Source organism: Triturus cristatus, chromosome 6, assembly GCF_964204655.1.
Source record: "Triturus cristatus chromosome 6, aTriCri1.1, whole genome shotgun sequence".
NCBI classification, from domain to species: domain Eukaryota; kingdom Metazoa; phylum Chordata; class Amphibia; order Caudata; family Salamandridae; genus Triturus; species Triturus cristatus.
In genome coordinates this window covers 470,419,094-470,563,272 of record NC_140589.1, presented here as the reverse complement: position 1 = coordinate 470,563,272, position 144,179 = coordinate 470,419,094, and positions in this window count along the sequence as shown.

Genomic DNA, 144,179 nt, shown 5'->3' with positions numbered 1-144,179 from the left:
AATAGAACAGTATGTGTTGCGTTAGCCATCCCTGGACACGTGTTTCGAGGTAGTTGCCTCTCGTCAGCAGGGAGCAGGTTAATGTAAAGGGGTGCTGTGTGGACTGCCAAAATTTAATTAAAAGCAGGTCAAGTACCTCTCCTGGCGCGCAGGTGCAGACCAAGGCTCGTCAGCCCGTTAGCTCAAGGAAGCCGTTTAAATTGTGAAAGAGTAGGTCGCACACTGCTCGTAACACCAGCAAGTTGCCCCAAAGGACTGTGGGAAATGTAGTGGCGACGGCGGGTACGCCTATGCCACGAAATGTAAATAGAACAGTATGTGTTGCGTTAGCCATCCCTGGACACGTGTTTCGAGGTAGTTGCCTCTCGTCAGCAGGGAGCAGGTCAATGTAAAGGGGTGCCGTGTGGACTGCCAAAATGTAATTAAAAGCAGGTCAAGTACCTCTCCTGGCGCGCAGGTGCAGACCAAGGCTCGTCAGCCCGTTAGCTCAAGGAAGCCGTTTAAATTGTGAAAGAGTAGGTCGCACACTGCTCGTCACACCAGCAAGTTGCCCCAAAGGACTGTGGGAAATGTAGTGGCGACGGCGGGTACGCCTATGCCACGAAATGTAAATAGAACAGTATGTGTTGCATTAGCCATCCCTGGACACGTGTTTCGAGGTAGTTGCCTCTCGTCAGCAGGGAGCAGGTCAATGTAAAGGGGTGCCGTGTGGACTGCCAAAATGTAATTAAAAGCAGGTCAAGTACCTCTCCTGGCGCGCAGGTGCAGACCAAGGCTTTTCAGCCCGTTAGCTCAAGGAAGCCGTTTAAATTGTGAAAGAGTAGGTCGCACACTGCTCGTCACACCAGCAAGTTGCCCCAAAGGACTGTGGGAAATGTAGTGGCGACGGAGGGTACGCCTATGCCACGAAATGTAAATAGAATAGTATGTGTTGCGTTAGCCATCCCTGGACACGTGTTTCGAGGTAGTTGCCTCTCGTCAGCAGGGAGCAGGTCAATGTAAAGGGGTGCCGTGTGGACTGCCAAAATGTAATTAAAAGCAGGTCAAGTACCTCTCCTGGCGCGCAGGTGCAGACCAAGGCTCGTCAGCCCGTTAGCTCAAGGAAGCCGTTTAAATTGTGAAAGAGTAGGTCGCACACTGCTCGTCACACCAGCAAGTTGCCCCAAAGGACTGTGGGAAATGCAGTGGCGACGGCGGGTACGCCTATGCCACGAAATGTAAATAGAACAGTATGTGTTGCGTTAGCCATCCCTGGACACGTGTTTCGAGGTAGTTGCCTCTTGTCAGCAGGGAGCAGGTCAATGTAAAGGGGTGCCTTGTGGACTGCCAAAATGTAATTAAAAGCAGGTCAAGTACCTCTCCTGGCGCGCAGGTGCAGACCAAGGCTCGTCAGCCCGTTAGCTCAAGGAAGCCGTTTAAATTGTGAAAGAGTAGGTCGCACACTGCTCGTCACACCAGCAAGTTGCCCCAAAGGACTGTGGGAAATGTAGTGGCGACGGCGGGTACGCCTATGCCACGAAATGTAAATAGAACAGTATGTGTTGCGTTAGCCATCCCTGGACACGTGTTTCGAGGTAGTTGCCTCTCGTCAGCAGGGAGCAGGTCAATGTAAAGGGGTGCTGTGTGGACTGCCAAAATTTCGTTAAAAGCAGGTCAAGTACCTCTCCTGGTGCGCAGGTGCAGACCAAGGCTCGTCAGCCCGTTAGCTCAAGGAAGCCGTTTAAATTGTGAAAGAGTAGGTCGCACACTGCTCGTAACACCAGCAAGTTGCCCCAAAGGACTGTGGGAAATGTAGTGGCGACGGCGGGTACGCCTATGCCACGAAATGTAAATAGAACAGTATGTGTTGCGTTAGCCATCCCTGGACACGTGTTTCGAGGTAGTTGCCTCTCGTCAGCAGGGAGCAGGTCAATGTAAAGGGGTGCCGTGTGGACTGCCAAAATGTAATTAAAAGCAGGTCAAGTACCTCTCCTGGCGCGCAGGTGCAGACCAAGACTCGTCAGCCCGTTAGCTCAAGGAAGCCGTTTAAATTGTGAAAGAGTAGGTCGCACACTGCTCGTCACACCAGCAAGTTGCCCCAAAGGACTGTGGGAAATGTAGTGGCGACGGCGGGTACGCCTATGCCACGAAATGTAAATAGAACAGTATGTGTTGCGTTAGCCATCCCTGGACACGTGTTTCGAGGTAGTTGCCTCTCGTCAGCAGGGAGCAGGTCAATGTAAAGGGGTGCCGTGTGGACTGCCAAAATGTAATTAAAAGCAGGTCAAGTACCTCTCCTGGCGCGCAGGTGCAGACCAAGTAGGTCGCACACTGCTCGTCACACCAGTCCACACGGCACCCCTTTACATTGACCTGCTCCCTGCTGACGAGAGGCAACTACCTCGAAACACGTGTCCAGGGATGGCTAACACAACACATACTGTTCTATTTACATTTCGTGGCATAGGCGTACCCGCCGTCGCCACTACATTTCCCACAGTCCTTTGGGGCAACTTGCTGGTGTGACGAGCAGTGTGCGACCTACTCTTCCACAATTTAAACGGCTTCCTTGAGCTAACGGGCTGACGAGCCTTGATCTGCACCTGCGCGCCAGGAGAGGTACTTGACCTGCTTTTAATTACATTTTGGCAGTCCACACGGCACCCCTTTACATTGACCTGCTCCCTGCTGACGAGAGGCAACTACCTCGAAACACGTGTCCAGGGATGGCTAACGCAACACATACTGTTCTATTGACGTTTCGTGGCATAGGCGTACCCGCCGTCGCCACTACATTTCCCACAGTCCTTTGGGGCAACTTGCTGGTGTGACGAGCAGTGTGCGACCTACTCTTCCACAATTTAAACGGCTTCCTTGAGCTAACGGGCTGACGAGCCTTGGTCTGCACCTGCGCGCCAGGAGAGGTACTTGACCTGCTTTTAATTACATTTTGGCAGTCCACACGGCACCCCTTTACATTGACCTGCTCCCTGCTGATGAGAGGCAACTACCTCGAAACACGTGTCCAGGGATGGCTAACGCAACACATACTGTTCTATTTACATTTCGTGGCATAGGCGTACCCGCCGTCGCCACTACATTTCCCACAGTCCTTTGGGGCAACTTGCTGGTGTGACGAGCAGTGTGCGACCTACTCTTCCACAACACTGCAATGTGGCATTGTGATTATTGTTGAGTGCCGTGACAAGGCGTTCAGCCAGGGACTGGAGGGGTGGGCATGTTCTCCTTGCAGGCTGTAATGCAGGCTGTATTGCAAACAGGGATGTACTCATGACTGCTTCGGGCGGCCTGAGAGGGCCGAACAAACAGCCATTGTGCACTTGAGTGGGCATACTACTCTGCACCTGCCCTGCTCTGTGAGTAGAGCAGCTCCACTCATCCTCCTGCCCACAAAGGAAACATAGCATGAGTACATCAGAAAGTTATCATCATGTTATGTTTCCTCTTCTTGCACTGCTTAAAAGCAGTGGGGTGACGATCTTCTGCCATAGTGGATGAGCCGCCACTGGGGGTGCATTTCCCACAGGTACTAGGCCTGGGCTCGATTCGACCCCTAGACCTCCTCTGCTATGCATCCCACCTTCTCCTCACCTGGACATTGACACTGTGGTGCAATCCGGTGCACTCTCTTCAAATCTGTTACTCAGACAGCAGGAGCCTCAGCCAGGTGGGATTTCACAAGACTGGGCACAGCAGTGGCCACCAAGTCCACTTGGGAACCTCACAATGTAGTTGATGCAACAGGGCCTCCTTAGGCGTGAGGTTGCTGTACTCCCACCACACAAGTTCGCTACAGCTCAGGGACCTCATCCTCCACACCGTTCGGACAGTGCAACATCCTCTGGCCTGTGATGCAGAGAGGCGCGGCCCACTTTGGTAATCTCCGTACACCCCGGTGTAGTGGTGGCATGTGGGAAGTGATGTAGACCTCCCTATGTTGGGGCATTGGGGCACCTCTACCATTCACAGCTCCATGGGGCACCAGGTGGTCTTCTCACACAGGTCAGCAACATGCCTCCATGCAACCTGGAAGAAATCTCCACCAGGTAAGGGTGATCTCCGACACCTCAATGTCTACCAGCACGGCCCAGCAACTCCACAGCGCCTTCGCACCCCACTCTGGGTCCCAGACGCAGGACCCACGAGGCCTCCAGGCCCCGGGAACTGTCTTTAAAGGCTTTGGATGCCATGGTGTTGCAAGGAGTGAGCAATGATAAGTGATGCATCATTGGTTTTGCCCAGAGATGCGCCCCTTTTCATGATTGTAACCCTGAATTTCCTCTTTCCCTGGGACTCTGGCTGGTCATCCTGGCTGTTGAGGGTCTTGGGGGGGGTTGTTGATCTGTGCTGCACTTGGCCCTGGCTGTTCCATTCAGCATTCTATTAGTTTTGTTTCCTATCTTTCATTGGAGGTGGACTTACAAGTTACATTTGCCTCTAGAGGCAAAAAAAGTCAGGTTGGGCTGACTAACGTGAGTTTTATTGTGACGAATGGGCCTTTCATCAGTTTTCACCCGCTAACGTCAGAATTTGTATCGCCTTCATGCTAGTGTTAGCAGCAGTTTTCACCACGGCTACCTGAAACTATCGACATGTAGCGACTTATTGTAAATACATCCCTAACAGGGCCATAGTTTTTGGTGACATGCTGTGTTAAGAAAACTGCCGCTAACTAGCATAAGCGTTAATTAGCGGCAGTTCTTGTACATATACCCCTCGAATGAGTTTCAATTGCGATTCCCAGTGGGTCACAAAGAGATCTACCTCATTAATATTCATGAGGTAGGTCACAATTTGCGACCCTTTGCGAAACGCTACAATCACAGGGATGGTGGCCTGCTTGGGGCAGCAGACCACCATTTCTGTATTTTCTTTCAAATAAAGAAATGTTTTTTGTTTTTTATGCAGCCCGTTTTCCTTAACCCCTTCGGTGCTCATGACGGAACGGTTCCGTCATGAGCCACGGTTGAGCTGTGCTCATGACGGAACCGTTCCGTCATGACCACGCCCGCGCAAGATTCCGTCAGCACAGCGGCGGAATCTGCGCAGCATGGAAGGGGTTAAAGGAAAACGGGATGCATTTCAAAAAGAAAAATGAAACTTTTCAGTTACATTTTAGCAATATATGCACATGTTCATTATGGTCCTTTCCAGCCCAATGATGTTACTCTTCCAATAATGAGCCCTACAATGAAAGTATTCTTTCTACACGTTTTATTAATTATCCTCTCTAATTGCAAACCTGCATGTTCCTTACCCATTAGATAACTTTTGTTTGCAACAGGATATTGAGTTTCAACACTGCCCTAGGCTGGCAGAGGGTTCTTTTCAAGATCATGAACTTCTCAGCAGAATACTAGTATTAAGATTTTATTGTTTGGTTACTTAAAACCATTACAATTACGATATAAAATCATAATATAAAACTGAGCTGGTACATTTTTTACTTCAAGTCCTGCCCCGGCCTACAAAATCTAAAATGTTTCAATAGTAACAGGAGATGCGCGATTTTAAATGGTTATAGTTAAAAGATGCTTTATCACCTTTAAAGAAATATAAGTATACAATTATATCTCTATATTTTAATTTGAAAAAGAATGTGCAAAATGTATCCCATTATCAACTAAGTGGACAGTCAGTGCCTATAATAACAACACCAAATAGTAGAGGGTCCAAGGGACGTATTTTAAAAGACCAGCAGAAAGGGTGTCCCCTATTAACAACGTTTTATAACACAAAACCTTTCCGGATCTAAACTAACAAAGTGTGTCTGGAAAAACAAACTGTGAAAGGGTATATCAACTATCAGAGAAGGAGAAAAATCCCTTTAGGACGATTACCCTCACTCACCAAAGGTGACATGCTTCATCATTGGGGAATCTCCTCTCGGAGGAAAAACCTAGTTCCACCGAGGGCTACAACCCCCTCACTATGAGGGAGGAGCTCAGGGATGTTTTAAAGATGAAGCTACTACTTCCAGGGATCATAAAGTCCCGTGATAAGTGAGATACAATGACACAAAACCGCAGCGCAAATGATAAGCAAAGTGATTTAAAACTACCTGGTGAGCTACAAATAGAGCTAGCTTTATTGATTTGTTCCCACTGGCAGGACTAAAAAAGCAGTGCAACAGCAGTATGGAAATTAGACTGCTGGTTGTACACAAACGGTCAACATGTTTCAGCCCTTCCGATCAAACAGTATCTGGCCTTTCGTCAGGACCATAAGGAAAAACAAAGCTGCTGGTAGAGTGACAAAATCATAAAAGTGTAATGTAACACAGAATTAGCATCATACTGAACCATCATCCAGTGTATCCATAGGTGATACTGGAAATACCCAATTCGTTGGATATTGAGGGCCTCACCTCAACCTGGCAACAGCTCAGGGAAAGGGGCCCCACTCTATCCGTCGGTACCCAGTCGCAGACTGAAGCATGTCACCTTTGGTGAGTGAGGGTAATCGTCCTAAAGGGATTTTTCTCCTTCTCTGATAGTTGATATACCCTTTCACAGTTTGTTTTTCCAGACACACTTTGTTAGTTTAGGCCCGGAAAGGTTTCAGTCAGTGCCTATGTCATGAAAATCATCTAGATTAAGAAGTACAAATATAAAATATTGCCTTAAGAGAGCTTTAACGATCGGCACTCATCACACTAAAGATTGGAAAGTAACTATGCATAGTGATTCAGGACAATGTTCACGTACTGAACAAATCTACCCAACAGTTATAAATTCTTCCAACTAGGTCAATATACTGGAATGGGTGAATAAGATTTAAATGAATTTCATGATATGTGGAGGTCCAACAATGGCAACATCAGTAATTGCAGTGTGAACGTATGCCACAGCTTGTACCTGTACAATGCCCATCAATGCAATGTCAATGTATAACATACCTTTTGTCCGCAAAGCAGCACCAACATCAGCAATAATGATAACAATGTATGCAGTGATCCATGCTCCTACGATAATATTATTGTTGCAAATAAGAACAACGTTCAGACTAGAGCAAACAAACTCGTTAATACCTGCACAAACTATATCAATGTACATAATGACAACTGTATGCATAATGTTGATAATGCCGATAAAAATGATACCAGTGGCTGCCATATTGTTTTTAGGAGTTTCGATGAACTCACATCATTGCTGTCGGATTCACCCAAGGGGACCTCTCCATCTACCCAGAGTCAGAAATACGGGGGCAAGCAGGTCCTGCGACCTATGATCGTGCCTATCGAGTAACAGGTCACAGGTGCGGCTCCCCATAAACCAAAGACAAACACGCACCCAGGAAAAACCTTGATCGATTCCACAGACAGAGAGTTGCACCACAGACAAGTCTGAGATAATTGGCCCCAATAAAACCCATTTTGGTAAAGGCTCAAGTTCCCCAGAAGTAGCACAAACCTAGATATCAAATATAGATAGGCACACTCAACCAATCAGTACACGACAGGCACACCACGCATAGTGATCATAAGCTCCTAATGAATGATATAAGGAACAAACACACTGGCCCACACAGCTCTCCCCAAGAGCCATCTGTGTCCTTATCAGATGCCTGTGTTTGTTGATTTACAACTGAGATGCTTTTTTTGAATGTAGAATGTTGTTTTATTGTTCCTCATGAACTTTATAAATTAACGGCCAAAACTTTGTACATAGAGAGATTTTGAGCAGATGCATTCTGTCCGGGCTCTCCTTACCACAGCGTTTAACTAAACCAGCTTGCCAAATGTCTCTTGTCTTTTCATTTATTTAAGGTAATTTCATATTAGAGCAACAAATACATCTTTCAGTCGGAAACAATAAGCGTGCTAATGCTTTGTCAGAATTTTATCTAAGTTAGTTAACGTATGGTCAAACCTCATCCTGAACCACGTATTAGTATACAACCTGTGTTGTATTATTATACAACAGTGTACAACATGAGAAAAAGCATTGGCAGACCCAATGGGTCTCAAAGGCTATAAATATTGTATTTGCCAATGCTTGTCTAATTCAATTTAGCCACATCTTATTTTAGTTAATTGAGGCTTGCCTTTAACATATTTTATATAACTAAACATTAAGGCTGTACTATTAGATGATGTATGCGAGCAGATTAAGTTTGTAAATGGGCATACACCCTTATGTTTTCCTCAATATCAATTTCTGCTTCTTCTATCATTTCTTTGGGCTGACAGAAGGGCCAGTAAGGCTCAACAATACACATTTTATATAAGTGATGCAGATTTAAAAAGGGCGCATTGTTGCTGTGGGTATTAACATTGTTGTTGTTGGACCTGACATCCTTGGCATTGTTTTCCCTGAACTTTTTGCCTTCACTGCTTCTGTTTATGCTGACTTCCTTTTTTGCTGGCATCAGGACTCTGCACACTTCAATGCTCTAACCAGTGCTAAAGTGCTTGTGCTCTCTCCCTATAACATGATAACACTGGCTTACACCAAATTGGCACATTTAATGTACTTCTAATTCCCTAGTAAAGTGGTAGGAGTGTACCCAAGGCCTATAAATTAAGTGCTACTAGTGGGCCTGCAGCACTCATTGTGCCACCCACCTAAGTAGCCCTTTAAACATTTTTCAGCCCTGCCATTGCAGCCTGTATGTGAAGTTTTATAGTTAAAATATTTTTAATTCAATTACTCCAAATGATGAAATATAAGTGTAACACCGTACACAGTACCACATACAGTTCTGCAATTCTTTGCGTTGAATTATAACCACACAAAACCAGCCCTACCCCAGTAACCCTCCTCCCTCCCTCCTTCCCAAACTCACTCAGTTTGCTCCTGTCAAGGTAAGAAGTCAACAGCACAAGAATTAACCTGTAAATGGATGGTGGGGACAAACACAGACAGGTGCACTATGCAGAGATATTTAGGGCATTGTTGGTACTGGGTTTGGAGGGACAAGGGTGGTGTTTTCTGCCTGTGCTCCATACCGCAATGGCATTTTAGGAGCGATGCGCTCTAGTGGTTTGAGCCTGTGAAGGTTTACTAGAACTTCCTTGCCAATCAAATGCTGGGATCAGATCAGACTTTCAGTGGCCATATGCCATTGGTGCACCAAGGCAAACCTGCCTGTGCCTATCAGCGACCAGAATGTAACGAGCACAAGCCATGCTGCCCTTTTTTCCAGCTAAACCTCTGAGATTAATCTATGGCAAGGAGACACCGATGGCCCTTCGCCCTCCCTGCAGTGATTTATTGCTTCTCACCCTCAAGGTCAGTGTGATTCAGCAATGCACTAAGTGTAACTTTATATTTCAAAACAGGACATGTCCTCTCTGGTTAGTTCAAAGGGAACCTAATTTGACCTGCCCCTAGTCACCTGCCAGGGATCCCATTAGTATAACGAAACTCGAAGGGACCCCCTACAAGGTACATGGAGGGCCCGCTCCAGATTTCATCAGGAGCTCTCCGGCCAGAGTACTGTGGTGAGGAGGCCCCCTGGAGCTCAGGGGCCCCGCACCACTGGGTCTGCAAAGGCCTGTGTGACACCACTGAGGGATCCTAATAAAGGCATTCTGAGCTAAGAGCATTGTTAATTAATGCCAGAGCCCTTATCAAACATATCATGAAGGTTTGGGACATGTTACACAACAGTGCTTGAGTTGTATTCTTAACTGAAACATGGCTAAAAGCGAATTCCTGACCTGATATTGCCTTGGCAGTAGCCAAGGGCTACTCTATTTCCCATCTGGACCGGACACAAGGTGCGGGTGTGGGGATTGCTATAATTTATCAGTCAAAATGTAAGTGCTCCATCACAAAGTTAGAGGGCTTGGAATTAGCTGAGGGATTTGTCTTTTATCTCAAAATTTCTGACAACTTATCTCTTTTGGGTGCACTAATTCACACTCTACTGAAATCATCTCCTAAGTTTCCAGAAGTGTCTGCAAACGTAACTGCTCATTTCCTATTTACAATACTTCAACTTCACAATGCTGGGAGGCTTTAATATGCATATGGAGGACCCTAACAGTGGATTGGCCGATCAACTAAGGGAAGCAATGGCAGATTTAAATTTAGCACCAGTTGTCAAAGGTCCCATCCATAAAGGTGGGCATACTCTAGCCCTGATTTTCACTAACTATCCATCTCGTGTTACTGGACAACCCCACCAATTAGCTTGGACTGATTCTTTTTTAGTTCCCTTCCATCTGTCCTGGAGCTCTGATCGACAGAGCTAGGCCAGTGGGAGTTTCCAGGCCATGGCCCTCAATACTTGATTCTAATTTAAAATTCAATGGTCCAGCACCCAAAGAGTAACAGATATTAAACATTTGTTTATGACATAAATAATTGTCGACAGTTCGTATTTCAAAAAACATGGACTTTCAGCAGAGACGATTCTTTTCCTTTTTGATCCTTTATTCAGAAATTTTCTTTCAACATGTTAAAACAGACCATAGCCAACGCATTTCATCCTCGCGGACTTCTTCAGGGCTATAAACAATACATATATGTACATAAAATTAATATACACTATTTACATGAAGTTTTTCTTTTTATATTACACTATATACAATTCAAACAATCATAACATCTTATTAAGTAAAATTAGATATAAAAATGAATGTATAAACCATAATGGTTCGAGGTTCCCAATTCTTTATGATTAAGACAATGAATTAACAATTCCTTTAACATGAAAGAATAAAGCAAAAGTACTCAAAAACCCGTTACTTCCTTTTGCCCATTTCCAGAACATCTCCTATGGGATCATAATCACTCTGCTGAGTTCCAAATTGCAAGAGAGGAACAATTATATATACTATTCCTTGAACATTTCATTTGTTTACAATTCCGTGTACGTTTCACATGAATATATACTGTCATATTGGAGCATCTCAAGAACCTTGGCTAAAATAGAAAAAATAGAAAAAAGGGGTATCAATTCCATCAGCCTTACCATTGAATAGTAGCTTTGTTTTTCTGTGGTCTGTGTTCTTTCCTTACGATTGTGGATAGTCTAATTGTTGTGTGCGTTTTTGCAATATCTATCAAAGAAAATATTTCATTTTTTAAAAAAAAGGTTTTTTTGGATATTTTAAGGTGCGCAATATGTATACAGACTTCGTAGTGTTATTCGCAAACGATAATAAAGTTAGGACACAGGGATTTATTTAGACTTAGAAACTTAAATTGACTTTCTAAGTTGCCAATTTCAAAAGGATTTGCATATCCCTACCTGACAGAGTGATCTGGCGATTGGAGAATTCAGTTCCTTATATTTTCCCAGTTCGTTGGGTTAGTCAAAATCCGCCATTCCTCAGTCAGTGAGTATCTATCCGAAAGTAAATAACAAAAAGTATGTTGCTACCCCCATCCATGGTAATCATGCGCCAAGATTGTACATATATTTTTTTTATTTCTCCCTAATTTTCCTCTTCTTCTTTTTATCTCTTTTCTATTTTATGCACACAAGCTACTATGTTATTATGTTATTATCTCCATTTGGATACAATGTTAATCTAAAACTGAGTATATTTTAATTTTTGTCCCAGGTCTTTGTATGGATATGTTTTAAACATGCTTAAAAAGGCTGTAGGGATTCAATACTAACACAACCCTCACTTCTAAGGTGGATATTTCTCCTCAATTTTATATCACACAAATGTTTTAACTAAAAATAAAAGCAAGTTCCCTGGTATTCTAGTAATTCCCCATTATTCCTAGTTAAATCCAATATGTATATCACACCAATGTTTTAGCTACAAATAAAAGCAATTTCCCTGGTATTCTATTAGTTCCCCATTAGTTTGAGTCAGTTCCAATATTTATATCAATAGGCTTACCTTTCCGTTTTTTATCTGCCGGCTAATCGCGTGGCGTCATTGTTGCAAAAAGCAGTGTGATCGTCCGGTTTAAATACCCCGCTTTAATTGAAATGCACAGCACCTGTGTTAGATCGGCGACTCGTCTATTAACAAATTCTAATCTCGGTCGCCATTTTGGAATGGGTACTTTAACATGTCTTATCCTCGTCTCTTTTCGTAAAACGATCTGTTTAATCATTTAATTTAATTATATGGTGAACTCTTGCGCAGTATTATGTGTAAATATATTATATCCATTTCCTATTCTTTAATCCGAAACACGTACCTGCACCTGTATCTATTCGGCGCTTCGTCCATTGACGATTTCGAATTTTGGTCGCCATCTTTAAATGGGTATTTTACCATATATTATTCTCATTTCTTATTTGAAAGGACCTATTCTCTAGGTAAGCTCAAGCATGATATTATGCGTGTATATAATATCCGCTTTCTGTTCTTCAAGACTAGTCATATAATCATCAACCTATCGTAAAACCTAACCCAATTTTTTTATGTCGCCATCTTGGATTGGTATACTAAAGCATGCTGCCATATAGCTAATAGGAAACTTTTAGTGTATCCACACGCGTTCAAAACACGCTCCCTTAAGGTATATATTTTTATAATCTTAGTGACATGGCTCTATAACAGAATTGTTTCAATGGCGTGTATGTACATATGCCCCATGTTATTTTTTATGCATATTCACAGCACTTTTTTAAGTCATACCTTCTTAATTGCATGATTTTTCATACTCGTTTGTGTCTGAATACTATATTTTGTTATTCAAAACATATTGTCAATAGTTGTTATGTTTGTATAATATTATTATATTTGTATTGAAAGCATACCACCATTTTGAATAGGGAATGCTTCAATGTATAAAAACTCCTCATTTCATTAGTGCTCGTATCTTAGTATTATACAGCAATCTTTTATGTCTCATATTAAGCTATCCTAATTTTTCTAATACCAGGTAAATTTTGTTAATTTACAATTTTTTTAATCTTTTGAGGATACACACCACTTTTTACATTACGAGGGTTTGGTGTATTGAGGATTTCTATTTTATGCTCACAATTACGACAATCCAATATTGTGCTCACAATGACATGCTCCCTATATAACTATTATTGAGTGCTCCCTGTCTTGTTTTATGTAGTTATATAATATATACTAGAATCTCTTTAAAGGATTATTCATCAATTATTGCTCTTTTCAGATTCTGCCATCTTTGAGTAATATTCTATTTATCGGCACCACTTATCACAGGGGGAGTGAAGACATTTGTTCATATTCCGATTCTCTCCCCCATACGTGGCATTATACCCCAGGTAGTTCTTAATAGTCCTTTTAAAGAAAAAACTTTAGGTTCAAGGGGGCCAGATTTTTTTAAAAATTACATACCCCTTATATGTATGTCAATCATCATCCATACAAGATTTATTCAGAGATGGAACTATTCATCTGTAATCATTTTAGGGCATTCGGATTCACAAAAAATGATAAAGTTCATCATTTGTGTTTAGACCCATAGCTACTGTTCTTAAGCGGCAAATCCAACCAGCTTCTGCTTTTCTTAGAATCGATTCTCTGTTTCCACCCCTCTCCGGTATTTTTATGTGTTCCAATGCATGAAACCATATATCTGTTTTCAATGGGTGATGTTCGTGGATGTGTATCGCTACTGGATAGCGTTCATCCTTGTTTTTTATGGCCCTTATGTGCTCCTGGATCCTAGTTTTTAAATTTCTAATACTGCTGCCTATATAAATTTTATTACAGGCACATCCAAGGACATAAATTGTGTAAGTTGAATTGCAATTAATAAAAGTATTAATTGTGTAGCCTTTTTGTGTGTTATACCGGAAATCTGTTTTTTTGTTGCATCCAAATTTACATACACTACACGAACCACATGTAAAAAACCCTGATGGTTTATATGGAAGCCATGTGGTTGGTTTTGTGTCAGTTTTTTTAATGTAACTTGGACAGAGAATCTTTTTCAATGTTTCACCTTTTTTATAAACCACTCTCGGTTTTTTAGATACACTACCAGGTGGCATTTGTTCATTGGCAATTAAATGCCAATTTTTTCGTAGAATATTATATACATGATCACTGTAAGCATTGTATTTGGTTATAAACAGAATTTCTTCCGTTTTTGCCCCTCTATTTTCTTTTTGTTGGCTTGATGTTAAAGTAGTTTTGCGATCTATTTTTAATGCCCTTGATTCTGCTTGTTTCAGACATTTTTCTGTATATCCCCTGTTTCTGAATTTATGTTTGATGTTATTAATGCTTTTTTTAAAATTGCTTTCTTCGCTACAAGCACGCCGTGCTCTAATCATTTCCCCGAAGGGTATGGCATTGATTGTAGACCTGGGGTGTGAGCTTTCAGCATGCAGAATACTATTGCATGCAGTTGGTTTAACAAACATTTTACTTTGTATTTGATTGTTTGCCACATATAGGTTTAAGTCGAGAAAGTCAATTGAATCTCTAGAGTAATTGATAGTCATCTTCACATTAAATCTATTTTGGTTTAGGTATCTGTGGTAATCCAATAGGTCTTCCACCCTTCCATTCCAAATTAGGAGCACATCGTCTATGTATCTCCCATAGAAAATGATATTATTGCTCCAATTTTTTGAGCCTTGTCCCCAGGCATGCTCCGTCTCATACAGACCCATAAAAAGGTTCGCATAAGACGGAGCAAACCTGGATCCCATGGCCGTGCCCTGTTGTTGTAGAAACCATTTATCACCATGCAAAAATGCATTCATACTGAGAATCATGCGAGTCATTTCAAGGAGCATGAGAGTATGCTCCAGGTGACAAGCATTACGTTTGTATAGGAAGTGTCTTAGAGCTTCAAGTCCAACATCAGTTTTTATGCATGTATACAGACTTTCAACGTCTAAGGATACAAATAGAAGATCATTACTATCCCAGATAAAATCCTCCAGCTTACAAAGGACATCCCTACTATCCTTAAGATACGATGGCAGATTCTTAACAAAGGGTTGTAAAAACCCATCAACATATTCAGAGAGGTGCTCGGTCGGTCCCCCATTGCCCGAGATAATTGGTCTTCCTGGGGGAAATCCCCCCCCTCCCTTATGAATTTTCGGGAGAATGTAGATGCATGGTTTTCTAGAATCTTGTGCTAGTAGGTATTTATATTCTTTATCAGACAGAAGACATGATTCGTGCCAATCGCGTAGACTAGCATTGATATTTTGTTCAATTAGTTTCGTTGGATCTTCCTTAAGTTGTGTGTAACAGTCGCTATTTCCCAATTGTCTGTCAATTTCACCCAAGTAGTCACATCTATTCATCACCACAATGTTTCCTCCCTTATCAGCTTCTCTTATAACTATATCTGGATCTTCCCTTAATGATGTTAACAATTCCCTTTCTCTTTTAGTTATATTGTATTTGTGTTTACAATGGGCATTTACGGTGTGTTTATCCTCCAACTGATGTAACTGTTGTGTGACCCTATTGTAGAACTCATCAATGTGGGTGTCCTGTGTTCTTGGTGGTTGAAACCTTGATCTATCTTTTAAACCACTATCTATTGTGGTGTCCTCAAAGATTTCTAACATACTTGCAGTGTCCGTAATATCAATATTATCATCATCATTATCAAGGGTAGCCAAAAGATGTGTAGCATTTAGATCTGCAATAGTTAATGAGGAAACATTTGGGTGATCAGACAATACATTTCGCATACAAGGTTGATTTTCAAAAAACTTTTTTAATCTCAGTTTTCTTACAAATTTGAAGAGATCAATGTGAACATCAACAAAATCACATGAATTCGTAACACAAAAACTCAATCCTTTACGTAGGATGTCCTTTTCACAATCGGTCAGAATTCTTCCTGACAAGTTTACAATATTCAACTCATTAGCGGTTAGATCATTGACAGTAGTTTCATCATCCTTATTACATTCATCCAATATGATATTCACTTCCTCACTTGTGTTTTGCTTTGCATTCTGGTTTGCACGCCTATTTTTGTATTTCTTCCCTCCCCTCCTGATTCTTGGTTTGGGTTTTTCTTTTTGTTCCCCAGTCTGTAACGTTGTACCTCCCTTAAAAAATGGGATGAGGTGGAGGTTTCCAGATTACTTACTCCCTCCCCCAGATCGCTTTCAATAGAGGACAGGGAAGTACTAGTATTGGAAGACACACTTTCCTCCTTCTCAGTGGCTTTAGTAACTTTGGATGAAACATCATCATATTTTTTAGAAAAAGTAAAGATGCGGCCACTCGCATAGTCTGCCTCATCTCGTAGTATTTTCTTCTGTTTTTTGTCTTTCAAATAAATCTGGTATGCCACCAGTTCCTTTTTAAGGATGTCATAATTCTTAGCAATAGCTTCCTTTAAGTTTATATCAGCAATTTCCTTTTCTAATTTCATAATCTCTTCTTTTATTTTGCTAACCTTTCTTTCAGAATTAGTTATAAGAATCCTCATCATGCGATACGATGCATCATAGAGGCCTTCCTCCCAATCATCTAAGAGGTCCTGTTCCAAGTCCTCATAATTCGGAAAAATTAAAATTCTCAGGCCCCGTGGGATTTTCTTGTTCTCAATATATTTTCGCAGTGTTGCCCCATCCCACCATTTGGCCAGTTCCTGTTTTTTCAGTTTTTCCAACCTGAAAAATTTCTCCCTCAGTCCCTCATTTTTGGGAGAGGTTGTTGTAGGGATATTAGTCTTGGGCCCCTGTGATTTAAACAGGTCCCCTAATAACGCTTCCCGGTTATCATCGAAATCCATTATACGTATAACTCTAATAACAAAGGGATAGTGCTGGTTCACCCAATTGAACAATTTGTTAGAAAAAAGAGAGGATTTGAGGCAAAGCACAACCGCACCTATCCCTAGTGAGATTATTTAAAAGTATGGTGCTAATGACCGGAGATTCAAAACCTCTAAATCTCCTGAAGCTCCATGCTTCAAACAACCAAAGCAAAATTCAATGGTCCAGCACCCAAAGAGCAACAGATATTAAACATTTGTTTATGACATAAATAATTGTCGACAGTTCGTATTTCAAAAAACATGGACTTTCAGCAGAGACGATTCTTTTCCTTTTTGATCCTTTATTCAGAAATTTTCTTTCAACATGTTAAAACAGACCATAGCCAACGCGTTTCATCCTCGCGGACTTCTTCAGGGCTATAAACAATACATATATGTACATAAAATTAATATACACTATTTACATGAAGTTTTTCTTTTTATATTACACTATATACAATTCAAACAATCATAACATCTTATTAAGTAAAATTAGATATAAAAATGAATGTATAAACCATAATGGTTCGAGGTTGGGAACCTCGAACCATTATGGTTTATACATCTTAATAAGATGTTATGATTGTTTGAATTGTATATAGTGTAATATAAAAAGAAAAACTTCATGTAAATAGTGTATATTAATTTTATGTACATATATGTATTGTTTATAGCCCTGAAGAAGTCCGCGAGGATGAAACGCGTTGGCTATGGTCTGTTTTAACATGTTGAAAGAAAATTTCTGAATAAAGGATCAAAAAGGAAAAGAATCGTCTCTGCTGAAAGTCCATGTTTTTTGAAATACGAACTGTCGACAATTATTTATGTCATAAACAAATGTTTAATATCTGTTGCTCTTTGGGTGCTGGACCATTGAATTTTGCTTTGGTTGTTTGAAGCGTGGAGCTTCAGGAGATTTAGAGGTTTTGAATCTCCGGTCATTAGCACCATACTTTTAAATAATCTCACTAGGGATAGGTGCGGTTGTGCTTTGCCTCAAATCCTCTCTTTTTTCTAACAACTTGATTCTAATTTGTTTGACATATGTTCAGAAATGGGGCTAAACACGTCTGAGAAAATAGATGAAGCAGTCAATTCCTTCAATTCAACCCTATTGCAAGCTCTCAACAATCTTGTAACCCTCAAAAAAAGCACAAGGAAGAGAAAGGTGCCCTCGGCGGCATGCTTCTTACCCAGTCTGCAGACGGAAAAACAAAGATGTAAGCAGCTTGAAAGAAAGTAGCAGGTGAATTATGACACTAAGCTGTTCCATAAAAACAGTTAAAAAAAAGCCAAAACAGATCTAATTGCCAAACAAATGGCTGCCTCTGAGAAAGCGCCTAGAACGATCTTTAAAATTTAGAGGAGATTTCTGAATTCTGAGGCCAATAAACAGATAATTTCCACCGCTTAACTGCTGACCAATGACCTATTCACAATAAAGTGGAAAGAATGTATTCCAACTTCAGGAAGGCTCAGACCTCTTCCTCTTTAAGTTTGAACCCTGACCTTAGGCTTGCATCCTTTGAGAGGATAATTTTCGCTGAATCTGATTTCATTATTCAAAAAGTTAAATTTGGATCCGCCTTTGATGTTTGCCCACCTCATATCCTGACTCGGGCAGCTGCCTCAATCAATCCATAGAGTAACACCCTCTTCAATTTATCGTTGGAATTGGGCCTGTGCAACAGCCTGTAAATAGGTATTGGTGGTGACACTTTTGGCAAACAAAATACTGATCCCCTAATCCTAGAAGTAAGTTATACCTGACCGAAGAGCCCTAACGAGGGTGAAACCAGTCATATGCTGCTTTCCTTCCGGTTCAGAGAGGACCTGGCCTAGCAGTTCGGGCAAGACTGTTCCCATCAGTAGCAGAGTCAAGATTGATTTGCATATGACTGGATACAAACTGAGGTGTCATGGTTAGGGAAAAATGATGGATTGGGATGCGCCCCAAGTTATTGCCAGTACCTGAGATTAATTCAAGCATTCCATCCATCATCTTGTTGTTTTTGCATCTGACCCCCTAATTGTGAGCAACTATAAGCCTATCTCCTTCTGTTGAGGAAAATGCAGGAAACTCTGGTAAATGTCCAGATCTCCAGGCCCATTCTAAGGAATAACATTCTTCATGGATCACAATATGGCTTCCGCTCTGGTTTTAGCACATAGTCTCCCCTTTTGGAGGTCACTGAGTATATTAGATGTAATCTGGACCTGGGAAATAAAACAGTGGTCATTTTATTTGATTTTTCCGCCACATTTAATACTGTGTCAGCTCGACCTGGCATCTTTGGCGTGGTTCTCCCTGACTATTTACCTTCTGACCTCCTGTTTTGCTGACTTTAGGATTCTGGGTGCCAGATGTACGACCATTGGCAATTGCGACTCACAAATTGCGCCAAATTGAGAGTCGCAATTTGCGAATCGCAATTGCCAATGTACAACAGTGTCTGAGACACTATTTGTGATACACAATGGGGTCGCAAATTGCATGCCTCTTGCATAATAATGAGGCTGGTGCAATTTGCGATTCTATTTGGAATGGCTGGCACTCCCAGGGATGGTGGTCAACTGGGGTCAGCAGACCTCCATGTCTGGGACTGCTTTTAAGTGAAGCAGTTTTTTTTTAATGCAGCCTGTTTTCCTTGAAGGATAACAGGATGCATTTAAAAAAAAAATAACATTTTTGTTTAATTTTTTAAGGGCATGTAGTGATCCCTGGGACCACTGCCTGCTTTGAAAACAATTTTGCGCACCCATTCACAAAGGTGGGTAGTAAACTGCGAGTGTTTTGCAACCGCAATTGCGAGTCGCTAACCCTATTTGCGAGTCGCTATTTAATTAGCGACTCACAAAATAGGGTTAGTACATGGACCACAGGTCTAAAACTCATTTGCGCGTGCGAAAATCCGTCCTACATCTTGCCGTGGGCACTTTACTAGTGTTAACCAGTGCAAAAGGCCATATACTCTGCACACAAAACATGGTAATATTGGCTTATCCACATGTGGCATATTTAATTTACTTATAAATCACTATATGTGTCCAGGCTCTGTAAATCAAATTCTACTAGTGAACTTGCAGCACTGATTGTGCCACCCACTCAGAAGCCCTTTAAACATGGCTCAAGCCTGTCATTGCGGAGCCTGTGTGTGTAGTTTTTAACTACCAATTCGACCTGGCAAGTTAACCTACTTGCCACGCCCAAACCTTCCCTTTTATGACATATAAATCACCCGTAAGGTAGGCCCTAGTCAGTCCTATGGGCAGGGTGCAACATATTTAAAAGGTAGGACATGCACTTTTTAAGTTTTACAAAACCTGGTAGTGAACTATTCTTAAATTCATTTTTCACTACTGTAAGGCCAATCTTTCCAACAGGATACAATTGGAATTGCCATAAACACCTTTTAAGTGCAATTTCCAAATTCGGAGCAGATGGAAATTTCAAGTTTGGTGTCTTTGGACTCACAATTTAAAATCAGAACTTATGGTGAAGTCAGATTTATATTGTAAGTCTGAAAATGCTGCTTTTAGACAAATTATATTTTCTTACTTTAACCATTCTGTGCCTCTGCCTGTCTCTGAATTTACGTCTGGGTTTGATGACAGCTGGACTTTGCTCATTTCCTATAGACAGTCACACAACGTGAGCTGGGGTGTGACATCTGCATCCTGATGGCCCATCACCAGGCTGATAAGCCTTCCTGATGTAGATTGGAGGGAGGAGCTGACACTTCCACTTGAATAGAGCTGTGCCTGTCCCCACACAGAGCTGAATAGTCCTATGTAATGTGTGTCTGGAGCCATAGCTGGAAGAGCAGGGACCCTGTGATCTTTAATGGACTCTTTGATGTCTACCCCCACTTCAAAAGCCCATTTGGATATAAGCACTGAACCCTTGACACAACCAAATCAGAACTTTGCTGAAGAAAAGGACATTTTTTTGGGGAGTTTTATACAGCGCAAACTCGACCCGAAGATATCAGTTATCAGAATACTTTACATGAGCACCAGTTTAGTTACAGATGGACACATTAATGTTTGTTAGGCATGGGGAGACTAAGTGATTTGCCCAGAATCACAGGATGTGGAGCATCCCTGTCGAGACTCGAACCCGGTTGACCAGCTATGAAGTTGACTACTCTAGCAGTAAGGCTACATCCTCTCCCCAACATTCTTCCTGGAAGAACTGCTGTGTTGTAGGAGGGACTGTCACTTTGCTGCCTGCATTGCTGTGTTGTCCTGCTGCCTGCTGATTGCTTTGCTGTAGGAGGGACTGCCTGGGAGTGAGAGGGAACAGACCTGATCCCTACATCCTTGAACCCAAGTTTCTCCAAGGGCTTGTTGGCCTGCCTTCGGGTTTCCGAAGTCTCAGTGAGACAGAAGACATCTTGGAACTCTGCTGGTGCTGCAAGACTCTGTCATTTGTGAGCCTACCCTTGCCTGAGGTGGCCCCTCCAGTCCTGGGCCTCAGACATTCGTTCTGCAGCTGTTTTCTGCAAAAATCGATGCCTTGGCACCTTTGCGCCGATTGGATTCGATGCAGTGTCCTCCAACATTGACGACGTGCTGATTCACCGACAACTCAGGTCCAGATTTCAAGGTTCGACAATGACGCAGCTCCAATCCTTCAAAACCGACTGCGAGGCTTGACATCAATGCAGCACTGATCCTTTGACATCAACTGCAAGGCTCGACTCCAATGCATTGACCTGACTGCGTGAATCCGAACTGATGCAATGAAGTCCTCGATGCAGGCGCTTGCTCCGTACAAGGTAGTTTTTCAGTGGGCCTTGCGTGGGTTCTGTAGCTGGCCTGCCTTCCATCATGGTCAGCCTGAACTTTGGATTTGTACCAGTCCCTTGTGGCCTAAAATAACCTTTTGATAGCTAGTGACTTCTAAGCACTGTTTTCGCATTTAATCTTTATAAAAGTTTGGTCTTGTTTTACTCAGATAAATATTCACTATTTTCCTAAACTGTTGTGGAGTCTTTTTGTGGTGTTTCACTGTGTTATTGTAATTGAAGTGTTGGACAAATACTCTACACATTGCCTCTTAAGTTAAGCCTAACTGCTCTGTGCCAAGCTACCAGAGGGTAAACACAAGGTAATTAAGGTTGTATTGCGGCTGCTGCTTGGAGCGGGTGTATACTCTACCAACCAGAAACCTCAATTTCTAACAGTGTCTCACGAAATATTGCTGCAGAAACTGAAGGAGACCTGGATAGTGGGCACAGCCTGGAATTAGCTCTGACCCTATCTCTCAGGCAGGCATCAAGTGGTTTTTCTGTCACCGTTCACTTCATGGTTCACAGAAATGCGCTGCGGGGTCCCTCAGGGCTCTGCATCAAGCCCAACATTGTTCAACATCTGGTTGCATTGTAGTTGCCTACAACTAAATACAGATAAATCAGAAATCTTAGTCTTTGGTGCAGCTTCCCTGTTAAACTCCACAAGACTATGGCCCACAGAGCTAGGGCCAGCCCACACCCCTACATCAGTTGCTAAGAATCTTGATGTTCAATTGGTCATGACCTTATCTTTTTGACCTCAGGCCACTGCAGCCACTTGTTTCTCACTTCAAAAATCTCTAAGGAAGTCCCTGAAAAACCTTCTATCACCCATCTTAAAGACATAGTGCAAGAATGAATCATATCTAGATTGGATTACACCAATGTACTCTATCTTGGAGCCCCTCAGGAGTTGCTTAACCGGCTTCAGCGAGTTCAGAATGCAGCTGCCCACCTTGTCTTAGACATCCCTAAAAGGCAGCCCACCTGGCAAGGTCTGAAACTACGGCATTGGTTACTTTTCAAGTTGAAAATCAGATTCAAGCCATAACGGCTCTCAGTATATTCTGGAAAAAAATGAAAAAAAATCTTCCTGCTAGGACACTACTTTCTGTTAATCAAAATGAGTTCTGCATACCTAAAGTGCATAAAGACAGAGCAGAGGGCAGATCATTCTCCTTCCTGGCACCTTACCTCTTGAATTCTCTACCACATTAGACCCCTAGAGGTCTGCGAAACTGACTAAGGGGTCCTCAATAGTTTGGAAAATTAAATAATATTAACAAGTTAATAAAGTGCAGTCAAGTGTAAATCCCTTCACAGTCTATAAATGTGAAGGCATTTGACATTTGTATCTAAAATTAAGGTACTATCCTCAGATTTATTCTTGGAAGCAGTGCAAGTGCATCAAACAGAATATAGTATGGACCATGAGTGTCCTCAATTGGATTTTGAAAGCTCCAACTTTCCCATTTAAACGTAGATTTTTTTTGTAAACTAAATAAAATATTTCGTCATTTGTTTGATGAACGGTTGTCTCATTTTTATATATATATATATATATATATGCACAAATATATATATATATTGTTTTGTGGTTCAAATGATTACAATTCTTGGCAGTGGTCACTAGCTTCCAGTAATTACTCACAGTGGGTACCCAGATTCCAATATCTATTAGGTGGGGTCCTGGGTTCCAGTACTGATTAAGTAGGGGTCCATAGAAGTCAAAAGGTTAAGAGCTGCTGTTCAACCAGACCATCTTTGTTTTGTCCCCTGGGAAAGTTTGATCAATGCGTACTTGAAGACTTTCTTGTTTTAGGAGATGTGATTTAGTCTTGCTCTTTCTTCTCCGTAGAAAGCTAGGGAGCTTCTTGTGAAGCTGCCACTGCACTCTATAAATGTATTTTCAATCATTCATTTGGAGCAAGCTCCCAAGAAAGCCCCCTCTGGGATGTGTAAGCTATATGCTGACACTCCGTACCCAGACAAATCACTTCTGGAAGAAGCCTATAGAGAATGTGGAAACCCGCCAGGAGATTTTGAAACTCTGGTATGACCTGAAGGTCACTCTGGTTGAGTTTCAGCCTGGCCACAAAGTATGAGTGATGGAGCCTGGGGAGCTCAGGGCCCTACAAGACCAATGGTATGGGCCCCATGAGGTGAAGGAGGACAAAGAGTTTGTCACCTACCTGGTAGACTTCAAGAAACCCCAGAGACTCTTTATAGGTCCTGCACGCCAATCACCTCAAACCCCACTTTGAGAGGTCTGAGGTTACCATGCTCCTAGTCACAGATGATGGAGTGGAGGAGGAGAGAGAACCTCTCCCCGAACTTCTTTCTACAAGGAGCAATATGGCTCAGTGGAGGGTTCAACCTCTCCCCTACCCTTACCCGAAAGCAACAAAGAGACTAATGCCAAGTGTTGGGGCAGTTTGCCTCGCTCTTCTTACTAACCACAGGATTTACTAGATGATGTATCCATGATATTGACATTGAGGATAGTATCAGATAGGGCAAGGATGGGTGGTCTCCTTGGGTCACCAAGTTGGAGGGGCAAGGTGCAGCCCCTTCAGGCCAAAATTAAAAACATTCTGGCTTGGAAACCCCTCAAGACACTGACAGAGGTGAGGACCTTCTTGGGTCTGAATGGTTACCACAGGATATTTTTCATGGGTATGGCACCATTGTGGCTCCCTTGACAGAACTGACTTTGAAGAAGCAGCCAAGAAAGGTGATCAGGACAGAGGCGTGCCAGAATACTTTGACACCCTAAAGAAGATGATTTGCATAGCACCAATGCCCAGGGCCCCTTATTTCTCTCAAGAGTTCATTGTGCAGACACATGTCTTATAGCATGACATAGGAGCTGTACTCTCACAGCTCAATAAAGAGGGCCTAGCTGGACCTGTGCCTTCATCAGCAGAAGGTTACTTCACAGGAAACAGAGGTGGAGTGCAATAGAAAGGGAAGCATTTGCAGTGGTCTGGGCAAGGAAGAAGTTGAGACCATAACTGTTTGATCCCCTCTTCCGGGTTCAGACAGTCCACAGACCCCTCAAAAGGCTGATGCAAATGAAGGGTGAGAATATCATACTTTTGAAGTGGTCCATGTCCCTACAGGGAATGGACTTTACAGAGGAGCATCACCCTGAAACGGACCATACCAATGCTGATGGTCTCTCTCGGTTTTCCTGCCTTAGTGTCAAAAACTCCCATGAGGGTGGTTAGTTCTTTCTGCTTTCAGCTGGGGGGACAAATGTTGGACCTGACATCCTTGGCATGGTTTCCCCCCAACATTTTGCCCTCACACCTCCTGTTTTGTTGACTTCATTCTTGCTGGTCACTTAACTCTGCACACTTTACCACTGCCGACCAATGTTAAGGTGCTTATGCCCTCTCCCTAAAACATGATACCATTGGCTTATACCCAACTGGCACATTTAATCTACTTGTGAGTCCCAAGTACAGCACACATTGTGCTACCAACTTAAGTAGCCCTTTAAACATGCCATGCCTGTCAAGGCAGCCTGTGTGTGCAGTTTTTAAATTCAATTTCGACTTGGCACAATACGACTTTTGCCAGGCTTAAACTGTCCTTTTCAATACATTCAAGTCACCCCTAGGGTAGATTCTCAATAGGCCACAGGGCTGGGTGCAACATCAAAAAATTGGGCATAACATTTTAACTTTGCATGTTCTGGTAGTGAAAAACTCTTACATTTGTTTTTCACTACTGCAAGACCTGCCTCTCCCATAGGATAAAATTGGGTTAACTTATTACATTTAATTAGTGATAAATTTCAAGTGGATGCAGGTAGGAATGTCGAGTTTGGTGTCTAAAGAATTGTGATTTAAATCCCTCTTTAAGGGTAAAGCCAGATTGTATCTGACACTTCTGAAAATGCTAGCTTTAGAAAGTTGGTATTTTTTCTTCTAACCCTTTTGTGCCTGCAGCGTGTATCCTGGGTCACTTGAATAGGTATACCTGGAAGATGGTCTGTGTTTATGGCTCCCAGACAGTGAGACAAAGGGGGAATAGGTGTTGGCAGGATGGACCATCTCTGACTTATCACAGTTGCACATCACAAAGCCTCTACCTGAGCACACTCACAAAGGGTTTGTCACTAGTATTTTCCTACCCCAGACAAGTTGAGGCTGGGGCAGGGAGGTACGAAATTTCAGACACCACAGGCTGGAAACCTACAGAACCGTCTCCTACTTCAAAGTGAGCACCAGGTATAAATAGTGGACCCTCAGACCCAACTCTTCACAACATCTCTCGACCTGTTGAATACTCAGAAGGGCTGCTGTGCTTCTTTGCAAGAAGGACTGCTACTCTGCTGCCCTAAGTCGTGTATTAACTACAACTGAGCAGAGGTATTGTTAAACTGAATGAGGGGCCACTGACCTCATATGTGCATGTCAGTATTTGCAATTAATGTTCATGACATTTGCTTTAGAGTGATCACTGACCACAAACTGCTGATATTACTGTTTCACAGTGAGGCTTGACATCCACCACTGAGAATTGAAAGCTGGTTTTCACAGTCTACAGGAATATCAATGTGACATGGGATAAATCCCAGAGGTCAATAATTCAGCGTCTACTATGAAACCTGAGACATTCTATCCCTGTAGATTACGCGTATTTGGCAGAAAACGTAAGAATTGTGATTCAGTGATACTGCCCAAATTCATCAAAATAGACAAAGTGATGGAAAGCACTGCTGGATATCAGTGTCTGCAAGTAATCTTCTTAGTAAAGAAGGAAAAAAGAAATGGAAAAATATGTTGGATTCCAGAAAGCATAGTTCAACTGAGGTGAAGAAAGATGTACTGGAATGGGAATTACTGCTATGGGGCGATGACATGTTGATACTTCCTTCTCTAGCTGCCCTAATTGTAAAACTGATACATGTTGGCCATCAATATGTAGTAAAGGCAATGTGAAAATAACCAACAAAGGCGCATTCCCCAATAGCAGATGGTGGAGTGGAAGAAGAAAGAAACCCTTGAGTGCCAGAGTGTCATGCAGCAGATGGAGGAGACAAACCAGAATGTATTGTGTAAGAGAAACTCATTTAAGAGCCAAAGGGAAATACCTCTCTGGACTTTACTCCTAATGGATTCCGATTTCTGGTCATGTTACATTAATTTTAGACATACCCCAAGGCCGAGAGCATCTAAAAACATAAGCTGCAGCTGTAACGATTAAATTAAAGAAGATTCCCGACTACTCGTTGAATCCCTACTTAAGAAATACAAAGACGCATCCTTCTTTCCAGGAGTATTTCAAAGTTACCAGAAAATTATTGCCCACAGACATTTCTGCGTTACACCTACATGGCTGCAGGGCAGAGGAGATGTTGAATAGGTCATGAAGACCCTCGGACAAATACTGTGCATCGCAGAGGAGCAGAGGATGGAGGCGGATATTGTCACATTCCAGATAATGCAGCAATTTCCATAGGCAGAAGCGATGCACGCTTGCCCACCGTCTCCTGTGATGACGCAAGATGGGAGGGTGAGGGTTACCCGAGGGTCTCGCCACACTGAAGTGTGAACTGGATTACTTAGTACTATTAAGACAGCAACATCCGGTTGGAAAGGTCAAAATGGCCAACACAATATCGTGACACCGTTCTGCTCCAACATAAATACAATGTGAATTCTGGGACAATGACAGGTTACTCGCAAAAAATGTCACAGGATCCAAACCACATCAGAAACACCGTCCCCAGCACAACGACAGAACTTATCCACCTGACTGAACTCATTCGGTCACCTTGTCCCAGTCATTCTCATATGAGAGATGTTATTTTGTTTAACGAGGACCCCCCACTTCACAATTAGCACCCACTATACATGGCGGAGAGACCCCGGTAAGCGCATGTGTCTTTCTGTGCATTGCTGTCAGTCCCTGCGCAGCGCCACGACCTACAGTCTTACCATTTAAGCGCCACCAGCTAGAACAACCAAATACTTTAAGCATCCTGCCGTCACTTTGTTTAAAATTCTTATCATCCCTCCAGAATATTATGAAGGCAGGAGAGCATTCTCATTACAGTGTTGGGAGGAGTACACATTCTGCATTTAATTAAGAATCCAAACAAAGAGGGCATATTATAAAATGTCATTTATTTTGTTTACTAATGGTGGGTATTATTTGGAATGCAACCTCTGAGGTGATGGCTGTCGCATAAATCACTTCATATATATGTGGTTGTGCTGACTTTCGCACTTCTGAGAGTCACTTCTAAAGCTTCCGTTAAGGTCTTTTCTGTGCTTCTTTCAAAGGCAAAATAAATGCCCTGTTCTGAAAGAGATGGGCTCTCTTCTGTAGTCAGGAAGAAGTGCCCTTCAAGCGTTAGGAAGATGAACGCGGAGCGAAAGCGAGGCAGCTTTTAGCTGCACAGAAGCACACATTTCTCTTTGTGCCAGCTGTTTGTCTTCCACTAGACAACTTCAAAGAGAGGCGCGCATGTTTGCATACAGTTTCATCTCTTCAAAGCCCGGCGCTTTCAGCAAACGCCACTGCAAACAGCCATTAACCGTGTTTCCCTTTCAATGTGGCAAGCCACGAATCCATCACATAAAAAAGAAAAGGTGGTATGCGCCCATAAATGATTGGAGCATAGAGATGGCCCTAGAGGATTCACACTACAGCGTGCTGGTTACACCTGAAGCAGGTGTGTTAACAACAGCAGTTGTTTTATCAAAGAGCGGTCACAGCACGAAGTAGTCATGCATACTGTCCCTTAGATAGCACAAAAGGTAGACCAAAAAACAAATTGTCATTAGTATTACTACACCTGTTTGCAGCTTGTGCATTGACCTGCACACCTGGCTTAATGTGATTGGAGTCTGTCACCATCAGGTTACCCAAAGGAATCTAAAGCTTGTGCATAAAAGTGGTGGAACTATCCTACACACATATTGAACTATGTGACCTATACGTTACTACAGATCTCTGCTGCAAAACGCTTAACCTCCTGAGCTATCTAACTGGCATTAGAACCTTTGTGTCATGCAAACAGGCACCACGTGTCACTATCAAATGAGTTACCTTACTTTACAAGAGGACTCTCTAGCACGTACCGCAGTCATATATCATGCTGGGTTAGAAATCTTTGACCTACAAATCACAGGCAGATAGGGAGATCAAATGTAGGAGTCAAAGCAAAGTGTATAATGTAACCATATCAAAATTGTCGTATGGAATTCAAGTTCAATAGACAAACTATGCAGCTTAAAGCCAGTTTACCCAGAAGAAAATAGGCATAGGATTTTAAATGCACTAGTCAAATCATGAAGTACAATTTACCTAAAGACAGTCATCAAGGGAAGATGTATAGTTTACACAAATGTGACACTGCTACAGGTATTCTTTAAATGCAGTGATCAAAATAAGGTTTAACTTAACCGCTATAAATAAAATGCACATTTTATCTCAAATTTTACCTTTAGAAAATGGGCAGAAGGCTTTCAAATTCAGTAAAAAGAACAATAGATGGACAGAATGCAGAACAATGTCATACATTCACCCCAGTACAGAGATCTGGGCCTAAATCCATCGTTGTTTTGCTCCCATTCCATTCCAGTTTGAACCTAGCCATCTCCAAATCAGTCTTGACCCTGCACCCAATGGTAACAGTACAGCCCGAACTGCCGGGCCAGGTCTTCCCTGGACTGGAAACAAGCATCCTAGGACCGGTTTTGGGGTTTCACCCCTCATCAGCCAGGATAGCTTAACTCCAGTGGCATGGAGAGCACGGGACCCACGTCTGGGCATACTAGTCCCACTCGGGGTGACAAATGAAAAAAGAACAATTGATGGACAGAATGCAGAACAATGTCATACATTCTCCCCAGTACATAAACCCGGGCATGAATCCATCGTTTTGTTGCTCCCCATGCCATTCCAGTTTGAACCCAGCCATATGAAAATCAGTCTTGACCCTGCACCCAATGGGAACAGTCCATCCCGGACTGATATGCCAGGTCCTCTCTGGACTGGAAAACAAGCATCCTAGGATCGGTTTCAGGGGTTCACCCCTCATCAGCCAGGATATCTTGACTCCAGTAGCATGGAGAGGACAGGACCCACGTCTGGGCATACCCCTACCACTCGGGGTGACACATGCAAAAAGAACAATTGATGGACAGAATGCAGAACAATGTCTTAGTTGTCAGGGTATGCCCAGACGCGCGTCCGTTGCTCACTTTACAAAGGATTCAAGCTAGCCTGGCTAATGAGGACCGTTACCCCGAAACCGGTCCCAGGATGCTTGTTTCCGGTCCAAAGAGGACTGGACTGTTCCCATGAGGCACAGGGTCAAGACTGATTTGCATATAGCTGTGTCTGAACTGGGGTGGCGAAGTGAGCTAAAGAACGATGATGGATTCAACCCAGATCTGTGACTGGGGGTGAGTGTCTGGGGGGTGAATGTCTGAAATGTTTCAGCGCTCCGTCCATCATCTCCTTGTGATTGCTTTCAAATTCAGTAGTTATAGCAAGGCATGTGCTCTCCCCAAATGTTATTTGGGCCACTCGGATGACAAATGAAAAAAGAACAATTGATGGACAGAATGCTGAACAATGTCATACGTTGACTCCAGTACAGAGACCTGGGCCTAAATCCATTGTTTTGTTGCTCCCCATGCCATTCCAGTTTGAACCCAGCCATATGCAAATCAGTCTTGGCCCTGCACCCAATGGAACAGTCCATCCCGAACTGCCATTCCAGGTCCTCCCTGGACTGGAAACAAGCATCATAGGACTGGTTTAGGGGTTTCATCCCTCATCAGCCTGGCTTGGCAGTTCGGGCTGAACTGTTCTAATGAGGCACAGGGTCAAGACTGATTTGCATATAGCTGGGTCTGAACTCAGGTGGTGAAGCCAGGTAAAGAGTGATGATGGATTCAACCCAGATCTATGACTGGAGGTGAGTGTCTGAAAAGTTTCATCACTCCGTCCATCATCTCCTTGTGTTTGCTTTGTTTGCCCTAAGTTGGCAGGGTATGCCCAAACATGGGTCTCTTGCTCACTTTATACTGGATTCAAGCTAGCCTGGCTGATGAGGGGTGTTACGTTGTAACCGGTCCCAGATGCTTGTTTCTGGTCCAGGGAGGACCAGGCTTGGCAGTTCAGGCTGGACTGTTCCCATGAGGCACAGGGTCAAGACTGATTTGCATGTAGCTGGGTCAGAACTGGTGGGGCGAAGTGAGCTAAAGAACGCTGATGGATTCAACTCAGATTTGTGACTGGGGGTGAGTGTCTGAAAAGTTTCAGCGCTCCATCCATCATCTCCTTGTCTTTGCTTTGTTTGCCCTAAGTTGGCAGGGTATGCCAAAACATGGGTCTCTTGCTCACTTTACACTGGATTCAAGCTAGACTGGGTTGTTACCTCTAAACCAGTCCCAGAATGATTGTTTCCGGTCCAGGGAGGACAATCAGGATCATTTCCTCCTGCCCCATCATACCCCATCATGCCCCCCCACCACCCCACTGCTCCTACCTGCACCGGCCATGGCTTCACTTAGCATTACTGTTAGCATGTAGATGCACTGAGGAAAAATCTGACAAGTTGTACATGCACATTTTTGCTTTGCTGACATTTCTTTGTTCTCCTCCATTGACACATTCAGCCATAGTTCATTCATCCACTGTAGCAGCGGTCCCTGCATCTGCTGGGAGGAAACACAACATCATCTACAGCAAGCCATACCACCCTCACAAACTGGTAAGTAAATCTGTTCAGGAAAGGGTCCTAAAGCTTACATTGTCAGCAGACAACAGATGGACATATTGGCCCAATTCACAAAGGTAAACTGACACGAAAGCCTAACTTTATGATTTTCTTTATTCAGAAAGCACATTTACGAGAAGTAAATACCCTTTGTGAATATCGAAAGATGTAAAGTTAGATATTCATCTCAGTTTATCTTTGTGAATCGGGGCCATTATATGCATTCTATTGTTAGACCTGACATCCTTGTTGTGGTTTTCCCTGACTTTTTGCCTCCACCGCCTGTGTTTTTGATGCTGTGCTGGATTTCGTTTTTGCTGTCTTAGATGCTTTGGGTACTTTGCCACTGCTGATCAGTGTCAAAGTGCAAGTGCTCCCTATGTAAATTGTTATTGTGATTGGTTCTCCCTGATTACCAGTAGGTCCCTAGTAATGTGCACTAAGTGTGCCAGGGTGGGTAAATCAAATGCTACTAGTGGGCTTGCAGCACTGATTGTGCCACCCACATGAGTAGCCCGAAAAAGAGTTCTCAGGCCTGCCACCGCAGTGCCTGTGCACAGTTTGTTAACTGCCATGTTGACTTGGCAAGTGCACCCACTTGCAAGGCCTTACCCTTCCCTTTATCTTACACATAGGACACCCCTGTGCTAGGCCCAATGTACCCCCTGGGAAGGGTGCAGTGTATGTGAAAGGTAGGACATGTACTTGTGTGTGTAACATGTCCTGATATTGAAATATTGTCAATTTAGTTTTTCACTATTGAAGGGATATCTTGCCCATAATACAGAATGGGAAAAGTTTTGTAACATTTTACAAGTATATCTTCCCATAGGGATAAGATAGACAAATGGAGTTTAGTACCCCTGAACTCAGAATTTAATAACACATCTTTTAGTAAAGATGGTTTTTAAATTGAGTGTTTGAAAATACCACTTTTAGAAAGTGGCTATTTTCTTCTTCAACCTTCCTGTGTGCCGCTGCCTGTTTGTGGATTGACTGTCTGGCTTTGGAGTGACAGGGGCTGGGGCAGTGCAGTGGCTCCAGGAGTCTGGATGAGTCAGCACTAGGCTGAATAGGCCTGATCTGCATTTGGAGTGGTGGGAGGAGTAGCACCTGTTCCTGAATAGGGCTATGCCTACTTTCCACAATGCTGGCTCCGCCCCCCTGTGATGTGTCTGGGACCAAGGCCCACACTAACAAAGGATGTTGTTGTGCACTGGCAGAGTGCCCCCAGAACTGGTTTGAACTGGACTCAGAGCCCCTTGCACAAAGAGAACAAAGACATTTTGGTGTATAAGTATTAGACCTAAAACCCCTGAACACTAGATCATTCCTGGAATTCAAGAGGAACCTTTGCCGAGGAGAAGAGCTGAAGAGACTGAGTAGTTTTACTGCCCTTGCTGTGTTTCTGGGGTTGGCCTGCATTTGCTGTTTCTGCCAAGGAATGGAGAAGGATTTTGCTGTGTGCTGTGTCCCCTGCTTGAAGGAGATCTCCAAGGGCCTGAAGTGAGCTGGCCTCCTGTTCAGAAGTCTCAGGGACACAAAGACTTCACCCCCAGCTCCCCTGAACTCTGCTGTCGTGAGTTCCGACCTGCTTTGAGGTGCCTGTGCCAGTTTCGGGCCTCTGGAGGTTGTTGCTGCTGTTTGGGACCTGGAAGAGAGAAGAAATTCAAAGAACTTCAGAAAACTATGCATCGCTCTTCTTGCGGCAGTTTTTCTGATGCATCTTCAAGGAGCGAGAATAATTTCCACACCATCGCCGTGCCACTGTGAACACCGTCGCAGCGCCTGTCATAGTTGCAAGAATCTACACATTGAGGGATCGCGGCTGAAGAGGACCGTCGCAGCCCCTCGCAACGTCGCCGCATCAATCGCTGACGCATCCCAAAGAGCCACTCATCGTACCTGTGAGACACGCTTCCCCGACACATAACCTGCGGACCCGAACCGGCACAAAGAATCGACACATCACTCCCCCTACAGACCAAAATAGACGCAACCCTTCCTCTGCATGCAGCGGGACTGTCGCATTGCCTCCTCAGGGTCTCAGGAGTGTTGCATCTCTTTGTTTTCCGAAGCTGCTGCTGTTTGGCTTAGTGGACTTTGACCCAACTACAGGTACATTGGTGAAAAGTCACGCATCCATAGTTTTCTATGGTACAAGTTCTTTAAACCTTTTGAAAGTCATATTTTAACTGAGTATGTTAGATGTTTGTCGTTTTGGTCTTGTGAAGTTCAGATAAAGATATTTTATTTTTCTAAACTGGTCTGGTGTCCATTTGTGGTGTTTTTACTGTGTTACTGTGAGTGTTGATACAAATACTTTACGCATTGCCTTTGGGATAAACCTGCATCATGCGAGAACTGCGCACGTGCACATGCATTTCTAAGACGAAATGCACATGCGCACGCTCGCAAGATGCAGGAGACAAACGGCGAGGAGGAGAAGGGCAGCCCGGAGATGCCGCAGTACAGGTAAGTGCCCTTTAATTTTTTTTAAATTAATTTTTAAATATATTTTATTAGTGGCTGAAGGGGGGTGGAGGCGGGTGGCGGAGCAGAGCACCTGGAGGCTAGGATGTGCACACAGACTCATTCACACATCACAAAGTCAAAATTCAAAATTCAAAAATAAAACACCTCACCGATCGTTCACAAGACGTCCTTATCAACTCAAGCTGGAGGAGCTCTTTGACAGACCAGGCAGGATTCTCGATGGGGACCCAAGTTCCCTTGTGACGACATGTCTGCCCCACAAGCGAGCTCCTGACTGGGCGTCAAGATTTCCCGCCTTAGATACCTTTTACGCAACCTGAGGAGAAGGTTCTAGAAACCGAACCCACTTTCTTCTGTTATGAAAAACCAAGCTGACCGTACTGTTCTGTGTCAAGGTCAATACAGAACCTGGCCAGGGCCCTGTATTTTGACTCCGAGATAGAGCTGTACATTCCACACATTTCTCTGACAACAACAATCTCAGCTCTGAAAGGTACCAAGCACACTTCCCACACATTATCCCAGCACTGCTTGCGAAAGCCTAAAACAACCTTGAATGTGAATAGCCAAAATAACTTGAGTAATCTGGGGGCCTGCATCAAGCAAGACAGAGTCAGAATTCAAGATGACATGAGGGCATGTCAAAGGCAATAGTAAGAACTTCATAATACTTCCCAATGTACAACACAATGCTTATTTGTGCACCACTGCCTATAGCACTGCACACTTCATCTCCCAATCTACAACAAAATGCACATTTGAGCACCACTGCTTACAATACTGCACTTCGAAGACTAAGAAGTACATTCCACACCTCTCTCTCTCTCTCATGCTTTCAAATGCACATCCCACACGTTCTATTCCTGGCAAGGCTGTTCTACTCTGTGAAAGCTCTCCCCCTCCGCAGCCACAAGAAGACACAAAAGAAATCTTCAAGGAAACGTGCACATGAAGGAAACATAATGCTGTACATCCAAGCTAGGATAAAGTAAATCACCAAAAGTCAAATCAAATAATGTTATTCAAAGGTCATCATGTGGTTTCAGTACATAGGAGTGCCTCTAGCACTACACGAGTCGGTCTGCCTGACACGAGAAGGCTGTCAGAGGGTTACTTTGGGGGCCCCTAGCAGGCCCCCCTTCAATCTGAGGCCTCTGGTTTGGGCCGTGGGGGTACCCAAGGGTACCTCCTTTAAAACCATGCACTGTGTGGTAGCACCATGGGGTGTCTGCGGAATGGGGCAAGGTTTTCTGCAGACACCCATCTTCCCCATAGGACCCTCTGTTGTCAGTCAGAACACAGGCTCCCATAGAGGTCAATGGTAGTCCTTCCGAACGGTATTCAGAAGTATCGTAGTCTGTCTTGCGGAACCACCGATCGCGAGTCGGTCGGAACTGAATACGACAATGAGTCAGGCGAAGGTTTCCGCACGACATCGTAATCGGCCCCTAAGTTGCGTATTATGTACTGATGTCCAAATGTTTACCCTTGTGGTGGCCTAGAGATGTGAGGATGAATGTGTATCAGTGACACATCTAAAAGTGCAACCCCATCAGTGCAACAAGCTATCATATGCAGAGAAAATAACTACTCCCAAGGTATATGTCCATACTTTGAACACAACATTTAGAATGAAGTTAACAAGATAGAGAAAGTTTGATCCAAAATAAGTTTATGTAAACAAATTATTTTGAGGAATAAAAATATTCAGTCCGTTTGGAAGAGAGGAAGGAAAGCAGATAATGTTCTTTAAGGACTAGGGGACTTGGAGGGGGGGAACCTAAATAAAACATGTCAGGAAGCATCAGGAGAACCAGTTTAAATACAAGGGGGAAAGGAAAAAAATGTCCAAGTCAACAGTCTTTCTGGTCATCCTCTATCTCCACAATGTTCAGATCAGCTGAATCTGAAGCAGGCTCCTGGCTGGCCGGTGCAGGACCAGGAACCACATGGGGTTGAGATACACGAGAAGTATGGGGAAACAGTGTGGGGCAACGTACAGGGGGAAACATTGTGGGTGGTGTGGGAGGGACGTTGGGCTAGGACAGACAACATGGCTGCCCCCAAGTAAGTGACACTGGCAGTGAGGGTGGCCATATATCTTGCAATTACCTCTCGCATTATACGCACCTCTGCAGCATGATGCAAGAGGACATGTCTGGCTGACCCTCACATGCCCTCATCACTTACTGGGGTACAGGCACAGGAGTTACAACACAGGGAGGGGTTTGGGTGGAACATGACGGGTGTGGTGTTTTGGGGTCAGAGCCTATTTTGGGGTCTTCCTGGCCGCCGCTTGGAGGGGGACTAGCGGCAGGGGATGTAGCTGGCGACTCCGATGGAATGGGGCTTCTAGAGTCATGGAGTGGCTGTTGGCAGGCCAAGGGTGTGTTGTGGCCTGCCCCGGGGACACTTCACCAAAATAAATTTGTGAATAGTCAGGGGGAGAGCCGATCTCCTTCCCGCTGGCCAAAGGTGTCCAGTTCTATACCCCTCTACAATCTCCTCAGCCTCCATCTGGTCCGTGGCACTTGAGGTGTGGTCTGTCTCAGTCCGGGTGGGCACAATTCCCCTGCCTTCTGATGTAGAAGAACCCTCCGTCTCCTCCTCTTCCATTGTGGAGAGAACTCATGGCAGCCGCTGACCCAACGATTTCCTGCTACGACCCAGGTCCTGGTCCTCTTGGCCAGCTGAGCCCCCTGAAATGGAATAATGTAGTGGTGGTACATAGCAGCACGGCACACAAAACTACATGAAGCCAGGGCGGACTTTGTTCTCCTCTGATCACACTATACAAATATAAGCGACTTTGGGCCTAAAGTATGTGTACGTTCACTGTGATGTTCTGATTTGACTTGTAAATAGACATCTTACTTGAAATTTGATGGCTTACACTTCTGTTCTGACCAACCCTCACCATCCATATTCTTGTAATCTGAGTTTCCTGTCATTGCTACATAGGCATCTTCAAATGCCAGTCTACAAGAGGAGATCAGAAACAGTCTGGATGGTATTGGAATGGCCCTGTGATATGGAGTCTCTGCACTGTTACACTTTCTAACAAATGTCATCTGCTGTGTAGCATTGTACATGACAACACAAATGCAGATGTGGGTGCACATACCCAAATAGGTGCTGGGATAATAGCTTTGCTTAGTGGGGAGTCTTACAATGTGATATTCCCTTACAAGAGCAGACAGTCTAGTGCCACATTTTGCCTTTGAAGATTGCTCAGGTAGTGCTATACCCTGATGAACAGTTTTGGCAAGTTGTTACAGCTACCTTGACTAGACAAATGACATACAAGCCACTGTTGGGAAGACGTGTGTATGTGGACCCACTTAGAGACATTGGTATTACTTAAGAGTGAGGCAAGGATCTCGAAGTCAGTCTTAACTCCATGGCGCATGATAATCTGTCTTGCCTTCTCTTTTTTCAAAATTTCTCAGTGGGAGAACCCCCCTGAACCTTCGTTATGGCGGTCTGGCATGCTCACTCACCACCGGGCAATCATCCTGAACCTTTATGCCCACCACTTTCAAATGTCACCAGCCACCACTGGGTGTGGCCAGGCACAACATCACATCCCAGAAGAGTTTGCTTGTTTGCATTATGGTACTTGTAGTTCATATTTTGCATACGACTCAAGAGTTGACTATAGTGTTATTATAAATGCAGGGTAAGAAGTGCTGTGTATTCCAGACACATAGGGCCTGATTCACCAAGCTCATCATCACTGATGGTGGGGATCCACGATGCAATAGTTAGGTTCAGGGATGTCTCACACATTCACATACATTTAGTCCTCTGAGGTAATAGATTCCTTAGGAACATTGACAACTCTAATTGCTGACATCTGCACCTCACCTAATGAATGGCCAATCTTTTGACTCCTGTAAACAGCTGTGGTTTACATACATTTAGTGTGGCTTGCAAAGTAGTCTCAGGATGGAATGTTTGGACTGAGTCGTAAATATCCAGCTCTCATGATTGACAACAGACTGCAAACCACATTTTGTCCGTAACACAACAGGTTGCTCAGGTGAAATAAGTGCCAATCAGCTGATCGCAGACTTGCAAACTCTGCCCTCTGTTCGGTGCAATGGCTGTATGCCTGGATTCATAACTAGCTGAGGTACAGGAGGTATGTGTAAGCCATGATTTAAAGCTATGTTGTGCAAGACGCAACAGACTAATATGATCTTGCACACAACTTCAGGGGAGTACATCAGCGACCCCTCTGCATGATCAAGACATCTGAATCACGACTTCAGGAGACCAAAAATGCATTCTATGATGGCTCGAGTTTGTATGTGTGCCCTATTGTACCTACACTGAGGTACAGCGGCTATACGTCTGTATGGTGTGAGGAGTTGAGAGGAGAGTACATACCCAGCATCACCTGAGGAGGGAAAATAGGACAAATGATAACATTTCCCCCTTACATCTGAACAGAACATGAGCTATACTTTGGTACATGCAGTGTCTGTGGCATGATAAATCTTATTGTAAAATGGTTGTTTATGTGAGATGGCATTCATACATTACATTTATACATATCCCACATGTTTTGTACTTGGTACTTACCCAGTAGCTACATGTTGCCAAATTCTCCCACAGCCATTCGCCGGGCAAGAGGTGACATGCGGAATACAAAGCTGTCATGGGTACTGCCGGAAACACTGCATGCACATCAATGAAGCTACCACTGGCATCACAGACGCCCTGCACATTGATGGAATGTCATTAGTGTCTGTTCCAGAAGTTGTGTGCAATGTGGTGGGGTGGCTGAAGAGCCACATGGGTACAATCAATTGCACCAGGCACACGTGGGAAGGGGGAAATGAAATAGAAATCCCTAGGTGCCCTTTGTCTCCTGTCCAGTCTATGGGAAATTTGTATGTGGAGGTGGGCTCTTGTATTGATGCAGCTCAGTACCTGATGCAAGCTCTGTGACTGGCTTGCCTGAGAGATACCTACAAGGTCACTGGTGACCCTTCTTTGAAATGACCCTGGAGCGAAACAATGGAGAGCAGCAAGGATCTTGAAATTGGCTGGGATGGCATGGGAGTGACAGGTCACAAAGTCAAGTTCCTCCTCCCACTCATAAACCATCTCCAAAGTGACATGTGGGGGGAAACAGTATCTGTCCCTGACATCTTGGCTGAACATCCCAACTATGTTAATCCTTTGTCTGAATATTCTCTCTACTCTCCTCCTCCTCATCCTCCTCCTCCTTCACAACTCTTCTTGCCGCATGGCAAGGGGCAGACCAACAAAAACATTCATGTTTGAAGGTTTGTATGAGATAGCTCTACATTTATATTTGCTGCAGGGCTGGGATTGGCTGTTGTGCTGCAGTGCTTCAGCTGGAGCATGGTGGAGGATGGTAAGCACTTACACAGGTGTTTAGCATTGTCACGATCCTGATCCAGGGAGGGTATCGTGCATGGTATGCTCCCTCCTGGCTATGTAATGCATGTCTGTTGAGTTCAGCAGGGAAGAGGGCGCCACCCAAAGCAGTGCAGGTCCTAGTGAACGACAAAGCCCAGAATACCAAGGGACAGCGACCCGCACACCACGGTAGGAGCCGCCTGCCTTTCCGTCTTCTATAAAGCCCTGCCCCTTCCTGTACACGGGGCTTGACAAACATCCCGTTATTCCTCGAGGAAGCAGCGCTTAGCGGATGGTATTCCCCGCTGGAGGACGAGCGCTGTGTTCTTCCGTCATTGCAGAGCCCGTTGGAGTCCGCTTGCAGTTCTTCGCTGAGGTTTTTACCCGTCGCTGTTTCTCTGGTGATCGGAAAGCTGAGGCTCCCGTTCTCTGTGCATTTTAAAGGGTGCGGACGCCCTTTTCAGGTATTTAGGCATTTCTGGAGGAGAGGCGTGGACCGCGCTCCTCCCGTACTCCAGACTTCTTTTGTATTGAGCAGTCTCCCAAACACTGAAGGGGGCTGTTTACCTTTTGTTGTGTGGTGGATTCCATTCTTGCTGTGACACGAACAGTGAGTGCGGTTATAAAGGGGATTGTAGACAGACTCGTTACCGCAACATCTCACGCGCCTGCCTCTCTCCCTAAAAACGATTTCCAGGAGGCGCTGTGACTTTAACAAGCCTCTCCCCTTTCCAGGAGATCGTTGGGACTGGAGGTTTCTTCTACATTCTCCTGTGGGTGACTTATGCAGTATTATCCTGAGTTCCCCTTACTCCAGAGTCATTGTGGTTTTATAAAGTGAGTGAAGGGTCCCTAGGAATTCAGTAGGGAGGAATGTTGTATGACTGGGTGTATTGACTTCTCTCCACCTCATGTTTGTGTCCTTGTTGTTTATTACCTTTGCAGTCAGCCAAGAAGGATATTGACTAGACGCTGGCGACTCTTCAGACCAGGTGCAGTCAGGACGCTATACCTAAAACCGTGTTTATTATTTTTTCCATTTCCCTTTTCTCCCCGGGGTGCTCCCTAGCGCAGGGGTGTTTTTTGTTCCTCTGTGTATGGTGTGTCCAGGGGGGGTAAGAGAACTATTTTCACGCCATCGTCTCTGTCTCTGCTGGCCGGCCTTTGAGGTTAGTGACTTTCATGCTTTGATACTTGGGCCATTTGCAACTACAAAAATGCTTTGGACACAGGGACCCAAATATCCCCTTGGCTCATAAAACACATGAAACCACGGAGAAAAAACTGACCTAAGCTTGATTATTGCAATTTGGTGCTAAAGTAACGCACTCTAATGCACCTAGGCCAAGTTTGCGAGATATATAAAACTGTAAAAAAAAAATATATATATTGCAATACCACTCAAGACATTGCAATCCTGACCCAATCTATTAATATGAAACCACCTGCCACCCGCTTCATGTAGCGGACAGATAGACTTAAGCATGTTGTACTGACACACATCCATGACATTGAACACTTCATATAGCAATTCACATATTTTCAGTTACTCACTGAAGCGCCCAAAACACTTCTAAGCGCTCTCAATAGAAAAGATATGTTTAAGTACTATGGAAAGATGAACATCACGTGCCTAATAAAACGTCAGATTATGTTGCCTATTCATGTTATTGAACTTAAACACATAAAGAATATGTGATTCAATTAACCACCAAATATGCGTAGTCCAATATGCTTTATTGTTTAGATTATTCAACTAGGTAGAGCTGTGAAGGCAAATGCAGATAGCTATTCACATGTCATACAACTATGAAGGAATGTAGACAGATTCGTTTTGAGGGGAAGCACACATTCAGCTGACACAGGATGCCTTGCTTCTGCAGAGCATCATTTTCACAGCTTCATAAGGTTGAAGAGAAAGTGCATATTTGTCTGGTAGAAAGTATGTTACATGAACAGTAGAAGGGGTTATGCGTGTCTTCCAAGGAGTATGAGAGTGCCAGATCTTAACCTCTGGTGAGTTGAGTTTTGTGATCTTGGCCAAGAGGTAAATGCAGAAGAAGGAGAAAGAGAAAGATAGGAAATCAATGGCAACGAGAGGACAAAGAGAAAGCATGGAAGAAAAGAACCTGCAAAAATGAGCGTAAGGGGCAGGAAATATAGGGTGGTGGAGTACAGAAGAATACAGTGGAATCAAGAGAAAGGAAGCCTTCATATTCAGCAACCCTGGCATTAGGCAGCACTGGTGGCAGGATCCTTGCAAATTATGTGGGCCTGTACAACATCTTTATTGCTGGGGTATGGCTTGTCTTCTTTAAGGGTACTCGTTACCTCTGTTCATGCAGTCCATTCATCAAAGAGCCATACACATAGCTTCCATGACATTCGGGCTGCTTTCATGTATAGATATGAAATTCTCAAGCCACGTTAGTTTCACAATATAATAGCTTGACCTTAACTCCTATTCGCATGTCCGTCACAATCTGTTTTCTTTTCCTGCACTGTTGATCTTACATTTCTCACCATGTCACACTGTGATGTTGGATTTCCAAAGGGATGTCACATTTGTGTCACTATCTTAGAGTAATATAGTGTCAAGTTTTAAGGCTTTGACAGTCTTAATATGTCCATTCCTCAAAGTGATGTCTAAGTCTGATGTCACTTTGTAGCCCTATCATCAAATGTACTACAGAAACAGAGGTGTGCTCTGTATATACGACCCTCCAGATCCACCAACACTCTAATTGAGAATGCTCAGTCAAATTTCATAACCGTTAATATTGTAAATCCTGTTGTTTTCTATATCTCGTGTGTAGCTGCTACTTAATGGTTCATGTCAGAGTGATGTGTCTCTATATCACAGAATTTCCTTAAGAACCTATTCCATGGAGTAACATATGTAAAATCGTTTTTTTTTTCCTTTGGCTGCATACACACATTTACAGTGGCAAACGCCACTGATGTTGGTAGCTGCTCTTGCATGCATTGTCAGTTTCTTCGCGCACATACCCTTGGCTGCAGCCACAGAGGCCTTATGCTGCCGCACACAGAGGGAAAAAATTAGAGGGGACATTGCTCTGGCCCCATGGCGGAGATTCCAGCTTGAGTGCCGAAATTCTTATCTGAGTGCAGACATAAAGATACCAGTCGTAAATGACGTTTGTGAATATCAAAAGTCGTACATGATTTCTGTGAATAGGAAAAGTCGTAAAGTTAGACTTTTGGCTCAAATAACCTTTGTGAATCGGCCACTTAGTTTCTCCTCTTCCCAAATTTTTAAGATCTGTTTTTGGGAGAATCTTAGCCTGAATCACTGGCTCATGCCTAATGAATTTGAGCTCAGAAATTCTTAATAGCTTTTCCAAACCATACTAGAACAGTTGGGCCTTTAACTGATGGACAACGATCTTTGACACATCAATATTTCAGGAAGGAATCTGCATGCCTCTATGCTCAACTATGCAAATAATTGACACAGGCATGATCTGCAACGCCAATGTCTCTGTACATGTAGTTGTAAACATCAGAAACTCTTTCCAATGTTTTTAAATGTGATGCAAAAAGTAACAACCCAAAATGGCTTCTTGAGCGTATTTATCCATTTTTGGAAATTGTTCTGGTTATTGAGGGGTTTTCCCACTACAGTCACAGAGAGTTGCTAGGAACATTCGTTTAGTATACATAAATTCCAGAGTAAATCGAGTCAGTACTACCCTCAAGACACACCCCAAAGTTATTTTAAATAATTATTTTCTCATCCTCAATTACCTTGGAATAGGTCAGAACTTACTCTTAGGACATTACTGCAAGTGCAAGAACACAATAAATGAAACAGTAAAATAGTTAGCAGAATGTGTAATGTAAGGAATAAACAGATTAATTCAATAAAAACATGTATCAGCCACTCATGTGAGGACACCGGATACTGCTTGTGCCTGTCGCAGTTAGGACTCCGGGTTCGAGGGGGGGCTGCGGCTGGAGGTGCCAATGTGCAGCAGGGGAGGAAGAGGACAATCCCCCTCACAGTGCTTCAAAGTGTGACGTGGACACCCGCTGCCTGGGGGACGCCTAATGCTGCTTGTGCCTGTCACAGTTGGGACTCCAGGTCCCAGGGTGAGCTGCACCTCGAGACATCAACATGCAACGGGGAAGGAGGGGGACACACACCCTCACGGTGCTTCAAAGTGCAACACAGGCTCCCACTGCCTGGAGGACGCCCGATACTGCTTGTGCCTGCCGCAGTTGGGACTCTGTGTCCCAGGGTGATCTGCACCTGGAGGCGCCAACGTGCAACAAGGAGGAGAACACACCACCTCACAGCGCTTCAAAGCTCGACGCAGGCTCCCGCTGCCTGAGGAATGCCTGATACTGCTTGTACCTGGCGCAGTTGGTACTTCAAGTCCCAGGGTGAGCTGTGCCTGGAGGTGTCAATGTGCAATGGGGGAGGAGGAGGACACACCCCCTCGCAGCACCAGGAAAAGCCGGGGTAGGGCCACCTCCCTTGGCTCTAGGGTTAAAACTCCTAATTTCTTAATGGTAGGGCTGCCTGATCGTTTCCCTGGTCCAGCATATATGACCTTCCCCCTCTTGGCACTTATTCCTCTGAGAGGCTAGTGTCAGATATTCCATCTGTATTCTGGCTTGGTTGACTTTCCAAGGTTGTGGGTAGACGCCTCGTAGTAGGGAAAAGCAAACCGGCCGCAGCACAAAATACCACCATGAAGGACTTCCTTGCACAGGCAGTGGGCGTTATAGACAAAGAAACTGAGCTCGCCAAGAGGAGACTGTTTCTGATAACATTGACCTGCCCTTTTTCCACCCCTCTTAGGGTTGAGCTGGTCTCCGCTGGGGACTTACCACATAAGAAAGGAGGCTATTGGCATGCATGATACAGGTCCAGCTCTGCCCCAAGCAGGAGCTATTTCCACGCCCCCTTCTCTCGTTTGCTCCTAGTGTTGCCACACCCCGCAAAGTGGAAATGGAGAGGTAAGCAGCATAGACTCACAACACCATCTGATGTCCCCCAGAGTAGGTCCTCTGGTAATTCCGACTGCACTCCTCACAATGTATTCCCAGTCTTGGGGTGCAACTCTCAGCTTAATGATTTGATCCATGCACTGTATCCATTCTTTCTGCTTGTCTCTTGCCTGTGATGGATTGCCTGACAGCCACTGAAAATAATCTATCTGTGCTTTCAGAGGCCATGGTTAGGGGGTCTGTCCCTGAGCGGCGGTGTCAGAGAAGCTAACAAGTCCACCACCACAACTGCGGTTTCTCAGTCTGCTTTTCCCTCTAGTGTGACTAGGGGCCTCACCCACTAGAGTCCATTGCCAACTATACTCATGTATTCTGGCTCATCCCTTGGCGATGCCTCAGCTCATCACTCCAGTGATTGCCCACCCTCCCTTGATCCAATTTCTATCAATTTGCAGGCTCCGGCCCAACCATTGCTCCGTATAGCCACCCAAAGGGCCAGCGGTGAAGCTGATTTCAACTCATCTCTTGCTGCTTGCCCCTATGTTCTTAACCTAGCTAAAGTCCTGGAGCTCAACCCACGGATTAATGAAAGTATGGAGCAACTGATGACTAAGGCCAACCATTGGTTGAATCAACATGTTTGACACACATCTAATTTAGTCCTGTTTGCATGCAGAGTTCCCTGGATTGGGCCCATAAGAAAGGAATTTTACAAGGATTGTATCATTATAAACTTTGCTAAATCATCGGTTAATGAGGAGTTGCTATGTTACTCGTATAGGAGGTTTACCATGCAGAGCAATGTAAAGGTCCTCCCGCTGGTGTATTTTTACAGGCCGAGGGTTGAGCCACCTAGGCTGCTGTCTTCCGATAATCTGATATCAAGTGCCTCTTCTCCGTTACGTTCACCAATCGCTTTTCAGCCTTGGCTTGTCCTTGTAGTAATGTCTGACTCGGTAGCTCCCGCCTTTCTGATCGGACTGCACTAGGGTGACCAACTGGCATGTGTGCAAATTCAGGACAGTGAGTGTAAAAATACAGGACAAAGGGTCAAAATTCAGGACAAAAATTCAGGACAGGAGGTCAAAATTCAGGATAAAGGTATGTTTTACGGCCACATCAGAGGAAGTTGCACAATAGTATATAAGTAAGTAAATAGACCACCCCGTAAGTACAAGTGAAAATAAGTTTATATTAGGCTAAGACAATTGTGCACTTCATGGTTTTTCAGTATGCGCGCAGTTTTAAGCAAATGTGCAGCTCTATTTGCTGTAACAAAACCGCCCCCACCCCACCTTTCCAGCTCCCAAGGAAACACCTGATGCTCGGTCCGGCCAGTCTTGCCTTGCTACCACCCTCCAATGGTGCCCCTCATCTTCACATAGACCCTCTCTCATGTGTATTTAATTTGTTTTATAGTGCTACTCATCCCAAGTATGTAGGGCAGGGTGACGGAGTGCGTTACAACACACATATTATAAAGAGACAACGACTCATATAAATGTGAAAGTCAATGTATAGGATATATTGCTTAAGATAATGGGGGTTACAAGGTGTAATCATACTTTCATCCATCATTCAGTCTTTCACCATTCACTCTGTCCTTCCATCTGTGTGCCCATCCATGTCCATATTTAAGCATTTACAAACCTATCCATCATGTATCCTTCCATCCATCATTTCACTCATCCATCCCTCTGTCCACCCTATACTCATCCATCTATCCACCCTTTCACCCTATCCATCTGTGCACTCATACATCCACTCTTCCACTCATCCATCCATTCACTCATCTATCCAGCCATTTACCTATGCAGCCATAGTTTCACTTACTCATTCATCCACCCAGTCACTCATCCATCTACCCACCCATTCACCCGTTCAGTCATCCATCCTCCCATCCCCCATTCTTTGTCCACCCCCTTTCACTTAGCCATCCATCCTCCCATACATCCACCCACCCACCCATCCATCTACTCATCCACTCATGAATCCATCCATTGAACCTATCACTCATCTATCCTTTCACTCCTCCATCCATCCTTTCTCCTATCCATCCACCTTTCACTTCTTCACTCATCTATTCATCCTTTTGCCCATCTACCAGCACTTTCACTCACTCATCCAGCCTTACATCCACCCTTCCACTCATCCGTCCATCCATTCACTCTTTCACTTATCAATTCATCAATCCATCCATCATTTCAGTCATCCATCTACCCATTCACTCAGACATCATCCACCCATTCACTCGCCCATCATCCACCCTATTACTCATCCATCCATCATTTCACTCAGCCATCCAGCCATCCATTCACCCATCCCTTCACTTACTTACTCATGTTCACCTTTTCACATTAATTATGAGCTGAACCTACCTTTGTCTGCAGAGTTGCAGACAGAAGAGACCCATCAAGAACTCCACTCACGCCGTAGTTCCTAAAGCAAGAGGTGGGGTGGGGAAGGGTTCACTATGCACCTGCACATAGGCAATCTGAAAAACTTCTTTCACCACCTCCCTTTGATGAACTGGTTTCTCACGTAGCTGCATGGGCGCTTTTGTACTTACATGTGACAGAATGCCGTGCCCTAGTCAGAGGCTGGCGGAGGCCACCATGCTGTACCAGCCCCGACTGACCCATTGTCATTCTGTATGTGGCAATCAGCCGCAGACAGAATGACAAAGGGCAGAGTGGGGCTGCTCTTGTGCTGGAGGAGGAGTGTGAGGCAGCCTCATTAGGAGGCTAAGACTTCTCGCAGGGGAGAAGTGCTGCTCCCTGTAATGGTCATAATTACAGACAAAAGGCGTCCGTAAAAGGGATCCTCATGGACAACGGACATGAGGCCCAAATTACGGATGGTCCATGAAATTTACGGACCGTTGGTCACCCTAGACTGCACTGAGGGTGCGGATTGCTCTGCTAATGGTTGTATTTTGGAGGCATCCTGCAGAGGTATTACACTGCTACCCATTGCCAGCCCAACCACAAAGAAGGGATGATGGCATAGTGCCTGCTTCCACGCTGTCAGCCACTATCTTGGGGGTCAAAATGCTGAGCGGGAATGTGATGGGCCTTGTTGGAAAAATTCGGGACATGTCCTAGCTAGAGTTTGTCTCTTCTTCTGACATAGTGATCTTACATTAGACTTGGGCCACTACAGAATTTTTTTGCAATGGCTTCATCTGTTATTCAGTCCCTGCTGCCCCATCGAGAATGGGCAGGGCCCGTCTGGGTTGGCTGTTTGGTTCAAAGTCTCTCTTGATTGTATTATTGTCACAATTCCTATGCATGATATGCTTATTTGAGCACTTTTGGTTAAGTGATCAAACTTTTTTTAAATTTGTCATAGTCAATTTTTATAATTTTATAATTTCTTTTCTCTTATTTGTGAGTTGGAATCCAGTTATTTTTTCTCAAAATGGTGGTGTACACATTGTCCGGGCCGGGGACTTTAATGCTAAGCTGGGTTCAGGGGTGTATGGAGGTTTCAACCTTGATGCCTCTCCTCATGATATGACATCCTTGGACAATGTTTCTCAGCCCTGTGACAGTAGAGGACTGCAGCTTATTCCTTATCTGGCTAATTTTGATTTGTACAACGTATTTGATTGGGTTGCTCCTCACTGTTCATCGGTTCCTACCTTTGTAAACAAAGTAGGATCCTCTGTCATTGATTTCATTTTTGTCAGCAGGAGTCTTCTTGACTGCCTGGGAAAGGGCAATGTTATTTCCAGCTCTTATAGTGATCCTAACCCTCTTCTTGTTACAGTGCTCTGCCCAAAGTCCGGAGTGCACGGTATTGCCAAGAGGGAGACCCATCGTCAGCCAAGCCACACTGGGTTAAGATTAGCCTGGAAGTTGGATAATATATACAATGTCATATGTAGGCGCTGTGTGGAATATCTGGGATGAATCCTTGATTGTTTGCAATTATCTTTTTGCCAGCCGCACTCATGATTTTGACCTTCTAGAGTCCACTTTCAAGAGTATTCTGATGAAGCCGACCCCCCATCTCAATCAATAAGTCCACTCTTGGTTTGGCAAGAACTGCAGGGAAACCAATAGATGCTCAATGCAGGCTCTGAAAACGATTCTACAGGACCGGTAGAGATCGCGGCCTGTATGAGGGCTTACAAGTCTGCTATTCATAGAGGGAAGGCCGAACTCAAGGAGGAGGTTTGGGGCACCTTGGTCTGTAGAAAAGGCAACTTTAGTTTATTTTGGAAGATGGTCACTCATAACCAGATGTCTAACATCTTTTCCAACTGCATATGTGATAACAAATGGCTAAAAGAAGCTTTTAAGGAACAACGTGCCATGGAAAGGAAGGCCTGTGATTTGCAGAAACCTGCAAACAGAGAGTACTTGCTGGTACAAACTAGCCTTGGCATGGAACCTTACTTGGCCATGGTACCGGGCAGAAGGGAAAGGTTTCCTCCTCACTAGGTTCAGGTTGGGATTGATTAGATCCCAACTTTCTATTCCCTTTTCATAACCCAAAGGAAATCCTGGCCTGTCCCTGTGACAAGCAGTGGTTAATTTGTAAAACAAATAAGTGAGTGCCAGGGCTCTCGTCATGATGCCACCGTAGCTTGCATTGCCACTGCTAGTGCTGCCAATGACAGTACCAAAACAACTACTAACCATCACACTCCTACAAATGTGACAATTCAGACTGTTTGAGGCCCCCAAATCTATAACAATGGCTTAGGAGGCAGGTTTCAGTTGTTTTTAATGTATATTGAATTATTAAACAACTGTTTTTAGGTTTATCTCTGAATTTCACAAACAGGGCCACCATGTGGCAGCTGCCATAAGTACCGGTGTTCACAATTAAGTGCCGGTGCTGAGCACCGGAAACCACCAGCTCAAATTAAGCACTGGTGACAAGCATTCCCTGCAAGCCCCTGTCCATTTCACCTTCTTCTGCAGGTTCTATTATAGTTACGCCAGGATTGAAAGGCACCTTAATCTCTCGACACTCTCCTGCCCTTCAGTAATTATAGTCCCTCCAGAACCCTGAGGTCTGCCTTAGTGTGGTTACGTTCCTCAAACATGCTTTACAGCTTAGGCAATCTTTAATGTTTTAACTGACTCATGTTTCCTACAGTGTGCCCCTGTCCTTCCGTTTTATTTTTATCTTATTTATGATAATGTGTTTTTAATTTCCAGTATACCCTAAATATTTATGGCTGCTTAATTTTTCTTGAGTTTTGCTGTACCACTGGGGTGCCATAGTGCCAGCATTCGTCCCGAATGCCGCTGCGTTTTTATGTGATTTTCTTTGATGTTATTTCTTAATATCTGTTTGATGGAATTTTGCTTTTATGGTTTATTATCCTAAATCGAAATAAAGCTGATGATCATGAGGTCTAGTTAATGAGTCCTCTGTTAAGCCAGAAATAAAATTCATGCCACTCGCAACAAAAACAATAACATATAGTATTTGAAAAGAGGACAATCTTTAAGCCCACTGGCTACACACATGTTAAATAAAAGATGCGAAATCTTCAGAATTGCAGTAAAACCAGTCTCTAGGGTTAAACTTTCCTAGCACTTGCTAAGCGATTTAAATAGAAATGATTGGCAATTCGCACCATAAATAGTCTTTTATCAGACGTGTCAAACTGAGGGCCTCCGTGCATAAAATTACTTACTAAAGAACCTGGTTGCAACAATAGTATTTACCCAGGTCTGTGGATGTGCTGCAATTTAGTGAACTTGGAAGATGGACTCCAATTCTCTGTGCTGACCTTACTGACTTGTATTATGACTTCCATGTCATTCTAGAGATCTGGGAACTCTGGGCCCGATTCACAGAACTAACTTAAGACAAAATCCTAAACTTACTACTTTTGACATTCACAGAAGTTAGGATTTTGTCTTAAGGTTGTCTTAAGACAAACTTAAAACAGACTTAAGACAAACTTAAGACAGACTTAAGACAGACTTGAGACAGACTTAAGACAGACGTAAGACAGACTTAAGTTAGGATTAGTCTTAACTTTGTCTTACGTCTGTCTTAAGTCTGTCTTAAGTTTGTCTTAAGACAAAATTAAGACAAAATCCTAACTTCTGTGAATACCAAAAGTAATACGTTTAGGATTTTGTCTTAAGTTAGTTCTGTGAATCGGGCCCAGTGAAACTTTCAAAACGTAGCCAGCAAGTTAGCTGTTGTAGCTATATACTGTCTGGGTAAAGTTAGTACTGTAGCTGGCGACCGGATAGTGTTCATGGTTTAGGCAATAAAACACAACTGTCTAAATTGGCACCATCCAGGGAGTGAGTGTGTTCAGCTTCCCAGTCTTTAATGGGCTGGTGTAGATTGTCTATAGTACAAGAAATGTGATTTCTGAACAAATGTGTACTAGAATATTGTTTCTGGGAAGCAGGCTGTTCTGTCTGTATAGTTTAGACAGTTAAATAAAAACTATGAACAGTAGGTAGTAAACAGATGTAGGGCATTGGAATATTATTGGAATTGGATGAGTACACACTTCGAATAATAATCACAATCCTTGTCAGGGTGAATCACAAGAGTCATTAAATAAACCCATGGGCAAACCCCTGGTAGCTCTGTCACAGAGCAGCCAGGCTTTATTTTAGAGGCAATGTGTAAGAAATTGGATTGTTGGTGGGGGGGGGGGGGTGGCTTCTCAAGCAACAGCCACAATCCTTGTCAAGGTGAACCACAAAAGTCACCAAATTAACCTGTGCTTAACCATCTGGGAGTTTAGCACAAACACATTCAGGCTTAATTTAGAGGGAATGTGTATTCAGCACTCAAACAGTAATAAAGTGAAAACCTAAGAAAAACCCCACCTTTTTGTGAAGAAAAGAGTATAATCTAATAAATGGACACCAAAATAACAAAAATGAAATTAGTATTGTGATTAAGAGCACAAAGTGCCAGTTGTGGTTATCTGATCGTGAGAGATTGGGTGAAAGTCATAAAGGTTCAGGCAGACTACAATGGAGCGCGAGGATGGATACAGTGAGCTGGTTAGTCCCACCGAACAAGTTACCTTTTAATGTACATTGCAAAGAGCTCAGTTCGCAGTGGAGCAGGCTGCGAGGATAGGGATAGCCTCAGGATGGTCGCAGCTGTAATGCAAACAGCAGGCCAGAAGTTGCAGACAGTCGTTGCTGTAGTACGAAAGTCCTGTCGAGTCCAAGGACAGCCATTGCTGGAGGTTAGTGTTGGCGGCTACCAAGGACTGTCTATGCTGTAGCGTGAAGTACAGATCATGCGCTGCTGGTCATCATTAGAAGAGACATATATAACATTTAATTTAGGGTTTAGGGGTCGGTAAGGTATAGGGAAGTACGGGCTATTTAGGGTTTAGGGGTGGGATAGGGTACAGGGTACTAAGGGTGTTTTTAGGGTTTTGTCGTGGGTAGGGGTTGGGTGGTATGGGTGATTTTAGGGTTTAGGGGTGGGTAGGGTAAAGGGTGCTAAGGGTGGATTCAGGGTTTAGGGGTGCGCAAGGATATTGGGTGCTAAGGGTGGTTTAAGGGTTGGGGTGGGTAAGGGCATAGGGTGGTAGAGTTACAAAAAACACAAATACAAATCTTAAAATATATATGTGTATATGTGTGTTTATGTGTGCTAATATATATGTATATGATCCGTCAAGTGGGAGTGAAGAAAAAGGGGATGCCCAAAACACAAAATCCCCATTCATTTTCCAGAGGCTTCTTTAAGACAGGCTCAAGTTAAAATTGCTGAACGGATTTACATCAAATCTGGCAGGAACCTAGATATTGATCCGCAGCTTGTGCTACTTCTAATTTAGTGTAAATCCATTTTCTGGTTTTTGAGAAATTTAGGGTAACAAGTAATTGTATATTTAGGCAGTTGTATCCAAGAGAGTCTTGATAGACTCTTGCGGGAGCGCAAGTTTAACAAGTATTTGCAATGCAATCGGTCTCGCCTTTGGGACCTTATATGTATTTAGCTATGAAGCACATTAGCCTGAGTGCTTAAAAATCTACTATTCTTTAATATGGAGGGAAATAAGCACCAAACTGCATGAGATGCCAGGTATGGGAACACATGGAGAGAAATATTGTCTTTCAGCGGGAAATGGTATAGTCCAAAGTTCTGTTTTTAATATAAAATCAGGGCCTTCAGTGGTTATATCTTCCAATGCTCAAAATTTGAGCGACTGCCATTTTGAATCGGTAAGTATAAAACTGGTGCCTACGTCATTTCTTAGGCACGGACAGTGATGCATATTTACTCATACGTCATCAAACATACAGGCACCTATAAAATGAACTTGCTGCCAGCAGAGGTCGCGTCATAACGTCTTTTTAGCTTTTAATTTTGGATGCTACTAAACAGCATCAGCAAACAGCACTTCCAAGTTTAGAAAACTGAGTACCATTAACAGGAGCAACAGCAGCGCCTGATATCTGGAATGCTGGAAGGGCAGAAGGGTGATGTAGAGAAATATATAAAAATCTAATATTATTATTGCATAGCATACAAGAGGGCATCATTACAGCAGACCACATACACAATTATTTTACCACAAAGCAACTCAACGATATGGGAAATGGGCAGCTGCCAACATGTGCCATCTTCCAGTCTACCCTGCCTAACAATATGAGAGTTTTTCACACTTGAAGAAGGTGGGTCACAACCAGGTGCTACAAACATCCTGCAGAGATACAGCCAACTCCACATTGACCACTCCCAGCAGGTACACACTGTCCTATTAACTCTGGACAGTGGTCTGACACATAATAATGATGGATTGCAACTGAATGAGGCGGGGAAGACAAGTGGGGTAAACACACCTCTCGTGAAGTACACAGCATTGCAACAGCAGTCCTTGATCTGTCCACATCAATAGTAACTTCTCCATGTTATGAGACAGAAGAAGATGGAGCATTTTAGGGGAAGTTGCATATACAAACTCTATTGAAGGAGCTTTTTCCCCCATGAGATATAAGGCAATGTCTGTCATCATGACAGAATGCACTCCAGTGTTTTAGTTCTACACCTGTTTCATAAAGTATGTCCTGAGCACTTATGTTGTAATAGATAACTAATACCCTGAATTCCAGTAGGCACCAAAAATGGCTACTATTACTACTGACACCACAGTTAATTAAAGCCCAGGCAAAAAAACACAGCAATCACAGATGCAGGCTTGGAGCTTGCTGGACTCTCAACAACCAAATCCAAGTGTCCTTTCCTCCTGTGTAAGAGTCAGTAATGTATAAACTGAATAAGAACTCAATCCATTAAACGCTGATAATATATTGCATCCCGTTACCATAATGTATTATTAGGTATTGTAATGGAACTACGATAATGCAAGAACTAAAGGCAACACAGCACATGCAATGCTTTATAATATTACAATACACAAATGTGAAACTACAACTATGGATACATCAATCAATCAAGGATTTATAAAGCGCGGCAAAGCCCCTGCGTTCGCGCCTCACAAACACAATGGCCCATTCCTGACCTCCCGGCACCCTTCTTATGCGCACTGCAGAGCATCAAAGCACCGTTGGCAACAAGAAGCAGTTTCAGCAGCACATACCACTCCTCGTCACAAAAGAAGAAAACACGCAAGTCAAACATTCCAACGCATACACACAAAGTGAAAGTTCAACGGTCAATCACGGACGCAACGCATGCGAGAAAGATCCCTTACAAGTCAGTTATTCCACTGAGCCGCCATGACGCATCACTAGTGATGGTGCACCGCATAGCACAGGGGCAACGGTTTAACTCGCTGAGCCACGCACACACCCACAATCAGCTCACAGAGCAACCACCTAAAAGTACAGCTTGTCCCGTTCCACGAACACCCATATTTATGGATCATGCACTGCCCACATCTTGTCTTGGGGATACGATGTAGGCAGGGCGGGGCACATGTATGAGTGGGCTGCTGAGAGGTGGCAGTGTGCACGATGGCTGAGGTCTCTTGGGGACACTAACACAGTGTGCGACGATGCACAAGATGTTGGTTTCTGTACAGGTCTTCCTTTATCCACAGTGGAGAAGACCTTCTGACTGTCTTTGTTCTGGGAAACTCACTGATACTGTAGCAGTCACGTGGGCTGGGGAAGAGTCACCATCCCTTCCCTCCCTAGAAGACCACATAACCTTCTTGGCAACCACCTTTGCCCAGACCTTGTGTTTTGCAGATTGTCGCCTGACGGGTCACTGTGACTCAAATTTTCTGCTTGGCAGCCATAAAAACACCTCGCAAGTTCCAACCAGGCTGACATCCGCAGAAAACAAGATGGCAAAGAACAAGGGTAGCTTCCTCTTTACAAGAAGATGATCCGGAAATGTAAAGACAGTGGGAACGACAGGCTGGCTTTGACTTCCTGCAGTGCCCTGGAAAGAAACACTGTTTTGCCAAGCCAAGGATCTTGTCCGTTGTCTGGACTTCGAAGTGCACACCAATATAAAAAAAAGTAATGAGCAAAATTCAAGCAAGTTCGCAGGAAGTACAGGTTAACTTGCTGTCCTCTTTCCTGATTGAGCCTCGCCCACAACCAGGAAACTGCTGCCTGACATTTGGGGCACTACTTTAAAAGCAAGCATTTGCAGTGCAATAGAACTCACATTTATGCGAGTCCTATTGCATTTAAAACGGGAGTGCGGGTGGGCAAAAAGGCACGAATGGGAGTGCGGGGGGTAGTGGTGGCCCCAAAAGTCATAGACTGCGATAGGGGAGGGTGTGAGCCACGGGGACAAAATTGTTTTTAAAGTTAAGGGGCCGATAGCCATGGAAGGATACAAATCAGAACATGGCCGTCAGGAGGAAGGACTAACAAGCCAAAAACCAATCAGAAGGCAGCATTTACGATCCAAGCAAATCCAAAAGATGGGTAGATAGTGGGCAGACCTTAAACAAAGCTTTCCCCGCTTTAGTGTTTACTGCATGCCTTGTAAAGTGATACCAGCGCATTCGCGCTGCAACGCTAGTCGAGACCTAAAAATTGAGCATTCTGATTGGCCCAGGGAGCTTTATTTTCATTGGGCCACCTCGCTCCCTCAGAGTCAGACTCCTGTGGGAGCAAGCCCTCTGATTGGCTGCCAGAAATACGAGAAAAATAATGCTGGCAGAGATTACAGGAGTCGGGGACTTAGTCTCCAGCCCAGAAATGATAAATAAATAAAGATATATGGGGGCTGAGTAGGAATAACCTGGTCCCCTAAGCACTCTGAGAGGAGTCAGAGAGCCCCTCTTGGGGCAAAAAGAAAAATAATGGCAAAAAATGCCATGATCCCTCATTCCCTAGTTATAGGCCCTGGGATCCCACCCCATGCTGAAATTATTTAAAAGGGGGAGGGGGCATGCAGCCCCCCTCCCCGAGCCTCCAGAGGTCCCATGGGCCTCATCCCCTGGGGCTGAATTTATTATTAAAGGGGTGGGGGCTCCTGAAACCTTTAAAGGCCCCAGGGAGCCCACCCTTGGGGAACAAAATGTGTTAAAAAGAGGAGGGGGCAGTTTTACCTATCTCCCGGGGTCGTATTCTTTAATGATGCGGAGGAGGACACTTAGACCAACCCCTCCCCGAGGCTCTAAAGGCCCTGGGGAGCTCACCTCTGGGTCAGAAATGTAATAAAATGGGAAGGGGGACTTGGGGAACAAAATATTTAAAGTGGCAAATATGACTGTTAATAAATTAATCATGTATGTCTTGAATATCATTTTTGCTTTTAAATGTTGATTTGTTCCATTCATTTTGTTTAATGACCCCCTGAAGCAATTGAACTGTGAAATGGTGAAAAAGGTCCACATATCATGTTTGTTCCTTAATGTTTTTTTGTCTATAGTGAATGAGGGTAATCCTTTGTATTGTATAATAACTTTTTTAAAGTGGTATTTTCATAATTGTGACCTAAATTCTGACTTTACCATTAAACTAGGGTTTAAATTACAATTCCTCAGTCACCAAAAATGATTTTCCAACCTGCTCCAAAACAAAAGTTATCACTTATTAAATGTAATAAAGTGACCAAATACTATCCTATGGGGGAGTTAGCCCTTGCAATAGTGATAAATGAAATCAACACTGCCCTATGGGCTATCCAGGGCCTATCCTGGGGTGACTTATATGTATTAATATGGAAGGTTTATGCCTGGCAATAGGTTTAGTTTGCTGAGTTAAATAAGCAGTTTAAAACTGCACACACAGGCTTCAATGACACTCCTCCTGAGACAGGTTTTAAATGGCTACTTATGTGGGTAGCTCAAAAAGTAATGCATGCCCACTAGTAGCATGTAATTTACCATCCTTGTGAATATGGTATTCCAGTTTATGCAGAGTAAGTAGTAAATTAAATTTGCCAAGTGAGTGTTAGCCAATTTTACCATGTTTACAGGCATGAGCACAGGCAATTTAGTACAGGTTAGCAGCAGTAAAGTGTGCAGAATCCTAGAGCCAATAAAACAAATTCAGCAAAAAAGGAGTGAAGGCAAAAGGTTTGGGGAAAATACCACCAAGGTTAGGTCTAGCACAATGTATAAAGTATTTATGAAATACTCAAACAGTAATAAAGTGAAAACACTTCTTAGACCAAAATAAAAAAATTGAGAATATTCTAATGAAAACAATAATACCCAAACAATAAAATCGAATAACTAGAACCAGAGATATGTGTTTTTAAAGTCTGATAAATAGCTCCAAAAAACGTTAAGTGCAAACCGCAGGTATCTGGTCGCGTAAGTTGAGGCCAATCGCATTAGCTGTAGGTCAGCTACAGGGACAAGGTTTGTCCTGGTGGAAAGTTTATCTTCTGACTTAGAAAGTGTTCTGGAGTAAAAGTGGTCTATGTCAAGTCGTCAGAAGGTCAAGCTGCACGCTTTATCCAAAGTGGGGCTTGCTAACAGTAGGGTAATGGAGAGCAGGGTCCCCAAGGCAATCAGAGGCTGCTTGACATTGATTCCAGTGAAGGTGTTGGCAAAGATTGTCTGCATCAATGCTCAGATGCTGCTCAGTGTCAAATCCGGTGAAGCTAGTGACATTAGTTGTTGGTGTTGGTGCTCAGCATAGAATGCAGTGAAGTTTTCATTTAGGCAGGGCAGGGTGGAGTGCACTCTTACCACAGTCAATGGTTCAGGACCTTGGGGAGTCAGAACTCACTCCCTCAGATGCCAACAGAGAGGACCAGTTTAGGTCCAATTAGGAATGGCCAGCTGGAAACCAGGTGAAAGCCTCTGGGTGCTTGTTGTGATTATGTAGCTCCAACAGAAAACCAGCCAACTATCCATTGGAGTCACTTCTGTGGTCCTGAATTCAAGACAAGCAAGTCCAATCTTCCTTCAGGATCTTCAGATAGTAGGACTGTCCTTCTGATTCTTTTCCAATCCAGGAATGTTTTGAGTAGAGATCTGGGGAAGCCACTTTTATGCCTATTGTCTGCCTGTGGTGGAGCATAACCCTTTGTCCACCCTCTAATCCACTTCTCAGTAGCTCCCCCTCCCACTGGTTTTGAAGCCAGCCTGACTATAAAGGCAAAAGGAAGGCAAGGCTAAGTATGTTCTTCATCTGCTAGTAACAGGGTATCCTTTGAAACCCAGCCCCGCAGACCCTTCTGTCCAGGAAGGAAACTCCTTCACCATACGCAGGACCCTTTGTTCACTGTCTGGGAGCAATGCACACCTTACCACAGGGAAGTCATCAGTTGTAATGGTACAGCTGGACTCTGGCATAAAAGCCTTTTGGTTTTAGGTAAAAAAAGTGAAGACTTTTTAAGGTGTCTTTTCCTTAATAGTAATAAAAACCTAACTTTATTTTCAAGTTGGAATTTTACGTAGCATTAAAATGAGTCTCTGAATTGTTTTCTAGCTGCTCCCAAACTGAAATTAACCCCTTCCCCGCTCATGACGGAGCCGCTCCGTCATGAGCCACGGTTGCCGTGTGCTCATGACGGAACGGTTCCGTCATGTCACGGCCGTTGGCGGCCGCTCCGCCTACGCGGCGCTGTTTCCCCGCCTGTGCGGGGGGACAACGCAAATGGGCGCAGTCATGATGGAACCGTTCCGTCATGAGCACAGCTCAACCGTGGCTCATGACGGAGCGGCTCCGTCATGAGCACAGCGCCACCGCGCTGCCCCCCCCCGCACCCCCCAGCGCTGCGGCGGAATTCCCGCTGCAGCGAAAGGGTTAAGCATTACAGGTTTTTGCAATGTAATCCAGTGTTTTCCTATTGAAGAACCAGCCTTGCTACAGTGAAAATGTCTTTCGGGGATTTTCACTGTCAGGACACATAAAACATTAATTTCTACATGTCCTATTTTTAAATGCCATGTACCCTGCCTTATTGGGCAGCTAGGTCTACCTAAGGGGTGACTTAAACATATTAAAATTGATTTTGACAGATTGAAATGGCAATTTAAAGCAGGTCTGGAGGCATGACCTACAGGGCTACTGCAGTGGGTGACACAAAGAGTGCTGCAGCCCACAAGTAGTATTTCATTTACAAGCCCTGAGTACAGGTTGTACCATATACCAGGGACTCACAAGTAAATTAAATGTGCCAATTAGGTGTATGCCATTTTACCATGGTTAGAAAGGAGAGCACAGACACTTCAACGCTGGTTGGCAGCCTAAAGTGCACAGAGGTCTATCACCAACAAAAACTGGTTCAGTAGCAGTGGCAAAAATCTTGGGGAATACCACTCAAAAAGTGGTAATTTCCAATAATAGCCAACAATAATAAGATCAAAAATAGAAAGGTAACAAGTGGCGAACAACAATAGCAAAAAGGCGACCAAATAGCAATAGACATGAGGGGAACAAGAGAATGGAATACATTGGCTCTGGGCATGACAGAGAAGGAATCAAGATGTGCTGCAGTGTGTGACACTCAATGATTGCTTATCTTAAATAATGCCATCCCATTCATTCTTCCTGTGCTGATAGAGAGGAGATATTCCGTCATATTAGCATAGGATTGCTCATGGTCATTGCATAGATAGTATGGGTTTAGGCTGTAGAGAGAGTAATCTTTCCACCACTAGGGACCACTTTCAGTAAAAAAAAAAAAAGCCTAGCATTATGAACTCTCTTGAACTGTGTACATAAAGAGCGTGATCCACTGGCACTAAAATCCTAAATACCATCTCCCAAGCATGTCGGACCCCATCTTCTCATCTCCTCGCCTCCCAGAAAAACAAGAGGAAGTCCTGGGAGAGTTGGGGAGACCTAGAACGTTATATTACTTCCTGTTCAATGTCTTAAGTACTTCATGTGCCCTCATCAATTGCCCTATCCGTGACACGCTCCCTGCTGCCTCATCTACAGCTGACAACACAGAGCTGCAGGAGAAAGTGATAATGGAGAAGATTCATGGCCATGCAATGTGGCAACCACAGCTGGTCTCAACACTAAGGGCCCAAGTACGATCTCGCAAGGAAAGCCCTCCATGCGACTCGGATCCAGAGGTCTTTCCGAGCAAATTGTGCCCGCCACACTGTGCATGCATGGAAAGGGGAGACCCATGCATACCCCCAAGGGACCGATTTGGATACAGAAATAATGCTTTGCAGACAAATTCTCTTGTTCTCTGAATTTGTGGCTAACATAGTTGCCCCCAAAACCTTTTTGGTATCCAGAGGAGGACTTACACCGTTAGATGGAAGAATATGCTGGGTGAGTGGATTGAGGCTAATATAGTTGCCTTCAAAAATGGACTTTTGAATGGTGTAGAGAACACTGGAATATTGTGGGGAAAATCGTAGTTTTTGAGAAATAGGACTGAGAGAGTTGCCTTTCCTGAAATTGTTTATTGTGGAGAAGCACTTTTCATTTTTGGGGAAGACTTTGTACCTGTTTGGAATTAAGGCTAATGTAGTTGTCTGATGAAGTGATTAATTTTTTCCAAAAAGTACATAGAGTTGGAAACATTTCTATAAAATAACGTTGTTTTGGAGGATTGAGGCTAATATAATTGTCTATAAAAAATAGATGTTTTAAAGATAAAGGGGTTTGGATGCTTTCAATCATTGTGGGATTTGCACAAAACAAAATAAAGTGGAAGAATTCCTGGATTTATAATGCTTCTTGGAAGAATCTGAGACTCATGGTGACTAATGGATTGAAAAAAGTTACTATGAGTTGAAAAAAAGAAAACTAAAAACAGGTAGGACCCCAACTTTTCTATAAAAGTAGATTACAAAAAAATTGCAAAAATACTAAACTAATTAATTAGACTATAACAACTGACAAATAATGTAGTTAAGGTGTTAGACAGTGCTAGAAATGTAATATTTACGCAATACTGGCAAGGTAATATGAAGGCAACATTAACAAAAATTGTTGAATTTTTTCCAATAGTCTGTCAGGCATTTCTTCACTTTTTTAGGAGATTTATAGATTCAGGCTACCTGACAGTGATTGTACTGTTCTCATTTCCTGGAACCTCGGTTCCTTCTTCAAACTTTCCCAAAAATGATAAAGATTTGGATGATGCTTGAATATTGATTTGTTGAAGGAATAGTGCCATCCCTCTATGCCATTGTTAGTTTTCACACCACCTTCTAAGTAGGTCAAATAGCAGTTCCATCATTAATGGGACACTTTAGTTTCCTCCTGTGACCCAACCTGCTTAGATGGCAAATCCATGTATCCTCAAAGTAATTTAGAAGTGGGGCCAATTTCTCTTCATTTTGGGTAAATTCGTCAGATTCTGTAATGGAAATATAGAACTCATCCACATTGTCTGGTGATATGAAACATAACGCAGTTAGTTACGCAATTCGAATTGTAGTTTGCTGCTTGGCAATTAGTCCTCAACCAAGGATGACTTTTGAATCTTTCACCAATATGCCTGTGAAAAGTGGAAAAAGCATCCTTAAATTTGGGTATCCGGGTATAATATGGTTAATGTGTTAATCATAGACAACTCAAAATCAATAATTCATTTTGCAGGACTTTTATTTAAAGTTTTGGATTTAATCACTGTTAAAAAATCAGTGTATTGTTGAGGAATGTTTGTCAGGGAGCAAAGCAGACACTAAAGAAACAGTTGTATTATTCCTGTTAGCATAAATAGCATACATTTGTGAAAATGGATAGGGTGTTTAAATGTACTATCCATCTACCAAATTAGACTATTCTCCAAGTTTACAAGGTTATGGTTAGTGCTAAAAATTAAAATTCTTTTTTGAGGGTTTTCATTGTCATGCAGGAGGAAAGGTTCATTGGAGAAAGTTACAGTTAGTTGATTGTGAATGTTAATGTCTTCAAAGGTTCAGGGTGTTACCTGTTGGGGATTACTTGCCAATTTTTGCCTCTGTACCATTCTTCTAAGGTTGGGAATGGAGGGCATGTTACTGGAAACATGCACTGGAATGTTTTGGGCAACCTCTCATAAAATGGTACCGCAGGAGTCAATGCAGATGTATATGAGAAGCTTTATTTGTTTATGTTTTCTTATACTTCTATTTCCACCAGAGAGGCAGAGTTGCTATGCTCTGTTCTGCAACAACCGTGTCTTCCAGGGTAACCGCTCTGCCTGTGCAACGAGAAGAGAAATATTGCACACACCTCCAATGACTCTTGGGTTCTGTCAATCTCTCTTTATAATAGAGATAGCCAACTTATTATAAAAGTTGGTTGTCAAATCTTGATTTGACATAATTATCTTATCTAGTGGATGCCATTGTTGTACAATCTGTGGAAGAAAAAAGAAAAATTTAGTTGGAGTATTTATGTTTACACATTTGTTATACTTTCTATTATTTATGATACTATGTTTATGGAGTACAACAGATGTTCATATTTTTCATTGTCTCTGAGAGAGGAAGTTTTATCAATTTGTTTGGGAAAAAAATCAAATGTATATTACTTTATTTTTCTTGTATGTGTGCTTAGGGGTTTCAAATGACACCCTAAAGGCATAAGTTACCTGAGGTTAATTTTACTTTTGTTTGGTGGATAATGGTGGAGATGAATCTGAGTTTTCAAAACTGTTTCCTGGTTGATGGTTTTTGGATTTATAGTTGTTTTCTTTTTCTCCTTGACAAAAAATGCAATTGTTAATTAATTCTTGTAAATGTATAGTATTATGGAGTTCTTTGTTTTCAATCGCACACAATTTTTTGTGCAAGAATTTATTTGGTATTATTCACTGTTTTTAATGGACTTTATAGTGCTTTTGTTTGAAGAAATCTTATCTCATGTTGCAAAAAAATCATAATTTCTTTTAAGAATTTGCATAACTAATGTACTTAGTAATTATTATTTCCTTTTTTTTGGAGTTGAAACGTTAATTTTGTTCTCCCAGTTATTGTCCAGCACCTGCCCTGAGGTAAGTACCCGGCGGAGCAGGAAGATTATTTTTAACACAAGTCATTGTCCAGCACCTGCCCTTAGATAAGTTCCCAGCGGAGTTGGAATAGCAATTTTGATCCCCAAATCAGTGTTCAGCACCTGCCCTGAGGTAAGTACTCCGCAGAGTTGTAATAGTAATTTGGTACTCCATGCCACTGTCCAGCACCTGCCCTGAGGTAAGTACCCGGTAGAGTTGAAATAGTAATTTGAGCTCCAAGTCGTTTTCCACCACCTGCCATAAGGTAAGTACTCGACAGAGTTGGGATAGTAATATGGTACCCCATGCCACTGCCAGCACCTGCCCTGAGGTAAGTACCCGGCAGAGTTGGAATAGTAATTTGACCCCCAAGTCATTGTCCAGCACCTGCCCCGAGATAAGTTCCCAGCAGAGTTGGAATAGTAATTTTGATCCCCAAATCATTGTTCAGCACCTGCCCTGAGGTAAGTGCCCCGCAGAGTTGTAATAGCAATTTGGTACTTCATGCCACTGTCCAGCACCTGCCCTGAGGTAAGTACCTGGTAGAGTTGGAATAGTAATTTGAGCAACAAGTCGTTGTCCACCACCTGCCATGAGATAAGCACCCAGCAGAGTTAGAATAGTAATTTTGGACCGCATGCCACTGTTCAGCACCTGCCCTGAGGTAAGTACCCAGAGGAGTTGGAATAGTAATTTTGAACCCAAGTCATTGTCCAGCACCATCCCTAAGATAAGTACCCGGCGGATTTGGAATAGTATTTTTGATCCCCAAGTCACTGTCAAGTACTAGACCTGAGGTAAGTTCCTGGTGGAGTTTGAATAGTAGTTTGTACCCACAAGCCAATGTCCAGCACCTATCCTGAAGTATGTACATGGTGGAGTGAGAATAGTAATTTGGACCTCCAAGTCATTTTTCAGCTCTTGTACTGAGTTTAAGTGTCAATGTGTTAGCCTATGTTTTTTTTTTACTACAACTGTGTCATATGACAAATTTTCAGTATCACTTTGTAGAGTAGTCGATTGTCAAGGGTCTTCTACGGGATTATTTAAAGAGAACTAACTCATTAAATTGGTTGAAAATCTGAAAGACTGAAAAGCAAAAATAACAATTAGTGCAGAATATCATTGGTTTTTCAAACATAACATTAATTGCCTAGAGATAAGTACCTTTTGAATAGGATTTGTTTTCTGGTCACCCCCCCCCCCCACCCCTACCACCACAAAAAAATAAATTAGGACTGGTTATGCGATAAGTTCCAGGTGCAGCTGTAATATTGATCTGGACACCCAAGTCTCTATTCAGGATTTGCTATGATGTAAGTATGGTGTGCAGTTGGAATAATGATTTTGAGCCCCAAGTCACTGTCCAGCACCTGCCCTGAGGTACCTAGCGGAGATGGAATATTAATTAGACACCCAAGTTGCTGTCCAGCAAATTCCCTGAGGTAAGTATCTGGCGAAGTTGGATAAGTAATTGTGATGCCCAAGTCATTTTCCAGCACTTGCCCTTAGGTAAGTACCTTGTGGAGTTGGAATAATAATTTTGAACCCCAAGCCAGTATCCAGAACCTGCACTAAGGTAAGCACCCGGTGGAATTTGTATAGTAATTTTGATCCCCAAGTCATTTTGAAGCACCTGACCTGAGGTAAGTAACAGGCGAAGTTGGAATAGTAATTTGATCTCGCAGTCACTGTCCAGCACTTGCCCTAAGGTAAGGACCCGGTTGTGTAGGAATAGTAATTTTGAACCCCAGGCCACTGTCAGCACCTGCCCTGAGGTAAGTACCCGGCGGAGTTTGAATAGTGATTTTGATCCCCAAGTCATTGTCCAGTACCAGTCCTGAGGTAAGTACCTGGCAGAGTTGAAATCGTAATTTGGTACTCCATGCCACTGTCCAGCACCTGCCCTGAGGTAAATAACCGGCAGAGTTGGAATAGTAATTTGACACCCAAGTCACTGTCCAACACTTGCCCAGAGTTAGTTACCCAGCGGAGTTGGAATAGTATTTTTGAACCACAAGTCACTGTACAGCACTTGCCTTTAGGTAAGTAGTCGGCGGAGTTTGGGAATAGTAATTTGAACTCACAAGCCAATGTCCCACACCTGCCCTGAGGTATGTACCTGGTGGAGCAAAAATAGTAATTTGGTTCTCCAAGTCATTGTTCAGCTCCTGCACTGAGGTCAAGTATGTACATTTGTTAGCCTATGCATTGTTTTGTTTTATTTCAACTGTGTCATATGACAATTTTCAATACTTACTTTGTAGAGTAGTAGATTGACAAGGGACTTCTACAGGATTTTTTTTATGGGGAACCAAGTTTATTAATTGGTTTAAAATCTGAAAGATTGAAATGTAAAAATAAAAATGTGTGTAGAATATCCTTTGTTTTTTAAACATGTATTGCCTAAGGTAGTGATAAGTACCGAGGACAGGAGTTATTTTCTCCACCCCCCCACCCCCCAACCACAAAAAGAGAAATTAGGAATGATTACACAATCAGTTCCTGCTGGAATTGTAATAGTGATCTGGACACACAAGTCTCTATTCAGGATTTGCTCTGATGTGAGTATGCGGTGCAGCTGGAATAATGATTTTGACCCCCAAGTCACTGTTTAGAGCCTGCCCTGTAGTAAGTACCTAGCATAGTTGGAATATTAATTAGACACCCAAGTCACTGTCCAGCACCTGTCCTGTGGTAAGTATACGGTGGAGATGGATTAGCCATTTTGATCCCCCAAAAATTGTCCAGCGCCTGCCATGAGGTAAGTATCTGGCGGAGTTGGAATAGTAATTTTAAACCCCAAGCCACTGTCCAGCACATGCCCTGAGGTAAGTGCCCAGAGGAGTTGGAATAGTAATTTGGTACCACATGCCACTGTCCAGCACTTGCTGTGAGGTAATCAGTGTACCTGGTGGAGCTGGGATAGTATTCTGGATCCCCAAAGCTACTGTTCAGGACCTGCCCTCAGCTAAGTACCGAGCAGAGTAGTAATAGTAATTTGGCCCCTAAATCACTGTTCTCTGTCTGACCAGATGTGAGAAGTTGACCTGGCATATGCTGGTCACTAGTTATAGTGGCCACCTTGCACCAGTCCAATTTGACTCTTATGGTAGATAGGTTTAAGACAACCTTTTAAAGAAAGCTATCCTAGTGGTAGCTTCAGGCTAAGTCTCAGAGGAATGTAAAGCAGCTTGTTTAACCTTATAATCTCTTGAATTACCAAATGAAAGGACACCACACAGGTATATATATCAAATATATATGTATTTATTTCTAGATACACTCTACTAATCTCTTTATGAGATTAGAAGTCAGGAACACATTCAAATATCAACGTTTCACAATAAGTTAAGCACACATATAGCTGGGGCCTAGGGGCGTACCAGACCATATACTAAAAAAGAGGTTTAGGAAAGTTGACTTGCAAGGGGACAAGGCCTAGGGCCTGTAGAATCACTGGGGCTTCACTAATCCACCCTAGGCAGGTAAGTAAAAGACCCACGGGAGACGCGTGCAGTGTGAGAACACAGCCGCGGGTTCCCTATTGATTTCAATGGAGCAAGTCGCAGTTGGATTTTTAAAGTTTTAAGGTACTTCGAGGAAGTCTTCAAGCAAGCCACTTACAAGGTAAGTAATTCGAGGGCCAACACACACTAGGGCACTGGAGTGCACGAGTTACCTCACCCAGGGAATCCGGGTGCATAGGTGTCTTTTGGTGTCGGGTTGTGTCGCTGTTTTCTATGGAAGCCAAAGAAGATTTGCTGCTTGCAAAGACTGGAGAAGTGTCCGGTGAAATCCAAGGCTGGATTCAAGATGAAGATGACCTGAAAGCAGAAGGGACAGTGTTCACAGTCACTTGCCAGTGATACGGGGCCAGGAAGATGATGCCCACGGAAGTTGGGTGATTCCAGGTGATCAAGGGTGTTTTGACTCTTTGCTCACGAGGACAAGGAAGCATCGACAATGACCAGCAGCTGGATTCAGAGTGTCCCTCAATGTCTGCAGCTTACTGAGGTGTTGACAACTAGATTAGAGCCAACAAGCCTTGGCAACAGCAAGTCTTGTGGAAAGTGAATAAAGTCAATGGTGCAGACCAGCAAGGTCTGAGGGACCTCATCAGCCAAGGTAAGTGAGGACAGGCCTGGAGCAACCAGGAGAGCCCTTTGGTTTGATCAGAAAGTCTTCAGGGGACCCACAAACCAACAGGCAAGAGATCGTGAAGACACCTTGTGAGGAAATGCTTCACAGGAGCCCACGGTCACTCAGGATGGGGTAAGCCTCTGATTTTCGGTGCACAACCTGCTGGAGGCTTGGGCCACAAATGGTCCAATGCACAAGTTCATAGAACATCGGAACCCGGGTATTGCTGTTCCTCGCCACTCGTGGGGTCCACTCACCTCAGCTCTGCTGAAGACACCTAATGGCCGTCAAGAAGTCAGGAAATCCACTTCGGGGGCTGCAGGGACTTCGGACTCCAGCGGGAGCGGGAAAGTTTGTGACCGTTGATTCAAAGTTATGGTGCCTGCCAAGCAGGGGAGTCACTCCTTGACTCCAAGGGAGATTCTTCTATCTTCCAAAGGTAGTGGAACATCTAAGGATCAGGATTCTTCTTGTAAAGTGTCGTCCAGGGATATCGAACTTGCAATGGCAAGGGTTCCCTATCTTATACTAAAAGACAGGGAGGGACTAGCTCTATGACCACTCCTCTGGGAGGGCCAGGGTAGGGGGTGGTTACACCCACTTCCCTTTGTCCAGTTTCACGCCAGAGTAGGGACAGGTAGCCCCTGAACCGGTTTGAGCTGGCATATGCACAGTGGAGCCTACTGCTCCCCCAGTGCAGGACTTCAAAGCACTCTAGGAGTGCACCCACCCAGCCCCAATACACTAAATCCTGTCTGGAAGGTGGTGACACCTCCCTGTGACAGGATGCCTATTGTTGGGCCTCCTCCACTGTGAGTTTCAGTCAGCAGCAGGAGGGCAGCCCAGTGTCTGTGCTGGTGGCATCCATTTTGTGATGCCAGGGCTCTTTCAGATTTCTACCGTGTTACCACAGTAGGTACATGTCGTCCCCTCTAGAAGGGTGGGATCATACTCCCACACCAGTTACTGGTGTGGGGGTATGATTCCAAGTTGTTTGACACCAAACACGACATGTTTTGATGCAGTCATTCCGAAGTTAGCATTTACCGGGAGGTTATAATGCACTTAAGAGTATATGGTTTAACTGCATCCACAAACAGCCACAGAGAATAGACTCTGCCAGCTGCAGAGGGGTCCTGCGCATGCAGAGGCACCCCCTCACATTGTAAAACAAGCACCCTGCCCTCAGGATTGATAGGGCCTGCCTTAGAGGTGACTGATAGGTTTATATGTGTGTGTATGGTGAGATATAGGAACCTATACCTCAGTGAGGAGTGCTAACACTACCTCACCCAGGCTGCAGTAGCAGGCCTGTGGTGTCAGATTTAGTCTGCTTCCCAGGGTGGCATAATACATGCTTCAACCACTGGTAGGCCTGTGAAGTACCTATGCCCTTGGTACCTAGGGTACCATATACTAGGGGCTCATAAGGTACCACAGTATCCAATCACTAGTGCACCTAGTGTGCACTCAAAGTTGTTTAGAGAGAACAGAGAGATTGGGGCCCTGATTAGCAGGGACCCAGCCAGACTATAGCCAGAAACCAGTGTTAACATCAGAAAAAAAGTAGGGGAAACATAAGTGCAGATCCTACTCTCCTACACCAGATGTATGCGTACGCATTGACTTTTAAAACAAAATATGGTCTATGATGTTTTTTAGTACTTACTTTACACATTAGTAGACTGTTATTTGTAAAACTGAAAGACTAAAAAGCAAAAGTAAAAAATAGTATAGTAAATCAGATTTATAATTGTCATCATTTTAGTAGCACATGATGAAGCAATCTTATTCAATAATATTGTTCATAATGGGAAACCTTTACAGTTACAGTCCGAAAGGGGCAAAAAAGACGAAAAAGGGAAAAGCAGCCCATTCACGCTTTTCAGGCGGTGACAGGAATGAAGCCTCGGGCATCACAGAGGGGCAAGGAACAGGCCCCGAGCTGCCTATCCTCATCAATAGCGATGAACCAGTGGAAGCAGAAATCGACCTTTCATGCTCCTCTGAGTTTGATACCAATTTTGAGGAATTGGAGGATAAGACAATGGGAAGCTCTGAAGAGACAAGTAAGGCCTCAGGGTCTACGATGGGCATCGTTGACCCCTTCGGGGGAAGACATGTTTGGCCCCCTCCTATTAAAATACCCTTTATCACCAGAGTGGTTACCTTCACCCCACATGGCGGACTACCATACCCTCTGCTTGAGAAGGGAGATCCCCAAAGAGGTCAGATCCAGACTAAAATCTGAATGCCCACGCCCATCCCTTCCTGACAAGATAGCAATGACACTGGAGCTAGACCCTAAGATGGCAGCATTCATAGCCAAAGGCACCAAAGACCCCAAGAAGGGAATAGATAAGAGTCTCAAATCGTGCCAAGACTGCCTCTTAGACACCATAAAGCCATTAATTAAAATATTCGAAATGTCAGAGAACGCCTACATTGAAGGAACCCCAATAGATCCCAAGGAGCTACATCAGTGGGTCCAACGGACCATCTGCCTCCTAGGCAATGCTAGCACTGCCATCTCCAATGAGTAAAGAAAAGGCGTCCTACTTAAAATCGTCCCCAAATTGATAGAATTGGCAACTAAGGAAGGAGGACCCAACTCATACGGTCTCCTTTTTGGGGAGGACTTTGTAAAAGATATGTGACCAATTATGTTGGAGCATTCAGCTCCATTCAAAAATCACAGAGGGACATCAAAAAGGTGCTTCAAGATAGAATTTTCGGTAGGGCCTGGAGAATGCAAGGTTGGTTCCCCGGCTGTGGCTAAACCACTTCAAGACCCTTCCTGGCCCGTGGTTCCAGGTTTTCACAATCATCTTTCTCTACCCATCAATCATTCTATCTGCAAAGACAAAGAAGCCGCAGAAGATCCTTCCAGAGTGAATGAAGACACAGAGGATTTACCACAGGTAAGAATCTCGAAATACCCTTCAGGTACCCTTTCAAAGATGGGAGGCAGGTTAGCCCTATTCTCTGGAAACTGGAACCTGGTGACACAGGACCCGTGGGTGCTAGATACAGTTATGGAATACAAAATAGAATTCACAGTTATCCCCACCCAAGCAAAGAGACCCCGGGAGATATCCTTCTCACAGGCGGACAGGAAGCTAGTATCCCAAGAGGTGTAAGATCTGTTAGCCAAAGGGGTTATATAGGAGAGCTCGGTATCGAGCTTTGTCAGCAATATCTTTCTTGTAGAGAAGAAGGACAAGGGACAGAGACCTGTTATAAACGTAAAGTGCCTAAACAAATGGGTAACATACCACCACTTAAAAATAGAAGGGATCCACCTACTAAGGGAGGTCCTGAGAAAGGGGGACTGCTAACATGATTAGACCTAGAAGATACTTACCTGACCGTCCCGATTTCTTCATTTCACCTGGGAAAGAAAACTCTGGGAATTTTACACCCTTCCCTTCGGACTATCAACGGCATCTTGGTGCTTCACCAAGCTCTTGCGTACGGGTGGTAGTCTGGCTAAGGGAAAGTGGCTCAAGACTGATAATCTACCTGGACGACATCCTTCTAATGGCTCAATCTAAATCCGTAGTCTCCCAAAACACAGAACTCACCATTCACCTAATAGAAAATCTAGGATTTGTAATAAACACAAAGAAGTCATGCATAATACTATACCAGGAAACTAAATTCCTGGCTTTTATGGTCAACATCGTAACTGCAGAATTGAAATTACCATGGGAAAAGGTAAGGAAACTTTGCAAAGAACTCAGAAAGATTTTGTCAAATAAGGAATCCCCTTGAGATTCCAGCAAGGATCCTGAATCTCCTATCCTCAACAATACAAGCCATTTTTCCAGGCCCCTTGTATTACAGAGCCCTTCAGAGACTCGAAGCAAAAACTCTGAGAACAACTCAATCCTACTCACAAATGATGTCCTTAGACAAAGAATCGAAAAGGGAACTGCTATGGTAACTGAGGAATGCTGAAGCCTGGAATGGCAGAGCCATCTTTGGGGAGGGACCTTAGTTAATAATAGAATCAGATGCATGTTTAGTTGGATTGGGTGTGAGATGTGGCGACTCATCAACAGGGGGTCGTTGGACACATCAAGAGAAGGAACTGCATATCAACTGCTCAGAATTACTAGCAGGTTCTTTTGCAATTTGGTGCTTCACCCAGAACTCAATGAAATTCTGCATAATGCTCGGCATGGAGAATGTGTCAGCAGTGAGATACGTCAACAAGATGGAGGAACCACATTCCAAGGGTCTTACGGGGATAGCAAAAGGTTTCTGGGGCTATTGCTTAAACAAAGGACTCTCAGTTATAGCGGAACACATTCCTGGTCTAAACTATGGTGCGGCAGACTGGTTTTCCAGGAATTTCAAGGACTTCGGCAACTGGAGACTAGACAGAGGAATATTCATGTCCATCCAGGCCAAATGGGGTCTCATTGGAACAGACATTTCTGCAGACAGAGTGAACTCACAGTTGAATGACTTCTTCAGCTGGAAGACGGACCCTCAAGCAAGAGAGGTGGATGCTTTCCTCCAAGACTGGAAGGGTTTAAGTCCATACGCTTTCCCTCCATTTGTCATGCTTCAACGGCTTCTCTTACTTGCACGTTGGTACAAAGAGAGCATCTCAAGCCTGGTTCCCAGTTATCCTGGAGATGACCATAGACTTTCCAGTCTCATACCATCCTTCAGGGAAATACTCTTGGGGCAAGAAGGCGAATCACAGCCCCTTATAGATAAGGGAGTTTACGTAGTGGGTCGCGACACTGCTCGTCATACTGCAAATAACCCCAAAGGATTCTGGATAGTGTAGTGGCTGCGGTGAGTACGCCTACGCCACGAGTATATGAAAATAATGCCATCCCTGGACACGTGTTTCGAGGTAATTGCCTCTCGTCAGCAGGGAGCAGGTAGGTATGCGGGGTGCCGATGACTGCCAAAATATATAGGTAAAGTACCTTTCAAGGCGCGCAGGTGCAGACACCAGGCTCGTCAGCCCAAAGTCGCTCGAATGAGCTTAAAATAGTTTACGTAGTGGGTCGCGACACTGCTCGTCATACTGCAAATAACCCCAAAGGATTCTGGATAGTGTAGTGGCTGCGGTGAGTACGCCTACGCCACGAGTATATGAAAATAATGCCATCCCTGGACACGTGTTTCGAGGTAATTGCCTCTCGTCAGCAGGGAGCAGGTAGGTATGCGGGGTGCCGATGACTGCCAAAATATATAGGTAAAGTACCTTTCAAGGCGCGCAGGTGCAGACACCAGGCTCGTCAGCCCAAAGTCGCTCGAATGAGCTTAAAATAGTTTACGTAGTGGGTCGCGACACTGCTCGTCATACTGCAAATAACCCCAAAGGATTCTGGATAGTGTAGTGGCTGCGGTGAGTACGCCTACGCCACGAGTATATGAAAATAATGCCATCCCTGGACACGTGTTTCGAGGTAATTGCCTCTCGTCAGCAGGGAGCAGGTAGGTATGCGGGGTGCCGATGACTGCCAAAATATATAGGTAAAGTACCTTTCAAGGCGCGCAGGTGCAGACACCAGGCTCGTCAGCCCAAAGTCGCTCGAATGAGCTTAAAATAGTTTACGTAGTGGGTCGCGACACTGCTCGTCATACTGCAAATAACCCCAAAGGATTCTGGATAGTGTAGTGGCTGCGGTGAGTACGCCTACGCCACGAGTATATGAAAATAATGCCATCCCTGGACACGTGTTTCGAGGTAATTGCCTCTCGTCAGCAGGGAGCAGGTAGGTATGCGGGGTGCCGATGACTGCCAAAATATATAGGTAAAGTACCTTTCAAGGCGCGCAGGTGCAGACACCAGGCTCGTCAGCCCAAAGTCGCTCGAATGAGCTTAAAATAGTTTACGTAGTGGGTCGCGACACTGCTCGTCATACTGCAAATAACCCCAAAGGATTCTGGATAGTGTAGTGGCTGCGGTGAGTACGCCTACGCCACGAGTATATGAAAATAATGCCATCCCTGGACACGTGTTTCGAGGTAATTGCCTCTCGTCAGCAGGGAGCAGGTAGGTATGCGGGTTGCCGATGACTGCCAAAATATATAGGTAAAGTACCTTTCAAGGCGCGCAGGTGCAGACACCAGGCTCGTCAGCCCAAAGTCGCTCGAATGAGCTTAAAATAGTTTACGTAGTGGGTCGCGACACTGCTCGTCATACTGCAAATAACCCCAAAGGATTCTGGATAGTGTAGTGGCTGCGGTGAGTACGCCTACGCCACGAGTATATGAAAATAATGCCATCCCTGGACACGTGTTTCGAGGTAATTGCCTCTCGTCAGCAGGGAGCAGGTAGGTATGCGGGGTGCCGATGACTGCCAAAATATATAGGTAAAGTACCTTTCAAGGCGCGCAGGTGCAGACACCAGGCTCGTCAGCCCAAAGTCGCTCGAATGAGCTTAAAATAGTTTACGTAGTGGGTCGCGACACTGCTCGTCATACTGCAAATAACCCCAAAGGATTCTGGATAGTGTAGTGGCTGCGGTGAGTACGCCTACGCCACGAGTATATGAAAATAATGCCATCCCTGGACACGTGTTTCGAGGTAATTGCCTCTCGTCAGCAGGGAGCAGGTAGGTATGCGGGGTGCCGATGACTGCCAAAATATATAGGTAAAGTACCTTTCAAGGCGCGCAGGTGCAGACACCAGGCTCGTCAGCCCAAAGTCGCTCGAATGAGCTTAAAATAGTTTACGTAGTGGGTCGCGACACTGCTCGTCATACTGCAAATAACCCCAAAGGATTCTGGATAGTGTAGTGGCTGCGGTGAGTACGCCTACGCCACGAGTATATGAAAATAATGCCATCCCTGGACACGTGTTTCGAGGTAATTGCCTCTCGTCAGCAGGGAGCAGGTAGGTATGCGGGTTGCCGATGACTGCCAAAATATATAGGTAAAGTACCTTTCAAGGCGCGCAGGTGCAGACACCAGGCTCGTCAGCCCAAAGTCGCTCGAATGAGCTTAAAATAGTTTACGTAGTGGGTCGCGACACTGCTCGTCATACTGCAAATAACCCCAAAGGATTCTGGATAGTGTAGTGGCTGCGGTGAGTACGCCTACGCCACGAGTATATGAAAATAATGCCATCCCTGGACACGTGTTTCGAGGTAATTGCCTCTCGTCAGCAGGGAGCAGGTAGGTATGCGGGGTGCCGATGACTGCCAAAATATATAGGTAAAGTACCTTTCAAGGCGCGCAGGTGCAGACACCAGGCTCGTCAGCCCAAAGTCGCTCGAATGAGCTTAAAATAGTTTACGTAGTGGGTCGCGACACTGCTCGTCATACTGCAAACAACCCCAAAGGATTCTGGATAGTGTAGTGGCTGCGGTGAGTACGCCTACGCCACGAGTATATGAAAATAATGCCATCCCTGGACACGTGTTTCGAGGTAATTGCCTCTCGTCAGCAGGGAGCAGGTAGGTATGCGGGGTGCCGATGACTGCCAAAATATATAGGTAAAGTACCTTTCAAGGCGCGCAGGTGCAGACACCAGGCTCGTCAGCCCAAAGTCGCTCGAATGAGCTTAAAATAGTTTACGTAGTGGGTCGCGACACTGCTCGTCATACTGCAAATAACCCCAAAGGATTCTGGATAGTGTAGTGGCTGCGGTGAGTACGCCTACGCCACGAGTATATGAAAATAATGCCATCCCTGGACACGTGTTTCGAGGTAATTGCCTCTCGTCAGCAGGGAGCAGGTAGGTATGCGGGGTGCCGATGACTGCCAAAATATATAGGTAAAGTACCTTTCAAGGCGCGCAGGTGCAGACACCAGGCTCGTCAGCCCAAAGTCGCTCGAATGAGCTTAAAATAGTTTACGTAGTGGGTCGCGACACTGCTCGTCATACTGCAAATAACCCCAAAGGATTCTGGATAGTGTAGTGGCTGCGGTGAGTACGCCTACGCCACGAGTATATGAAAATAATGCCATCCCTGGACACGTGTTTCGAGGTAATTGCCTCTCGTCAGCAGGGAGCAGGTAGGTATGCGGGGTGCCGATGACTGCCAAAATATATAGGTAAAGTACCTTTCAAGGCGCGCAGGTGCAGACACCAGGCTCGTCAGCCCAAAGTCGCTCGAATGAGCTTAAAATAGTTTACGTAGTGGGTCGCGACACTGCTCGTCATACTGCAAATAACCCCAAAGGATTCTGGATAGTGTAGTGGCTGCGGTGAGTACGCCTACGCCACGAGTATATGAAAATAATGCCATCCCTGGACACGTGTTTCGAGGTAATTGCCTCTCGTCAGCAGGGAGCAGGTAGGTATGCGGGGTGCCGATGACTGCCAAAATATATAGGTAAAGTACCTTTCAAGGCGCGCAGGTGCAGACACCAGGCTCGTCAGCCCAAAGTCGCTCGAATGAGCTTAAAATAGTTTACGTAGTGGGTCGCGACACTGCTCGTCATACTGCAAATAACCCCAAAGGATTCTGGATAGTGTAGTGGCTGCGGTGAGTACGCCTACGCCACGAGTATATGAAAATAATGCCATCCCTGGACACGTGTTTCGAGGTAATTGCCTCTCGTCAGCAGGGAGCAGGTAGGTATGCGGGTTGCCGATGACTGCCAAAATATATAGGTAAAGTACCTTTCAAGGCGCGCAGGTGCAGACACCAGGCTCGTCAGCCCAAAGTCGCTCGAATGAGCTTAAAATAGTTTACGTAGTGGGTCGCGACACTGCTCGTCATACTGCAAATAACCCCAAAGGATTCTGGATAGTGTAGTGGCTGCGGTGAGTACGCCTACGCCACGAGTATATGAAAATAATGCCATCCCTGGACACGTGTTTCGAGGTAATTGCCTCTCGTCAGCAGGGAGCAGGTAGGTATGCGGGGTGCCGATGACTGCCAAAATATATAGGTAAAGTACCTTTCAAGGCGCGCAGGTGCAGACACCAGGCTCGTCAGCCCAAAGTCGCTCGAATGAGCTTAAAATAGTTTACGTAGTGGGTCGCGACACTGCTCGTCATACTGCAAACAACCCCAAAGGATTCTGGATAGTGTAGTGGCTGCGGTGAGTACGCCTACGCCACGAGTATATGAAAATAATGCCATCCCTGGACACGTGTTTCGAGGTAATTGCCTCTCGTCAGCAGGGAGCAGGTAGGTATGCGGGGTGCCGATGACTGCCAAAATATATAGGTAAAGTACCTTTCAAGGCGCGCAGGTGCAGACACCAGGCTCGTCAGCCCAAAGTCGCTCGAATGAGCTTAAAATAGTTTACGTAGTGGGTCGCGACACTGCTCGTCATACTGCAAATAACCCCAAAGGATTCTGGATAGTGTAGTGGCTGCGGTGAGTACGCCTACGCCACGAGTATATGAAAATAATGCCATCCCTGGACACGTGTTTCGAGGTAATTGCCTCTCGTCAGCAGGGAGCAGGTAGGTATGCGGGGTGCCGATGACTGCCAAAATATATAGGTAAAGTACCTTTCAAGGCGCGCAGGTGCAGACACCAGGCTCGTCAGCCCAAAGTCGCTCGAATGAGCTTAAAATAGTTTACGTAGTAGATAAGGGACTACTGGGTCTGACGGCCTGTAAGATTTCAGATCTGAGTCCTGGGCATCAAGAACGATGAAGGCATATCGACTGGCATGGAACAAAGCGGTTTGCTGGTGACTTCAACGACACTACGATCCCATTTCAACTGATCTAGTTCATGTCGTAAACTTCCTATCAGAACAATTCGCATCTGGCCTAAGTAATAGAACAGTTAACGTTTATAGATCAGCTATAGCTGCAGGACACCCCTTGGTTGACGGTGTCTCAGTGGGACAAAACCTGTTGACAAAGAAAATCATGCGAAATATGCGGGTCCTAAACCCTCCAACCACAAAATACACTGCTTTATGGGATGGTAGGAACATTTTACAAATTATATCTTCCTGGGGTGACAATGTAAACCTGTCTCTTAAACATGTTTCTTATAAACTTATGGTTTTACTATGCCTGGTATTCTTTAGACAAGCCTCAGATGTTAAAGCTTTAGACATCACTAGCAGCGTCTACCAACCGGAAGAAGTTTGTTTCTATCTCAAAAAAAAGGACCAAAACAATGTTGTCTTCTATCTTCTACCCTTTCTTTCCACCGAATGAAAGGCTGTGTGTGGTGAATTCCTTAAAGGAGTATGAAAAGAGAACTTGAAGTTTTAGAAGAGATGTAACTTAACTTTTGATTTCACACTGATGGCCACATAAAGCAGTTTCATCTCTTACGCTGCGAGATGGGTAAAAGAGGTTATGAGTGAGAGTGGCGTGGATGTTTCTATCTTCGCTGCACACTCTCTTAGAGGCGCATCAGCTTCCAAGGCTTTTATTTTAGGTGGAGGGCTCCAAGATATTCTTAGGGCCGAAGACTGGTCGAATTAAAGCATGTTTAAAACCTGCTATTTCAGACCAATCACAAAAGTGATTGAGAATGTACTTAATACACTTTAAACTTGCATAATGTTAGCCTCTGTGTTATACAACTACAAAAATAGACTGGGGGTCTAAAAAGGGGGAGCACAATCGGTGATGTGTATACTGGTAGAAGGATAACTATTCTTTTGTCCCTGGCAAACAGAGCTGAGCAGGATTTCCATCAAATTATATCGTTGTGATAGAGCTAAAGTATCAAGCTCTGTTGATCAGTGTTATCACGTGGTTATCCGCCACCTCCATGAGGGTAACCTTTTTGATCATAAGAATTCCCTCTGTGGCAAGCTCATGCGCACTTCGTGAATGCCATTCCCAACCAAGGCAAGCAATTGATGCCACAACGTGTTGAAGAGTAATAGAGAAAAATCATGTGATGCAGTGCAATGAAAATTAAAAAGGTTATGTGAAAAGACTTAAAGTGTTTCGACAATATCTCTTTCCTCACACCTAGTAAAAACAAGGGGAGTTAACTTGAGTCTCCGCTATTGATTCATAGCAGAAAACACAATGACTCCTACTTCATGGTCAACATGTTTCAGCCCAAACGGAAATGATCCAGGCTTTCTTCAGGACCTATTAGCAGCTACTGCACATTAATCAAGATCTTCTTATGTCAGAACACTGTAGTAAGAAGAGCCATACAACCTCGCTTGATGCGAAACTTTCATTTACAGGATGCAAGCATCACCTACAGAAAAATAAATCAATTATCAAACTGCGTGCTCTAAAAATAAGACCTACAGGCGTAGAAGTATGCCCATTAGGACTCTAATATTTCGCTTACCCTGCATGATCAAGGCCCAAACCTCACCTCTGTGTTATGCCATAAAATTTAGATTTTTCACAGCCTGGTGGGCAGAAAATCTGGATTTTATTAAAGACACAGAGGCTAAGATTATCCCTCCACATTTTAACCCATCCTAAGGGTTATAAGTTTTTGACCTATTATGTTTTTTTTTTTTTTCCAGAATAAGATGTCTACCCCGGAATGGATTGACAGAACTGGATCATTCCACATCAAAGTTTAAGTTTTTATTTAATGGAGTTTACTTGTTCACAGCATTTGGAAAGAAGGAAGATGGATGCAAGTTGATGGACTATATACTATGTTAGAATGTTGTTTGAAGTTCAATAAAGGAGATTTGCATAATCTTAGCCTCCGTGTCTTTAATAAAATCCAGATTTTCTGCCCACCAGGCTGTGAAAAATCGAATTTCTCCTCAGGGTAAATCAAAAGCAAATCCCAAACTAACCTATGCTCAACCCTCCGGTAGCTTGGCACAGAGCAGTCAGACTTAAATCAGAGACAATGCATAAAGTATTTGTAAATCACTTCAAACAGTAACACAGTCAAAACACAACACGAAAGGAGTTCACAACAGAGTTAGAAACATACAGTAATTTTTAATAACTAAAATAGGACCAAAATGAAAAAAACTCCAATCAGTAGAACTGGAGATTATTCCAATTTAACAGTTTTAGTAAAAATAGAGCCAAGAGGCGTAAAGCACCAACCATGGATATCTGGTCACGCGGAATAAGACAAAGGCACACTTTCAGGCCAACCGCAAGTTAGCATGGGCCAGCTACAGGGACCCAGTTAGACCCGCTGAGCAAAGTACCTTCAATCCTGGTGTGCAGAGCCTTGCGAGGATTTGTGTTGAAGATGCGTTGTGCAGTCAAAACAATGCATTGGTCCGAGATGCAGTAAGGCTGCGTTGCGGAGTCCTGTTGCATTGTTGTCAAAGCTCCATTCAAAGACGGCTTGTGATGCAGAGGTGGGGATACGTCATGCAGCCGAGGTGGAGCTTCAGTTCAGTGGAGCTGCAAGGCTGTAATGTGGTGTCTGGTTCATCATCAAGGCTGACGTTGATGAGGGATGTGAGGGCCTGTTCCGAGAATGCATAGCATACCAGCAGTTTCAAGGTGGTGATGGGCTGCGAGGTGAAGCGAGTCCTTGCGGCGGTTGGTTCTAATCCATGCAGCAGCGGTGATGCATCAGTGCTGCTCGGAGTTGCACTACATAGCAGACAAAACACGTTGGTTCTGATGTGTTCACAGCAGCTGATTGAGCACCTTAGGCCTACTTACATGGGGCCAGGACTGGGGTGTCACCACTTGGCAGGGTTGACTCACAGATGACAGGGCCCAGGTGCAATGTTATTGGAGCCTTCTGACCTTGAAGCTAAAATCAGGAAGCCAGCCAAATAGCTCTTGGAGTCACTCTGGGGTTCTGGATTCAAGTGATGTAGGTCCATCTCACACAGGCAGGGGCAGCAGGCAGCAATTCAGCAGAGTAAAGCAGCAGCACGGCAAGACAGTAGTCCAGCAGAGTGCAATCCAGCAGATTGGCAGTCCTTCAGCAACACAGCAGTCCTTCTTCCTGGTAAAGTATCCACAAGTCCAGACATGTACTGAAGTGGTGGATTCTGAAGTGTACTGAAGCGGTGGGTTCTGATGTTCAGTATTTATACCCAGCTGTGCCTTTGAAGTGGAAAACACATTATAGAGATTTCCCTTTGAAGTCCCAGGCATCCTTGTCTTTTATGTCCTGGGTCCAGCCTACCTACACAGGGTATCCAGCACTTTGTTGGGAGGCAGGACATAGCCTATTCAGGTGTAAGTGGGGCTGTTCCCAGCTCCTACCTCCCATCCTGCCAGTGATGGCCCATTCAGGCACACATAAGCTCCCTATTGTGTGTGGCTGTCTGGGAGGAATACACAGAGGCCAACAATCAGCTACACCCAACCATGTGACCAGAGACGGGCTACAGGCAGGAAAATGACACATTTCTAGAGTGACATTTTGAAAACTGTAATTTAAAATCTGACTTCACCATAAGTTACTAATATAATGTATAATACATGATAACAATCCAAGGAAAAGGATTAAATGTGATGTCAGAAAGAAAAGCACACCCATACACATTAGATCTTTTGTAGAATTTGTTTTTTTCCTTTTTATATAATAAAAAGGTTTTGTAGGAAGTGGACATAAATTCACAATACAAATTGACAATATTTATACGAATTTCAAATAGTGTCCCAGTGAAAAAATTAAACTAAACAAACAAGTAACATAAAGTGCAACATACAGAAAGGTTTCAATTTTTCATTACAAAGGCAATCATAAACAATTAATAAATCCAATTATCAACACTCAATCATTCTAAGTGTCGAAAGAATGATTCGCCTTTCACGTCAACGGCGTTTCGACCCTATGACAATTAGAGGGTCTCGTCAGGACAGTCTAATATAGGGACACCTACGACAGAATAATAAAGAAAAATTCTTGTCAGAAAAAATGCTCTTTTGTCTCTAAAAAAAGGGGGTTTAGAGGAGCATTGATATTAAGTCTCTCTACCTGGTCGTCATAGATGATATGTAACGTTTTAGTGTGCAGTGTCACCGTGCTCAATGTGAAATAAAATACTCACAGGGACCCAGCCGGGTGCTGTGTGAGAACAATGAAAAAACTATTAGTGCCAAACTCGATATCGTAAAAATGCATGATTAACAAGGTACTCAAGCTTTCTACTTACCCCTGTGAGAAGGGACTCACGAGGAGGCAGTAGCCCAATGGTTGGGTATCTAGTGTTGAATGTACTCAGTGTGAGGGTCTGATGACATAGAATAACGAACGGGAACCGCAAACGCGAGCTGCTGGATAGCTGTCGCTTTTGTTCAAAGAGTCCGATCAACTATAACAAAGTATGAAAGGGAAACATAATAAGCTCCTGGGGTTAAAAACTAACCAAATGTCTGCAGAAAAAACTTGTATGAAACGACAAAACAAAGCTGTCCCTACCTCTCTTCGATGCTTCCGGGTATACGAATCTCCCGTGTAGTGCTGCAGCAGGAGAACGAAGTTCAGTCTGCTAGGTACGGTCGCATTGATTGGTATTTGAAAAGCGTGAAAGAGTTGAAGTGAATGTTTGGACGCACGTAAACAACAGCAAATTTTATAGGAAGCCCAATGCCAAATCTCCATTTGATTTAGTGAGAATAATATGCTACTATACACTTTATGCATTTTTTCAATTGAGGCTGACAATCAATTCATACATAACGTTTGATACAGGAAGGCTAGCTTCATATCTTCAATAAAAGAAGATATGTCTATCAAACGATTGTTATCTGTACAAAAGATATGTTATTTTATACAAACCATTATTCCTTTATACAAAACATTGTCTTACTTTGTAACAGTAAGTCATCACATATAGAATATCTTTGATTATACATAGAACCCTAAAAGTGTCGTTGGCCCATACATTACGCCTCATGTGGTTTCGCGGCACTGGGATTTTTTTTCACAGCACGTAGGTATAATTTCAGTTGTTTGCTATAGGACCTTCCCCAGGTGTAAAAGAGAATTTCAGAAGGATGGTCCTAGTCACATTGATTGACTGTGCATCATGTGTGTATCAAGGAAAACCACTATGCGTTAGCCGTTCCAACATTTGTAAACATCTTGGGAGAAGTAATTTAACATTCTTAGTGCACTGCAGCACATATAGCTCACGTTTTGGGTTAAGACACGACCATTCCTTTCATCTTCTGACTAAATGGCTAGCTAATTCTGAACACAAACAACTCTTTTTTAGAATGGCCTAGGAACATCTTTGTCTATAAATTTAACATCACGTGACCAAATTGTTTTCATCAAATGTGTCAATCCATGGTTTAGTTTAATTACCCCTTACGTTTTCTCTTCATATTTTCTTTTTAAGTTGGTGTGTACATTGTACATTCTTTATTTCAGACTGCATTGTTGTAGGGCTCGTTGCTGCAATGAATACCAACCAGCATTTTCTATAAGGATTGCTTTGTCACTCAAACCAAGCACATTGCAATCACTAAAACTGGGCTTCTTCTGCTGGACTTCCTACTTGAACAGTGTGAGAACCTATTCACAGCTCGCATCAGGACTGCGACCTCTTCCTGGAAAATATTCCTGCATGTCGATTTTCTAAAAATATATTAATATTAGCACCAATAATATTAACGACAGGAGTAATCCAATAGCTGCAAGACACCCAAAATGTAAAGGCTGCCATTCATTTAGTATTATCTTGCGCCTGGCATTGCTCATAAAACCATCGAAGTAAGGGCTGCTTTTTCATGATGCCCTTAATCAACCTCCAATCTACCACCTCCTTTTAATTTTACTTATGAATAGGCATCTTCCTCTGTGACACAGGGTTCAGGAGTCCTAAGCTCCTAATCACTTGCTTCCCATCAGGCGTAACGACTGTCTGCGATGGAAGACTAATGTACCATTTTCAAACAATATCTTGTTTGTCCGCGTCTTTGCATCCACATTCCTTCCTTTGTGTTACTAGACAGAGCTTGTGCATACGGGTTTAAATCAGCGCGTTATTTTGGAAAAGAAGTCATTAGGCATAAATGCAGAGACAATTTCACCCTTCTCTTCTCGACTCTTGTTAAATTCCGTTTGTCCTCGGCTGGGTTTGGAGAAGAGAGTTATACACGAGAAACTCAACTAGTACACTCCAAAGCGTTCACAAATCAGTTCGATCTTCCAATTGGAAAGGTCAGTTATGAACTGTTAGGAAAGTGCTGAGAAAATCACAAATCTCCTATTTCATTCTTTCTTTAACTTGCATAAATATGGGTCTGCAAACTAGGAATCTACTTGAAGACTTTCTTGTGTGAGTTGGAAAGGTTGCATAAGATGTGTTCCATCTTCAGGACGTCACGAGGTCTCTGGGCGAAGCTTTGGCATTGCTGGGAACTGAAAGGAATATCTTCTACAGACCTGTCCTTGTAGAGCAGCCAAAAATGTCCTGCAGTGTGTAGAATTTTGCTTAAATGGCACATAGGTTAAAATACCTGGAAATCAGACTTTAATGAAGAATAATCTTGCAAAAATGGAACAACCAGGAGATGTTGCAGCAAACAGTAAATAAACTCCAGCATCCGGATTGAGATGATGAAAAACCAGCCAGCTGGGATAATTTCAAAACAGAAAAATCCAGACTGCATGTATGTGCACCAATCCAATGTTCTTGATTTAGCTATGACGATTACTTCACCATCCAAACGTATGTTGCGTTTGAAAGCTGGCCTTTTCTGAGTGTGCAAATCACTTTGCGCTGTTTTGTCTTGCTTTGTATTAAGGGAGCATTAAAGGGTGTTACTTGGGCCTATGAATGCAAACAACTAAAGGATTTCAGGGAAGGCCCGATCTAAGAACAGAGCCAGATTGGGCTTTGGGTCAAAAATAATGCATCCATGAAGCAGAAATTAAAAAGGGAAATGTGTTCAATTCTCCAAAACTCCTATAAATTGCATGTGTGCCGAAATGCACACTTCACATCTGTTGAGTGGGATCCTTATAAATGTGTCTTGACATAGGAATTTGTATTCACAGAGTGGGTTTCCAGCACAGTCCTATGCTAGATATTGGACACTCACCTCTACACCATGGGTCGAAGCTGTGCAATGCACAAGGCAGACTAATTAGAGCACCAGTGTAGGCTAGGCTTGATATAGCTCTGCACGGTTTACCTCTTGTGAAAAGAACTGATGCAAATTTGTTTGCCTTGCATTGTGGAGAAAAATAATAAATACGGCCATTAGTGTATTGTCTGGATCAAAGTGATTGTCCCTTGGGACCAAGTTGAATTTGATTGCTTTTCCTAACTTTTTCCTAGTTCCATCTAGCGCTGCATTCTGTTCCTCTTTTCATCACCTAAAAGCTCTACATTTGTTCATCACAGAGACAGACAGTATTTCCTGAAGAAGTTTATACTGTAATACGCTCAGCTAAATGGTTATTTGTTTTAATGTTAATATATTTTATTTATGAAACTTATTTTTATTTAGCTCATGCATCAGAATATTAGTGATTTTATCTCTCAAAAGTTGATATTTTGCTTTCCATTATATTGTGAACACTGGAAGTGTGCCTGACCTGCAAACCAGAAGCAAGGAAGGGAACAGTCTGAAGCCATTGCGCCCTCTCTCTTCCTGATTAGCTAAGCCTGAATTTGTCAGGAGTTCTGTTCTAATGACATGTTATGCCTTTACCCACCGTTCATCTGTCAGTGGTTACTGGAAGGTATGTCCAATCACTTCATGATCCCAAATCATTCCAAAATCCAAAGGGTGCAAGTTCGTCCTACAATATGGTCCTTTCTCCCTGATGGTTTTACCCTTCCAGACCCTTTAGAGCCAGAATGCAGTATGGATTTAAGCAAGTCGTTGCTAGACTTTCAGATGACAGACTATGGTGTTCTTCAGAGATTCTTGATTTCACTTTCAGAGTAGTAATTGTTGAAGTGCAAATCGGCATAGATGTATTATTTAGTGGTGTGATGTGCACTTAACATCTGTAAACCTTCCTACCACAGGTCAAACATTTGCATTTGGGCAAATGTTCATGGAAGTGCCAAACACTCTGGTGCGTGGCTTCATCTGAACTGGAATAGTCATAGGGGTTGGTGTACGTCTACCAAGAAGGACTTGAGTCAGGGAAAGCGCTGTGTCGACCGAGCCACATACTGCTCCACTGTTAGATACAGTCCCACTGCCTGCTAGGGCCTATTTACAGAGCCTTCTTGCGCCATGTTATTCATTTTTTTGTCTTGTCCATAACGCCAGTTCATAGCATGGCAGTCCAAAGGAGTTAGAAAGAAGCATCTCCCTGTGTACGAGGACTATAGAATTTTTCTTTTTTGTTTTCAAAAGCAAACTTTTATGTTAGGGTTTTGTCTTTCGAAAGAAAAATGACATTGCCTGATTTCACCAAAACTGCTGCAGTCATGTCAGAAAGAGCAGGTTTAGTAAATAAAGTGTGTTGCCAGAATGGAGAACGAAATTCAGAGTCTCAAACTTAAAAGGTCTTAACAAAGAGGAAATTCAAACTTAGTGGTTGGAATTGCTTCTCCTTCCTTGTGCACACATACCCCAATCTTCTCCCAGGGTATAGTCAAATAGAGGTAAGTAAGGGGTAAAGAAAATGGAAGCAGTCAGGTGAGGCAATGTAACCAAAAGCCCTGTGAAACAGTGGAGTTTCAACTATGGAGATGGAAATGAACCATATAATCATACTAGTGACGTTATCTTTAGGCTTTACAATAGGTGTGAGATATTAAAACAATAACTAATTCGACAGAGCAATGAGACCATGGAAAGAAAATAGCACTGTACAGTGAAAGGTCCCGAATGTTTTCAAAGAATGAGCTGAGAATTTCCCATATAACGAGAAATCTGAATATATCAAATGTTTAATTAGTGATGGGATCCCTCTGATGATAGTGCCGTAAAGTCAATGATCTGCTTTTCTTCAAGCCAATTCCAGATATATAGCTCATCCGGCTCAATACATTCAGAAATAATGTATTATGCTGTGTGAGGAAAGTGATTTCCAACATCAAAGAGATCTCACAAAAGTAAATCAAAGAACTCATTAAGCATTCTATTCTCACTGTTGGACCTGACATCCTTGGCGTTGTTTTACCTCAGCGTTTTGCATTCCAGCCTCCTGTTTTTGCTGCCTGCAGGACTCTGTGCAAATTACCACTGCTTGCTAATGCAAAAGTTCATGTGCTCGCTCCTCTAAACATTGGCTTACACCCAATTGGCATAGTTAATTTACTTGTAAATCCCTAGTAAAGTGGTACCACATGTGCCCAGGGGCTGTAAATTAAATGCTACTAGTTGGCTTGCAGCACTCATTGTGCTGCCCACTTAAGTAGCCCTTTAAACAGGTCTCCGGCCTGCCATTGCAGCCTCTATTTGCAGTTTTACACTGACAGTGCAGCCTGGCAAAATCAACCTTTTGCCAGGCCTACACCTTCCTTTTTAATACATAAAAACAGTGCTAGATTTGTTTTAAAAAAATGCCAAGGCCCTTCTCAGGAGGCCACTGCAGCTTGTACCACCCATTGCCTCTAACATCACTGACAGTGGCAGTACCAACACAACTACAAATCATCATACTTCTACAAGTGTGACAGTTCAGAATATTCCAGGCCCCCAAAGCTATAGAAATAGATTTGGACTCAGGTATTAGTAATTTTGAATGTATGTTGTATTAATAAATCACTGTTGTTGTGCTGATCTGTAAATTAGGCAAACAGTGCCACCATGTGGCAGACTTTCATAAGTGCAGGTATTGACAATTTAGTTGGGGTGCCGAGCATCAGAAAACACTGGCTCAAAAGCACTACACGTAAGTTACCCATAGGGTAGGCCCTGAACAGCCCATAGGTCAGGGTGCAGTGTATTTAAAACATTAGACACATACTTTTAACCTTTACATGTCCTGGTAGTGAAAAAATCTTACATTCATTTTTCACTACTGCAAGGCCTACCTTTCCCATAGGATAACATTAGGTTCACTTAAGACATTTAACAAGCGAGAACTTTCAATTGGGAGCAGGTAGGAATGTTGAGATAATTGTCTAAAGAATTATGATTTAAAGCCTGCTTTAATGGTAAAGTCAGATTTCAAGTCACAATTCAGAAAAGTTCACTTTTCGAAAGTTGACATATTTTTGTCCCAACCATTTGGAGTCTGATGCCTGACTCCTGAGTCACATGACCAGGTGCAGCTGGCAGATGGTCTTTGTGTATTGCTCCAAGACAGTAAGACAAAGGGGGAATAGATGTTGGCAGAATGGGCAATCTCTGACATGAGTAGGAGGATCTGTCACCTATCACACTTGCACATCACAAAGCCTCTGTCTGAGCACACTCACAATGGGTTTGACACTAGTCTATTGTGACCCTGGACAATCTGAGGCCGGAGCAGGAGGGCAGGAAATTCCAAGCACCTGTGGGAGTGGAAACCTCCAGAACCTTCTCCTACTTCAAAGTCGACAACCAGCATACATTTTGGATCCTCAGACTCAACTCTTCAGTACACATCTGGATCTGCCCTGCCACCTGGGTGAAGGACATCACCTGCATCTTGACCCCAGGACCACAAGTATGCCTCAAAGGGCCAGTTGGTTGGCCTCCTCACCAGAGCCTTATGGACAGAACAGGCTCCAACAACCTTGAACCCAGCACTTGTAATCTGCCAGTTTGAGTCCAGTAACCCTAAGTGGTGCCTCCCCAGGCCTGGACCCTTGGAAGTGGGCCTGAAGGTGCTCTGTCAGCCCATCTATAGTTTCAGCAGAACTGACACTGCACAACGCATCACTTTGCAAAACTCCACATGGTAACTGCTGAGTGATGCAGGACTTCTCATAGGCTGCAGGCCTTTGAAACCGGCGCACCGCAACGCATTTGGGAGGACATTACACCACTGCACGTTTTCGGAACCACCACTGCGCAATGCATCTCTGCACACGAAGCTCACATCGCCTCCTCAACTCTCTCAGAACAGCCACTGCATGATGCATCTCCACACAAGGACATCTCATCACCTCTGCAGCACAAGACTTCATTGACGTGGGCATTTTCATTGCTCTGCAACCAGGATTTAAGTTACTTTAGTTATGCGGGCCTACCTTGGTACCTGTAGCCAGCCTACGCTTCATTGCTGTCGGCCTGAATGTTTATCTTTATGTTTATATGTTTTTAAAGAGCTCGAATGCCGAGGCGTCTTGGCGCTGAGAGTTTACTGGCAGGGAAAGCCGGTATAGCGCAGCCTATATAGCTGCAAACAGCTGGGTTTTCAGGCTCTTCCTGAACAGCTGAAGGTTGGATTGAAGCCTCATAGCTTGAGGCAGCTTGTTCCAGAGTCTGGCCACACAGTATGTGATTGCTCGGCCTCCCCAACCTTCTCTTCTAATCTTTGGCACTTTGACAGGACCTTGAGTAGCCGATCTTAGGATGCACGGCGGAACATAAGGTACAAAAAATTTCTGAAGATCGTCCGTGGCACCTCCATAAATTGCCTTAAACTCTGTGCGCTGTTTTATAGGCAGCCAATGGAGGGATCTTATTCCAGGGGAAGTAGGCTGTCCTCTACGTAAGCCCAATAGGAGCCTGGCTGCTGCGTTCTGTAATGACTGTAGTTTCTGCAATTGAAATTTATCAATTCCTAGAAACAGAGCGTTGGAATAATCCAGCTTTGAAAGGAAAAGAGCCACCATCACTATTTTTGTAACTCCTGAGGTATAAAAGGAAAGATTTTCCTCAGTGTTTTTAGGAGAAAAAAACATGAGGACGTGAGGCTATTAACCTGTGCAACAAAATTCAGCTTGTTATCAAAGAGAATACCTAGGTTTCTGACCTTCTCCACTGGGGATTGACATTCTCCGGCCTGAATCGGCCACCACGATTGGTTCCACAGGGGCAGACCTGACCCAAACTCCATCACCTCTGTCTTGTCTGTATTTATTTGTAAATAGTTCCAATCCATCCAAGACATAATCTCCGTGAGACAGGAATGAAATCTAAGAGCTGTGGCCTCAGGCTGATTGGTAATAGAGATGATGAGTTGAGAGTCATCAGAATACGAGACCAAAGCAAAACCATGTCTCCTGACAAGGTCAGCCAATGTTGTGACATATAAATTAAACATGGTTGGAGATAGGGCCAACCCCTGTGGAACTCCGCAGGGGAGGTGAAAACTGTCAGATTTCATACCCTCCCAGAACAGCCTCTGCTCCCTGTGAACATGTGACTTTGCCCCAGTCTGTCACAAATAGATAACCACAGATGGCGCTTAGTGTTGCTATGCACAATTTGTACTTAAATCTTTGAAATTGCATATCTCTGGTTTTACTGATTGGATTTTTGTAGTTTTTTTTATCAAATAATGTATAATATCTTACTCTATGGTTCTAAATTGGTGTGGGACTTTTCTTGTGTTGTGTTATCACTTTATTATTCTTTTAAGATCTGCATAAATAATTTACACATTGAATCTAATTGAAGCCTAACTACTTTGTGCCAAGCTACTAGAGGGTTAAACACAGGTTAATTTAGGATTTGCTTGTGGTTCACCCTGACATAGATTATGGTTGCTGCTTGAGTAGGGTTTTACCTCTCTCAACCAGGGTTTCACCCCTCTAAACCAGTAACCCAATTTCCAACACTCACCCTTTCAAACTGTGGGCCAAGCTTAATACTTATGGCAGTGTAGAGTGGTGAAAGTAACAGCAACTCAAGTAAACAATGCAATTGAAAGCATAAATAATGTACGGACCATAATATTTCAGTGGTGGACATTCATAGCGTTAACTTTGCCCGGTAGGAAAACAGACAGGTCGTCCTAGGGTGAACAACAGATCGAATATCATTTTTGATGATGTTAACCATGGTCAGTGGTGGAGCCAACGACAGAGGAGGAGCAATCTCCACTGTTGACTCATTCTCCTCCTCAAGTTTAATTATTAGGACACTCATATCTTAAGAAGTGTATGAGAGGTGCAGGTAATCAACCAATTTTTAATGAACTCTCTGTTATTGGTCTTCCCTAAATGAGGACATAATTGTCTGTCTGAGTATTTTCAGAGGGACCAGGATCAACGTTGATCCAACTTGCGACTGTATCCAACTGGATAGGGGTTTGAGTTTAACACAGTTCAAGAAAGCTACTTTCAGAATTAGCCTCCCTTGTGGACCTCAAAGCTTCCCAGGTGAGAGGACACCAATACATCATTGGATGAAGGTTCCATGAAAACTAACATGCTGGTGAGGTCATTGTAATGAAGAAGAAATAGGATGATTATGATTTATGGGGTGGGACGGTCCTCTAAATGGTATATATTAGATGGGATGCTCTCCAGTGTCTAGGAAAACTATTTTTGATGTTCATTCCTTATCTGGAAGTTTGGAGCTTTACTCTTTTCAGCAGGCACTGTCAGCAGGCTGAAGGTGAACAGAGTTCAACAGCACCAGATAGAGCTGGTAGGAGCCTATAATGGAGCGTACTACTGAGGTTCAACAGGGGCTCACCAGGGCCAGGGAGTTTGTGTCTTTCTGTGGATAGATGCAGGCACGTCACCCTTAAAATTCACTTCATCAAAATCCACAGTTACTGTCTTAACAGGATGTCTTTCAAACAAATCATGAAAGGATTATTAGGAATCTAATAGTATCTCACTGCTCTTGCACACTGCCAGGTGATTGGGGGAAATCAACTTTACTTTCAGGAATGTCCACTGCAGTCTCTTACTAATGTATTGTTTCAAGGCTTCCTAGTTATAACAACAGCCACAATAAAATAGGCATGAATGTCAGAACCCCAATTTTGGAAGGCACATATACAAGGAGATGTTACCATAGCTAATTGGCTTTCTTGAAGTATCATTTTTTTATAGTAAAAAACCGCAATCACTGAGGGAAAGACAATCGGCAGTACCATCACCCCGCAACACTTTTTGATGAAATTGTTTCATGGCTTCAACAGAGGCTGGCAGGGGATTCAGCAGCCAGAATACAGGCTTCGCTCCAGGATCTCTAGGGGCTCTGTACCAAGAGCCTCTATTGTAAAGGAGGCTTCAAGCAAGAGAAATCAGATGTTCTCTTGGTCTTGACCAGGAATCAGAAACATTTCCAAGCAACAAAAACAGACTGTAGACCATGGCTTTGCACAATATCAAACATTTGGTTTCCTTTGGAGCTTTTTTAAGCCTCAGACACACTTGTCTTGAGCTGTCCCTGTTCTACACGATAGGTTACTACAGAATGACCTCCCCCAACTCCTATAAAGTTGGTTTCTGGCATTCAATAGCTGATGCTCTCAAAGTAAGAAGATGGCAGGATTTGTTGCTTGGAGTGATCCGGGACACAAAGGTTAGCCTGCGACTTGCACTATCTAGACTGATTAGTGGAGGAGCACATCATTGGAAGCATCAGAGGTCTGACCTTCATTTGGCCTCAGTTTTTCACTCCCCATGTTGGAGCACAGACCTTCCAGATGAGGGTGCAACAACATTAGGCAACATATTTGATTTGTGACCATCTATTCAGGGTGTATTACTGTATGTTTGCTGTCCCCCTCCACGTGCACTTAGAGCTAAATTAAAAGAAATATTACATCATTATCAGTCAGCCTTCTATCGAGGACGTTCTGCTATAGTTGATGGTCACATAAAACGTGATTTCTTTCTTTGGGTATTTTTACAATTTGGAATGAGCTGGCAAAATCATGTATTGCTCGTTAGGAGTATTTCCTTCTACTTAGTAAGAAATATACTCCAGTCAGAGGCAACGCTGAGATGCGGGCTTAACTCAATGCTTCCTTATCCTAGTCTTTGAAACTCTTTCAGCCTCCCGCAGCAAGGAGAGCGTCAGGCAACCAATGTTTGGTCACCAGTAAGCAATTTAAACATGTTCACAAGCCACCAGCTCTAGTTTTTTTCCTCAAATTATATATTGAAGAAAAAACACTCTGTGTTCTCTCTATGACTATAATTTTGGCGTGACAAAATGAAAATGGAGTGGTTATGATATAGCTAAATATAACAGTGAAGAAGCAGTTATTCAGATAGCTTACGGCCTGGTAGCCTTTGCAGTTTTATGTAGCGCGAACTCGACCCAAATGTATTCGAGCTCTTTAGATGAGCGCCAGTTACATTACACAAGGACACTTTCATTTTTTTTTCATGCACGAGGAGATTAAGTGATTTGCCCAGAATCACAGGATGCCGAGCCCACACCGACCCTTAAACCTGGTTCCCCAGCTCCAAAGTCAGCAGCTCTGGAGCCACAGTGGCGCTAAGCTCTGTCAATTCAAAAGCTCACAGAACAGCATACCAAAAAGACATTGTGAGTTGCAGTTTGGGTGTTTGATTCACATTCTCAAAACTGTAAATCTTTGCTTATTACAAGGTAAAAGAGACACAAAGGAGCATCCCGCCCCCTTACTTCAGACTCACAAGAGTATTTATTAATGATGTGCGACCACTTCTGCAAATTTCAAATGATTGGTAGGATACCAACTCTTGAAAGGAGGTCTTATCAATTCAGGCAGTGGAAGCCGTCTGTGACATGTCATACAGTAGTGCCGTGCAAGATAAAGTGACTGTTTTGCCACTCTTTCCGTCAAATGTATGGCCTAAGGGTCTTATTAAGAGTTTGGCGGTGTGGAATCGGGACCACCCTGCTCCCGCAAGGCCAAAACCATGTATGAACCGTTTGCCAGATCTGGAGTTTTCTCTTGTCTGGCGGGCAGCTCTTTGGCATTCCCAGGGCGGTGCCTATGGAATAGACACTGAAATGGGAACGTCAAAGGCAGTTTCTAAACGCCATGGGCGACTGCTGCAGTCCATGCCGTGCAGGTACTGGTGTGCATGCACTGTGTGCATCCACATGGCCTGAGGCACCAGAGGGCCCTGTAGGGTACCCTTTGTTTGCTCACCGCCACACTTTTCATGGTGGTCACACCGCCATGAAAAGTGTGGTGGTGAGGAAACTCGTAATAGCCCCGCCAAGCATATTCTGGCCTGAAGACCACAGCACCACTGCCAGGGATCTCTGAAAACCACAACCGCTGCACGCCCAAAAGCCTGGCAGTTTGCTGACCTCCAGCCTCATAATAAAGCCCTTAGATATTGATTGGCAAAATGAGGGAGTGAAATCACTCTCTTTCTATCAGTTTCTCTCTCCTTATCCCTATGTCATTTTCGCTACCTACCACACACTCTGCTTCTCTTGCCCTGTTCCTCCAGTACCAGCTGTGTACATGTGTGTGTGTGTGTAGCTAGAGATGCATCTCTCCAGAACAGTACAATGCCAAAAACCTCTTAGAGCCTTTTTTGAAAGCAAGAAATTTTGCTCACATTTTAAAACGGTGTTTTCCACTTTTCGCTCCTTTTGCATATTTCTCATGTCATTGAGTGTTATGCTTCCAGTGAAGCTGTAAAGAAGCAGGGAGAACATACAGCTATTACTTACCCTGCATGCGCCTATCCATCCTCCGTTAACTCCATAGGAGGGATGGTTTTAGCCAGGACTGCTTTTATACATGAGTGCCAAATCGTTGTTGCGGTGTTTTTTGCTGAAACTGAAGGCACAGGTGCTGCTGTCTTACAGCTCCAGTGATAGAGTTGTTAGTTTTCGATAACAAACACAGACAATAGTTTACTTGGGGATTGCCGAGTAGCGTGCTCAGAAAATTGAAATGATTCTTTAAAAGAATTGTGTTACAAGAATGAAGTTAATATAAATTTGCTGGTTTGGTCAGTACTGCGTCTAAGCTGCGTGCCTTGATGCTGGTCTGTGAAGGATGTCTGAACCGGAGGCCTACAAAGGGCAACACTTAAATGCCCTGCCCCAAATTTACAAAGGTTTTATGTTGGACTGTATCACTTTTGCGGCACATCCCCATGCAAAATCCTTTTTGGCATTAATTACGCCATGCAAAGTTGATTTGCATGGCTTTGCGTGGTTTAGTAAATGCAAAGTAAAACAAAGCAGCGCATAGCGCTGCCTTATGGTACCTTTTGTCGGGTAGGCGTTACATGGGTGGAGCATGGGCGTTCTCATACATCCATTCATGTATTTCAATGCAAAACCAGATTTTCAAAGGCTTTTAATCCTGGGTTCGCGCCAAAGGGGCGACCAACCTGACAGTGCGTAACAAGGAGAAATATCTTTATTTCTTATTGTTACTTCCTCTTTCCATGTGTACTGCATTCTGCAGCATATATAGAAAGAAGAATATGCCTCTAAGGATTGTTTTTGTGCAGGAAGGTATCATTTCCTGCACAAAAGCAATCATGCCCATAATACATGCACCCTTGCACAAGGGAGCAAGGGTGCCTGCATTAGCACTAGGCAACACACTGCACCAGCACTGGAAGACAGCAGAAGTGCTCAAAATGTTAATAGTATCAAGAAAAACAACAGGATAAAACCCATAAACCGAGTTGAGACCTGGGTGAATCTGGTAACTAACGACAATGTCTCAACAGGTAATATTTTCAAACGACAATTAGATAGGGTGCAAAATCAATTGCAAACAAACAGAAATGGGAAACAACACCAAGGTTGGAGAATGCAGTCTGTATTGAAACGCTTAGTACAGTACATTTAGTTATATGGGCATTAAAACATCATATGCAAGTGTAATTCAAAGCTTTAGTGCACACAAAGTGGCTGTGAAAAGGTGAACGGCGCAAGTGAGACACAGGGTATAGTGGAATAAGCACCAAAATGGCACAATATTTTAAATGGATACAGAACATGAGCAGTGAGAGAACAGTTAGTTAGGAACATGATAGGAACCAAGAAGGCCAAGAGTATGCTAAGTAGTCGGCGGCATTTGGACCTGTAGTTCAGGTCATCATCAGGACGGGATTACACAATGAATCAGTCGTTTCTGTGCATTGGAGACAAACATTTGTATCAAGAATAAGGTTTCCTAATAGTATGGTGCATTTCTGTTCTCTCCATTTCATGCAACACAGCACAGCAACTGGCCTTGCTGCTTTGCTTGAAAGACAGGTAGGTACCTACAGCTAGTAATCATACCACAATCACAAATAAGGTCTAGTCACCCTCAAACAAAAATCCAATGCCAGGAACAGGAGATATAAATTTTTAAAGATGAAATACTTTCTAGTGCCTAAAACCCAAAAGCTCCAACATGGGACTTGTGGTCATGCTTCACCAGCACAAAGTCAACATTTCAGGCTGACCGCAATGGAGCACGGGTTGGATAAGATGAGCGGTAGATCCTGGTCAAGATTTTATCATCTGACTTAGTCCCATTTTTGGAGCTTTTTCTCTCGATTTCGAGCCAGGCTCCTTGCAGGCCAGCTGGCAAGTTGGCGATGGTGGCGTGCTTCAGTGGGAAGCCTTGGTGAAATTCTGGAAATCTTGTCAATAACAGAAGGCTCCGGAGCTTCAGCAGAGCAATCCTGGATTTCAGACCAAGTTGCGGTTCAATGTCGCTGAGTCTAATAGAGCTTTTTGATTAAAATTCTCCAAATGGTCTCAAACTACTGGATCTTCTTCTGGATCTTTTTCCAGAAGGTCTTTTGGGGTCTTGAAGTATCCACAATGCCAATCCAAGGTTCCAGAAGCTCTGAGTTGCTCTTTTGGAAATTGGGACTACAAGACCCACAATGCACCTGGCCAAATCCTTTAAAGTCCAGGTGAATCTAGTCAATTAGGTTCTTCTTGGTGGGAATGATGCAGGTGGAGCACTTCCAACCTGTTGCTTTCAGGGAGTCCACTCCTTAAACTTTCAAAGCAAGGCAAAGTCCTTCTTTTGGAGAAGCCCAAAGTGTGCAGCAGGTGCAGTCCTTCAGAGTGCAGTCCTCTTAGTGCAGATCAGGGGTTCAGCAGGGTAGTCCTTCTTCTAGTTATAACTTAATTTACTTCCCACCCTATACCCCTACAAACCACAAAGCCCACACCTGAAAATAATTTTAAAAATATGCATGCAATTAACATAAATAAATATTAATTCCATAAAAAATATAATTTAAAAGGTATTAATTCATTATAATTAATTTACTTTCCACCCTATACTCCTATAAACACCTCAACCTACCACGGTCCTAATAACAAAAAAATATGGAAAATTATATTTCTAAATTACTAACAACAACATAAACAATAATTAAACAAACATTTTATACCACACACAATTAAAATACATACTAAAATAGATATAAATAATTTTTAAATAATATGCTTAACATCGATATTTTTGTAAACTATATTAATGATTTCAATATCTTTTTAATTGATTTTACTTATCTTAAAAATCAATATTTTTGACAACGAAATTCTTGCACACGATACTTCAGTCTGATAATATTTCAGACTCGATATTTCTGTCTGGTGATATTTTATTTTCTATATTTTGTCTGAATAGCGTTCCATTGTAAAGTCTACCTCCTTTAGTGAAATGGTCCTCCACCTCAACAGATTAGGATTCTCCCCTCTCATCTGCATGAGCCATCTGAGAGATCTGAGGTCAGTTTGAGCACGGAAGTAAGTAACAAGCAGGTATGGTCTCAGCTTTTTCAGGGATGAGACCACATTAAAGGCTTCCCTCTCAATGGCACTCCATCTTTGCTCTCTGTTAAGTAGTCGCCTACTAATGTAGGCAACTGGCTGATCTAGGCCCGCCTCATTTACCTGTGCCAGCACTGCCCCAATCCCTTGTTCTGAAGAATTTGTCTGAACCACAATTTATTTTGGGTAGCCAGGGGCCAGTGACACTGGTGCTAAACCCATGGCCTCCTTCAGAGGATCAAAAGCCTTCTGACAATCTGGGGTCCAAATGACCATTCTGGATGCTTTTAGAGATGAGTTCTGTCAAGGGAGTCACAATGGTCCCATAGTTCTGAAGAAACCTTCTGTAATACCTGGTCACATTTCTTGAGTTTGTCATACAAACCCATGATCATGCCCTTCATGGTCTTAATGAATATTTCCACCAGATCATTGGTCTGGGGATGATATTGGGTGGTGAACTTGTAGGTAACACCAAATTCGTCCCAGATTGTCTTCAGATAGGCAGGCATAAAATACTTGCCTCCATCTGAAATCACCTCTTTTGGGAATCCACTCTGGTGAACACAGCAAGTAGGGTCCTAGCCACTGCGGAACAGTGACTGTTCTGAGGGGAATTGCCTCTGGATATCTTGTGGCATGATCCACTACCACCAATATATATGTGTTGCCTGAGGCAGTTGGTGGGTCTAGGGGACTAACAATGTTCACCCCACTCTTTCAAAGGGAGTCCCAACCACTGGCAGTGGAATAAAGGGAGTATTTGGCTAACCCACTGTCTTGACACTGGCCTGGCAGGTTGCACATGAGCTACAGTACTCCTTCACTTTAGCAGACATATTGTGCCATTAGAAATGGTTAACCAACCTATTCCAAGTCAAGTCTTACTCTGACCCAAATGGCCTGCCAAAGGGATGTCATGGCTCAAAATGAGGGGGAATTCATTGTACTTCTGGGGGGCCACCAACCTCCTGGTTGCCTCTTCTTTAAGGTCTCTGGCCTCAGTATAGAGAACGCCATCCTCCAAGTAGACTTTGTGGAATCCACTGACTTCGCTCTTCCCTTGCCTGGAGGCAGTCTGCCTCAGTCTCTCAAGAGTGGGACACTCTCTTTGTCCCTGACACAACTTTTCTATAGAGGGACCGCCAGCTTCTTGCAATTCTTCTAAGTCAGATAGATCTTCCAGGGTTGGTATCCCCACTTCAGAGGTCTGATCCTCCATCTAAGTGTCAGATTCCTCCTGCACTTCTGGAGTTCTTTGGGGCAGCTCATCAGACCCTGTGTCCCTTCTCTTTTCATTGGAGGCTTGACCCATTGTTCCAGGGTCCAAGTGTCCAGCATTTCCCTTTTGTGCAGTCTGTGACCTAGTCACAGCATATACCCACTCAGGGAGTTCCAGCATCCTTGCCTTGACTGTCCTCTCCAATCTTAATCAGTCAGAAGCTTGAAGACCATTTCCCAGTAGACACTCTACTGAGAGGGCAGGAGACACAAATACCTTCTTAGGGTCTGTCACACCTCCCCATTCCAAACTCACCATTGCCATGTGATGGAGTTTAGCCCTGCTGTCTGCATAGGTTACCTGGTGATACACACCAGGTATGATCTGCTCTGGAGAAACCAGTTTCTCTTTGACCATATTCAAACTGGTTCCTATATCTCTCAGAGATTCCACCTCAGTCCCACTGATTTTAGGCCGCTGCCTATACCACTCCATGCTGGAAGGTAAGGCTGCCAGGTCTGCAATTTCCACTCCACCCAGGTAAACCAAGGTTACCACTGTGAACCCCTTCTCTGGGACAAATTCCTCTCCCACACCTACACTGACAATCCCCTGGGACTGCCCAACACTGTGGAGCTGCTTGATGCAGACAGCATCGTTTTCTTCTGACTGGTTACAGTTCTAACACTTCTCCACCTTTGAAGGGTCAAAGAACTAGCTAGCCTTGGCAGGGTCAAAGGACCTCCCCTAATACTCCCTACCCTTGAAAGTAAATTGGCTCAGGGATCCCCCCGCATAAGTATTTGTGGATCTTTTGAGGACTGTTTTGCTTTTTTATCTTGGCTACCCAGGGCTTTCCCCAGAGAGATGACCGGTCCTCCTTTCTTTTGATCACCCCCTGGTGTTTCTTGGAAACCATGGTTCTTACCCACTCATAAGCGGTCTCTCCCAATTCCCTGTGTTCAGACAGCCTAGGGTCAACTAGATACTGATGTAACTTTTCTGAGGGACAGTTAGTCAATATGAGCTCCTTAATGAACAAATTATACTGCCCCTCATAGGAACTTAGCTTATTTTCCTGTATCCAGCCCTTTATTGCCTAAATTGAAATTTCGACAAAGTCTACCGAGGACTTGGTGCTTACTTTCTGGGTGTCCCTGAACTTCATCCTGTACTGCTCTGGGGTGAGATTAAACTTCCTGATAAGACACTGCTTTATGTGGGTGTAAGATTCTGCTGCTTCCCCATCTAGGGTCAAGAGCCTATCCCTCCCAGCTACTGGGATCCACCCCTACAAGAGTGGACCCCAGTATTGAGAGCTAACCCTCCTCATCCTAAGGGTCCTCTCAAATGGTGTCAGCCCTTGAATTTCTCATCATCTTCCTTCTCTTCACTGCCACCATCTCTTTTTTCCTGTCATGCCCACTTCTTTTTGGAGAGGTGTGAGAAGGTGGTCTGAGCCACCCGGATTTTCCACATTTTGATCACCTGATTCTTTACTTTTCACTGTGGGAGCCCCTCATAACCTGACACTCACCCAAGGTAAATTCATGGTAAAATGGACTGTGCGTGGTAACCTCCTGTGTCTGCTTGATGAGAAAAGGCTGCTGCAACGTGGCCAGGGGAAGGGGCACTGGGCTGGTTACATGTGGACACATGTGCACACATGTGCACATGTGTGAGGGCTGCCCATGAGAGACTTCTGACGTGTGCAGCCCAGGAGCTGTGCATAGGTAGCCTGACACGGAAGGGACTAGGCAGAGTTGGGTGGTGACTCAGAAGAGGCTTTATAATAGGGTGTACACATGTAGGGAAATCAGTGTGTTTTACTGTCTGAAATGTAGTTACACTCCATTGTATTCTTATGGGAAAGTCTGCCTTAAGACACAGTTTCAGTTATCTGGGGGTCCACAGACTCCAGAGATGCATCACTGTAAACTGTGTGAGAAAAACAATTCTGCCATGTACAAAAGCATATCTGTGCTGCTTATGGGTGATCCAGAAATATCATATTCATTTGACTATGCTCAGAACCAGAGTCAGCCTGGTGTGACTCTGCTGGGCTGGAATACTTTTCTCCTCAGCTGCAGGATCAGAGGCTTCGCCCTTCGAAGCAAGCACTCGACATTGCTTAGGACAACTCTCCCAGACGGAGCGGGTGGCAGAAGTTGCTCTACATCAATCAGCCAGCTGCCGTCGGTGTCAGGTGCCAGGCCTGCCCCAGACCCCTCCATTCAGACGGGAGATCCTTTGAAGAATTGCTAGGGGGGCCCTAGCCATGACGTTAGTGAGGGGGGAAGCTGAGACCCTCAGAGCCCGCGTGGCAAGTGACTCCTGGGTGAAACAGGGGCGGAGAAATGATATTTCACCACAAGATAGGCCACAGGTTCATTCCTGCTGGCACCTCCTGCCCCCCCTTAAAGGGCCTCTGCCTTTGAGTGACTCCAGGACCAGTGAATGAATGGCTGGGCTTCTGTGCAAGGAGGAGAGAAGCCCAGAAGGAGAGTAAGATGAAAGACTGGTGCAGGGAGCCCAGAAAGCCACCTCCCTGCAAAAGTCAGCACTCTTTTAGGCCAGGAGGCCTGAAGAAATGCTAAAAGTGGCTAGGGCTCACCACTAGGAGCAAAAGGAGACCAGATCACCACAATTGGCCCAATGGCACCCACGATATCCCAGTCTGAAGTTTGGGTGACCTTTGTCCTTTGCAGAACCGATGACGAAGAGCGTGTGGCTCTGTTGCCAGTTTATGTGCCTCCCTGGGTGGGTAAGGTCATGGGGGCTGCCCCAGAAGAACCTGGACTAGAGGAGCACCATCGCGCCCCCAGTGCAAGAATGCCCACTGGCCCTGGCCTCCATCCCTGGGCCCCCAACAAAGTTGAAGGTGGGGGAGCACCTACGCAGCTCCGGGATGCAGGCTGGGGCCCAGGACCCCATCCCTGGGCCCCGAAGAGAAGACTGCTGCTGTTACGTGCCACTGCATGAGCTGCGGAACCCAGGACCCCATTGGGAGTGGTGTCCCATTCCCACAAAGCTGGACTGGGGCCCTAGACCCAAACCCAGGGCCCCGATGGCCAGAGAGAGGAGGGGTGGTGCCGTCACACTCCTCCTCATCATCCGGAAGGCCAGCTGCAGCATTCGCATGTGCCTGCAAGACAGAGCAAACCAGAATGTAGGATTGGCTCCCACAGCCGCACGCAAGGGTGGTGGCCATGCAGGGAGCCGGCAAGAGCAGCTGAGTGTGGCCTCCCTGGTCTGCTCTCCAATGATGCACCAGGCCACGGAAAGTCCGGGTGGGACCGGGCGCCCAAGAGAACTTAAAGCATAGACTGAAGAGAAGCAAAGCGACTCTCCCCAGAGCAGCAGGGGAGACGCTGCTAAAAGATGCACAAAGAAAGCAAGAGGAGTGCCCCATAATGCCCTGTGGGGCTTCACCCTGTTGCTCACATTCCAAAATGAAAAATTACTTGTTTTGAATTTATGGTGGCCCCTGGATTGCTGGCCCACCTCCAAAGTGTGGCTAAAGGAGAAGTGTGGTCTACCCATAGTGCTTCCAAAGGCCTCACCCAAGTTTAGGGTGACTACCAAAAGACAACCCCTCAAGGGTTTGGAAGGCTCGTCAAGAACTTTCATTCTTTAACTTTGTAGTAGTGCTCTCTCTAGGGGGCCAAGAATAGGGCTGCAAAGAGTGCTGGCCCGGAAGAATACAGCATGAGTTTTCATGCTGAGAGACACCCTCTAGGCGTGGATGGTGATAATTTCACTGGTGTGTACATTTACAAAAGTGATGTACTTTAGGGACCGAGTTTTGTCTGCAATATGTTATGCTAAATGTGATTTCTCCATGTAGGTTGCAAGCATCCTTTAGGGGTGTGACTATAATTTCAGAGTCATGTAATTATAAATGTGATGCCCTTTAGGGGCATGATTGAATTGCATGAGTCATTCAGATAGCTATAATAAGTACACCACACTCCCAGACATGCCTAGACATTGATGATTTTTGCTAGTGCTTTCTTTGAATAAAGAGCCTGACAGCCACTCGTGATTAAAGTTTGCATGCTTTATTTCCAGTATTCGTGCCCTCAGTCTTGGTTATATGTAAATATTACATTTATTCCTACGGTGAAATGCTTGTTGACATAATGAGGTGGACAGCCACTCGCTTTGGTGCCAGAATTAAGCGCTCTTACTTCAAGTTATGTTTAACCCCTGGCATTAAGGGACAAGATAATGTTTACATATGTGAAGTGTGGTACTAGACCCTCTCCTTCGAGAGGGGTAAGAATGATTATGCAATGTCATCAAGAAGTATTTCCATCAGCTTATGTATATTTGTAAATTGTTGCATAGTATTGAATAGTGTGTGTGTAATAAATGTACTTTTCCTTTTTCCAAAGAAAAGCACAGACTAGGCAGCCATTTATTGAGTCTTATTATTGTGTGTCTGTGATTGATTGCTAGCCCACACCACCTCCCTTGGGTAGGCTTTAGACTGCTCTGCAACACTACCATATGAGAGTCAAGTGCTGCAATTGGCTGTTTGGTTCCCAGCGGAGGACACATCTAGACCCATTACTTGTGCAGGCCACACAACTAATGCCTCAGTTTCTAACACCAGGACCAGCTTCTTCTATTCTATAGCTATGTAAGCTAGCTGAGCCTCAAGCTCTCGCTCTCTGAGGGTCACCTCTGGTTCCTCTGTGCGGGAGCCTCCCCATTAGCTACATGTCTGACCCTAGTGCTAGAAGTAGTGGACAAGCAGTCATCATCAACCTCCTGGAGGTTGTTGGAGGGGTCATCCTACCCCTCCCTTTCTATCCCTGAAGATATAGCTGCCCAGGACTCAAGAGAATTAATCAGCTCAACTTTCCTGATGGTGTTGTTAGCTGGTAACCGCCTAGCCCTACACAAAATCCTGAGCTCAGTTACAGTGAGGTTAGGCAGCTTAACCAGATAAAGCTCCCTGGTATCCCTAGTTTTGGGTCACAAAAACTGAAATAGAACAATTTAGAAACTTAAAAACTGAATTGAAAAATTAGTCCTCCTTTAAAAAGTCAATAATCAATTTTGTCTCTAGGTAAATTTAATCTGATTTTTAAAGATCTTCACTTAAATTCTGTATGGTATGGTTAAACACAAGTACTATCTTCACCATTGATCGGCAAATGTTGGAGGGTGGTTTATTAGTAGGTGCAGGTTGGTGCCTACAGCTAGTAATAACACCACAATCACAAATAAGGTCCAGTCAAGTCTCAATAAATTAATCCTTGCTCAACCCTTGGTAGCTTGGCTCATAAGCAGTCAGGCTTTACTTAGGAGACAGGTATTTAAAGCATTTAAAAACACCAATAACAGTAAATAGGCAATACACAGCACACAATAACAATCTTACACCACTTTATAAGGATAGGAAATATTTGTATGATTAAAATGAAACCAAAATGACAAAAAACCCAATATAGGGAACCGGAGGTATGCATTTTTAAAGATTAAATGCTTTCTAGTGTCTCAAGCCAAATACCGGTCCGCCAACAACATGGTCGTCATGTTTGGTGAGAAAGCCGATCTCTTTGAGGCATATGACATATTAAGAGAAGTGTGCTGTTTGATAATTTTGCTTTAAATATGCATTTGGAAAGTGTTGGACTTCATCATATCCTACCTTAGTTTCCACTTGTAGACCATTTTGTACGTCAAAAAAGATGTGTGTATGGGACAGGTAGCCTCGCTCACATTCCTTGCCACCTTGTCAGGTGACTGAGGAGAAGAGGGGAAAAAACTGCTTCTCTCATGTGACCTTGTATGGAGGCATCAGCAGGGTGAGAAGGAAAGGAGCAAGCAGCATCCCAGGCAGGGGAAGGTGACAGGGAGCGGTGCCTCAGAGATAAGGACAGTGGCCCCTGTCAACATGGAGTGAGGGGGCCGTGGTCATCAAGGAGTCACGCATAGGGTTCCTCACCTACAAGGTCTTGGAGGCTGTCTGGAGAGGCAAACCAGGGGTGTTGTCCTACCCTTCATTGCAGTATCCACTCCTCTCTCCGTTCATAGCTCCCTTGTGCAAGCTCTGAGTCCTGCTAGCAGTTCATGTGTCTTCCAGAATAGTGTAGCCTCCATAGATTTGGTTTACACATGACAGCCACGTTCACCCTTAGGCTCTGGAATCTGGGGAAAGACACAAACAAATGTTCTGGGAAACCAATATTGCCACTGCGTGGGAAGTGAACAGTAAACAACAGAAGAGAGGGTGTGCCCAAAAGGTGTCAGCATGCCAAACTGAAAAATCAAAGTAATGTGCTTTGTCTAGGCATGGACCCTGTGCTGACTCATGAGGTAAAATGGCACGTGAGGTCACTGACACTAATTTAAAAAAAAATCTGAATTTGCAGTCGACTTTATATTGGAAGAACTATGTAGCAATTGCTAACATTGATACACAGACATTCCTAAAAACTGTACATTTGCTGGGATATACAGTAACAGAGCTACGTGCCCTTGTATAAACATGTACAGATGTGTCCCCGTGTACACACAAACACACACACATCTCCAAATAACAAAGCAGAGGAGACCCTAAAGGGGGCAGTAAACACCGCCACATGGCACTTCGCAGAGTTTTTGCAGAACTCCATGCTCCAAGTGAAGCACAGATTGGGCAAAACTCGACAAACTCTGCCAGCGGAACAAAGTTTACCACCCACCCCTAGTCAATATACCTTTTAGCTGCTTTTATCTTCATTTGGTCCTCCAGAGCATTTTACTTTCTCAATGTTGTTTCCATGATCTAGTGGCACCCTGTATACTCTGCTAGCTGCCCATATTGTCTAATCAGCCATCATTGCCTAGATGAAATCTGTAAGGTGAGACTGTAATGCCTTCTTTGCTTCAGGTAATTTATATTTAAAGGAGTTTAGGTGCAAGTGTCCCCTAAACAGTGCATTGAGTCATATATCTGACCTTTTGGTCTGAGATGCCACCCTTTAGAATGTCACTAGATGACAAATTCAGTAATATCAAGTTTTGTGTGAGAGAACCATCAATACAGATGCACGTCAGGCACTCACAACATAAAGATGTAGTCTCACGGGGATGTTTATGAGTGTGTTGTCTTTTAGGATGTCAAAAATCAAAGCAATGTCGGTAGCATTGCCAGGTCAGCCAGACTGGTCCAGAATAGGAACCCTCCCCCCCCCCCCCCTCCCAAATACCATTTTGTTTCTACCAAACGCCATGAAAAGTCTAAATTATTTGTAGAAGAAAGTCAAGTTGCTCCCATTATGGGCCTATATAGAGCCCACCATTAACACAATGTCTGCATCAATATTTTCATGCAGGCTGACCATCCTGAGCAGGATGGGGGGAGCTGACACACCTGAAAGGGCTCTGTTCTGTCCTCATACAAAGGATTGATTACTCCCAAGTAGTATGTCTGGAGCCAGGGCAGTAAGGCAGAGCCTTTGTGTACTTCAAAGCTTTCTTTGAAGTCTCCCCCAATTCAAAAGCACCACTGGGTATAAGTACAGGATCTCTAGCGCTACAAAATCAATACAAGTGGAGAATCAATGCAGCACTGCTGTTGCAAGAACTGGGCCAGTGGATTGCACTCGGAACTGCGGTATCGCACTAGGAACCACCACTTCGGAACCAACGCATTGACACCACTGCATGAAAAAGATCAATGCATTGCCTCTGTAGCTTGGAGAAGCCCTGACCATTTAATTCAGAACTGCCACACTTTGAAGCCAACGCTTCGCTCACATAACCGAAGCCTCACTGCCGCTGCATGGAGAAATTCAGTGCAACACATCAACTGCATGGAGATCACCTATCATCTCTCTGTTGCGACCAGGATCAAGGTGCTTTTGCTCCAGGCCCTGTTTGGGTCCTGTATTCGGCCTATGCACCATAGCAGTGCCTGAACTCTTAACTTTATCCTGGTCCAGTGCAACAATTAACTGTTTAGGCGCTACATGCTTCTTAGCGCTATATTTTCTTTGCATGTAATCTTTAGAAATTCAAGTCTCGACTTCTACTGGATGGATTTTTGTTGTTTTGGTCTTGTTTTATTTATAATAACCTAATCTATTTTTCTAACTTGGTGTGGAGTCTTTCGTGGTGTTTCACTGGAATGTTGTATAACGTGTTACACAAATAGTTTACACATAGCTTCTTAAATTAAGCCGGATTGCTCTGTGCCAAGCTATCAGAGGATGAGCATAGTTTAAATTAGGTTGTGTTGTGACCTACAGAGACTGGAATTGTGGTTCCTGATTGGCAGAGTGCATACCTCTGCCAACCAGAAACCCAATGTCTACCTTTGATGGTCAGCGGTGAAGATGGGACTTTTGTGTGTGCAATGACATACAATTGCTTGGTGTACACTACCCATCCACATCCAAGACCATTTCGATTTCTTTTTCATTTTTCCTTGCTTTGCATTTTTTGATTCGACCGCTACATCATGTCTCTGACTGGTTCTGCAAATGGAACTATATTATTTGAGCTGGCCAAGCTGGGTGATTATACAGTGGCATAGTTGAACAGCTTCACAAAGGAGAAGGAGGTATCTGCCAAAGGAGCCACCAGGAAGGTGGAGTTTTAAAAGGCCCTGAGGGACTGGGCAGAGGACATCTCCCTAAATAATGATAGATTGGAAGAATCTGAAATGGCTGTTCTGAGGAGACACCTGCAGCAGTTTTTATGTAGTTTCTAAAATTACATAAGATCTTCGCGTTTAGACAAAAGAAACTCAGGGATTAGTTTCCAGACTGATTCCAGACACCCCCAAAGGATATCTCAGACTTTAGACCAGCTAGCTCACGTGCCACCATAAGCCCCCTAACCTTACCAAGGAGCAAATAGTTTCTGCCAACTATTGAACATGACAGCCCTTGATCCTTCAGGGATCGTGAAAACAGTACAGTACTTTTCGCTCAGTCAATTGTGTTCACAGAGTCTCAGAGAGATATACAGAATAAACGATGGGGACGTTTTCAATAAGCATTTATTGAACCAGCGGCATTCTAGTATAACACATGTTTGCTGTGACAACCATTAGACAGAAATATAAGATTTCAGTCACCAACAGAGTAAATAAAAGGTAGAATTCTACCATGGTGCTAACACAGTAAATATATGCAGGCATCTATAAATGACAGTAATCAAGGGTACTCCTATGATGAAACCCTACCTAAGTGTACCTAGAATGTATTTGGGTGTTAAGCCAACAATCCCCTAGGAAAGAGCCAACCCTATTACCTGATGGGAGAGAACGAAGGACCCCATCTTAGTCTCGAGTTGGACACCTCGCAAGGCAAACCACTTCATGCTGGAGCTTCTGCATGCAGGGACCTCACCATCTTGTGAAGCTTCTCCTTTGTCTATCTAGTGTTGATATGGTTCTTTTATACCATGAATATAGCCTCGGGGTTCCTAACACAATCGATATGATGTAAGTACAATTATGTAAATGAGCCTAAATCAATACCTGCAATTATGCAAAGTAGTTCTTTCGCCCTAGGATGAAGATGACCATGACTTTTATACAGAGTATGTTAATCCAGTTATGTATGTCATGTGCTGGGACTTTTCTAAGAATCCTCATGGATAATAAATGAGACTAGTTTCAAGGAAACCGATCAACATTTACCCAGCACATAACTGAGTAAAAGGTCAGTGCTAGAACTGTTTTGCAAAGCAAGGTAGCACAAATGTAGGTAAAAGGTTGATTAGCTACCTAGCCCTAGATTGCGGTACTTTGGGGTACATAACACCCTCTCCTCGCTCGAATGTCGATAAGGTCAACTAATGCTAACATATGCCTGTTAAAAAGCATAAAAATATTGTCATAAAGACCAGTATAAAAACATCTAAAAACATGGTATATGTAAAAAATGATGCTATCAAAATTATACAACCTCTATAAGTCTGCTAAATAGTCAATATACTGTTAGACCAACTGAGCAGAAAAAATAAAACAAAATGATGCTTTTGCATTCTAATTTGGCTTGTTTTGGAAAAAAGGGACGAATTGTTCCCATCACACCGAGAGCCAAATGTTTCTGTGTCCTGTGTGGGAGATGCAACATCACTGCCGCTCGCATTCACAGGCGGCAGTCCCTGTAACACCTATTGTATCAGTTCAATGTAGCAAAGATGATCCTCTTCAGTTCCCACGGCAGTCGCCGAGGCAATACTCTATTCCTGTGTGCTTGTTGTAGAGCAGCTGTCTGGTCCGACAGGAGCTGAAGCATCCTGTGGAAGCTCTAAGAATGCAGTCATCAACATGGGAATACGTGGAGGACATTGTAACACATGAGCCTTTAAGGGGCCCAGTGGTACGTCTATGTCCGGTGGTGTAACTGATGGAAGAGTCAGACATTTGTCTACCATACATTCGTATCCGCAGAATAGGCAGCAAAGCACAGGCAAGATGCAGTCAGCCCAGACAAGTCTGAACAATAGGACCCAATGCTCGCTTAGCTCCCGAAGCCGAGGTGTGCCCAGATGGAGTACCCTGCGCTCACTGCAACATCGCACCAAGAGTGCCTATTCCATCTCTGGAGGAACTAGGCCGTCCATTGCGTAGCAGGAAAATTAAGACTAGGATACCAACTAAAAGTTGTAGGACCAGCAGAAGCCCTCCAAAAATGCTTCCCAATACGGATGACCCGATTCACAACTGTAATCTGAGAAAAAAGTCTAACTTTACGACATTTGGTATTCACAGATGTCATTTATGACTTTTGGTATTCACAGAGGTCATTTATGAGTCATATCATTATGTCCGCAGTTGGGCCAAACTCTCCGGCTCGGCCCATACTCTCTGGTTTGGGCCAGATGAAGTGTAATCAATGGGCCAGAATGCAACTTTTACAAAAGGGAACATTAGGAACGTGTAATAAATAGTAGACGATGTCATCAAAATCAGTTTGGTCTAGGAAAACGGTGTCGCCTGACACTACATTATATCCCAGAAATGTTTGCTCCGTTGCATCATGGTACATGCAGTGCACAATTTGCACTCCACTCAGTGTTGACTGTAGTGTCATCACTACAGTCAAAACTAAGGGGAGCGCCCTTATGTTGACTGTAGTGTTGACACTAGAGTCAACATTGAAAGAAACGCAAATTGCAACATGATGCAAAGGAGCAAACTTTTCTGGGGTTATGATGTAGTGTCTGGCCATACCCTTTTCCCTGCCCAAATGATTTTAAAATCTGTGTTTCATTTGTAGTTTGTTGCTGTTCAATTTCAACAGGTACACGTTCCTTTCCATTGTTGGTAACTCCTTCACTTCGTAGAGTAGAGTCTTCAAAGATTATCAATCTTTCTGTCTGAGCTTTCTGTATTGTAGCAAGAGGAGATCAGGTGCTACTCAGGAGTTCACGCGGCCTACTATTTAGTATCGGCCACATAGTGGGGTTTGATCGGATCAATTGAGACACATCTCTTTTCTTTCTGGCCGGCAAGGGGCAGAGAAAGCATTGTTCTTGTTCGTTCAACAGCCAGGACAGGTACAGGCGCTCTGTAAGATTCTTTTTTGTCCACAATATTTTCTCTGACCAAGTCCCCAATCTTTGGGACCCAGGCAGGTCTTGTTTTCACTTCTCCAGTGGCATTGCATTTTACTTGGACGTTGCTTTGTAATGTCTGGAATTCATTTGAGTTCCTGTAAAACAGCCAAACGATCATTGAAGTCAAATGGTTTTTCATCCGCCACTGTGATGCCACAGTCGATGTCAGGTACCCACATTCTAATTCTGAACAGGACTTCGTATGAAGTACAGCCCCTCAGGGATCTTCTTGGCATGTGGTTAAGTACTCTCTGAACGCCATATAGGTGATTGACCTAACTGCTGCCCAAGCATAATAACCTAGCTGTTAAGGATTGCTTTAAGTCCGGGTTCTTCCTCTCCACAATCGAATTTCCCTCAGGACGAAATTGAGAGGAGTACCACAATGCTACACCCAAACTTCCCATGGCTTCTTTGTAAGCCCCTGAGCTCAACTCAGGGCCATGGTCAGAAAGTAATGTGCCGATTGCGTATATCCCTATGAAGACTCGCAAATTCTTTATAACAGTTCAGGCGTCAGACAAGCGCTGATGCCAAACCCACACGAATCCAGAGCATAAATCCACTGCTACCAAGATGTAAATGTAAGCCCCGTCAGATTGTAAGGAGTCACAGTGGTTCAAATAGAGACATGCAAGAAGTCTGTCTCATATCAGTAATGGTGTTTGTGGTGAATGTGCTAGCGTGAAGCCTTTCATTTGCTGACAGATGTCGCACTTAAAGACATAACCCTTGGTCTGTTTAGTAAGGTCTGGCCATCAATAATGTTGCTTAAGTAGTGAAATAGTTGCAGCGATACCTGCATGTGCTAAACCCAGACCCTTGTGTTCGGCTAAAATTAATCCTAATCTGCGATTCCTATTTGGTAATACTCTATGCCGCACTCCTGGAATTTAAGCATAAGGAATGTTTTGCGCACCTAAGTTGTAGGAGTACTTTAGTGGAAAACCTTTTGGTAAGGCTGAGCTGTTGTGTGTAGCAGTCACAGCTATCTTTATCTGTCCGTCTATCCTCGTGCTAGAACAAGTGATTGCAGCAACGGCAGCAGTTTGCCTTGGCGGCTTCATTAGCCAGTGAATTCCCTTCAATGTGCATGCCAACACACTGATGACTTTTGTGTGAATTACATGAGCCCGTGGCAAGCATTTTTTCAGCTCTTCCACTTGTTCCCAGAGCAACTTGTGCTTTATTGTGCAACCTTTGGAGTCTCTAAACCCATTCTGTGCCCAGTAGTGAAGATATTCATTACATGACTGGATACAGTAAAACAAATTGCACACAATAAGAGTGGGGACTTCCTGATCCGTATTTTTTAGTGTCAGTATCACGGCTTTTAGTTCTGCCAGCTGTGCAGTGTAATCTCCTTGAGACTGCACCTGTGTATTGCTAGGACGGAACTTGCCATCCCGCATACGTCCCTTCACAATCGCACATGCTGCACGGTTTACTTCCTACAGCAGGCTGGGCAGATCTGTCAATGTGAATAATATATTCATACTGATCTAGAGGGATTATTTAATTCAGGAGAGGATATTCTTGTTCATACTGCAGAAATGCTTGTGTTTTCAATGTAGAGTCAAATTTGTAGTCTACATCTGTTGCAGTGAGAGAATTAGCCCATTGTATCCATCGCAGATGCAGTGCTTTTGCGTTTGGAACACTTGCTTTGGTAAAAGTCTCTAAGGTTGGTACTGGAGTCATGACAATTATGCGTTTGCCCTGTGCTAGTGCTCCCTTTCTTACTACAGCAGTTTGTCAGTATTTTTTCTGCAGATGCAAAACACATTTTAGTGTTTGTGTACAAATGTGATATGTAAGCAATGGGTACAGTTTTCTCTTCATTGAAGGTTGAGGTAAGTGTACCCCTGATTGATCGCGACTACATGGATCACCAAATTAGTTGTGTTTACACGTGTGTGTAAGTATTTGGAAGCTTTCATATCAGCTTCCACGGAATGGGGAATTTCTGTGTGTTCCTGTGTACAATGATGAACTGAAAAATCAGGTCTGATTAGGTTGTAGAAAGGTTTTACCTTTTCTGCATAATGCATAACGTATGTTCTGTCAAAATTTAAGAATCCTAAAATGGATTGTAAGCCTTTCAGAGTCTTTGGAGGTTGGAGCAGCACACATTTTTTCAAAAAAATTAGCTGGCAGACTTTTTCCTTCTCTTGATAACTCATATCCCAAAAATAGGACATTGAGGGGGCAATTTTTGATTTTTTTAAATTAAATTTGTAGCTACAGTGGCAAACCCCAAAATTATGCTGTTCACCTTGTAGAAGTGATCCAATAATTAATCGTCCGTCAGATAAATATCATCTACATAGGACAATGCCTCCTCATCACCATTTTGAAGTAACTCTATTACTCTTGCTGAGAACAACCCAGGGATATTCTTATACCCTGGGGGCAGTCTTGGTGTTGAGAGCCTAGGGCCGAGAATGCTGTCAAATGTCTGCTTCCAGGTGCTGTATTTTGGCAATAGAATCCATTTGAGATATCTGATGTTGTTTTGTATTTCTTCTGCACAATGTTATTCATTAGTGCGGCACTGTGTAAATTTTGTCCTGCAAATGTTCTTGTGCATATGTTCAAATGGATGTATGATGTTACAACGCAAACTGTTACAATGCATACTTTTACAACACGGTTTTTACAAATCAACTTCCATTACAACGCAAGCCATTACAACACATGTAACATTACAATGTAAATTACTATTCTAACACCACCAGGTGCTTACCTCAGGGAAGATGCTGGTCAGTGAGGCATAGGCGTTGTAATGGCATGCATTGTAATAGCATGCGTTGTAATGGAACTTGCTTGTTTTGACTGCTTTGTAAAGGCATTGACTTGTAATCCCTGTGTTGTAATGGACGTTTCCCGTTCATATGCCTAAAGGTTTCAACTAGACGGTATGAATTGTTGGGTTTCATTACGAGAAACAAAGGATTATTCATGGAAGAGGTGCAATTCTCAATCACACCTTGGTATTCAAGCTGATGTTTATGTTTATGTTTATGTTTTTGAGATTTTTATTGTGCACGAATACCCTGGGTTGTCTCGGCGCATGCAGAACTTCCTAATAACAGAAGGCATCTGAAGGGATCACTGGTTGAATAACCAAGTCTTCAAGAGCTTGCGGAACATGATGAGAGTGGGGGAAGTTTTTATAGCCAATGGGAGGGAGTTCCACAGCCTGGGGGTTGCTACCAAAAAGCGTCTGTCTCCCCATGTAGAGGTTCTGGTGCGTGGCACCGGGAGCAAGTGCGTAGAGGCTGATCATAAAGCTCTTTTGGGAACATAGATTCGGAAAGCGTCCTTCAGGAACCTAGGTCCTGAGTCATGAATGGCTTTATAGGCAATGCATAGAGCCTTGAACTTTATCCGACTCTTTACTCTCAGCCAGTGCAGATGGTGTATGGCTGCGGATGTAGGGTGATGAAATGGAACGTCGAGCAGTAATCTAGCTGCCGCGTTCTGTACTGATTGCAGCTTGGCTAGAACCTGCTCCTGAGCATTGAGGAAAAGGCCATTGCCGTAGTCCATTTTTGAAAAAACAAGGGTGGTAATTAAGGTTTTTCCTGCAGTTGAGGGGAGGTATGGCAGCAACTTCTTGATTTTCCTCAACATATAGAAGAGGATGCCGCCACAGCGTTGACGTGATGCTTAAAAGACAGTTTGTTATCGAACATGATGCTGAGATTCCTGACCTTGGTTACTGGAGTGGGGGGGGGACCCATATCGCTGGGCCACCAGGTCGCAGACCACTCAGGAGAAAGCCTGCCAAAGGTCAGCACCTCGGTCTTATCCGAGTTCAATTTTAAACTGTTATCCGCCATCCAAGAGCTAATGGCCATCATCCCTTCCTGGAATCTAGCGGCGACTGCGGGACCATCTTTTTGAACAGACAGCACCAGTTGGGTGTCGTCAGCGTAGGTGGTTAGCCGCAGCCCGTGAGCTTTTATAACCCTCGCCAGGTCCGCCACATATATATTGAATAATGTGGGGCTTAGCGAGGATCCCTGAGGGACCCCGCAAGGGAGAGTGAAAGTGGGTGAGTAGAAATTACCCAGTTTCACCGCTTGAGTTCGGTTGGCCAGAAACGAGGCAATGAGATCTTTTGCGCGATGAGTTACCCCCATGGATGCGACACGGTCGACCAAGATGGAGTGGTCGACCGTGTCGAAGGCGGCGGACAGATCAAGGAGCACCAGGACCGCCGCCCCCCCCTGATCCATGATGGTCCTGATCTCATCAGAAGCCTTTATCAAGGCCGTTTCTGTGCCATGATATTTCCTGAACCCGAACTGAGTATCATCTAGAAAATTGTGATGGTCAATGAACTCGGATAGTTGCAGGTTCATAACTGACTCAAATATTTTGGCCGGGAAAGGTAGGGAGCAATAGGACTGTACCTGGCTGAGTCAGTAGGATCTAGAGACGGTTTTTTCAATAGCGGTTTAATAACTGCCTTTTTCCAGACTTCCGGATAGATGCCTGATTGGAAAATGGAATTACAAAGGTCCGTTAAGGGAGGTGCTATGACCTCAGTGAGAGTGTTCAGTATCGCGGGGGGGCATGGGTCAAAAGGGGAGCCGGACTTGATAGAAGTAACCAACCTACTAATGTGTTCAGTTGAGACCGGAAGAAAGTTGGTGAACTTGGGCGTGTGAGAAGTGGGATCAGGGGCAGCGAAACGTGTAGGGAGGGAAAATGACGAGTAGATCCTGGAGACCTTAGTAAAAAAGAAACTGGCCAGCGCATTGCACAGAACTTGAGAGGGTTCCGTCGGAGGGCCTGTAGGGGGGTTGGACAGGGTGTCAACTACCTGAAACAGCTTTCTGGCTGAGTTTTGTGCTGATTCAATTTGGGCCAGAAAGAAGATACTTTTGCATTTTACAATGGATTTTTTGTATAGTGCTAGGGCATCTTTATAAGTCTGCCTATCGACAGGATTATAGTGCTTTCGCCACCGCCTTTCCAGGTTCCTACAGTGTTGGCGCTGTAGGCGGAGATCGTCCGTGAACCATGGAGCAGATGGTGATGCCCGGGATTTAGCCGGGACCATATGGTTCACTGCATCAGAAATCCATTCCTGGTATCTGCTGGACGTTACGCTGGGATTAGGGGAAACCTCGTACCGGGAGTCTACTAGAGTCTGGGATAGAAGTGAGTGATCCAGGTTTTTCCAGGCTCTAGAGCTGATGGGACTGCGGGGCATGGGTTTGGAGAGGTTGCGGTTGTTAGACTGGATGGTGAAGATTACAGCGGAATGGTCCGACCATACCACAGGACTAACTGAAGAGAGGGAAAGCTTGGGGTTGTTGGTGAACAACCCGTCCAGCGTGTGTCCAGCTTGATGTGTGGGGACGTCCACCAGTTGCGATAAGCCGGCCACGTGTAGGTCAGCTATTAGTTGGGAAGTATCTTTATCCCCTAGGTCCTCCAAATGGAAATTGAAATCTCCTAGGATGGTGAAATCCGGATGGCTTATAGAGAGTTCTACAAATTCGTCCAGGGCCAGAAGGAAGCGCAAGTGTGGGCCAGGGGGACGATATAACAAAATCCCTTTAAAGGCCTGATTGTGGTTGAGTGAAATAGAGAAAACAAACGCTTCACAATCTGGTCGACCTAGAGGGTCAGTTTTAACTCTTAAGTCAGCTTTATGAATTATGGCTAAGCCACCTCCTCTCCCCGTAGCTCTGTCCTGTCTCACCACACAGAAGCCCTCCAGGGTGGCTGAACAGAAATCCGGGCCCGAGGAAGCATCTCCCCAAGATTCAGTGATAAACAGGATATCAAGCTCCTGAGTTGTAATGAATTTCCTTATTTCCCAACAATGACTCGGGAGAGAGCGGGCATTAATGAGTGCTACTTGGATGTAGCGAAAGGGTCCTGGGCCAGGAGTGTGCTTTACAGGGGAGGGACGGGGGAGAGCAAATTTGCAGCCTGAACATGTGGCGGGTACGGATATTAGACAGGTAGCGGGGGGCAGACATAAGCACCGATCACTAGGGGCCCCTGAGTTAAGATCCATCAGCTGGGAATGGGAGTAACGCATCCTGGTGCTCTGGTAGGCCAAGTCTGCGCGGCCAGGGGGAGTGGCCCTGGGCCCGGAGCCGGCGCGGGCGGGCGCAGACGGGCTCGCCTTTAGCGCGCCCGCGGCGCGCCCGCTGCGCTCGTCCGCTGCGCGTCAGCGGGGGCATCCTGTTTTATGCCGGTAGGGTCGAGCAGCTGGACTGCTAACCTCTGCGGCAAACCGGAAGTGAGGAAAACACACTTCCTGTTAGGCGCTAAATCCCTCCACACTAGCCAAACAATTGGTGGTGGAACGGGGAAACACACCAATGCACAAAGTAAATTCTCAAATCAATTACAGTGTGACATAAGCAGAAAAACGTGACAATTTAAAAAGTGAGCAAACACTTCTAAGTGAGTGTCAGACGACGATTGTTTAAATTCAAATTAAATTGCAGCAGCGTAAAGGTAAATTGCGTATGTGAGCAGGAACCGTATCAGTCAGAGCTCCGCTCAGCGTGGTATGTAATTAGAAAGAATCCCCGAGCAGAAGGCTTCAAGGGCTTTTATGCCGGTAGGGTCGAGCAGCTGGACTGCTAACCTCTGCGGCAAACCGGAAGTGAGGAAAACACACTTCCTGTTAGGCGCTAAATCCCTCCACACTAGCCAAACAATTGGTGGTGGAATGGGGAAACACACCAATGCACAAAGTAAATTCTCAAATCAATTACAGTGGGACATAAGCAGAAAAACGTGACAATTTAAAAAGTGAGCAATCACTTCTAAGTGAGTGTCAGACGACGATTTTTAAAATTCAAATTAAATTGCAGCAGCGTAAAGGTAAATTGCGTATGTGAGCAGGAACCGTATCAGTCAGAGCTCCGCTCAGCGCGGTATGTAATTAGAAAGAATCCCCGAGCAGAAGGCTTCAAGGGCTTTTATGCCGTTAGGGTCGAGCAGCTGGACTGCTAACCTCTGCGGCAAACCGGAAGTGAGGAAAACACACTTCCTGTTAGGCGCTAAATCCCTCCACACTAACCAAACAATTGGTGGTGGAACGGGGAAACACACCAATGCACAAAGTAAATTCTCAAATCAATTACAGTGTGACATAAGCAGAAAAACGTGACAATTTAAAAAGTGAGCAAACACTTCTAAGTGAGTGTCAGACGACGATTTTTAAAATTCAAATTAAATTGCAGCAGCGTAAAGGTAAATTGCGTATGTGAGCAGGAACCGTATCAGTCAGAGCTCCGCTCAGAGCGGTATGTAATTAGAAAGAACTCCCTGGCTTGTTTCTTTGCATCATGTTTTATTGGGTACTTCCTCTGTTGTGTAGGAGTACTTTTTAATGTGATTCAATGGTAAGGTAACTCAGCATTCCACCCTACATGATTGCGGTAAAGTGCGGGACTAGCGCTAATGCCCACTCCTGCGAGTATGAATCTTTTAGTGACTCTGGAACGAGGTCAGAGAAAGCTGGTAATATTACATCTTCCCCCTTTGGGCACTCCATGACGAACTCAGACGGCTAGTCTTTTTCAGCCAAAAGGATATTGTATCCATAAGTCAGGTTCTCTCAAAAGAGACCTTTTACTTTCCTGGGTACGTCCCCCTTCATTTGGAGTGTAATTTCGTATAAAATATGTGGGACACTTACCCTTGTATCAAGTGACTCCACCGTGATATGTTCATCCAACGCTGCTGTCACCCAAAATTCCATCAGGTTCTGGCGAGCTATTCTTACTTGTGCTGCGCTGCATAGCATCCTCAGAGCCCATTCCCCGTTTAGTAGCAGAGTCCTCAGTAGCCTGGGCATTTCTAACTTTAAGGCCAGCTACCTTCTTTTTAAATTGAGGTTTATTTTTGGGTTTATGTTCTTGTTTGATAATGTAGTCAAAAGTGCGATTAGTGTCTCTAGGCTGCTTGCTCTTCTGATCTGACCATCCTTCCCTCTCTGAGTTTTTTAATGAACCCTGAAAGGAATGAGAGGAACATGTGTCAGTATTCTGACAGCTGTGTTTTTTTTTTTTTTTTGTTATCACGGTTCCTAAGATTGTATTTCCTATCAGAGGATTCCTGTTGAGGACCCACCTCATGATCATGATGCATTCTGCTTATTAGTTTTTGATTGTTTGCTATCCTATTTCTTTTTAGAAGAATCAGATGCTTGCTTTGAGTTATCCTTTTCAGGATTGCTTGTTATATGCGGTTTTCCAGGTCTAGCTTCCAAGTTATCTCTACCCAGCAAATCAAAGGTTTCTTTGATAATCTTAGATAGTTCTCGCTCCTGTTGTGCAGGAGTAACTTCCCTCAGGCGTTGGCATATAGCCACTGCTGCTACCTCCACTTTTAAGTTACCTAACATAATTGTTGATACTTCGGCAAAATTGCCTATCAATTTCATCCCTAAGTCCAGGGCAGGTTCTGTCCCGTACTCATTCTGTAGTTGTTTCAATACATCTGGTATGACTGCCATTAAGAGGGTATCATGAATTCTGGTATAAACTGCAGTGAAAACTGTACCCCAAATGGTATAATCCTCTATCAGGGGAGCTATCCCTATTGGCAAGCAAATTGTTAGTAGTCTGTGGTTTTCCTGCGGTACCATATGGGGAAATACGTCTTCAAGCTGTGCCATTTTCTGTGCTATCCAGAACGTTTAGTGGACTTTCTTCCCAGGATGCGTTCAGTGTTTGTGGGCTGATTTTTTTCGAAGTCCCTTGCGGTTGACCAGCTTGAGTGACCCTTATAGGATAAATTGTAATAGTTTGAATTACGAACTGTGTAAGGTTTCTGTAAAGTTTTACTATCTCTTTGCAAAGAGTACGTAATTTTGCTGCTGGCTGGTATCAATCTCTGGCAGCTAGGACCGGCCATGCTGCTCCTTCTCTGCTCAGTGGACCAAGTCTCACATTTTCTGTGGTGTGGGGGAGGGCACCTTTAAACAATTAATATGTTCTTGGTAAGTTAACAGGACTTCTATGTCCTCGTATGGAGCACATTCTTCAGGAGTTTTATCTGGAATGTAAGTATGAAACAAATGTGTGCGTGCATCTGCAGGTGGACATTTCATTCAAAAAATAGAATACCTCTGTCCTGAATGCCTTGTGTGCCTCAATCACAAAGATAACAGTTCCGACCATTGATGAGAGGCCATAATCTACTACTTTCATAGTAATTACATTACTGAAATATTCTGAAATGTTAAGAGCACCTTCCTGCTCAGTTTCCTCTGTACTAGCACCTCTCGTACCAGTGTCCCCATTGTTAGACATTATGGGAGAAAGTATTGAGAAAAAGAGAAAAGGTTTTGCACAATGTGGGGAACTATAATCCTTCAAGCTTGAACAAACCTACAGCCACTACATAGGATATGCCTACTCAGCTGTGGCGGATTTCCCCTTCCCATTCCAGATTTCTCTGGTTAAATATGAGTAGGGGACTCTGAGAAAGCACGACTGAACTACTCTGATTTGACCGTTAAATATGAACCACACAAACATTGGCGGCGACATGTCATGTAGTTCCTCAAAATACATAGGATCTGTGCATTTAAACAGCATAAACTAAGAGTTTGGTGTCCAGACTGATTCCAGACACCCCCAAAGTATAGGTCAGCCTTTAGACAAGCTAGCTCACAGTGCCACCATAAGCCCCCTGACCTTATCAAGGAGCGAAAAGTTTCTGGTAACTATCAAACATGACAACCCTTGACCCTTCAGGTATCGTGGAAACAGTACAGCAATTTTTGCTAAGTCAATTGTGACCATGACTTTTATACGGAGTATGTTAATCCTGTTATGTATGTCATGTGCAGGGACTTTTCTAAGAATCCTTATGCATAATAAATGAGGGTAGTGTCAAGGAAACCAAACAACATTTACTCAGCACATAACTGGGTAAAAGTTCAGTGCTAGAACCGTTATGCAGAGCAGGGTAGGACAATGTAGGTAAAAGTTCGTGTAGCTGCCTAGACTTAGATTGGGGTCCATTGGGGTACATTCCGTTGAGGGTGACATCCCTAGATTTGAGCACCTTGAGAGAGCAGGAAGGAATGTCTTCGCGCATGGCCTATCCCCAGAGAATCTAAGGGAGAGAAGGGAGGCGAGAGAATTCAACTTGCAGATGGCAAGATTGAAAATGGAAGCTGAGGAGTGGAGGGCTGAAGCTGATAGAGCCTTAGAATAGAATAAACTACTTCTAGCTCATGAACCGAGTCAAAAAGAGCTGAAGATCAAGGCCAGGCAGGCAGAATCCAGCAGTGATGGTGGCAGCATACATGCAGTACCTGATGGAAACAAAAGGTTCCACATACCCAAGGATTTGGTGCCTAATTTTGTGGTGGGAGAGGACATTGAGTAGTAGTTTTCTGCTTATGTGGTTGCAGTCAAAGGACACAGGGTTACTGAGCAGCACTGGGGACTGGTCTCTGGAAAACATGCCTAATCATGGGAGAGACACTTCTGACATTAGAGGTAGGGGACCAAACCAAGTACACTTCTATGCAGGCTATTTTAATTGCCAAATTATGGCGGATTTACGAAAAGTAATGCCAAAGATTCAAGAACAGTCAGAGGCTTCCCAACCAATCCTGGGTAGATTTTATTGAGCACTTCAGTAAGGCACTGAATGGCTAAGTGAGGGGCAGTAAACCTTATGGGCCCGATTCACAGAACTAACTTAAGACAAAATCCTAAACTTACTACCATTTTGGTATTCACAGAAGGCACTTACTCATTTTGGTATTCACAGAAGGCACTTACTCATTTCGGTATTCACAGAAGTTAGGAGTCCTAACTTTAGGACTCCTAAATGCCTTCTGCGAATACCGAAAGTCTTAAAATTAGGATTTTTCTCAGATTAGTAGTAGTATAGTTCGGACTCCTAACTTTAGGACTCCCAAATGCCTTCTCTGAATACCGAAAGTCTTAAAATTAGGATTTTTCTCAATTTAGTAGTAGTAAAGTTAGGACTCCTAACTTTAGGACTCCTAAATGCCTTCTGTGAATACCGAAAGCCTTAAAATTAGGATTTTTCTCAGTTTAGTAGTAGTAAAGTTAGGAGTCCTAACTTTAGGACTCCTAAACTGAGAAAAATCCTAATTTTAAGACTTTCGGTATTCACAGAAGACATTTAGGAGTCCTAACTTCTGTGAATACCGAAGTGAGTAAGTGTCTTCTGTGAATACCAAAATGAGTAAGTGCCTTCTGTGAATACGAAAATGGTAGTAAGTTTAGGATTTTGTCTTAAGTTAGTTCTGTGAATCGGGCCCTATGATTTTAATGGGGTATATCATTTGATCATGAGAGAACACATGCTCAGTATGTGTTTTACAGAGTTGCGTCTGCACCCAGTTGACAGTAAACTAACTGACCCAAGGAAGCTTGCTGAGAAGGCAGACCTCTGGGCTAGCACCAGAGTGTCCAAAAAGGTATCTGGGGTGACACCAAAAATGGTGGTCATGGTTCCAAACAGAAGAATGGGGATGGAGGGGACTGTAAAAACAAGGAGTTCTCAAAGGGCTCCCAGTATAATTTCCAAGGGAGTAGTGGTAACCAGTACCAGTCTGATCCAAAGAAGAAAGGGCTCTTACTATAAGAAAGTAGGTTTGCTCCCCCAATGTACAGAATGCTATATGTATGGTAAATCTAAGCCCCCCCCCCACTGGTAGGAAGACACTTGTGTTAGCGAGTGTAGTGCCCAGGGAGAAGGTAGTACCAGATAGTTTTGTGGAACAGATAAAGCTAACCCTAGTATCCCTTGGGGATAGAGAAATGGTGTCAAAAGCCCAAGGGCCGGCAAATACTTCAAAGTATAGGCAGTAGGTCACCATTAATGTGCAATAGGCGGAGGCTCTGCGAGACACAGGAGCCAGCATGACAACTGTCAAGTGTCAGCTGGTGTTTGCATAGCAGGTCCTACAGAACACATTTCACCAAGTGATAGACGCTGACAATCACAAGACCCATCTACCTGTGGCTCTTGTTCCCTTTGAGTGGGGGCGTCTCAGTTCTCTGAAACTTGCTGTGAACCCTGCCATACCTATTGATATTATATTAGGCATTCCAACACCTGATAACTCCACTAGATGTGAGTAAACCAAAGGTGACATGGCTGCAGAACGAACACGATCGGAGTCTATCATAAAACAATGGACTGTGAAAGACTACTTGCCAGCTAGAGCAATGAAAAGGGACAAAACAATAAATAAATCCAGGTCCCCGCTCAAAGCATGAATTGTAAACCTAGATCTCTAGAATTTGAAGTTCTACAGACTTTGGTAATCTGTTCATTTGGAAAATATGTCCTGAACTGCTAGGGCCGAATCTCCAAACTGAGACACTGTTGCACCTGGAGGGATGGGCATGCAATGCAGTGTAGCCATAGTACAACAACAACCCAGACTCTTTGTTTGGATTAACATAATTTGTTATGGTTTGAACCTTTTCTGCCTCCTCGTACATATCATTAGCGATATTTACTGTTGGACTGCTCCTATGATATACATTTTCTATACCTACTTAAGGCTAGGGTTTGGAGAGAGGTGGTTGGGCAGAAGCAAATGTATCTTCCCGCTTAAAGTTTAAGCTTTTAATCAGGTTCAGGAAGACCCCTAATTTCGTACTTTCGGGTTTCCCATCATTGATGAAGTGCTATTGACAATCCGCTACTGTACCTTACTTTTCCCTTCTGCCTCATCTACTGTCCATGAATGTTCTCTCTTCCTCTGTCTCTGTTGCCTTTATCCTCATGGATCTGAAATGGTGAAGTTGACATACATAATTTTACATTTCCCAGTGATACATTCTACTGTAGCCCTGTCTGATTGGACATCACTATATTGTTTCTGTGCTCACTGGGAGAAATTATTTTTGAGCAAGGAACACTTTATACAGTTCCAAAATAACTTTGAGATGGCATCTACTGGCCACAGTACCCTACAGTGTGATATATTAGCAGCGGGGAACAACCTTTACAACGCAACTTTTACAACGCACTACCATTACAATGAAACTGTTACAACGCGAGTGCATTGACAACGCAGGACATTACAACGCAAGTCTTTACATCGACTTGCACTAGATGGCGTGCTAACATTAAAAATAGTGTAGTTTACTATCCCAACACCTTCCCTACTGTTACGTGGACCGGAGTTGGAATAGTAAATTACACTTTTTTAATGTTAGCACGCCATCTAGTGCAAGTCGATGTAAAGACTTGCGTTGTAATGTCCTGTGTTGTCAATGCACTCGCGTTGTAAAACTTTCGTTGTAACAGCATGCGTTGTAATAGCATGCGTTGTAACGTCATACATCCATTAGCAGCAATTGTGATCACTAAATCCACTCACAAAGACTTCATTATCGTATTCTTCCATGTCAATAGGATTACCTACTACTTTAAAGGAAAATCATAGGCCACTAAATCACTTAACATTTCAAGAAAGCCACTATTAGAAATTGGTTTTCAGGTTGGCAGAGGTATGCACCCTGTCCAAGCAGGAACCACAATTCTAGTTAGGGTAGGGCACAACAAAACCTAAATTATCATGTGCTCACCCTCTGGTAGCTTGCCACAGAGCTGTCAGGCTTAACTTAGAGGTAATGTGTAAAGTATTTGCAACACTACATACAAACATCCAGTGAAAACACCACAAAAAGACCCCACAGGGGTTAGAAAAATATATTAGTATTCTATAAATAAAACAAGACCTAAACAACAAAACTCCATCCAGTAGAATTTGAGATACAAATTTTTATAAATTGTGAGAAGTTGGCCTGGTATATGATGTTCACTAGTTAAAGTGACCACCTTGTACCATGCCAAGCAACCCTTATGGTGTGGTTGTAAGTCAACCTTTTCGGACTAGCTGCCCTAGTGGTAGCGTAGGCTAAGCAGTCTTTGAGGCTAAACTTGTGAAGCGTGTTAAGCAGGCTGTTTTACCAAATGCAACCCACTTTTATACCAATGAAAGGACACCACACAGATATATATTGAAAATGTATATGTATTTATTTCTCAAAGTATCCCCTAGACTCTTTATGAGCACAGGAGCACAAATCGTTAAACAAGAATACGTTAGAATACACAGAAGTTGCACTTTATATGGATAGGCCCTGGTGGCCACTCAAACCATATACTAAAATAGTGGTATAAGTACCACGAACAGAAAAGGGAAAAGGCCTAGGGCCTCTAGAATCGCTAGGCCTACAAGGAGCTAACTTTAGTTAGTGACCAGGAGGTCCACGGGTTGCGTGTGCAGAGCAAATAGTCACACGCGAGCTCCCATAGGTTTTCAATGGGTGCGTAAAAGTTACAAAGTTACTGCAAAAAGGATCTTCCGGATGGACTATGAACTCAAGATTGGAAACACAGACACTAGAGATGATACTCTACACTTGGGCACCAGAGTGCCAGCTTTACCTCACCCACAGGAAGCGGGTGCATAGGTCTCGAAGTGCGTCGGGTTTCTTCTATCTGTTCAATGGAGCCTGAAGACAAAGATGCTGCAGGCGATCGGTCCGGAAGAGATGCGGTGGATCCAAGAGTGGATCGGAGTTGTAGAAGACCTGTAAGCAGAGGGGACAGTGTTCACAGTCACTAGCCAGTGACCAGCGTGGCACCAGGTGGGTACCAGGCGATGTCGGGTGCAAACAGGAAGGAAGGTGTAGCTTGTCTCTGCAGCCACGTGGTCCCTGAAGGTCGACGACGTCCAGGAGTCGGTTCACGAGTTGTCCCACGCAGGCTCTCGCTGTCGGCGGTGTCGGCGACTTGATCAAAGCAAACAAGCCTTGGCAAAAGCAATTGTTGTGGAAAACGAAATAAGCTGATGGTTCTGACCAGCAAGGTCAGAGGGACTGCTCCTTTGGAGGGGAGCAAGGGCCAGTCTGGAGCAACCAGACCAGCGGTGTAGTTCTTGAAGTTCGTCGCCAAGATGGCCACTAGCCAGCGGGCCAGCAACCGGTTAGGCGCGTCAAGTGGCAAAATGCAGAAGGGCCCCACGCAGATCGTGAAGATGCTGGAGGGCTCACCTTTGGTGCAGATGCTGCTCGAGGGTTGGGCTTCTCAGATCCCAAAGCACGACTTGGAGGGAGCCTCGGTTGTTGCGCTTGCAGCTTGTCGTGGTCTTTTCAAGATGGCTGGCTCCACGTGTCTCGGTGCCTCCACGGGTTCCTTCTTTTCAGGGACTGTGGATCGGGCGGTGAGAGGTCTGGAGGTCCAGGTCTTGTCAGTCTCTGGGCTCGGGCTCTGGCAGGAGGCGGTGGTAAAGCAGACGTTGATTCGCTGGATGGTGCTTGCGTTAGCAAGGTGGTCACTCCCTGACCACAGGGGAGATTGGCTTCAGTCCTCTGTGCGGCAGAGCATCGAAGTTCCCGTCTTCTTCTTGTAGTTAAGTTGATTCCAGGATGTCTGAAGTCTTAGGACACAGCTCCTACCTTTAAGCGGATTCTAGGGGCCGGACAACCTGCTAGGTCCCTCCCTAAGGGTGGGACCAGGAAGGGGGGTGGTTACACCCCCAATCCTTTGTCCAGCTCGCCCCAGGCCCGGGACTGGTGTGCCCCAGGATCGGATTGAACTGGCATATGCACCGAGGCTCCTTGTGAGCCTCAGGCATGTCTGGTTTCTTTCAAGCCCTACCTGACCAATACACAAAATCCTGTCTGGGGTGGTGCACGCACCTCCCCTGGCAGGAAACCCTTTGTCCACACCTCCCAAGCTGGAAGGACTCCCAGCAGCAGGAGGGCAGACTTGTGTCTGTGGTGGCAGCATCCATTTTGTGGAGCTGAGGCTATGTCTGATTTTACCCGGGTTTCAGGTACTGTACATGTCGTGTCCCTCTAGAAGGGTGGAATGCTAACCCCGTCGCCAGAATTGGCGAGGGGTTAGTATTCCAATTCGTATGACACCTTACTCGACATGTTTTGATAAAGCCAAACCAAAGTTAGCATTTAACCGCGAGGTTCATAATGCACTTAAGAGTATATGGTATGACCTTATCTGGAAACAGTAGAAGGAAGTTGTTCCGACCACTGCAGACAGGCTCAGCTCATGCCAGAGCACCATCTCACATGGAACCAAGCACTCTGCCTTCAGGATTGTTAAGGCCTGCCATAGGAGTGACTTATAGGTTAACATGTGTCCCATTTAAGGTTAGGTATAGGTATACTACACCTAAGTAAGAGGTGGTTACACCAACTTACCCCAGCTGAGTGATCAGCCAGTTGTGTCAAATTTGTCAGGCCAAGCCTGGGGTGGCATAATACTTGCTTCAGCCCCTGGCAGGCCTTAGATACACCAATGCCCTGGGTACCTAGTGTACACTGGTACAGGGGCCCACAGGGTGATCCAACCAATTGGGTATGTACCTAGGGTACATGGAGTCCATTTTAAAGAGAGAACAGCCAGGCTGAGATCCTGAATGGCAGGATCTCAGCCAAACTAAGTCGAAAAACCAGCTAGACACTAGGCAAAAATTTGGGGGTAACCATAGTCAGATATCCACCTTCCTACATAAATTAAATGCAAAATATAGTGCTTAGAAGAAAGTAGTGCCTAAAGAGTTAATTGGTTGCGCTGGACTGGGACAAAGTCAAGAGTTCAGGCCAACAATGATAAAGTGCGGGTCGGATTCAGGATCTAAGCAGGCCCCAGAGCAAAAGTACCTTGATCCTGGTTGTAACAGCAAGATGTGTTGGTGAACCGACACACTTGAGATGTTGCACCGAATCTCTCCATGCAAATGAAGTGATGTGTCCATGAGTGAATCATCGGTTCCAACGGGCGGCGGTACTAAATGTGATGTGCCGGGCTCCTCCATGCTGTAGAGGCGATGAATTGATTTTCTCTATGCAGTGGCGGCGATACGTTGGTTTCAAGGGGTGGTTCTAAGTGCGATGTGCCGGTCGGTCCGGTTCCCGCAACAGCAGCGCTGCGCTGATTCTGCTGTCACAGCAGAGGATGCGTCGGTTCCACTGGAGCAAACCCCGAGGTCCACTTCCAATGGTCCAGGACTGGGGGGGCACCACTTGACAGAACTGATTCACGAGCAGATGAGCCCAAGAGTTGGAACAGGAATGTTCTAGGTTTTATGTGTCCCCGAGACTTAGGCAACAGGAGGCAAACCAGCAAGCCCTTCAAGTCACTCTGGGTTAAAGTGCTGCAGATCCAGTTCTTCTTACTCAGGCAGAGAGATAGTATCAGACAACAGGGCAACACAGCAAGGCAAGAATTCCTCAAAAAGTAGTTCCAAGAGAGCGGCAGTCCTTGAGCAGCACAGCTAACCCTCTTGTTCCTGGCAGTGTGGTCACAGGTCCAAAAGTGTACTGATTTTGTAGTAATTATAACCAGTGGTGCCTTCGTTATGTTATGTTATGTTATAAAAATGTATAAGAGCGCACGTATACCCGGGGATGTCTTGGCGCTAGGACAAACAGAAACCAGCCGCAACCTCCCCCCTAATACTGGAAGAGCCAGGCTTTTAATTGCTTTCTGAAAACAATCAAGGAGCTAGCATTCCTGAGTTGAAAGGGAAGAGAGTTCCACAGTTTTGATGCACCGTAATAGAAGCTGCGGCCACCCCAATGAGCGGTATGAATTCTTGGCACTGCCAACAGTCGTGCCCCTAAGGACTGGAGCTGTCTAGTAGGTTGGTACCACGTGAAAAGATCCTTTGAAGTGGGGCAGACTTCAAATAAAGCTTTGAAGTACACAGAGGCTCTCCTTGCATGCTCAGACTCCAGACACACTACAGAGGTGTAATAAACCCTTTGTGTGGGGACAGGATGCAGCCCTTTCAGGTGTAAGTGTTAGCTCATCCCTCCCCATCCTGCTCAGGATAGTCCATCTGCATGTAGATAACCACTCAAGCACTCCTACCCTTTCTTTGTGTGTGACTGTGTAGAGGGAATGCAAGTAGCCAGCTGTCACCCACCCTTGACGTGTATTCCTGAAACAGGCACCAAGTGTCTAAAGCAAGTAAATGACAACATTCTAAAAGTGGCATTTGCTAAACTGGAATTCAAAATCCAACGTCACCATAAGTTGCGGTTTTAAATTGTAAGTTTAGTGACACTGAACTTGAAGGGCCCGATTCACAGAACTAACTTAAGACAAAATCCTAAACTTACTACCATTTTGTTATTCACAGAAGGCACCTACTCATTTTGGTATTCACAGAAGGCACTTACTCATTTTGGTATTCACAGAAGGCACTTACTCATTTCGGTATTCACAGAAGTTCGGAGTCCTAACTTTAGGACTCCTAAAAGCCTTCTGTGAATACTGAAAGTCTTAAAATTAGGATTTTTCTCAGTTTAATAGTAGTATAGTTAGGACTCCTAACTTTAGGACTCCTAAATGCCTTCTGTGAATACCGAAAGTCTTAAAATTAGGATTTTTCTCAATTTAGTAGTAGTAAAGTTAAGACTCCTAACTTTAGGACTCCTTAATGCCTTCTGTGAGTACCAAAAGTCTTAAAATTAGGATTTTTCTCAATTTAGTAGTAGTGAAGTTAGGACTCCTAACTTTAGGACTCCTAAACTGAGAAAAATCCTAATTTTGAGACTTTCGGTATTCACAGAAGGCATTTAGGAGTCCTATAGTTAGGACTCCTAACTTCTGTGAATACCGAAGTGAGTAAGTGTCTTCTGTGAATACCAAAATGAGTAAGTGCCTTCTGTGAATACGAAAATAGTAGTAAGTTTAGGATTTTGTCTTAAGTTACTTCTGTGAATCGGGCCCAATACGTCTATCTCTTTACAAGTGGGAGTGACACTTAAAAGATGTAATAAGGCAATTCCAGTGGCATCCTATCGGAGAGATAGGCCTTGCAGTACTGAAAAACAAAATTGGAAGTTTTTCACTACCAAGACATGTAAAGTTTAAAAGTATATGTCCTGCTTTTTAAATACACTGCACCTTGTCCTTTGGGTTATACAGGGTCTACCTTAGGAGTGACTTATTTGTATAAGAAGAAAGGTGTATGCCTGTCAAGAGAGTTTACTTGTCAGGTTGACATGGCAGTGTGACATAGCACACACAGGCTCTGCAGTGGCAGGGCTGAGACATGGTTAAGTGGCTACTTGTGTGGGTGGCACAATCATTGCTGCATGTCCACTAGTAGCATTTAATTTACAGGCCTGTGGCATATGTAGTGCACTTTACTAGGGACCTATAAATAAATTACAATGCCCAGGACACATGTAGTGCACTTTACAAGGGACTTATAAGTACATTAAACATGCCAAATGGGTATGAGCTATTCATTTGAGTATGTTTAGGGGAGAGAGCACAAGCACTTTAGCACTGGTTAGCAGAGTCCTAATGCCAGCAAAAACTAGGCCAGAAAGGTGGAAGAGGACGGCAGAATGTTGGGGGAAGACCACCCCAAGGTCTAACACTGACATTGTCTTCATGGCTCCTTTCATCAGAATCCACAGTCTTCTTATGAAGACACCATAGCTCTTGTCCCCAATCTACCATCCTGGATGCCTGTTCGAGCTGCTACATGGCTGCATCAAGAAGTCATTCTGCAGAGTCTAGTCTGGTATGGAAAGAAGAAATGTCAGCACATATTGGCTTTATAGTATTTGAGTCAGCTTCACTCTTTTGCACAGCAGTAATAATCCAATGTGGGTGGGCTCTTTCATGATCGACTACGCTCTTAAATCCATAATGTTGCAAGCACCTTCTTCAACTTGCCACATAATGCTTCAGTGGAGAGTTGTCTCTGCGGCTCTGGTCAAGATATGGGCTGATAACACATTTAAATGTCTCAGTTCATAGCTGCCCTGAAATGCCCATTGAGTCCTGGTGTATCACATATCATTAGCTGGGTCCGGTGGCTTAGTGGACTAATATGGTCACAGTAGGGGCCTGTGTTTGACCTCATGGTCGCAGGTTTAAATCCCAGCAGCTCCACTCAGCCTTTCATCCTTCTGAAGTTGAGAAAATGACTACTGTTGGGTAACAATAAACATAAGTTATTCGGCGCCAAGATGCCCATGGTTGAACGTGCGCTTTACAAATACACATGTTATGTTTGCAAATTCCAACCATCAGTTTGACCACTGAGGCAGGTGTTAAAGATTGTGATTGTTTCATCAAACGTGATATCATGGCCTGGGGCATTCTACACTGTGAATGTGTTAGCCAGACTGTTTGCAGCAGGGACTTGGCCACTCTTGACCACAAAGGAGTGAGACCTGTATGAGCCAGAGAATATTCAGAGCCCCATATTGTATGGTACTCGAAGAATAAAAAAATCTGAAAGCAGTGTGACAGTGGACCTCAGCTCTTCCTTCTGGCTGATCTCCTTTATGGCTGCAAAGGCAACTATACAAGAGGTGAGTAGCAGTCATTTGGAAGGGTGTTGCAATGACGTATTTGTTATTCCACCCAACAGTCATTATGACCATAGCGGTCTGAGCAGGAAACCTAGGCCAGAGTGAACCTGGTGCAGTCAGTGTCAGAGATGCCGTTTTTATAGACCTTGACACTTACGATACCAATCAGCGACATGCAGGAGTTTCCCCTAAGGCTGCCACTGGCTGGCCTATACCGTTCGGCAGATAGACTTGATTGCAGCCTCCGGGCCCATGCTAGCGGCAGCACTAGTGCAGTGATCCTATTTGATATGTATTTGATATAACACACACTAACTGTACAAGATAATAGTATTTATTTTGCTTGAAGTATGACCCTGTAGGAATACGTGGAATGATAGTGGAGGGAACTAATTAGATTACCAATAAATATCTCCAATCCCCGCCCCTCCCCCCAGCCCTCCGACCACGAGGAATGCCCTGCACGGTTAGGGACCTTACACGTATGGCCATAAGCGTGTAGACAACTTCATACTTATACCAAAGACCTAGCATTACATGCGACCGTTGCATTTTTCCTTTGTTTTATTAATGCTTCTATGAAGCACCAATAACAATCAAGCGTCCCTGGATACATTTTAAATACTCCTTTTAGTTAGGGTCCCATTGCTCTTAACAACTAAGGAGCAATATCTAAAATATTAAAATCAATAGATAAACAAACAGCCCTACCAAGACCGACCCCCAGGTGGAGCCTACCACATTCTCAAACAAGCATTTGCAATGCATAGGTCTCCATTACTGAAAGAAAGTTGAAGCTATTTGCGCTGCAAATGATAATGTTTGTTACATTATTATTTTTTTTTAAATATCCCAGCAGTGTCATAAGTAGTAAAAATAAAATCCACAAAGCAAGACAATATTTTGGGTACCACAGGCTGTTTACTAGATGCCCCAGTGGAGTTAGCCACATAAGATACCGCATACTTAATGCAATTATATTAGAAAGATTGCAGCTGAGCATATATTTCCATTAGTATTTATTGGAAGTGTGATTTTTGTTAGCTGTGAGTGTGACATGCTATTTACTGAATAACCAGTCTTTGATTTTTCTGAGTTACATAATAATTCAGGCTCTGAGCTGTTCTTCTGTAGCATGCTGTCGCCAAAGGGAAAGGATGTGGCTCAGCAGTCAGAGCTGCCGACTCAGGCGCTGGGGACCCGTGTTCAGGCCTCACTGTGGGCTCAACATTCTGAGATTCTTGGAAGATCGCTTAATCTCCTTCCCGGGCTCTACTAATTTAAATTAAACAAAAAATACATCAATCTCGGAGGGGCATTCAAGCAGTTTTGTGGGAGGGGTTAGGGGTTTGGAGAAACGGTACAGGGAGATGAAGTGTGAAGCAGTATTTTAAAATAAAAGAAAAAACAAGCAGACCTCGGAGAGGTGGCTGGGGATGGTTGAGGGAGTGGATCTGTAGCCAAAGAGGGGGAGCGAGCATTAGCAAATATAAAGAGCAGCTGCTCATAATTACGAGGAGGGGGAGCAAGCGTGGGCTTGAGTGAGTTCGCTTGAGTGAGTTCCTGAGCCTAAACGAATAAAGAGTGCTCAGACAGTAATGAATAACAGGACGAATAACACCACATGTAAGAGGGGCAGTCCTCATGGGAGGTTACGAAAGGAAAAAAGGAGAGACTAGTGACCATATTAACCAATGAAAAGTAGCAATTTACAAAGAACAGTAAAAGTAGCCAATTAGAAAGATGGGTGTTGCTTAGTGCCCATATCCTGAACACAACATGGCTCGAAGAGACCGCACAAGCGCTGCTTAGGCAGATTTAAAAATGTAGGGTTTTTTGGTGTGGAGAGGTGAGATGATGAATCATGCCACTTTGGTGGTTGAGGATCTTCATGTCTTTTAGGAGAAATACTTTAAAGAGCCCATGGCAAGACTTACTATAACTTATAGAATTTCTTGGGACCAGATCGTGCTTGTTCCAGGGACATGCATCTTTTTTTAATGCGTAGCTGTATTATGGTGGTACTAGTACAGCATGAAGCAGGATGTATAATTCGCTCCGATTGACAGTGCATCGCCGTCCACCGTTATCCACTGCCCGCTCTGTTTCACCAAGTGAACCGGGCACAACCTGCCCCAGATCCGTTATCAGGGGCTTTCACAGCAGCACTAGTGCAGCACTAGTCCAGCACAAGAGCAGGTCCTGCAAGCAGCACAAGTCCTCACTACTCGGATAGTGCCAACTCTCGTCATCAACCACCATCTCTCCCCGTGAACCTGCCAGGCATAAGAGCATACCTTGGAGGGGGAGAAGGCTTTCCTTCGCCGCTTCAGCTCAATGGGAACCTACATTTCAGTACAGCGGGTCCCAGACCTCCCCTCAACCCTTCTTCTAGCAGGGATTCCAAGGGTTGCCTAATGCAGTGGGTGGAAAGTGGCATTGTGCAAAGTTATTGGGAGCTCTACACACTGTTAGTCATCTCTTCCACAGTCAAATCCCAACTCCTGCGCACATTACTTTTTTTAATGAATATGTCTACCATTATTTTTGCGTTTTGTTCAACATGAATTTTCCAAATATGAGTTTTCATTAATTCTGCCTACCACTAAATATTGTAATTTCCAATTGTTGTACTCACCTTTAGTTTCGAGCACGTCGTCTTTGCAAAAATACAGTTTCTGTTTTGCTTCTTTGATTGAGCTGCACGATGTAGAAGAGCATGATGTGTTTTATCTATCACCAAAAAAATGACTATTAAAAATACATATCTACCAAAACACATATTCAGACTGCTGTGTGGAATTCAAACAGTTACATTAACCATAGTTCTGATGTATTAATCAGATTTTTAACCCAAAGTTGTATTTTGCCTGCAGCAGCACATCAAAATTCAGAAACATTTAACATAGCTGGCCGCGAAGTCACCTGCTGTACTATGTTAGCAGATGCACTTTCTCATTTCGCTCTCAGATGTGCTAATTTCACCATGCTGGGCCATCTTAATCTCCATTTTGAAGATTCCAACTGCGCAGCACCATGCCATCTCACTAAAGACTTGCACGGTCTCCAACTCAACCAAATGGATACCGCACCCACCAACATAGCAAGACGTGGTTGAGCATATATTCTTGAATATACCTGGACTAAAAGTTCATCCTCCGCGACATGTAGTTTTGCCTTGCCTATGACCATTTAAATGAATCCTAGGCCACTCCCTATTCAGACTGCTTCTATTTCCCCAGGAACAACAATGGTTCCTGTGGAATAATATACTATGAGGTTATGATACATAAGCACAATCGCAATATAGAGGGTTAGATAGTGGCAGAGCGCGAAGGAACCACTAACACACTGATTACTGTGTAGTATATTTTATGGATTTTTTTAAACAATAAAGTTAGGAGTAAACATTATACATCAAAACATTTGTGCATAGTGTCCCAAGTGACAAAGGGAACCTACACCTAAGTGACAATGTGAATATTAAATACAAGGTTTCCACAGTTTGTACAAGTCAACCATTATCATAATAATTCCATGTGAACAGCAGCTATATACAGTGATATGTGCTGGGGAAATAGTTCGCTTCTTCTGTATGTCGACGGCGTTTCGACCCTCAAAACAATGTGGGGTCTCTTCAGGACTATTGATGAAGGGACATCTGAATATATGGTTGCGCAGCCTTGTGAAAATGATGTGCCACACGTGAAGAAAAGAGGAAAAAGGTTTACTCACATGAGGACCCGTCCGGGTACTCAATGTGAGGACAGGCTATCAATCCAATGGGTACTGTAGGTGGGCCAGAGGGGCTCAATTAATTATACGCCATAGCCGTAGCGTTGTAGAATCCCTTTGTGGATTAACAGTGACACTGCACTGAGAGTATTTCTCGGTCGAAGAATGGAAAAGCGGGACAGCGCTCCGCATGTAGATTTAGAAAAAGCAGCATCAGTCAGCTTGATCGGGTACAATGACCATTGTACGCGTGTAGATTCAGAAAAAGCCGCATCAGTCAGCTTGATCGGGTACAATGACCATTGTACCCAATCAAGCTGACTGACGCGGCTTTTTCTGAATCTACACGCGGAGCGCTGTCCCGCTTTTCCATTCTTCGACCGAGAAATACTCTTAGTGCATTGTCACTGTTAATCTACAAAGGGATTCTACAACGCTAAGGCTGTGGGTTATAATCAATTGAGCCCCTCTGGCCCACCTACATACCCCATTAGATTGACAGCCTGTCCTCACATTGAGTACCCGGACGGGTCCTCATGTGAGTAAACCTTTTTCCTCTTTTCTTCAAGTGTGTCACATCATTTTCACAAGGCTGCGCAACCATATATTCAGATGTCCTTTCATGAATAGTCCTGAAGAGAAACCACATTGTTTTGAGGGTCGAAACGCCGTCGACATACAGAAGAAGCGAACCATTTCCCCAGCACATATCACTGTATATAGCTGCTGTTCACATGGAATTATTATAATAATGGTCGACTTGTACAAACTGTGGAAACCTTGTATTTAATATTCACATTGTCACTTAGGTTTAGGTTCCCTTTGTCACTTGGGGCACTATGCACAAATGTTGTTTTGATGTATAATGTTTACTCCTAAATTTATTGTTTAAAAAATCCATAAAATATACTACACTGTAATCGGTGTGTTAGTGATTCCTTCGCGCTCTGCCATTATCTAACCCTCTATATCGCGATTGTGCTTTTTCCTATATAACTATTACCCTGGTTCCTTAGTGAGTAGGCTTCCCTTGTTTTTTCTTGATCTATTTCCCCAGGGTCATCGTCCGAACTTAAACCAATTACCTTTAGTTATTTACTCCGATCCTTGCCTCCTACTACAGAGGTTTGGGTGGAGCATTAAAAAGACAAGTTTAATTTATAGATCAACACTAATTGGGCACCCTTGTCTCATTATCCTCTGCTTCAATAGGAACATTCCATCTCCACTGTCTCTAATTCAAGAACCAGCTGCTAGCTCAAAGAAAAGATGCAAAGTTTTGGAACCCACTTGGACCAAGTCCAGGGCCGGACTGGCCGTAGCGGGCACCGAGCGTTTCCCTGGTGGGCCGCCAGGACAAGGGCTGGATTTGGGCCCCTGGGGGCCGTTTTTGTTACCGGGGGGCCTGCAATATCGGCCCCCGGTAACAAAATCGGCCGAAACTGGCCCTTGCAAACAGCTCGTCCGCACCCCCTCAGCCCCCCCCTAGAGGGGCCGGCTAAGCAGTTTGCCAGGGCCGGTTTCGGTTCCCATTCCAGCCCTGACCAAGTCATTTGATCTGGCTACTAAGGCAACCTATAAAGATGCTATCAAACAATATCATAAGGCTATTAGAAAAGCACAGCTACCTTTTTTTATGTGGAGAAAATCAAACGCTGACAATTCCTCCAAATAAACTTTCTTAATTGTGAAGTCCTTCATGGCTCTCAGTCCTCCTGTCTCTGAGAATAGGCGGGTGATCTGGCCAAAACCCTTTTTAAGAAAATCGCACATATTTACACCACTCTCTCAGGTGAGCCGTCCTGTTAGGTGCACTTGTAGCCCCTGTCCAGAACCTCCAGTCTGGTTTTGAACTTATTGACAATGCCAAGTTCAATACACTCTTTAATTCGATTAAATCTCTTTCCTGTCAGATCCTGCCCCCCATAATTAAAATGGCTGGCCCTGCTCTTTCTTCTATGTTAATCTATCCATTATGTTCGCCACTGTCCCTCGAAAATAGAAACAGTCAAGATGGCTGCATGGTGTTCCACTCCTGGAAAGTCCTCCTGTAGAGGTGAGACCCAACGCTGGCAAACCTGGTAGGGTGCAGGGCCCCTTTAAACTTTCACTAAACAATTTGGAGACAGCAGCAGGGACTATTTATCCTGACTGGCTGACACCCAAGATGACGCCCGCATAGGAGAGCTGAACAGCAGCAGCTTCCCCACTGCAGTGAATTTTAAAGACCTGGTGATAAAGTGGCCCGAACCAAGGGGCCTTTTGACGCAGTGATTGCCTGTCCATGGCGGCTGGTGACATTTGAAAGTGGTGAGTTGTAAAATGTGCGGTGGAGCGCACTGTGGTGGGCGAGCGTAGCGAGCGCGCCCAATCGACATAAGGGGGGTTCGGGGGAGATTTCAATGTCATATAATAACTTAGGTAGTTGCTTATTCAGTATAACCACATAACTTAATAACAGACTTCTGAGTACCATTCATACATAGCACATTTTCCATCAAAATGCTCTTTTAGTTGAAGCATTCACCTTATCTGTTTGAGCTCGTAAAATAAGTGAAGCAGTGGCAGCTGGTGATTAGCCCCAAGTGAGCCCAACCGATATAAGTCAAGATCAGGGGGAGGGGGTTCTTCCTCTGAGAAATTTTTGGGGAAAAAAAGGGTAAACAGTACAATTTAAGCTAATTTAGACAAAAAAATGAAAAAGGAATAAGAATTTGGACCATATATGGGGTGCACGACAACTGAGTTGCCTCTTTGTTTATTGATGGCATTATTGTAAGGAGGAAGGCTGAGCACTTCAAGTAAAGTACACCTGCACCCCAGTAAGCAGTCTAGGGACATGGTGTTAGACTAACCCTGACTTTATTTTTATTTGTCACAAATCTAACATAAAATAAAAACATAAGTGGGCAGTGTAAGGACCAATACCTATAATAAAAGCTTTAATGTGAAAACACACTTCCTTCTGTAAAAACGAAGCCATACACAGCGACAGTCCTATCCTGCCTCGGCATTGTGGCTTTTATTGAAAAAAGGACCCTAGTCGGAATACATCATCTCCCAAATACATTCCATAACTATTTCTCACAACGAAACATCCATCACATGCATCCATTTACAATGTTGTTCCTCTATAAAATATAAAAGCCAACAGTTGAAAAACTGCTGAAAAAAATATTTAAAAATCATAACAAAGCACAACAGTTCATCACTGCTGCATAATCAGTAGAATTGCTTGTAAATTGGACAATCACCCGAGGTCAGCTTTGTACCCCCAGAAACATCAAAGTCCAAGAACACATAGGTGTATAGCAAGGTATGGGAGATTGCATGCACTTTACCTGCTGCAATGTGTGTGGTAGTATCAGAGAAATAAACAGTAAAAGCAGCCTTCCAGACCATAAAACAGGAGCACAAACATTAAAAAAACAGCCTATTCTTTCCATTATTAAACGTTACCTCGCTGTGTTAGTGATGACTTCACTCGGCTTCAGGAGTCTGCTGAGAGATGGGTTACCACTTCCCCTCTACTTCCGTCTTCTGTCAGCAGAATTTGTTGCGCAAATTGCACTGCATTTCACGCTACTAAGTTAAAGGCATCAAAGGGCATGCCAGCCACCTAGCTTACGCGGCAAGGAGCCGTTTATGCAGTTTCTAACACTAGCAATAATGTGAAACTCTAAGCAGGTATTCTGCATTTGCAGACCTCTTTACAGCACTAAAGTGAAATAACGTGCTCTCTCTGACGTACTTTGGCTGCTCTCGGACTCCAATCTTTAAATAGGAACAGATCGGCTCATAAAATGTATGCATGTCAGAAAGTTGTGGCGGAACCTGCCCTTGAGCAGCACTGAAACTTGGTCCTGTATCCGAAAGTGGACCCTGCTTTAATTTTAAGAGCCCCTAGTGAAAGTGGACCATGCTTTAATTTTAAGAACCCCCCATACTATAGTGAAAGAAAGAGGCAGTGTATGGTGGTGAAAGAAAGATGTGAGGTGGAATCCAGACTAGGCATCCTTGTGTACAACAACACCGCCCCCCCTCCATTCCATGAACAGAGGCGGTCGGCCAAGAAAACTTTGGGCTCCCTCACCTAGGTTTCTTTCACAAATCAAGCAGCGCATGTTCTTTTGACAACAAAGTCAAGTAGTGCAGGTGCAGCTATGCCAAACTTTACTAGATATTGGGCCCAACCTGGGGGCAGCACAGACCACAAAACGTTTCTTGGTGTGAAAAAGGCCGCTTTATTGGAAACAGGTGCACCTTACTTACAAATCCCTTGGCCTGTGCCGTACAAAACTAAGCCTCACTAAATATTGTCTTCCTACTTCACCCCCACCCCCTCCCCTAACATGTTTCCCCCCTGCAACAATTATAAACAACTTGCCATGCCTAACTTCTCTACACCTACCTAACTAGGTAAACTTCGTATGTTCTTTTCATAACTGTAACCATCCAACATTATCACGAATGACCTAGGAAAAAGCCCCCACAGCATAGCGCACCACCCCGCACCTGTTCCAGCGACAACCCCATACACATTTCCCCCCCTGATGCACCTGTTCCCAAAAGACAACCCAAAACTGACCAGACTAGCCAAGTCCCCCAGCAAAAACCCACCCGAGAAAAGGTGACCAACAGGGAGGGCGGGAGGGAAAAAACGCAAACCCAGGGCCTCCCCCTAGCCGGCTGTTGTGTCACGACCACCAAAATGGTGGCTCGCGACACGAAATGGCCGGCTTTAAACCCCTCCAGCCCAAAAACCGCCCAACCCCAGCCCAACCAGCCCAAAAAACGCCCCACGTGGTCCGGCTGCCCCCCCGGTCCAAAATTCCCTGGGTGTGGCAGGCCTCCCGCTGGTCGGCCGCCCCCCCAAAACCCCATTGGGCCCAACCTGGGGGGCAGCACAGACCACAAAACGTTTCTTGGTGTGAAAAAGGCCGTCTTAATGGAAACAGGTGCACCTTACATACAAATACCTTGGCCTGTGCAGTACAAAACTAAGCCTCACTAAATATTGTCTTCCTACCTTACCCCCACCCCCTCCCCTAACATGTTTCCCCCCTGCAACAATTATAAACAACTTGCCATTCCTAACTTCTCTACACCTACCTAACTAGGTAAACTTTGTATGTTCTTTTCATAACTGTAACCATCTAACATTATCACGAATGACCTAGGAAAATGGCACTCGAAGGGCGTCCCTGACAACCTTCGACCCCCCCCTAGGAATCCTGACGCTTCGGTTATCTGTGCACCTCTATTGCCTTGTCCAATGCCTCCTTTAGCTGTACTATGTACAATTCCATGCCATAGCGGGACAAATGAACCCCATCCTCCCTAAAGAAGTATACTGCCGCATAGCGCAGGTCCGGGTGTTCCATCCTCCCGAACCTCTCCTTGTCGCAAAAAAATCTCATATCCCTATTGATCTTTCTTCGTGCCCTATCTATGGCCGCAGGACGCTCCGCCCCCCTCCAAATTCTCCGAGGTATAAATTCCGATCATATTATATGGCAACCTGACCACTGCTGCCGAATCTCCATCAAATCCCGCTTCATTTGCTTCAACAACGCCAAGCCCTTGCATTGCACCAAATCGTTCTCGCCTAAATGAATGACTAAAACAACCGGACAAATCCCCCCCGACCACCTGATTCAATGCCGGAAATAGCTCATGCCACCTCATGCCCCCCTTTCCCTGCCAATGACAACTGAAAAGCCTAGGATCCAGTTCCAAATTCAGATTCTTGTGCCTATCCCATTCAGAATGCTCCGCTTGCTTCACAAAAGTATGTCCTATGATGAAGATGGACAATCCTGCCATGTCCGGCCCCGCCACTGCACCTAAAAAGACACACATGTAAAGCAATAGAAACACACCTTATGCCTCCTCCTCCATCCCGCAACCCCTCAACCTGATGTACGTCTTGTAGCAATCCGACTTCCACCGCCCCAGGTGAATAAGCTCCTCCCTCCCCCACCCGTTCCGTGCTGCGTCCGTCGCCCCCCCTATGTGAAAAGAATGCGTCCCAAAACTTCTGGGATCCTCACCCATGACATGCAAAGCGCGCCGGAGAACCCAGAGCAGCTGAGCCGCTGTCACCGTTCCTCCGTCGGCCCGGCGGAAAACCTCCCCGGCCGCTGCCCTCCCCCCACATGCCAACCTCTCTCCCCACACCGCGGTGCACACCTCTGGATCAACCGCCGGTCCCATGACCACCCCCATACCCATGCCCCGCTGGTCGGTCTTCGAGCGCCGCAACAGAACCGCCACCTCCCGTGAACGCAATTCCACCTCCCCCCACCGCAGATCCTGCTTACCCCTTGACCCTACTAGTTCGGACCCTTGAAAGGCCTCGAAATACATCCACAACATCAGTGTGGAAAACAAAAGGACCTCCGCCCGATTGCGGCAGATTTTTGGCATGATCCGTATCAAGCAGCCAAGAATACCCCCCCGTGATGGGGCGGCACTGAGGTGCCTTGACGCATATCTCAATATCCACGTGCCCAATTCGCCTGCCGACGGTGCGTAGCCCCACAACATTCTCCCCATAAATGCTATGGCTGACAATTTGCCTGCAATCGTCACTTTTGACCTCCCCCTGTCCATCATTGCCAAAATAAACTGCACCACCTGTTCGCTCCTCACCCAGTGATTGTCATGTCTCGCTGCCCCGCTATCCAAAAACTCCCCACATGCCTGCTCGTATGCCTTCCATGTGGAAGCAGCCACGGACCCTCTTACCAGTTGCACGACCCTCTCTCTCCCACTGACCACAGCCCCGCTGGCACCGGCGTCTTGCATTCGTCCGCCTCCGTGGCTAACCCATGGAACCTCTGCCACTGTGAACGAGACAAAGCATCCGCAATGTCATTGTCCACCCCTGGCACATGACGGGCTTGAATCAAAATGTCATGCTCCAAACATCGCAGTACAAAAACCCTCAACAGCTTGAGCACCTGCGGATCCCGGGCCGACTGTCGATTCACGACGTGCACCACCGACATGTTATCCACCTTGAAAATCACCTTTTTGTGCGCTAGCTCCTGCGCCCACACCGTCACTGCCACCACCAGGGGAAACAGTTCCAAGAATGCAATGCTCCTCCCCCCGTTCTGCCAAGCTAGCGGCCAGGTCTCTGCGCACCACCTCCCCTGCCAGTACAGCCCAAAACCACCTACCCCCGCTGCGTCCGAGGAGATGGTGACATCCCATTCCCACTCTTCCGGAGGAGCAATGGGGATACCATCGAAGCGCTCCAAGAATGCCCGCCACATACGCAGGTCCTGCCTCGTGCCTGCCGACAAAAGCAAATGGTGGTACGCTAGTGTCAAACCGGACAAGGACAACCCCAAACGCCTGCAAAACGTGCGTCCCGCCCGCACCACTCGGCACGCAAAGATCAAATGGCCCAAAAGAACCTGCACCTCCCGCATCGTCACTTTCTGTTTCCCCAACATTGTCCACCAACACCAGCATATGCACCTTCTCGTCCCGGGCAAGCATGCCTCCATGGCCACCGAGTCCAACTCTATTCCCAGAAATGACAGCACTGTGCTGGGATCTTGTGTCTTCTCTGGCACCAGGGGCACTCCCAGGTAGCCCATGAGCTCTGTAAAACTGTCCAGCTGTTGCTGGCAGTCCGCCGAACCGGGCAGTCCCACCAGGAAAAAGTCATCCAGGTAATGCGTCACCGTCTCATGGCCCGTGCGCCACGAAAAAGCCCACTGCAAAAAGGTGCTGAAACGTTCAAACAACGCGCACGAGATTGAACACCCCATGGGCAACGCTTTGTCGACAAAAATGGAGACGTCGAACTGTATCCCCAGCAGTTGGTAATCTTCCGGGTGCACCGGTAACAGCCGGAAAGCCGACTTGATGTCACACTTTGCCATTAGGGCGCCCGACCCCACCTCCGCCACCAAAAGCCTCTCCACATCTACCGATGAGTAAGAGACCGACGACAGTTCGGCCGCTATGTAATCATTGACCGACGCCCCTTACGGCCATGACAGATGTTGAATCAGTCGATACTGGCCAGGCTCATTTTTTGGCACCACACCTATGGGGGAGACAATCAGGTCCTGAATAGGAGCCCCCCCGAAAAGGGCCTGCCATCCGCACCTCCCGTACCTCCTTGCCCAGTTTGTCCCGAACCACTGCCTTATGCATATTGGCAGATTTCAGATTCTTGGCCCACCGGGCGATCCGCGGACCCTCGTACCCCAGCCAGAAACCCTCCCGAAACCCTTGTCGTAACAGCCTTGCGTCTTCGGTCTGTGGGTAAGACGCCAAGAAGGTTTCCAGACGGTCTTGTTTAACTGGCGTAAGAGCCCTTTCCCAAAGCCCCCTGTCCTCCCCTACCACCCCTGCCCCTGGACTGTTGCCCCATCAGTGCGGACTGCTGCCCCTGGCTGCCCCCTGTCTCCTAGCAGTGCACCACCGGGTGGCGCTTTGCGCATTTAGAACATTCGTGCCGGAACTTGCAGTATTGCCGCACACAAGCTCCCTTGTTGTAATCCCAACACGCTCCCACTGTGTCACCACCAGAACTCTCTCCCTGCCCCACCCCACCGGGCTGGAAAGGGGCGAGGTGCAAGCGGTAAGCCGCTGGCTGTGTAAATCGTTTTCCTGAACTTTGCCCCACCCATAGTCTGCTGGTAGAGATCCGAATCGATCTCCCCCCATTTTGACTCCGTGTCCCAGGCCAAACGCGCTCGAAACTCTTCGTCATAGTGCGACCAAGCGTAACCCCCGTACGCTGCCTGCGCCCGCCTGATCACGTCCATGTATTTAAACAGCGCAACGGACCTTTCCGGGTACTTATCACAGTACACACTTGCAAAGACCAAGAAACCCGCCGACCAATTCTCTATGTTCAAGGGCACCCTGGGCCGCCGAGCCAGCTCCAGCTCTTCCTCCTTAGACCCTTCTTTTGCCATCAGCTCACGATGCAGGAGCTTCAATGTGTCCACGTACTCCCCTTTCCAGATCATCTCTTTGGTGGCCAATGACAAATGCGCCCCCAAAGGCTTCGCAATGCCCATATATGGCAGCTTGGGCACCGGTACCTCATGACTCTCCTTCCCCTCTTTACCCTTGGCGGGTGTCCCCCCAGCCCCCTTGTCTCCCGAGGTAACAGCCCCGTCTGTACCTGCACCGTCCGGCCCCACCCCTGTGTCCTTCATGTACGTCCCCTAATTCAAACGCACTCCCCGTCTTCCCCTCTCGCATCCATGCCTATCGATGCCCCAACCTGTGGGGTGCCACCCGACCCCCTCCCCACTCCATGCCGTGCCTTACCTGACATCAAGGTTGGTGTCCGCTCCGGATCCTGCAGACTAACCAGTTGAACTGGAGGGGCCGCCTTGATTCTCTGGGGCGCACCCTGCAAAAAACTAGAACAAGTATTACTCCGCTCCCCCCCATCCTGACCCTCCCGTATCTCCCCTTCCTCCATGCTCTCCTCATCATAATCCAAAGTTGACGGGCCGCCCTCCTCGGACTCCAGCCCTGTTGGCATTTGTTCTTGCCATAGGCCGCCCTCTATGGGCTCCAGCCTGCTCAACTGCGCCCGCTCCCTACATGTGCGCAGCAGTTCTCCCAAGTCCACACTCTCACTCCTTTGCCCTGTGCGCCGCTCCTCGTGGTCCCGATACGGACTGACGAACCTCTGACCCCATCCCCCGGTGGCCGCATCGACCCTGAGGCTGGCGGAGACTTACCGCCCCGCCACCCGTATGGCGCGACCACCAGGTCCCTTGTGGGAGCACGACCCCCTCAGTGGATTGGAGCAGCATGTAGCTCTCCCGAGCACCTCGCCACGCCTGCATGTCGAAAGAGAGAAGTGGAGTCCAACATGCCGGGGTTAAACCGATCCCCTGAACCACCACACCCCACAGCATCTCCCCAAACCCCCCCTCCCCACCCGCCCCAGACGAATGGCCCCCGCGCCGCGACGGTGTAGACCTCCATGACCCCGGCACCCTGCCCCTACCCTGGCTGCCCCAACCCCCATCTCCCCATCCGTCCCCACTCTGCCCCCGTCGCTCCAAACCAATAACTCCAACTCTCGACGGACCACACTGGCCCCCTGCAACCCCCCGCTGCCCCTGCACCTCCCCCCATGTCTGACTCGTTCGCCCTTTCCCCCTGCTCCCCAGTGCCTGGCCCCCCTCGCCCCAGCCCCCGGCTGTCCTCCCATGCCACCCCCCCTCTAACGCGGGCATGGAACCCCAACTCGGTAGATCCCCGCCTCCCCCCTTGTGTCGCCCCCCACACTTTGCCCGGCAAACTTCCACCCCCGGCCCTCTTGTGTACACCCTCCACTGCCTTCCTACTTGGCCCCTCTCCGGTGGCCCGGCCTGCAACCCCCTGTTCCTGCCCTCCTCCCCGTACACCACACACCCCCCAACTTGCTGCATCCCCTCGCAGAGGCTCCCAACCTGTGTTCCCCCTGCCCCCTCCCCCTCCTCCTCACTCTCTATCAATAGAGGTGACACTGCCCTGCTGGTCCCCGGGGCGGGGGCGTCTCCTCCGCTGCCACGCCCCTGCCCTGTGGCAGCTACACCGGCCCTCTGGCCCTGCCTGCGCTTAATAGCGTTGCCCCCACTCACCCTCGCTCCCCCCGCTGCCCCTGCACTACCCCAGCCCCCACCGCCCCTCCCGCTCCTTCCTTGAAGGCCAACATGGGCCTCCGTGCTTTTTCCTGCTCCCCTGCACATGGGCGCTTCATCGGCGCGGCCGTGTGCACCACGCGGCCGCGCCCCCTGCCTCCACCGGGACACGCTTCTGCACCTGCGGCGGGTCACAGGTGAGCACCGCTGCCGCTACGCCACTCGCGGCACGCCTGGGGGGGCCTCACCTTTACTTCGGGCCACAACATATCGATGCGGCCCGCATCTTCAGGCAGTCTGATGGCGTCCAACACGCGCAGGTCATCACACTGCGCCATCTCCGATCCGACGTCTCTCCCACCGGTACAGCCGCAGCTATGTTGTTTCCCACACACAGTGCAAGTTAATCAAGACTGCACAGCGCACTCCACAATCAAGGCTGAGACCGTGCCCCCACCAGAACACCACCACCACACACCAAAGCCCTGAACTAAAAAACACAAACCCAGAGCCTCCCCCTAGCCGGCTGTCGTGTCACGACCACCAAAATGGTGGCTCGCGACATGAAATGGTCAACTTTAGACCCCTCCAGCCCAAAAACCGCCCAACCCCAGCCCAACCAGCCCATAAAACGCCCCACGTGGTCCAGCTGCCCCCCTGGCCCAAAATTCCCCGGGGGTGGCAGGCCTGACGCTGGTCGGCTGCCCCCTCCAAAACCCCATTATGCAGCTAAAAGTAACAAACAGAAAGCACACAGACAAAAAATGGCCGAGAAACAAGCCTTTTACATTGAAGTTTACCTTCATG